Source organism: Pinus tabuliformis, chromosome 1_2 (assembly GCF_031772625.1).
Source record: "Pinus tabuliformis cultivar Carrire ecotype Pingquan chromosome 1_2, CPIR1, whole genome shotgun sequence".
NCBI lineage: Eukaryota > Viridiplantae > Streptophyta > Pinopsida > Pinales > Pinaceae > Pinus > Pinus tabuliformis.
In genome coordinates, this window is record NC_142298.1 from 117,105,298 (window position 1) to 117,249,476 (window position 144,179).

A 144,179-nucleotide genomic window follows, 5' to 3' on the forward strand; every position below is an offset into this window, starting at 1 on the left:
CACATCGGAACTATTTGATTTGAGTTAGTCAAATCTCTTACCATTCTCCCCCTTTCAAGAGGCAACGTCCTCAAATTAAACCAATCCATTATATACATATTAAATTGTCATAAAGTGATATAAAACTATAGCAATTTTATTTTATTTAACATTGTCAATTTTACAAATGATTTCCCTGTATCAAACCTATGTTCCCAAAAATACAGGAAACTAAAAACATAATATTCCTATTATAACATCACTTATAATGTATTTAAGTTAATTTATATTAAAATATACCTTATACTCATTATTATCCATAACTATATGTACATTATATATTACCCTTTAATTATTTATGCCTACTTGAATTAGTTTCGATTTTATATTATATTAAAAAAACATACACACAATTTCATTTTAAAACCATAACTTTATTATTATATTATATATCTCTTTATAAAAATATTTATATTTATTCATATATGAAACAAAGATAAACATGTAAATTATACATTACATTGAACTTATCCTTATTGAGATAGATCCAACATTGTCATCTTCACATTAAAACCCAAAACTATAAATTACACCTCTTTTAAAGAATAAAAGCATATTTTGACACTGTAATATATTGATTTTTCATATTATATTTCATTTCAATTTTTACACATTTTTATGTAAAATTTGTTTAATTTATGATATAGTTTTCGAAATTTACTTGGATATATATAATATTTAAAATATATATCTAGATAATCTATACCATAATGTATTATAAAAGTTATTAGATATGATATTGTAATAAAAAATATAGTTATTAATTTTAAATATAGTTTATTAGATTTAAAAGTATAGTTTATAGTTAAGAATAAGGGAGATGTGTAATTTAACATTCGAACTTGCGAGATCCGCATTCTACGCGATCGGAAGCCTGCGAGCGCATCTGCTTTCTGTGTGTTCTGATCCTGCGAGTAGGCTGGGACTGGGACTGCGAGGGGGCCCTACTGCAGGCTGCGACCGGCCTGGCTGGGACTGCTGACTCTCCATGGAGGAGCCGACTCCCCCACAGGGGCCTCCCTCCCCTCCTCCACCCTCTACCGCTGAGGCGTTCAAATGATTTCTGGCCTCATTGCTAAAGAAGAAGATAATGAAAGCTGCAAAGTTTGTGAAGAAGCTAGAGGATATCCCTGAGATCGCTCTTCCGCCAGAAGGACCAATCCAAGTAGCTCTATCCCTGCTAGATTGTGCCCTTGTTGGCCAGTTTACAGGTCTCTGGCCGTCCCTGAAAACCACAGAGAATTGGGTTGCCAGGAACTTTTTGTTTGAGTTCACTACAAAAGAGGACAAAGATCTCATCTTTCGGAATGGCCCTTACTTCTTGGGGCCCCAAGACCTGTATTTGAATAAATGGAAGCCAGACTTTGATCCAGCGGCGGATGTGCCTATAGCTGTCCCGGTGTGGGTGAGACTCCCCAACTTCCCAGTACACTGTTGGAATTGGGACTCTCTGAAGCACATAGGAAATACCCTTAGCAAATTTATAAACAAGGCGACCAATAAAGATCAGTACAACTGCGCCAGAATCTGCGTGGAGGTAGATTTGGAGATCAGACTACTAGAAACCATCAAAATAATCGTAGGCCCCTGGACTCATATACAGAAACTGGATTATGAGCAGTTGTCGTTTAAATGCTGAAAGCGCCACGTCTATGGACATTTTTCCAGAGATTGCCCATCCAATGGTGTGGAAGGAAAAGGGAAGGATGAGGGATGGAACCAGGAAAAGCACTCCAAAACCTTTCACAAGAAGAATGCAAACATGAAAGCCAAAGATCCACAGTCGGGTCCGGCTCAGAAACCCCCCACGGCAAACCAAGGAAATAAATTCGAGATCCTTGGATCGGCAATTATGATCTCTCAGGAGGCAGAAATTCCAAAGGAGGTTACTATGTCTAAAGCCTCCCCCTCATCCAAAAGCGTAATAGAAAGATCCAAGGGGAAGATTTCAGAAGAGGAGGAGGAAACACAAGAATGAGAGGAATCAGAGGAAGAAGGAGAAATAAGAGAGTCGCAATCATCTCCTAGAAGATCCATAAGGGGATGCAAGTCTACAAAGGAAAAACGAGAGCAAGAAACCTATAAAGAAAAACTTCAGGGCAGTCAGCCAACACTCGAGAAACTACTGGAAAAAACATCAAAGACGACGAGGAATCAAGCCCAGGGTTCCAAAGGAGCCCACTCCAGCAAAAATAAATGATGAAGATAGTCTCTTGGAATTGTAGGGGAATGGGCACCAAAGCCAAGGAAGAAGCAATGAACAGTTTAATAAGACTGGAAGCCCCGGACATCCTTCTCATCCAGGAGACTAAATTGGAGGATTCAGCTTTCCTCCAAACAAGCAAAAACTTTTGGAATAAAGATGGAGCGCATGCAACCTTTTCCTGTGGTGCTTCGGGAGGACTTGGGTCACTTTGGAATCCTAATAAGTTCTCCCTAATCTCTGAGTCCCTGAATACTCATTGGATTTTTTTAAAAGTGTAGCATTTAGAATCTAAGGAAATTATTTTCCTGTTCAATGTATATGCTCCTAACAATGCAGGTGAGAAACAAACATGTTGGGACTCCATAAAAATCCTGGCAGATCTAGAAAATCTGGAAAATATAATCATAGCAAGAGATCTCAACCTCACCCTCGTCTCGTTAGAAAAAAGAGGAGGCAGTATCGTCAGGGATCCGGTAAGAGAATTAGTGGAAGACCTCATGCAGGATTGGGATCTAATAGACATTAAGATGATCACTGGTAAGTTCACATGGTCAAATAAGATAGTTGGTCTGGGTTACATAGCGGCAAAACTTGATAGATTTTTGGTTCAAAGTTCCTTCCTACTTCTTGGATTAGAGGCTAGAATGTGCATTCTTCACAGCAGTGTTTCATACCACAAGCCCATTAGTCTATAGCTGCTGACCCCCAAGGATCTGGGGTCTATACCTTTCAGATTCAGCTCACTCTGGACCAAAGGGGCAGACTTCATGGAAAAGGTCAGAGTCTGCTGGAAATATCTGGTCGAGGGCTTTGCTTTTTTTGTTTGGGAGGAAAAGCTTAGAAGGGTAAAAACCATGCTGAAAAATTGGGCTAAGACCTTGCCCAACCCTGCTGCTGAAAGGAAAAAAATTCAAAGTGCTCTAGAAAATCAACATCTCCATCTAGAAGCAGCTGAATTACTAAAGATGAATTGGAAAAGGAGGCCTAGCTTCAGCAAAAGTTCCACAAGGCCTATCTGGGAGAAGAAGAATACTAGAGGCTCAAGTCCAGGAGTCTTTGGCTCAAATCTGGCGACATAAACTCCTCCTTTTTCCATAAACAAGCCCAAGCCAGGAAAGGTCATAATTCCATCTCTGAGATAAAAGAAGATAACTGCACCCTGAAGGACTTTTCCAGCATTAGAAAGGCAGCCTCAAAGCATTTTGAGAAGCTGTATAGGGAAGACATAGAGGCTGGTCAAAACGATATTCTGCTGGACATTGTCCCCAGCCTTATCACTTCCAGAATGAACAAGGCACTTGAAGACAAAATCACCCAAAATGAAAACAGGGAGGCCCTCTTTACAATGGACCTCGATAAAGCCCCGGGACTGAAAAGATTTACTCCTAGATTTCTCCAGACCTATTGGCAGATTATTGAGAAGGAGTTCTTCAAAATGATCCAAAAATCCCAAGAATATCAAAAAAATGGAGGTTTCACAAATTCAGCTTTTCTTGCCCTCATCCCTATAGAAAAAGGGGCAAACTCTTTCAGCAGATTTCGCCCAATCTCCTTATGCAATATTGGGTACAAAGTGATAACCAAAGTGATAGCTAACAGGTTGAAGAGAATTCTCCCCAAAATCATCCCAGAGAACCAAGGTGGATTTATTCATGGCAGGCAGCTTGTGGACAACTTCATTCTGGTTTAAGAGGCGATTCATTCCAGCCTTCACCGAAAGGAAAAAGGTATGGTTATTAAACTAGATCTAGAAAATGCTTTTGACCATGTTAGACATAGTTTTTTATTTGATGTGTTGCACAAACTGGGGTTCGGTCAAAATTTCATCAAGTGGATTAGAGCCTATATTTCAAAACCTTGGATTGCCCCCCTAGTGAACAGTAGGGCTGCTGAGTTTTTCAAAGCCTCTAGAGGGCTGAGGCAAGGATGTCCCCTCTCACCCTTCCTATTCGTGCTATAGCCTTCTGTCCTCAGCTTCTACTTAGAAAAAAAGCAGCAAGATCAAGACATCGCTAGCCTGTGCATTGCAAGAAGGGTAAAGAGCATCAACCACACTCTCTTTGTTGATGATACCTTGCTTCTGGGGGCTGCAACTCCTCATTCAACAATTAAATTTAAAGAGGTGCTGGAAAACTATTGTAAGGCTTTGGCCAACGTATTAAATAATGGCAAATGCCGTATCTACTGTTGGAATATTCCTGCTTCAACTGCAAGCTCCATTGCCAGATGTCTAGGTTTTGCAGCCTCAACATCTTGGTCCTCTTTTAAATATCTTAGGCTACCCATCTTTCACAAGAGGGCCTTGAGAAAAGATTGGTATCCCCAGATAGACAAATTCAAAGCAAAAATGCAGGCCTGGGGATCCTCTTAGCTCAATATTGCCGGAAAATTAGTGCTCATTAAAGAAGTACTTAGCAGCCTTCTGATATTCAATTTCTCTATTCTCTTGGCGCCTACGGGTACCATTAAAAATATGGAGGAGCTAATAAGAAAAATTTTCTGGAAAGCAGGTAAACAAAACGAGAAGAGGATTCCCCTAGTCAACTTGGAAACTGTCACCAGATCAATTTAGGAGGGAGGACTGAACTTCAAAGACCTTAGTGTCCAAAACGTAACCATGGGAGCCAAATTGATCTAGAAAATCATATCTCCAAATCCAAGTTGGGTCCAATTTGCACTATGGAGGAAATACTTTAGAGGATCGAGACTTAGATGCCTGGATCAACCCAAAAATCAATTCAGAACTCCGTTCATCATGATCAATTGAAAAATTTTCTCACTGATAAGAAGACATTCCTTTTGGATTCCAGGAAATGGGAAATGTATTAACCTGTGGAATGACAGAATTCTAAATAGACCCCCAATGACAGACTCGGTATCCATGACAGAGCTGAAACGATGGATGACAGAGGCAAGCATCAGCACGCTATGGGACCTCTCGAACTGGAATGGTTCCGTTTGGACGGGCTGGAAACAACTCCCAGTTCCACCTGCCTTACAAACAGAACTGGTAATGTTCACCACGATGATGCATGGGCTGGCTCCAATTCATGCACGCAGAAAAGACCTGAGAGGTTGGGGTTCGAATCTGGCAGGTTACATGGTGACTTAGGGCTACACTAAGTGCCTGGAGTGGCCTCACGTGCCTCCAAATCTAGCTCCATGGGTAGGCATTTGGAACCTCCCTTCAATTCCAAAAGTCGACCACTTTTGTTGGCTTCTTTGCCATCAAAATATTGTAATTGATGACAAACTACAGAAAAGGGGTATCACTGGACCTTCAAGATGCTCGCTTTTCAAGGAAAGCTTGGAATCTACCCTTCACCTCATGTTAGAGTGCAAATTCACAATTTTCACCTGGCAGGAGCTTCTTGGTTCATGGAACTATAATTTCATCTTCCCTTCCTCTGTTCCGGACCTATTTGCGGGCTAGATGGCCAGATATCCAGGCCCAAATCCAAAAAATAAAATACTCAGGGCAGCTTGGAGTGCTCTGCTTAAATTCATCAGCTAGCAAGTCTGGTTGGAAAGGAATAGAAGCATATTCTGAAATAAGGAACAGGACTTCAGAATGGTTGCCAATTCAGTGAAATGTCAGCTAGTTGAGTGGCTGGGAGACAAAGTAGATGATACAAATTTAAGCCAGTAGGATATTGATTTGGGAGTTGCCCTAAATTTCAAATTTCAAAAATTGAAAAGCACATCTACTTCTCTTAAACACTGGCAAATCAGGAAAAACGAAGAAGATTTTCAATCTTGGTTGTACAAACAAACACTTCCCTCTCTTTTCTTTGATGGGACAGCCAAAGGAAATCCATGAATTTCTGGAGCTGGAGGGCTCATCATAAAACCAGATGAAATATCTTCGCATGGCTTTTCCTAGGGATTAGGCCATTCCTCAAGCATACAAGCTGAAGTGCTGGCCTTTTTTCAAGGAATCAAACTTCTCAAAGAGTTGCGCCTCAAGGAGGCAAATGTCTTTGGGGACTCCCATGTTATCATCAAAGCAGTGGTGACCAATTCTAATCCAGCGGACCTGCAGCTCACAAGGATAGTTACAAGGTTTTTAGGCATAGCAAAACCCCTGAAATTGAAATACTTTCATATTTTGAGAACCAATAACAAAGAAGCAGACATTGAGGCAAACAAGGCAGTCAAGTTAGTTACTGAAATTATTCTTAGAGATAATGAAATCTTTTGGGATCCAATTCCCTAAAGATCCATGTTTTACTGCATATTATTGGAACAATATGTTTGTATTTTTAAGCTCGGGAAATCAGCAGCAAAAGTCCACTATAGAAAATATGAAAAGAGGAGCTTGATAAGCGTAGGTACTATGTTAATCTTGCTGGAAAGACATGCAGAGATCTGCCTCTCTTTTTGTAACCGAATTTGTGGCTCTTTGTCAACCAGTTAATGAAATCCTATAACCGTTCTTGTAAAAAAAACGAATAAGGGAGATGTGTAATCTTTTTCTTAGTCAACTCAAAATTCATATATAAAATAAAATAAAACATTCACTAAATAAAAGAAACATAAATTATAATTAAAAATAAATATAAATATACATATTTATTAAACATTATAAAAATAGTGTGTGTGAATTAGAAGCATCATAAATTACCAATAGTCTCTTTCATGTTCTGAGTTCATTGTCGATGCTACAACCAAGTATGCAAGAAATATATAATTCTTTATATGCTTAGCATAGAGTTGATATGTTGTGTTTAAAAGTATTTATTAGTACTAATGAAATATGTCACTCTTTAACATTGATAAAAGATTTGAATGTCCATATTAAGTAACATAATTTATATTAATGTTATATAGAGATAAATCAATTAAAAGTTTAAAATATCTTATATGACTACTTTGAAGTATGAAAAAGATATCCATAACTTTTATGTTTTAAAAATATTTCAATGTGGACTTTATAAATATATATTTGAATATATATGTTAACTAATTACATCAATAGACACATCTATTCTAGAATAAAGCTTCTTGAATTTTAATTTAATTATTAATCATTATTAAGTGGATGATCAGGATTTAGGGGTGACAAGAGGGGGAGGGGTGCTCTATGGCACTGATGAAGTTAAATGTATAGAGTATTAATGGGGCTTAGGATGCATGACAAAGAAGCAAGTTGAAGCTTACACCCTCTAACAAGGGATTTAGTTAGCTAAAGAAAAATAGGTAACTTCTCTCTCTCTTTTGGGAGATTCCCACCTTCTTATTCAAACATTTGGTGAAGAGCTCCTCTCTGAGGGACAAAACAATAGAGAGTCTTATGAAAAGAATTAGGAAAGAAATAGAATGTTTCTCTTCAATAATGTATTTCCATGTTCACAATTATCTCAATACAGATGTAGACATATGTGCTAATGAAGGGTGTAAATTAAGATTGGGAAATTTAAAAATCAATGGTTGAATCAAGTCTTCTCTTATTCCTTAGAGCTAAATGAATTGCCGTTACACAGTTATAGAGGATTACATTATTAACCAATTATAGTATGACATGTAAATTTTATGTTTTGGTGGGCTAGTTTTGTAAGTTATATAGCTACAAAACACCATTTTTTGGTTGTCAAATTTGGAGTCCCTCTGGAAAAAAATGTAATTTTGTTAGACAAGAAGAATTAGGAAAATTCTTTAAATATATAGTGACGTACCACCTAATGTATTTGCTGCGATCCAGATACAAACTTGCATATAAATACAAAATTCTCATTCTCGCTTAAAAAAAAAAATGGATAATAAATATTTAATATTCAAAAGAAAAACATTTCATTATTTCTCCAAAAATAAGCTTCCTCATGACTATCTCTCACGTAACTTGAACGAGAGACGATGGCAAGCACTAGGGGTTTTTCCACAGGACTTCAACTATTATCGCCACCATCAAAGAGTTTTCTTCAGTTGACAAATGTGACCTATGAAGTGTGAATGTGTTGATAGTCTCCCTGCACAAAAATAGATGGAGATAGCTACTGACCTTACCATTAGAGAAATCATGGTCCTCTTATTGTAAGGCGATTAAAACCTACACAGTTAAGTAGTAGAATGGATCTTAGATGTTTCCCTTCCACAAGGAATTACTGATGGTTGTGGAAATATCCATGAATGATGCATGAATCAAGTTTATTAGCATAAAGTTGTTTGTTCCTAGGCTGTGTGCCCATCAGATGCGCAATCCTCAGTAGATATGGTTAACAATGGGGATTTTCCATCCATTGATTTTTTTCTTCACCTTTTATCCTCATATCTGGACAAATCTCATTTCTTACCTCCAGATCCGATCATCCATGGGTATCCTCTCTACCTTTTATCTCCAAATATAGATAAAAGACAAATATAAGAAGTAAAATACCATATTTCCATCAAAAAGATTAATGGAAACACATATCTTTGATGGATATGGGGCTTGGTTCTAGTGAAATACCTTAAGAAAAGCATTCAAAATGGCATGGGAATTCCATAAATGATACAATTTTTGTTATATGAAGGAAAAGTGCTCTAGGATTCCCTCCAGTTGGTAGATTATGGTGTGGCCAGGGATTCTACATTAATATTAAATATGTGGTTATGGGGTGGAGCTACAAGATTTAGAAACCCCAACATAGATGGAGCTTAGAGTTCCAGAACCCTTTGTGGATCAACATCATATATGGAAGCCATTTGATCCAAAACCCATAGTGAATTAGGCTCATTCAAGGACACAATGCAAGGGAAGACATGCAGCTCATTTGACCAAATCCAAAATATCCCAGGACCTTACATCGTTGAACAGAAGGAACAAGAACCAACGATGGTAGTTAATAGGTTATAGCTAAATTGTCTTTTTAATGTTCTTCAATCTAGATTTGTTCTTTGCATATTCAATTGGTTCTAGCCCAAATTGACCAACCTATATTAGTGGGTATTCGCCCTCTAGACCCCAAAATATGATATTTATTTAAGCGCTAATGGACTTTTTATTGTAAAATACACATAAAGATTTATAATTCACTCTAAACAAGGGGCCATGGTTTTGGGGTAGAGTATGTCTCTTCATAACTCTCTGGTTTCTAGAGTTCTATGATTTCACAATTGTAGTCTCAAAAATGTCAATATGGGTGAGACTACACAATCTCACCCTTTCCTTTTTGGCATCACCAAGTGTTGTAAGGCATTTTAAATACACTAGAAAAATTCATAAAGATGGATTTGGAATGAATTAAAAAAAGAATTTTCACTTTTTCCAAAATCCATGTAAAGGTATACCTTAGTAAAGGTCTACCTAGTCACATTCACCTGACTCATAATACTTTTCAATGGAACCAGCCATTAGATTTTGAAAAAATTACGTTCAAGTGTCGTATCTATTTTCAAATAGGACATTTGTAGAACACATGTCCACATGATAAGAAAGTTACAAAAAGGAAAACGCGACAGTCCCAAAAGCCAAAGGGATGGCAGTTTCCAGTTTCTCACCTTTTAGAAGAAGAAGAAGAAGAAGAAACAATCAAGAACCCTCCAAACATGGATGGATAGAATAAACAAGGCACACGAGTGGGCAGTGTAGTTGAGAATCAACATGTCACTAAAATTCTCTCCGAGAAATAAATTGCACTAGTAATGATCCTAGTACAAGAGAAACAGATTGGGGAAATACATAAACTTCAAGGTCTGGGTGACACAAAGCAAACACACACTTCTAAGAGTTCATATTTAGATAAAGAAGTGCCCCTGTAAATGATGGTAAAGAAATGGCAATGGTAATTGTTGAACCCAACCTTTGTGGTTGGAAAAAAATTGAGAAGAAAAACAAAAGGGAGAAGCTTAGTGATTCTCCACATAAGTAACTCTCACACTTTTACATTATTTTTACAACATTTTCCCTCTTTTTTACTATTTCATAAGTCGAAAGGCTTCTATTTATGAATGAAATATGCAACTAATATCGATTCTAATGCGTATGCATAGTTGGTGTGTCTACATAATGTAAATTTATCATCCAATGGATAAAATTATTGTTTTTCTCTAGGAAAAAAAATCATAAAATATTTTTAATAGTAAACATCATACAATATTGTGATTTAATCATCTTAAAATCATATTTTTATTATTATATTATATCTAGTATTTATATTTACTCATACCAAAAACAAAAAATAAATATATGCATTACAATGACCCTAACAACATTATTCCTTGGCTCGTGAGGGACTATAGCACTTGCATCATGGTCAAATTCCCTTCACATTCTATTAGTTTGGTGATTTTTTGTAACTTTAATCACAATTTCAGGAAAATGCTAGATATTTCTAGTTTTTTAAAACATCCAAAATGTCATATTTGCATTAAAACCAAAACTATAAATTAAACCTCTCCTAAATAATAAAGGTAAAAAAATAATAATATCTCATCTCAACTATTACACATCTTTATATAAAATTATTTTAACATATGATATGGATCATGAATTTTACTTGCAGATATATATATATATATATATATATATAGAGAGAGAGAGAGAGAGAGAGAGAGAGAGAGAGAGAGAGAGAGAGAGAGAGAGAGAGAGAGATAGATAGATATATTCATTAAATAAATAAATGTTGAATATAATGAAATACCAAAATTAAATATCCTCAATTAGTGTTGGATTTATTCAAAATAAGTGATGACTTATGAGAATAGGTCACATTCTATGTGAATAGGTTGGGTTGGGCTCGCACAATAAATTTGCAAGAGAAAAGGTTTATGACAATAGTTCTATACCTAACAATTGTCTTTCTTATAGCCACAAAAAAATTGTTGAGTATAATGAAAAAAAATAATAAATATAGATATTTGGTAAACATATAAAACGTCAATAACAAAAACAAATATACACATTTGATTACATTTAATTAGAAGCATTATAAAATATCAATAATCTATCAGATGCTGCGTTTCTTGATACTACAACCAAGTATGAAGAAAATATGTAACTCCTTTTGTGCTTAACATAGAGTTGACATAGATTTGACATATATATATATATATATATATATATATATATATATATATATATATATATATATATATATATATATATATCACTCTTAGTCATAAATAAAATATTAGGATGTCCATATAAATAAATATAATTTTATATTAACTCTATATAGCGAGTTAAACTAATAAAAAGTAAAAATATTCGTATATTTTCACTTTCTAGTGTAAGGATGATGTATAATTCTCTTATTTTTTACAAATATTACAATGTAGTACTTAAAGAAAACATTTGAATATCTTCCCCATAGTGGGTGCCCATCCATAATATCAACACCACATCATTGATCAGTGTTCCATGGAATTAAATCAAATAGTGGAAGGTTTCAGTCAAGATAGAAACACTTCCCCCATCTAGTGGATTGCATGCATTGCCATACAATATTGGTTATGTTCAAAAATGGGAATCCAAGTGAGGGGCATTATAATGAAGATGTTTTTTGCATGTGAATCATAGGAAGGATGATCCATCCTGAATTTCACCTTAGGGTTGCTTGTGAGATTATTCATAATAATAGATATGAGGATGGTAGAGTGTCATAGCTCAAGGTAGTGTGAAGTTAATAAATCAAGGCCTTAGGAGTGTTGCATGTAGGACATTACTAAAATTATTTATGGGTCATATAAATCTTCCTACTGGATCTGTATTATTCTTCTTTAGATGTATTGGTCCCCTTACTTCGTGTTGCTCCACTTGAAACCTTGGGAGGTTAAGATTCTAAAACTATTAGCCCAATTTAGCTCTCACAGAAGTAATCCCCTTGTTCTCTAGTTTATTGACAATACTCATTTGGAAAATTTGTTGGTTCAAGCCTAGTTTGGCACTCACTATATTGTACACTACTCATCCTTTAGTCCTCATGTTTTTTTTTCTAGTTATTTCATTTCTTTTTCGCTCCTCATCTGTAGGTCTTCTTTTGGTATTCATTTTCTTACTCCTCCATGCTTTTGAGTTTTAGTTTTCACTACCTTCTATGATTTTTCTTTTCGTTTTGGGACTCTTCCTAAATTTATCAGTGACTTTGTAACTCAACTCCAACTTAAGAAAAGGCCATGGGTATCCTATGACTTTTGGCCCCTCCACATTTCTCCTAGGATTTCTAGTTTTATCAATGGTTCCGATTTTAAAATCCTACCCTCATGGGAGTTCTTTCCTCGTTGGTTTCATCTATGATACCTTTTGGTGTTCCTCTATGGGTTTATACCTTCAATTTTTCTGTCCGAGTTACAATTTACAATAGTTTCCTTTCTTGTTCTCTCTTCCTCATGGTCAACTGTGGAGTTGCATCTAGCCACAAAGGTGGAATATGTGGTAGCCCTCTTAGCTATTAAGCCATACTCTACATTACAACCTACCTTTTAAACCTATGCTCATTTAGAAACCTATTGGTGTATGGATCACTGCATGCAAATTATTCAAGATGAAGTACACAATGTCATCTCTAAAGTTGAGAGGGAGGTTCTTTGAGCATGACGTTACATCCTTGATCACCAAGTTGACACAAACACTAGAATTTGGATGCCTACAATTGGGAATTCTATTAGGTAACAACAACCCATCCACATGTATACCATCAACCTATACTAGTAGCTTAAAACACTCATGGTGAGAGTCCTCAATGATTGAGTTGACACCCATTAGGAAATCTTAGTCTACATGGTTGAACTTATGAAAAAATGGATAGGATGAACAAGAAAAATTATGTTTTAAGTAGGAAAGTGACTAATATATTATTTACTTCTTGAAACGATGTTGATGAAACACATACGACAACTTAGGTGGTCTCCTCTACAACTTAACATGATTAGGAAATCCAGTTTCACTATGTTTTTCATTTTATATAGCATCATGCATGTTGCAATTATGATTTTTTGTAGTAATTCTTTTTGTAGTTTAATTTTCATTTGAAGTGATAAACTTATAGATTATGTAATATGTAATCTAAAAATTTTAAACTTATGTTATTTATTTGGCTTCCCTAGTGGTAAAAAAATATCTTATGTAGATGTTATATGTAAAGCTTTATGAAAATATTATAAAGAACCTTACTTTACCAAAAAAATCTTTTGAATATCAATGTTAACTAATTATGCCAATAGGTCGTCTATTTTGGAATAGGGGTTACAGAATTTTAATTTAACGAACAATAATTATTAGGTGGATGGTAGGGATTTAACCTTCATGGAATATCCATGGAATACATTTAGTAGTAGTCATTCTAGATGGTTGAGATTTCATTAAAGTAGTTATGCCCTTTTTACTTTTCACTCTAATTAAAAAAATGTTTTGTTTACGAGTGTCCATTAGTCTTTTATTTATGGAATTGAACTTTTATGGCTTATTGTTTCTTTTTTTGTTACATGTTAATTCTGTAAACATTTGTAGAAATTCCACTCAACATTTTGTCACAACAGATCTGATAAAACTATATTTAAAAATTTGAAAGCTACAATATTATGGTTTTTTTTTTTGTTCATATTGATGGATATGTATATTGTTGTTAATTATGAATGCATGAAAATTAAAATCATGCAAAAAATATAAAATAACAAAATAAAAGCTCACAAACCACAATTTCCACAAGATATGACCCAGGAAACCGTTTTGGAAGAAAGCCAAGTTGGAACGTGAGGTCGCTCTGCTCTCTTTCTCCGAATAGAAAATGGTTGTGAGTGCAAATAAGTATGGCTTGTGACCTATCGGCTATCGCATTCTACAAATCCTCTCTGTGTGTTCTATTTATTATCACTCTCGGCTATTTTTCTCATATATGGAATAAATACGCTTGAAAGAATGGAACCCATTTTCCTCCTAGTCGCCCGATGATAACACAACCTGATAGCCTACCAGTGGTTAGCTTTTACTACCTCAACTCTTAACCAGAGTTACAATATATACTCTTCTAGGGTCTTATTCATCATAATCACATGGTTATCCCTTTTTCCATGAGTTATGGGGCTTGACATGACATCCTCTCAAATCATGGTGGTGAAACAAGAAATTCAACTTCTTAGTGGCATATTTTTTTTAATACGGAATACAATTGGATTGATTCTTGCACCATCAGAAAGGTATTTCTGTGTAGATATGAAGAAAAATTGTGACATTAAAGAAACAATTTTTACCCCCCAAAAATGTCGTTTTATTCCTAAAAATTCTCTCGGAAGGTTTCAAACCCCAATTTTCCAAACTGGGTCTCGCTGGTAAAACTGGTCTTGTGACCTAATTCCTCCACTTTTTACACTCTAAAAGGATTAAGATGGATAAAAATATATATATATAATTATTCAATCCATATCATATATATATATATATATATATATAGAGAGAGAGAGAGAGAGAGAGAGAGAGAGAGAGAGAGAGAGAGAGCCATTTTCCAATATGATGGAAATACATATTTAAAAATATATTAATAAAAAAACAATTTTAATGTAGACAAATTGAACCATAAATAAAATATTTCAATTCCCATGTAGAGTAAAATATTTCAATATCAAATTTTTACATATTACATAAAGAAATTGAAAATAAAAAATTGTTATGGTTAGTACATTTCATGTTTAACTATTCTAAGTCTTAACCCATTTCTAGGTATATTTTTCAGTTAATTTTGTTCGAAATCCAATAAACATTTGTTGGAATTGTAATTTAACCTCTACAATAGACACAATCCTACTACATAGGGGGGTTTTCATGTAATGGAACTAATTTGTGCATTCAAAAATGCAATTTAAACAAGGAAAATTTACCATCTCATGAAAACATTTATCGCCAAAACGTTTTATTGTGTGTTTCTCAAATGGAGGAGATATGAAATTCCTTCCATGCTCAACATGGACTTGATACATGGTGTATGTGTTTGTGCAATTAGCTTAGATCCATCTTAATCCTCAATCAATAAGTGGTTAGAGAGATCAATTCTCTTGAGGTGCAAACATCTCTTTAAGTTTTGCACTCTAAAAGAGATTTGTACCTCTAGAGATTTTATCTTTCTAAATGCATGATAAATCTACAATTAAGATTAATATAAACTAATTATACCTTCAAGTATCAGAAAACACTTCCTCATTGTCCAACTTACCTAAACATTATGCTGTATGATTCATTAGTCACCTTATTTTACCACCTTTTCATGAACTTAGTTATGATGCCTAAATATAACTTAAATCTTATCGCTTAATCAATATCTTAAAGGGTAAACAACCTAAACAAAACCTAATTAATATATATTTTATAATGTTATGGGCCCAAAATTCCATTAAGATGATGTATTATTATCATATAAATATAAAATCACATTCTAATTAATATTTATAATGCACAATTATGCATTATACAAAGCATTCCCCTCCTTCAAAACACCCCGTTGCATTTTGTTTATTTTCTATATTCACTTTTTTTTACAAACTAAATAACAGTGAGAGTGTGACTACTAGTACTTGTGTAAAGGGGTAAAAGAAAATAGTTTATTTGGTAACCGCCATAATTAGTAGATCTAAAGATTACAATGCTTGATTGAGTCGATCAAATTTTGATGCATTGAAATATAATTAATGTGAGAATTTGATGTTGCAATTAATAGTGTCCAATAGCTTGGTAACTAATAATTTACTCTAACTTATGATACTAAGCCTTTCCCATAATATATGAACATGATATTAATCTATTGATATCTGAAACATAAGATAAAGTGTGTAACATACTATAATATATAAAATTATCGAATACCAAATCCATAAGCTTGTTGGACATCCAATGCAAGCATTCAAATTACCAACTAGACTAAGACATAAGAAGCATGGTAGCCATGCTTATTTTTCAAGGATCATAATGTGACATGTCTTTTAAATTAGATTTTCTGAAATTTATTTATCTTGATAAGCTTATGATTTTAAATATTTTGAAGATTGTATCACATATTTGAGTGAGTGGGGAGATAAGAAAACTTAAATTTCAATTGTAAATTCATGTCTCCTCCAATACCAAAGGTTTTTCCAAGTATTAACACCACACAATTTTCTAAGTATTAACACTACGCAAGTTATGGTATCCATAGGTGATTAGAATGATATGCAAGAATGAAAAACAAATAAACCAATTAAAAGGTCATTTCCTTACATGACTCTTCATTCAATATGTTACTTTTTAAGCTACAATCTTATTATCCAAATTCAAAACTTAAGGAGATGATCATAACTAACAAAGGAAACATATGGCATAAGACACAATACTATCTATTTTCAATAGAAGATAAATAAACTACATTTAAAGCATTCAATTAAATTATAAAGGATGATAGCATACGACAAAGGATATAATTTATGCCTATGTAAAGAAGAAGCGACAATATCACTCTCAAAGATACGATATAGTCTTTTTTAATTGAGAAGGGATGCACAACCACTAAAATTATTTTTGGTAGGGAGGGTGGTTTTCTATTCCATTTATCTAGGTTCAAGTTCCCAAAGACATGGCACATCATAGTAAGGTTGGAAGGATAAGCGTCCCATTGGAGTCTAGGATTTTGACTCTAGTTCCAGTGGTCTTCAGACCTCCCGGTCCTAGGCGCAATTATGATTTTCTAATATATGTGGTTTGCAGGTTGTTGCATATATCTCAGGACGTTGCTAGTTCCACATCCAAATATTAGGTCAATGGGTTCTTAGCTCAAGAGGTAAGGACGGTGCCTTTCCATCCCATTCACCCAGGTTAAAGTCCCCAAAGACATGGCCCATAATAGTAAGGTTGGAAAGATAGGCATCCCATTAGAGTCTGTGATCTCGGCTCTAGCTCATGTGGTCTTTGTATGTCTCGGTCCTAGGCTGAACTTTACGTTTCTGATATATGTGGCTTGCATGTTGTTGCATATATCTAAGGAGTTTGTTAGTTCCCTTGTATACAAAAAAACAAAGAAAGAAGTAACATGATGAGGTCAAGACATTCCTTTTCCAGTATCTCAACGCCACTAATCTGGGATTTCACGTTATTCAACTACCCTACCCTACCCTAGCCATTTTGATTTCATTATTCATGTGTGAATAGTACAAACCTTTAAAACATCAGTGACATAATCTTCACAATTATCTACCACCTTTCCCTACCCATTATGAGTGCCTTAGTCAACTGTTCATCATTACTAACTTCTTGATTAAATAACTAATTCTACACTGACTAAATTCTTATTAAAATAACAATTATTAACCCTAAAATTGCATGCATCTTATGGAGTTGAATTATTTGCATAGAGAAAGGGGTGGACAATGGAATATAGACATTTTCATTATTGTTCATGTGCTCTTCAATATGAGTGGCAAGTTGAAGATATTAAGGTATACCAAAGCCATCGTCAACCTTGGAATCCATTATTATGCATAAGTGGTATGAGTATCAACCTCCATGGTTCACCTGCAACCTTCACTCACATTGTCATGTATGTGTTTACCTGGATTGCATTGAGATCAAACATACTTGTTCTATATGTTAGTTGTTCCAACTAAAAAACTATTGGAATTCTCTAGGGACATTTACTAGGGCCAAAGGCTTTGGTCCTTGATTTTCCTTTTGGAAATAACCTCCTATATTTCTCTCACATGAAGAAATTGCTACATGAGTTGCAGGTTTAATTTTTCATGTTAGTGTTTGTACTACATATAATTTTCTTGCTGTCAATCACAATTGTATGTGTGTGATACGACTTAGACCCTAGATACTCAAAATGATTATTATAATAAAGTTGAAGATAATATTTTAGAGGACAAGAAAGTGGGAAACACACATAATCTTCGTTATAAAGGACATGAGAAATTGAATACTTTGTGTTTCACTATAATTTTAATGAGGATAAGGTTAGGGTTTCTCATTTTTAATTTTCAACTTCATTTTGTGCTTGCAGTGCTTGAGCAAAGGCCGAATTAGTTACTCTAGTTAGAGATAGAGTAGATTTCTTTAGGGGAATTTACTACGGCCGAAGGCTTTGGTCTTAATTTACATTCTGGAATGATGTTGATAGAGTTCTTTTATGTGAAAAAACTACCACATAAGTAGCTTGTTTAATTGTTTAGTATTTTCATTTCATATAAATTACCCATTAAATGTTGACATATTCTATCTAATGAGTGTTGTTTATATGGTACATCAAAATCCTTATTGTGGTGGAAATTCAGAAATACTTATGTTCAAAAATGCATCCACTAATCTAAAGTCCGTGAAAGAATTACTATGTTCATTGAAAATTTATGCAAAAAGGAATTCTTATGACATTGGAGTAGCAAGGCATCAATAATTGACATGGGCTGCAAATTATTGGTGTATCTAATATCCTCCTTACACATGCAATGTTGGTTCTTTTCCTCACTATAGGTTTTGACCATGCAAAACATTACAAATAACATTTGCACTAAACACAATAGCTCTTTAGTAGCAAATAGGCTTGCAAATTAGGAAGCTTGAAATTAGAGAAGGTAGTCCAAAGAGAATGCTCATTGATAACATTTTGTTCATTCGATTCATGGGTTTTCTTTTTCCTGTTTCCACCCAATGTATTTTGAGGGTAAATAAAGGGTCCAATCACGAGTTGGGGTATGAATCGTGAGTACGAAAATAAGAATATGGAGGTGGGATTTTTGACAAGGGAAGGAAGGCATAATCTTATGTCCCTCCCCCCCCCGCCCCCCCCCCCCGCCCCCCACCCCATGCCACACATGTATCTGTTGGACAGTTGACACTGTCTGGATGGCTAGTGGCCCGGTGAAGGCATTTGCAATTGTGCTGGAATTGATGTCAATAGTTATGCGAGGGAGATGTGTTGGAAAATTGGCTTTGCCTAACTATTGGCAAGAGTGCTGGAATTGATGTCTACCAAATAAGCTCGGATGCTTGTTGCAGCAGATGTTTGTAGTGATTACGTAAGAGGAATCTCGAGGTAGCGGTGGGCTTTATGTATAAAATCATCATAGTAGCAGGGTTATTGGAGAAGCCATAAAATGATGATTATAGTGATGGCTCAGGAGGAAGGATTCTTATGATAGTTGCAAGCCTTAAGTAGAGAATCATCATAACAATAGGCTTATTGAAAATTCCATCAAATGATCAACTATTATGCTCATTAGGATGGAATCTCAAGGTAGCAGTAGACTTGATGCAAAGGATCACCACGTTTCTAGAGATTCAAGGAGAAGAAGGTAGGCAGTGACATTGGAGTCACCTTCTGAGGCAGTAGATGGAATCAGTGGCTAATCAAACTCTTTCATTGGAAAGTGCTCTCGAAGACCTTTCTAATAGTATGTGGGAGTCTAGGAATGGTCTTGTGGTTTGAAAGTTAGATCCAGTTGAAGTTCTACCTCTTCAAAACAGAACTTCCACTGTCCATGTGACACGTGTCTAGTCGAAGGTCCCGACATATCGAAGTTCGGATGATGGAGAATTAGGGGTGCAGCGTAACAAAAAGAGATTTACAATATCGCATATCAGAGGTCTCGACAGTCGGTACACAGTGGTGCATCAGTGATTGAAGTTTCAAAAGTGAAAGATTAAGGCCTCAAGTGTTAAATCATTGGGAGAGGCAAAAATTGTTTTACAAATAAAATCGTTGTGAAGCCAAGATAGGAAAGGCCCTTTCTCTCTCCTCAAGGAGGACACTTGGAGGTGTCTGGTTTTCTCCGATAAGAACAGATGGCAACATCAGAGAAGATCTGATGAGGAGTCATGGAAACATTTGATTGGTTCCGAAAATGCCAACTGGTTGCTGACATCAACATGACATCACAATACGAAGGGACATGTGTCAGGGAGTTTCAGGGTTTTGGATGGCCTAATGGGCCATATCCGGGTGATACGTGTCACTGGTCAGAAAGAGACACGTGTCAGGTTATGACATCATCTTGGCAATCAGCAATCAGTGATGAATGATGAAGTGTTAATGCCTCATGTGGCACAAATGAAAAGCACAGATAAGGGGCTCTGATATGTGTTAGCGCATGCTTGTGAGGCTAATAGGAAACCAAAGGCGTAGAGCTCTAATGAAGGAGAAAGGTTCCTTGCAAAGTCTAAATGACTCAGCACCACAGGTCTTGGTACTCAGTCATAGTCGTAGGTCCTCTAAAAGTAATTTGAAAAGGGGGATAGAACAAGAAGCGCTAAGACTAATCAGAATTCATTGTTTTGGATGTTTTTTTAAAGTATAAAAGTCCTCATATGGAGAAGGCTCTGATAGTGATATATAGTGTATTTCTCCTCTGATAGAGCACGGTACAGAGTATTGAGGGAGGTATGGGTCGACAACTGCACGTTTTACTATCGAACAGTGGAAGTGGTCGATGAAGCGATTTGGTGCATGCTTTAAAATAAATGTTGAAAATGGCAACAAGAAATGATAAAAATAGCATTGCTATAAATATCATTTCAGGATATACTCCAACCCTGTTGGAAATAGAAAAATATAGAAATGCTAAAAATGGCATTGTTATAAATAGAATTTCGGGATAGATTCCAATTTTAATTAGTCCCTGAATTAAAATTGAGAATTAAAATTCGAATTTGGTCTTTGTAGCTGTTTGTAAAATAATTAATTAATTCATCTTCAGTTAATTAGTTTTAGAAAATCAAACATGAAGTCTATGTGAAGACATGCAACAATTATCCCTATGATTGAGGAAGTTATCACTTAATTAAGGAGATCAGGATGAGTTGTAATTTGAGTTGTAATTAGTTAGCTCAGTTAACTGAGTTAAGTCCACTTAGATTAGTTCCAATAGTTTCTGGAACTGATTGTGAGTTCAGTTAGTCAATGCATGCATGCATGCAACTAGTGTTCTCCAGGTAAGTGAATATTCGCTCATAAATAACTCATGCATGTCAGTTCAGACAGAGACCCAGTTGAGATCAAAGGATGGGATAATGTATTGTCAGATGAAGGAATTTTCCTATATAGGAAACTCATCCATGTAGAAGGAATCATCTCCTTCAGGATTGCGCAGTTATTTCAGAGGTCAGTGTTGTGTGTGAGGTGAGAATCACACAGGTTGTAGCTGGAGGACCGAGGAGAAACTACACAAGGAAATAGGAGGGTTGGAGGACTGAAAGAAGGAATATGTGTTGTTTATTCTATCTATGAGCAGCAATGAGGGATTGTACTCAGAGATGGATAGCTTGTGAGCTAAGGCTTTGTGTAATCCTGAGATATTTCCACTTGTATGATAATATAGATAGCGGGGTTTTCAGCTGAGGCTTTCCTGAGAGTATTCCTCTGTGTTCATGTGTGATTGTTTCTTCTTCATCTGTTATATGTGTTATTTGATCTTGCTCAAATCGATTAAGCTTCCACAAGTTTGTTTGTAGAAGTAGATCAAGTATTTTGATTTAGTATATTGCATTATCACATGATCTACGATGAGAATTTCTACATGGTATCGGAGCAAAGGTGATCAAAGTAGAGAAAAATATAAAAAGAAGGGAGAAGTTCGAAGTTTGAAGTTCTTGATTATAGAAATCGAATTCTTATCACATCTCAAAGTTCACCAATGGAGTTCAATGGTTTGAGACTCGTGTATGCCCTGGATGGAAGCTCGAATTATATAGCCTGGAAGGATCAAATGGAAGCAGTATTAGAGGACAATAGTTTGAAGGACTTCATTGATCAAGACGTCCCCAATTGAGCAGTAGCTAATGCCCAAGAATTGGCGGAATGGAAGAAATGTGTGGCTAAAGTGAGGAGGATTCTTCTCGAGGGAGTTCGAGACCATATTATCTCAAGCCTCCATGGGAAGGAGACACCATTTTCAATGTGGAAAATATTGAAGGATCTATATCTGAACATCAGTGATTAGAGGAAGCTGGCGCTGAAAGACAAGCTTCGGAAAATCAAGTGTTTAAAGGGCGACATGATCTCTACATATCTGAACAAGCTCCCCACCTGCAAGGATGAGCTTGGAAGTGTAGGAATCACGACAGCCCATGATGGCATGGTGAGTCTTTCTCAACTCGATCCTCTTAAGAGCTAGCATAGCTATCAGGACTCAGTGAATGGAAGAGAGAAACTGCCAGATTTGGAATGACTGTGGTCGTATTTGCTACAGGAGGAGATCAGGATAAGCACCAGAGATGGTTCTTCACCCAAGGAGGATGAAGAAAATTGTGCCTTAGCAAGTAAGGCAAAGAAAGGGAAGGAGAAGTATTCTCATTCCAAATCGAGTTCTTCCCATTGTGGCAAGAAGATTGACAAATCTAAAGTGCGATGCTTTAGTTGTCATGAGGTGGGCCATTATGCAACAAGTTATCCATAGAAGAAATCCAAGAAGGGATCCTTGAAAGGATCAGATGGTGAGGCACTAGCCTCACAGTTCGAATTGGATTTTACCCTCATCGCATGCATGGTTTCAACAATGGTGGGTTGTGTTTGGTACCCGGAGAGTGGAGCCTCATTCCACATGACCGAGGACGGGAGTTTATTCAGTACCTTGGAGGGGAAGGACCTCCAGATGCGCATAGAGAAGGGAAATTATGGAAAGCATTGTGTTTTAGGTGAAGGTATGGTTGTGTTTTAGAGGTAGCATGGAGCTCCTCTCACCCTAACTGATGTAAAATATGTGCCTGGACTAAAGAAGAACCTGGTATCTGTCTCAATGTTGGAAAACAAAGGCTATGATGTAGTCTTCAGTAAAGGAAAGGTGTTCCTGAGACACATCACCACGAGACAGACCAAGAGGATTGAAATTCAAGTAAAGAATATCTACAAGGTGGAGGTAGATGATTGTGCTGCATTAAGTTCCAAAGCGGAGTTGGTGCAAAGACAAGATATTGGCGAGTTATGGCATAGAAGATTGGCCCACTTGCACCATGGGGCCTTGAAGGTCATGCAGTAGATTTCTACCAGACTTCCCAAGGGTAAAGTTTAGCAAGTGGATACATGCAAAGGTTGTACCATGGATAAGTATGCAAAATCTTCCTTTCAAGATCGAGACAGTCAAGTTGGAGCAATCCTGGAGAAAGTTCATACAGATGTGTGTGGACCATTCTCAACAGCCTCCACCACTAAACAGAGGTACTATATTGTTTTCATTGATGATTTTTCTCATAGATGCTGGATCTATTTCATGCAGAAGAAGGGTCAAACCTTCTCAAGGTTTTGTCAGTTCAAAGCCTTGGTTGAGAAAGAATCTTGAAAGAAAATAAGGACCTTGCAAAGCGAAAATGGTGGAGAATATGTCTCTCAAGAGTTTAAGGACTTTTGTGCAATAGAAGGAATTAAACGAGATTTGACGACACCCCATAACCCACAGTAGAATGGGGTGGCCAAAAGGAAGAATAGAATGATTGTGGGCGCAGCTCGGGCGATGCTACATGACCAAGGCCTACCACTTCATTTATGGGCTGAGGCATGCAATACAACAGTATAGTTGCAGAATAGAAGCCCTCATCATATACTAGGTATGAAGACACCAGAGGAGGCTTTCTGCGGGAAGAGACCAGATGTGAGTCACTTCAGGATCTTTGGCTCATCGGTATTTTTCCATGTGACCAAAGATGCTGGGAAGAAACTTGAGCCAACAGCTGAGTTGGGGATACTTGTGGGGTAAAATGATACACCCCACAACTATCAAGTGTTCTTTCCTACCATTCAGAGGACAATGGTATGCAGAGATCTAAAGTTCAACAAGCAAAAGGACATGCGATTTTCCCTTGAGAGGGAGCTCAAGTTGCATTCAGAGGAGGAACTTTTGGTTCCTAAAGAGGAGGAGCCTCAAACTGATGCGAAGCAGCCGCATGTAGAGGATCCAAGAGTGGAGACATCCGCTCATGCAGAGATCTCCAATAGGGGGGAATTTCAAGCCAAGTGGGAATAGGGATCACATGCATCCATACCTCCAGGTGTGAGGTGGGGCGATGTGAAGTGATAGTCCCAAGAAGGCTGAAATAGGGGTAAGATCCTTGAGGTACCCAGCCTCTTTGATTAGACCATGCTACGGGAGCCCCGACGAGAAGTAGCAAGACTCGCTAAGTGGGTAGAAACAAATGTGGATGGAGTGGCAAAGGAAGCTTCAGCATCAGAGGATGTTCTTAGCCCAACAGAGAGGTCAATTGGGAGATTAGTTACTTACTTCTCAGTAACTGAGTTGTAGTGCAACAGTGGGCAGCACGATGCAACATGATGAGAGGAGGTGCAGTGCAGATCCAGTGTTGGGAGATAATGCTAGCAAGAGGAATCGGTGTGATTGATGTAGTCAGAGATCAAAGTGACAAAGACTAGAGCAGTCAGATACTGAAGAGGACAGAGGTGCAGAATTTTTAGTCGACAGAGCTGATAGCAATCAGAGACTCTGATAACAATGGCATCATTCTAATTCAGGTTGGATATTTTTTTCTTTGGAGTTGCTGAAGCAACAACACCTGAGAAAAGTGTTGCATGCAGAACATTCCAAAGGTTCAGGATCGGGTTCCAGTTGAATGCCTTTCTTGTTGAGAGGGAGTGTTGAAAATGGCAACATGAAATGCTAAAAATAGAAATGCTAAAAATGACATTTCTATAAATAACATTTCAAGATATACTCCAACTCTGTTTGAAATAGCAAAAAATAGAAATGCTAAAAATAGAATTGCTATAAATAGCATTTTGGGATGGATTCCAATTTTAATTAGTCCCTGAATTAAAATTCAAATTTGGTCTCAGCAGCTATTTGTAAAATAATTAATTAATTCATCTTGATTTAATTAGTTAGAGAAAATCAAACATGAAGTCAATGTGAAGACATGCAACAGTTATCCCTTTGATTGAGGAAGTTATCACTTAATTAAGGAGATCAGGATGAGACGTACTTTGAGTTGTAATTAGTTAGTTCAGTTAATTGAGTCAAGTCCAGTCAGATTTGTTTCAATAGTTTGTGGAACTGATTGTGAGTTCTGTTAGTCAATGCATGCATGCATGCAACTACTGTTCTCCATACAACTGAATATTCTCTCATAAATAACTCATGCATGTCAGTTCAGGCAGAGACCCAGTTGAGATCAAAGGATGGGATAGTGTACTATCAGTTGGAGGAATTTTCCTATATAGGAAACTCATCCATGCAGAAGGAATCATCTCCTTTAGGATTGCGTAGTTATTTCAGAGGTCAATGTTGTGTGTGAGGTGAGAATCACATAGGTTGTAGCTGGAGGACCCAGGAGAAACTACACAAGGAAATAGGAGGCTTGGAGGAATGAAGGAAGGCATATGTGTTGTCTATTCTCTCTATGAGCAGCAGTGAGGGATTGTACTGAGAGTTGGATAGCTTGTGAGCTAAAGACTTACATAATCCTGAGATATTTCCACTTGTATGATAATACATATAGCGGGGTTTGTAGCTGAGGCTTTCCCCAAAATATTCTTCTTTGTTCATGTTTGATTGTTTCTTCTTCATTTGTTATATGTGTTCTATTTGATCTTGCTCAAAATCAATTTAGCTTCGGCAAGTTTGTTTGTAGAAGTAGATCAAGTATTTTTCTTTAGTGTATTGCATTATCACGTGACCTACAGTGAGAATTTCTACATGGTATCGGAGCAAAGGTGATCAAAGCAGAGAATAGTATACAAAGAAGGGAGAAGTTCAAAGTTTGAATTTCTTGATTATAGAAATCGAATTCTTATCACATCTCAAAGTTTAGCAATGGCGTTCAATGGTTTGAGACTCGAGTATGCCCTGGATGGCAGCTCGAATTATATGGCCTAGAAGGATCGCATGGAAGCGGTGTTGAGCCTCAAACCTGCACCTTCCTATTTAGTTTTTTTGTTCATGCAGCTGCGGAAACTTGTCAGTTTCCGCGGCCAGCACAGGTTTCCGCAGCCAGCACAGGGTTCCGCAGCTATTTTGTTAAAAGCTGTGCTACAGGTGTCCTATGAAGAAACGAGCCACATGGGCAAGCTCCAGGTCACGGATACATGGAACGTGTCCCTTCAAATCAACCAAATCATCCATAGAAGGTCACGGTCAACGAAGGTCAAAGGCAAAGCCAACCAAGGAGTTCAGCGATGGCACGTCTTTGTTTTAAGCATGTGAGCGTTTACGTGGCACAGTCCTCAGCTCACGAAGACACCGGCACACCTGGAGATCATTCCCGTAACTTAAATTCAGCAATTACCACTCTGAAGATTTAATAGACATGATGATAGTTACGCTAGATCTCGACTGAAGGGATCTACGTGTCTTTGACCACACAGTCAATAGCGTAGAATCTAGTTAGTTAGTTCAGCACTTTTCATTATAAATAACGCGTCGATGAACGCTATAAAGAAGTTTTTTTGGATATGTAAATTCTAAACTGTTGTGTTATCACCCCATTGTTTATATATGTTGTTGTTTTAATATATGAGAAGACTTTTCTGAGTTTATTCGTGTGACTACTTGTTGACCGGCTGAAGTGGCAGAGGGCCCCTATGCGCTGAAGCCTTGTAAAGTTTTCATTTGGTTTTATTATGTTCTTGTATCATTAGCTTGTACATAACACACTGTTTGATGTTTCTTAACTCACTGTTCTTTATATTTTCACCTCTATTTTCTTATAACTGTCAACTGATCAGTGCTTTTCTGCAGGTTTTCTTAGGCAGCCCGGGCAAATTTTCATCTTTTTCATAACTATTGACATATGAGATCATCTTGTCCTTCCTGCTAACTTTCATTTTCTGAAGTTTAATTTCAGTACTGTCTTTTCAACATTGTGATTTGCTTATTTACTTTTTTTGTTATTTAGATATCATACTGCTCATCAATTTATGGTTTCTTTCTATACTGAAGTGACTCTATTAGCAAGAAATCAGAATATTACTAACTGTAGTGTGATTTAGTTATCAAATTGCTTAAACTTATTCATGATTGCTTCCCACAAGGTAGATTGAGCTGAAGGGTAAAGGATCAGAAGAGTTGAAGTAGTGTGATTAGTTTCCCTTCTGCAATTTAATTTCTTGCAATTTAGTTATCATATTGCTTAAACTTATTCATGGTTGCTTCCCACAAGGTAGATTGAGCTGAAGGCTAAAGGACCAAAAGAGTTAAAGTAGTGTGACTAGTTTCTTTTATGCAATTTATTTTCTTGCCATTTAGATATCATATTGCTTGACTTGTTCATGATTGCTTCCCAGAAGGTAGATTGAGCTGAAGGGTAAAGGATCTGAAGGGTTTAAGTAGTGTGAATTAGTTGCTTTGTTTTTGGTTTGAATTGCTTTAAGTTCAGTTTTTACTTTCTTTTCATTCAGCGGCAAGGGTACTGGGCCATTGTCATTAGTTCACTGTTTGATGCATTTACTTTCCCTTAAGAATTGATTTCAGTTTAGTTGTTTTAAAGCTTTCTTCTTGAGCACTTTCAAGTTTGAGAAAATCACTGTAGAAACTACCATCACCATCCATACTTCATACTTCACTTTCATTTTCGCCATCACACATTAGGGAAAGATAAATCCAGAAACAAACTAAAAAACTCAAAAACAACAAAAGATTAAGGAAATGGTTATCTAGTACATATAGTACACTTCAGTTCGTCAGTTTACGAACCCTGGATTGACATTTTAAATAGCAATTTAGATCACACTAAATTGACCAAACATTTTGGCGTCGTTGCCGGGGAAGTGAAATTAGGTAGCCAATTTCTAAAAAAAAAACAAGAAAATTTCAAGGAAGGAAAATTGATAACCTCTCAAAGTATGCTCTCCTCTTGCACTTAGTGTGATCTGGAGGATCAGAAAAGAGAAAGTTATTGGTTTAATGGTTTCTTGAGTATGCTCTCTTCTTGCACCTAGAGTGACCTGGAAGATCAGAAAGAGAATTAGTAGCCCGACTTGAAGAAAAATAAAAAAATGACATGCATAGAGCAAGAGATTCTAGGGGAAGGTTTTTAGCTAGAGCCAAGAGTTCGATTTTTACGACTCCATCTACTTCAAGGAATCGACAAGAGACACCTCCATCATCTCCAACTTGCACTCCTAGCCCTAGGATTCCTGGAATTCAAGAGGCAGTAGTTGACTCTCCCACACCTTCCATCGAATCTGAATTAGAAAGAGATCCTTTCCTTCCTTCTACAGAGAGACAAATTGTAATTGAAGAAGTAGAATCATCTGAAGAAGAAGAGGGAGAAATTCCTTCTCGTTCACCCTTAATAGAGGAACCAGAGGACTCTGAAGTCTCCAGGGAATCTACCATGACAGAGGAAGGAGCAAATGGATTTGGTAGAGGTAGAGGAGGAGGAGGAAATAATGGAGGAGGTAGAGGTAACATTGGGGGAAATAGGGATGGAGATAACTCATTCGGACTTCCTATAGTCAATGAGGACTCCCGAGCCACAATGAAAAACATCTCACCATCTGTCCTCCCAAACTTCCATGGGTTAAGAAATGAGGACCCTGAAACATTTCTATTTGAGTTTGAGGTTGTGTGTCGAACTTATGATTATCTGGAAGACTCTCAAAAACTCAAACTGTTTCCTTCAACATTGAAAGGAGCAGCCTTGAAATGGTTCATGGGATTACTCACTCAATCCATTAGGACTTGGAACGATATGAAACAAACATTTTTGGATAGGTACCTGGACTATTGTATGCCCACCAATCACAAGGATGAGGTATTCAAAATGGTTGAAAGAGAAGATGAAAACTTGGAGGATTTACTTGAAAGATTTCAATACAATCTGAAAAGAGCAAAAATGAGTAACTTAGATGAGGAGACCTTGAAGGCCCTTCTATTAAAAGCCATTAGAGATGAATGGATAGATATTTTGAACATGATGGGAAAAGGAGACATATCTCAACTTCCACTTCATGATATAGCAGAGCTATGTGTCCATCTCTCAAGGGGGAAATCTAAAACTCAAAAAGGGCCTAGAGATCCTTCTCTCATCAGAGCAAACAAATCTGCAACTGGATCAGTAAGTAGGGCTGAGATTGGCAACATGCTTGATGAATTCAAGACTGACATCTTGGGGAGTCTTAGTGAGCAACTAGACACTCTTAAGATTCACAATAAGCAGAAAGCAGAAGCTGAGGCCTTGGCCATCTTTTTCCCAAAGTGTAGAAAGAAACATGCTCTAAGGGAATGTCCCTTGGATGCAAAAGTTGTAGAAACATGTGTAATTTGTTCAGAGAATCATGAGACAAAGGATTGTCCTTCAATTCTTGGGCTCAAAGCTGTCTTTCAAGAAGATCCAAATACAATCGAGTCTCTCTGTTTTGTTGCAAGGAGACCTTGGCAGGGGCAACAAAATCAAGGGTTTAACAACTCTATGAATTTTCAACCCCCACAAAATTGGAATCCTTGGCAACAACCTTGGTCCCAACCTCAATATCTTTTCCAATCATGGGTACAAGGTATGCAAAATCCTTATGGGAGATTTTCTCAATTTTATCAATATCCTCCATCTTTTCAAAACCAACAAGCTCCACAACTTCCAAATCAAAACCCACAACTATCATTGCCATTTCCACAACAACAACAACCTTCTCAACAGAATCCAAATTCTCAACTCTTGCTTCCATTCCAACAAAAGTCAAATCAACTTCCTTCTCAGCCATTGCCAAACCCCAATAACAAAAACCCTCAAAATGCTTACATGAATGAAGGTCAACAATTTCCTGCCTATATGATTGTTCCTCTCAATGATGTACAACTCAGATCAGGTAGAGTCCTAGATAAGCCTTCTATAGATTCTCAAAAGCAAAGCATTTCTGAGGAAGATTCTCTTGAAGCCAATAAGGGTTCTGAAGCATCTCTTCAAAGCCCAAGCACTCAAAAAGAAAAAGAGTTAACCCCCACAACTCCTATAGTTGAGCAACCTGCACCTTCATCCACACCTCCTTTTCCTGAAAGATTACAAATTAACAAAGGGGTGGAAAAACAAATCTTGTTGCCTGACTATGATTTTCTAGATGAATTGAAGAATGTCTGTATCAAGATTCCCTTGTTACAAGCCATTAAAGAGATTCCTATTCTAGCGAAAACAATAAAGGAGTTGAGTCTTAAAAGACAACGAAGGAAACCAAGAGATACAAGAAGAATCCACATGGTAGGAAAAATTGCAGATATCATGATGGGAAAAATTACTATGCAGAAGTATGTAGATCCCGGTAGTCCAATTGTCAAAACACATATCAATGGGGTAGAAATACCAAATACTTTGATTGATTTAGGGGCTGCTATCAACATCATGAGTAGACAGACTATGGAACAACTAAAACTTCCTAATCTTCTTTTTACACCTACTTTATTGCAACTTGCAGATCGATCAATTATTAAACCAGATGGTGTATTAGAAGACATTTCAGTCTCCTTAGACTCTTGGGAATATCCAGTGGATTTCATGATTTTAACTCCCAAGAGTAATCTAGGAGGACATCCTCTCATCTTAGGAAGACCTTGGCTAGCCACAGCTGATGCTTTTATCCGTTGTAGGTCTGAGGATATGTATATTTCTGATGGTAATTCGACAAAGAAGTTCAATCTGTATCGTCCAGCAAAAGCAATTACAGAAATAGGAGATAATGAGTGGGTTGATGATGAAGATACTATACAACCTGTCTTTACCATTTCTGAGATCAGTGAAGATAGTCAAATTCTGAACACATTAGAAAACTTTGAAACATCTTCAGAATATGACCACACATAATTTCCGTTGGATTCTGACATTGAGTGTCTATCATCTAGACAAATGTCTCTTTTCTCTATGGAAGAGTTTGGTAGTTCCGCCATTGAGATTTTTCCAGGAAAAACATTGAATATCAACAAAAACTTGGAAAAACCACAACATGAAGAGCTAACCAAAATCTTGCAAAAACATTCTACTGCATTTGCATGGGAGTATACCGATATGAAAGGTATTGACCCTAAGACTTGCATTCATCACATCTACATTGAGGAAAACAGTAGACCAATCAGACAACCTCAAAGAAGGATGAATCCAAACCTTAGGGAGATAGTGAAAGAAGAGCTCCAAAAGTTACTTAACGTAAACTTCATTTATCCAATTTCAGATAGCCGGTGGGTTTCTCCTTTGGTTATAGTACCTAAAAAGAATGGTAAATGGAGGGTTTGCATTGATTACAGAGAATTTAACAAAGCAACTTTGAAGGATGACTTTCCTTTACCCTTTATTGATCAGGTATTAGATACTTTAGCAGGCAAAAAGTATTTCTCATTTTTGGATGGTTTTAGTTGTTACAATCAGATTCAGGTAGCACCTGAAGATCACGACAAGACCACATTTACTTTTCCATGGGGAACTTTTGCTTACCGAGTACTTTCTTTTGGATTATGTAATGCACCCGCAAAATTTCAAAGGGCAGTACTAGGAATCTTTTCTGATCTAATTCATGATTGTGTAGAGGTTTATATGGATGATTTTACAGTTTATGGTAATTCATTTGAAGAGGCATTAGAGAATTTGGAAAAAGTCCTTATAAGATGTAAAGAAACAAACCTTTCATTAAGTCATGAGAAATGCTTTATGATGTTTACTAAAGGGATTGTTTTAGGACATCATATTTCAGGGGATGGGATTAAAGTTGATAGATCAAAAGTTGAAGTCATCTCCAAGTTGCCTATTCCAAATTGTCAAAAAGATGTTAGAAGTTTTCTTGGATTTACTGGATATTATAGAAGATTTATTGAAAACTTCACCAAAATAGCATCTCCACTCTTCAAATTACTTACAAAAGACTGTGAATTCAAGTGGGATCCTGATTGTCAATCTGCATTTGAAACTTTGAAAACAAGAATATCTGAAGCACCCATTTTGAGATGGCCAAATTGGAAACTTCGTTTCCATATTTCTACAGATGCTTCAGATACAGCTCTAGGAGCTGTGTTGGGTGAAAAGGATTTAGTTCCTTATGCCATTTACTACAGCAGTAAAAATTTGACTCCCACTGAGTTAAATTATACTGTGACTGAGAAAGAGTTCTTAGCTGTTGTTCATGCAATCAACAAGTTTAGACATTATATAACAGGCTATGAAACTTTTGTCCATACTAATCATTCTGCAATTAGATATCTCATGAACAAACCTGTTACTAATGGCAGAGTTACAAGATGGCTTTTACCTTTACAAGAGTTCAATATTACTGTGTTATATAGACCAGGGAAACAAAATACAGTAGCTGATTTCTTGTCTAGAATCCAAAATACTAACGAAGATTCTCCTGTAGAGGATAAGTTTCCAGATGAATATTTGTTTGCAGTAACTACTAAGACTCCTTGGTATGAAGATATTGCTAACTATTTGGTTACAGGGAAGCTACCTCCACACTTGTTTCCTAATGAGAAAAGGAAAATTATTCAGGAGAGTTCAAATTATTCATGGATTTCTAATGAATTGTTTAAAACAGGGCTAGATTGTGTGATCAGAAGATGTGTTCAGGAAGATGAAATACCTGACATCCTCAAGGCATGTCATGATGAACCATGCGGTGGACACTTTGCTGACAAGAGGACGGCCTATAAAATCCTTTCTTTAGGATATTATTGGCCTTCTCTCTTCAAAGATGCAAAACAATATGTCAGAAGGTGTGACAGATGCCAGAGAGTTGGGAGATCGACTCTTTCAAATGAAATGCCATTACAGCCACAGGTACTCATCGAACCCTTTGAAAAATGGGCTTTAGATTTCATTGGACCTATTAATCCATCATCTAAAGAAAAGAAATATATATTGGTTTGCACTGATTATGTCACTAAATGGGTAGAAGCCAAGGCATTGCCTTCTACCACTAAAATTTCAGTTGTTCAATTTCTTTTTGAGGATATTTTTACTTGTTTTGGTGTCCCAAGAGAAATTGTGACAGATCAGGGAAGTCAATTCACATATAACTTGATGGAGAAGGTGATGGAAGAATACAAAATCAAGCACAGAAAATCTACTCCTTACCATCCTCAAGCAAATGGTCAAGTGGAATCTACAAACAAATTTCTTGAGAGCATCATCACCAAAACTGTTCATCTCCACAGAAGAGATTGGGCAGAAAGGCTTCCTGAAGCCTTATGGGCCTACAGAACTATATGGAGGAACACAACAGGACATTCTCCCTATGAACTTGTTTATGGGAAAGAAGTCCTGCTCCCCATTGAGTTTCAAGTCAAGACTTTCAAGATGGTAGTTCAGTTGGGGATGAATCTATCAGAAGCCCAAAAGCACAGAATGGAGCAGCTGAATGAGCTAAATGAGATCAGACAAGATGCAATTTTAAGGACTGATCTAGTTCAACATCAAAGAGATAAGTGGCATGACAGATATATTAAAGAGAGAAAGTTTCAAGAGGGAGATTGGGCTTTACTGTTTGATTCCAAGTTTAAAGACTTCAAAGGGAATTTTCAGACTCATTGGCTTGGGCCATATGAGATTGATAAAGTCTTTAACAATGGAGTAGTAAGAATCAATACCATTGATGAATTTCAGACTCCTCTTATTGTGAATGGCCACCGATTGAAAATTTATCATAAGCCACTTTCAAAAGAGGAGTTTGTCAAAATGTTCCAAGAGAATTCTACAATAAGGCTGGTGGAGAAGAATCCTTCTCTCCCACCAGCCTAATCTTTGTTTCTTTCATTTTTTGAAAAAAAAAAAAAAAGAAAAAGAAAAATGTGTATAAGCCTGAAAACCAATCCCAGATTGGCGGTCTTATGCAGAAAATATAGAGTGAAAATCAGGGACACCTGACACTCTATATTTTCCAAAAAAATCTCCTCTCCTTCTCTTTCCATCTTCACTTCATCTCACTTGTCATTTCACTTCACCTCCATTCCATTTTCATCTCCATTTCACTTCATTCCACTTTATTTTCACTTCATTTCACTCATTCCATTTCACTCCATCAATAAAAAGTCCCCTTCAGGAATATTTTCATTCAGTTAATTCTTTTCTAGCTATCTTTGTGCAGACAAGGGGTTGTTGTCTCAGTTTCCGCAGCTGGGAACCGTTTCCGCAGCCAGAAATGATTTTCGCAGCCAGCATCACTCTGTTTTCAAAAATACAATCAACTGTTAGTGCCATAATCATGAAATGCAAGTGTAATTGAGCTAAAGACATGGGGCATCTCCAAGATATCAAAGAAGAGCAACTGGTTAGAAGCCTTGAGCAAGAATTGACAAAGTTTCCAAAGGTATGATCAAAAATATTTATCAAATAACAATTCAATTCATAATTACGTATAGTCATTAAACCATAACAGGTTCTCCTATGTGCAATGATTTGATATATTAGCCCACTATCACTCTTATTCCGTGATATCACTCAACACACCTTGCATTCATTTCCCTAACGGTCTCATGATTACTCCGAGTTTGAACTCAAGTATGACTACACTTCTAGTTATTACCCGTACTCTTGAGACGTGACCTATTGTGTTACGGCTCTTCCCAGCTGTAATTTCCGTAGCCATCTGTTGAGAGGTGTAAAATCTCATACACAGTCATCTGACTCGAAAGAATCCTGCCGTTACTCCACTCGCTTATCACTCCACTCATACTCCACTTATACCATACTCCTTTCATGCGTCCACATTTCATTTTATGAACTTGTTTACCACTGCTCACCCACTGTTCCTCCCGTAATTTGGGTATTTCCATTCACTGTTCTCTATTTCCGACTGCAGTCACTACAGTTTGCTCTAAACCCCAATTGCAGTCACTACAGTCATCCTAAACCCTGACTACAGTCATTACAGTTTATCCTAAACCCTGTAACATAGCTATTTTTTTCCCTTAACCCTCACACATAGAAGAACTCTCAGTGGAATTTAAAACAGAGGATGGGAAAATTACTGAGAGCTGAGCCAGAAGGACCGAAATACTTGGAGGGTTATCCTCAAGTTAAGGAATTTCTGAAGAAAGTCATATGGCTACGATTTATCCAGAAGTTTAAAGGCTATAACAAGGAGGTGTCCAAAGCTTTTGCAAGGTCCTTTAATGGACAAACAGTGGAGGTTGGAGACTTGAAATTCACAGTGACCGAGGCCATAGTAGCAGCTGCCACGGGCCTACCTCAAGAGGGTGAAAGGTGGTTTAAAAATAGAAGTGTGGACGATCAAATATGGAGAACCATGCTACAAAACCAAGGTATGGATACAACCGTATTTACTAGAGGCAACCCTGTTCATGTATTAAAAGAGGAATGGTCTAGTCTACTGTTAGTCATCCAGAAATTTATCACGTGTGAAGGTCATTTTGGCTCTATGTATATGTATCATGTTAGACTGATGATGAATTTCATAGACGGTCACACCCTTAATTTTCCTCATTTTCTGCTATCATGTCTGAAAAAGATGAGTTTTACAGTTCAAAAACATGTAGGCAATATTGAACCTCATCTCTACCATCATGGGCTCATAAAAATTCTTATTGAGGATCAGTTGAAGAAAAATAAGGATACTTGGGGGCAATTCTTGACAAAAAACTACTTCCAAGAGCCGTCTGAGGCCTCTGGAAGCAGTCCACCAAAGATTCCAAGGAAAGGTAGGAGGAAAGAAAAGAAAATTACAATCCAAGACTCCCCTACAATAGAAATTCAAGAAACAGTCCAAAAAGAAAAAGAAGATAGAGCTAGAAGTAAGAAACAGAACAAGGAAAAAGGCAAAAGAACCATCCAAGAAGCCTATCCATCCCTTGAGCAATCCATAGAAGAGGATTATCAACCTCTGTCACAAAGATTAATAGATCTTCAAGCCGCTGCCATAGCCAAGAAAAAGCAAAAAGGAAAACAGAGTGCACAAGAGAAGAGTACTAGTTCATACTTAAGAAGGAGCACTAGGCTAAAAGGGAAGGGGAACAAAATCAAAGAAAAACAGTCTCACTTTATTGATTTAGATGAAGAGACACTTGAGAAATCTCCAACTCAGCCAAGCATTGAGTCAAGTCCTCCACGTGAGGAAAGCCCTTTTCGGCCGAAAAGAGAAAGCAGTCCTCCTCCACCAGATTTTGAGTTTAGGCCGAGAAAGACACCTGAAGTAGATTCTAATCAGCAAGAGGCATACAATTACCTGGAAACCTTAGAACAATCAGCTGCAGGACCAAGTACCTCTCTGCCACCTGATGCACAAGTTCAGTCTTTGAAACAGGAAATATTTGAGTTAGAAGTCCTAAATAGGCATATCATACAAGAAAATGAAGCACTCAAAGAGCAGAGTAAAGTAGACAAGATTGTCCATGATAATACTATGCTCCATTTAGGACTGTGGCAAAAGAAAAACAGAAAACGGAAGAAGAAGTGCAAAAATTTAAGCAGAGCATTGATTAACCTCAAGTTCAAATGCCTAGTCAGGAAGCCAAGGATGATGTTAGCATCAAGGAAGAAGAAAAGAGGGCTAGATGTCCTTGCAGAAGCATCAGAACATATGGATTAGAGGGAAATAACTCAATTTTGGTTGCATGAGGACATGCAACACCTTCATAGTGGGGGTATGTTGAGCCTCAAACCTGCACCTTCCTATACACCCTCTCAGCTTTCCTTTTCCACTTATTTCATCCACCCAGCTGTTAAATCATTGCATTGTAGTTTAAAAAGAGATTTTTACATGGTTTTCTGACTATGCTTATGAATGTTGTTTGGTTTAGTTTTTTTGTTCATGCAGCTGCGGAAACTTGTCAGTTTCCGCAGCCAGCACAGGTTTCCGCAGCCAACACAGGATTCCGCAGCTATTTTGTTAAAAGCTGTGCTACAGGTGTCCTATGAAGAAACGAGCCACATGGGCAAGCTCCAGGTGACAGATACATGGAACGTTTCCCTTCAAATCAGCCAAAACATCCATAGAAGGTCACGGTCAACGAAGGTCAAAGGCAAAGCCAACCAAGGAGTTCAGCGATGGCACGTCTTTGTTTTAAGCATGTGAGCGTTTACGTGGCACAGTCCTCAGCTCACGAAGACACCGGCACACCTGGGGATCATTCCCGTAACTTGAATTCAACAGTTACCACTCCGGAGATTTAATAGACATGATGACTGTTACGCTAGATCTCGGCTGAAGGGATCTACGTGTCTTTGACAAGACAGTCAATAGTGTAGAATCTAGTTAGTTAGTTCAGCACTTTTCATTATAAATAACGCGTCGATGAATGCTGTAAAGAATTTTTTTTGGATATGTAAATTCTGAACTGTTGTCTTATCACCCCACTGTTTATATATGTTGCTGTTTTAATATATGAGAAGACTTTTCTGAGTTTATTCGTGTGACTACTTGTTGACCGGCTGAAGTGGCAGAGGGCCCCTGCACGCTGAAGCCTTGTAAAGTTTTCATTTGGTTTTATTATGTTCTTGTATCATTAGCTTGTAAATAACACACTGTTTGATGTTTCTTAACTCAATGTTGTTTATATTTTCACCTCTGTTTTCTTATAACTGTCAACTGATCAGTGCTTTTTTGCAGGTTTTCTTAGGCAGCCCGGGCAAATTTTCATCTTTTTGATAACTATTGACATATGAGATCATCTTGTCCTTCCTGCTAACTTTCATTTTCTGAAGTTTAATTTCAGTACTGTCTTTTCAAGATTGTGATTTGCTTCTTTTTTTTTTTGTTATTTAGATATTATACTGCTCATCAATTTATGGTTTCTTTCTATAGTGAAGTGACTCTTTTAGCAAGAAATCAGAATATTACTAACTGTAGTGTGATTTAGTTATCATATTGCTTAAACTTATTCATGATTGCTTCCCACAAGGTAGATTGAGCTGAAGGGTAAAGGATCAGAAGAGTTGAAGTAGTGTGATTAGTTTCCCTTCTGCAATTTAATTTCTTCCAATTTAGTTATCATATTGCTTAAACTTATTCATGGTTGCTTCCCACAAGGTAGATTGAGCTGAAGGGTAAAGGACCAGAAGAGTTAAAGTAGTGTGACTAGTTTCTTTTATGCAATTTAATTTCTTGCCATTTAGATATCATATTGCTTGACTTGTTCATGATTGCTTCCCACAAGGTAGATTGAGCTGAAGGGTAAAGGATCTGAAGGGTTTAAGTACTGTGAATTAGTTGCTTTGTTTTTGGTTTGAGTTGCTTTAAGTTCAGTTTTTACTTTCTTTTCATTCAGCAGCAAGGATACTGGGCCATTGTCATTAGTTCACTGTTTGATGCATTTACTTTCTCTTAAGAATTGATTTCAGTTTAGTTGTTTTAAAGCCTTCTTCTTGTGCACTTTCAAGTTTGAGAAAATCACTGTAGAAACCACCATCACCATCCATACTTCATACTTCACTTTCATTTTCGCCATCACACATTAGGGAAAGATAAATCCAAAAACAAACTCAAAAACTCAAAAACGACAAAAGATTAAGGAAATGGTTATCTAGTACATATAGTACACTTCACTTCGTCAGTTTACGAACCCCAGATTGACATTTTAAATAGCAAGTTAGATCACACTAAATTGACCAAACAAGCGGTATTAGAGGACAATGGTTTGAAGGACTTCATTGATCAAGAAATCCCCAAGCGAGCAGCAGCTAATGCCTAAGAATTTGCAGAATGGAAGAAATGTGTGGCTAGAGCGAGGAGGAGTCTTCTGGAGGGAGTTTGAGACCATATTTTCTCAAGTCTCCATGCAAAGGAGACACTGTTTTCAATGTGGAAAACATTGAAGGATCTATATTGGAACAGCAACAATCAGAGGAAGCTGACGTTGAAAGACAATCTTCAAAAAATCAAGTGTGAAACGGGTGACATGATCTCTACATATCTAAACAAGCTCACTACCTACAGGGATGAGCTTGGAAGTGTAGAAATCACAACAGCCCATGATGACATGGTGAGTCTTGCTCTCCTCGGTCTTCCTAAGAGCTAGCATAGCTACCAAGACTCAGTGAATGGAAGAGAGAAACTGCCAGATTGGGAACGACTGTTGTCGGATCTGATGCGGGAGGAGATCAGGAGAAGCACCAAAGATGGTTCTTCATCCAAGGAGGATGAAGAAAATTGCGCCTTAGCGAGTAAGGCAAAGAAAGGGAAGGAGAAGGATTCATACTCCAACTCAAGTTCTTCACATGGTGGGAAGAATATTGGAAAATCTAAAGTGCGATGCTTTAATTATCATGAGGTTGGCCATTATGCAACAAATTGTCCATTGAAGAAATCCAAGAAGGGATCCTTGAAAGGATCAGATGGTGAGGCACTGGCCTCATAGTTCGAATTGGATTTTACCCTCATCGCATGCATGGTTTCATCAATGGTGGGTTTTTTTTGGTACCTGGACAGTGGAGCCTCATTCCACATGACCAACGACAAGAGTTTATTTAGTACCTTGGAGGAGAAGGAACCCCATATGTGCATAGAGATGGGTGATGATGGGAAGTACCATGTTTCAGGTGAAGGTACGGTTGTGTTTCAAAGGGAGCATGGAACTCCTCTCACCCTCACTAATGTAAAATATGTGCCTGGACTGAAGAAGAACCTGGTCTCTGTCACAATGTTGGAAGACAAAGCCTATGATGTTGTCTTTAGTAAAGGAACGTTGTTCCTGAGACACATCGCCATGAGACAGACCAAGAGGATTAGGATTCGAGTAAAGAATCTCTATAAGCGGGAGGTAAATGACTGTGTTGCACTAAGTTCCAAAGTAGAGTTGGTGCAAAGCCAAGATATTGGCGACCTATGGCATAGAATATTGGGCCACTTGCACCATAGGGCCTTGAAGATCATGTAGCGGATTTCTTCCAGACTTCCCAAGGGTAAACTTTAGCAAGTGGATACATGCAAAGGTTGTACCTTGGGTAAGTATGCAAAATATTCCTTTCAGGATCGAGACGGTCGAGCTAGAGAAATCCTGGAGCGAGTCCATACAAATGTGTGTGGACCATTCTCGACAGCCTCCACCGCTAAACAAAGGTACTATGTTATTTTCATTGATGATTTTTCTCATAGATGTTGGATCTATTTCATGCAGAAGAAGGATCAAACCTTGTCAAGGTTTTGTGAGTTCAAAGCCTTGGTTGAGAAAGAATCTAGAAAGAAAATAAGGACCTTGAAAAGCGAAAATGGTGGAGAGTATGTCTCTCAAGAGTTTAAGGACTTTTGTGCAACAGAAGGAATTAAACGGGAGTTAACGACACCCCATAACCCACAGAAAAATGGGGTGGCCGAAAGGAAGAACAAAACAATTGTGGGAGCATCTTAGGCGATGTAGCATGACCAAGGCCTACCACTTCATTTGTGGGCCGAGGCATGAAATACAGCAGTATAATTGCAGAATAGAAGCTTGCATCATATATTGGGGATGAAGACATCAGAGGAGGCTTCCTCCAGGAAGAGACCAGATGTGAGTCACTTCATGATCTTTTGCTCATAGCTATTTTGCCATGTGACCAAAGATGCCCAGAAGAAACTTGAGCCAACAACTGAGTTGGGGATACTTGTGGGGTACACTGATACACCCCACAACTATCGAGTGTTCTCACCTACCAGACAAAGGACAGTGGTATGCAGGGATCTAAAGTTCGATAAGCAGAAGGCCATGCGAGTTTCCCTTGAGAGGAGCTCAAGTTGCATGCGGGGGAGGAACTTTTGGTTCCTAAGGAGGAGGAGCCTCATACTAATGCAGAGTAGCCACATGTAAAGGATCCAGTAGTGGAGACATCCACTCATGCAGAGACCTCCAATAGGGGGAAATTTCGAGCCAAGTGGGCAGAGGGATCACCTGCATCCATACCTCCAGGTGTGAGGTGGGGCAATGTGAAGTGATAGTCCTAAGAAGGCTGAAAAAGGGGTAGGATCCTTGAGGTACCTAGCCTCTTTGATTAGACCTTACTACGAGAGCCTCGACGAAGAGTAGCAGGATTGGCTGAGTAGGTAGAGGCAGATGCGGATGGGGCGGTAGAGGAAGCTTCAGTATGAGAGCATGTTTCTAGCCCAACAAGGAGGTCAGTTAGGGTGGCACGATGCAACATGATGAGAGGAGGTGCAGTGTGGATGCAGTGTTGGGAAACAGGACCAGCAGCAGCATGGACGCAGCAGGAGGAATTGGTGTGATTGATGCAGTCAGAGGTCAAAGTGACAGAGGCTAGAGAAATCAAATACTGAACAGCACAAAGGTGCAGAGTTTTCAGTCGATAGAGGCAATAGCAGTCAGAGACTTTATGACAGAGGCATCATTCTGCTTCAGGTTGGATATTTTTTATTTCTGGAGTTGCTGGAGCAACAACAATTGAGAGAAGTGTTGCATGCAGAACATTCCAAAGGTTTAGGATCAGGTTCGAGTTGAATGCCTTTCTTGTTGAGACGGAGTGTTGAAAATGGCAAAAAGAAATGCTAAAAATAACATTGCTATAAATAGCATTTCAGGATATACTCCAACTGTGTTGGAAATAGAAAAAAATATAAATGCTAAAAATTGCATTATTATAAATAATATTTCGTGATAGACTCCAATTTTAATTAGTCCCTGAATTAAGATTGAGAATTCAAATTCAAATTTTGTCTCAGCAGTTATTTGTAAAATAATTAATTAATTCATCTTGAGTTAATTAGTTAGAGAAAATCAAACATGAAGTCTATGTGAAGACATGCAACATTTATCCCTTTGATTGAGGAATTTATCCCTTAATTAAGGAGATCAGGATGAGTTGTACTTTGAGTTGTAATTATTTAGCTCAGTTAACTAAGTTAAGTCCAGTTAGATTAGTTCCAACAGTTTGTGGACTGATTGTGAGTTCACTTAGTCAATGCATGCATGCATGCATTGAGTGTTCTCCAGATAACTGAATATTCTCTCATAAATAACTCATGCATGTTAGTTCAGACAGAGACCCAATTGAGATCAAAGGATGGGATAGTGTACTATCAATTGGAGTAATTTTCCTATATAGGAAACTCATCCATGCAGAAGGAATCATCTCCTTCAATATTTCACAGTTATTTCAGAGTTCATTGTTGTGTATGAGGTGAGAATCGCACAGGTTGCAGCTAGAGGACCCAGTAGAAACTGTGCAAGGAAATAGGAGGCTTCGAGGACTGAAGGAAGTCATATGTGTTGTCTATTCTTTCTATGAGCAGCAGTGAGGGATTATACTGAGAGCTGGATAGCTTGTGAGCTAAAGCTTTGTGTAATCTTGGGATATTTCCACTTGTATGATAATACATATAGTGGAGATTTTAGCTCAGGCTTTCCCCAAAGTATTCTATGATGTGTGATTGTTTCTTCTTCATCTGTTATATGTGTTCTATTTGATCTTGCTCAAAATCTATTAAGCTTCGGAAAATTTGTTTGCAAAAGTAGATCAAGTATTTTGCTTTAATATATTGCATTATCACGTGATCTATAGTGAGAATTTCTACAATAAATAAAGAATATCAATGCCATGCCTAATTTACAAACAAGCCATGCTTGAGTAATGTCAAGATCTATGAGCCTTGAATTACATGATGAGTTATTCAAGAGCATCCAGGCCTAGCCAGCATGTGGTCACATGTTGTGGCTAACGAGAGTTTGGAAGAAGAATTGGTTACTTAATTTCTGTAAATTGCAAAGTATGTAAGTTTTTATATTGTTGCCAAATACTAAGGAAAAGAGAGAATAGGTGGCAAGTTGATCCTCCCTACGTGGAGATCAAGCCAAGTAGTTTAGTTTGTTCACATTAGCATAGTATTTGATTTCTAAATGATTAGTCTATCCCTTCAATTATGGAGGATATCGTTATCTTAGATATATTGTATTTCCTTTCTTTTCTAAAAGGACATAGAGGGAGGATTGGAGAGGATTCACGATGGAATTGTAAGCCTACGTGCTAATTAGAGGACACAGAGGCTCTGATTAGAAGAATCAGGCCAGAGAGGGACGGAGAGCCCCAAATATGTAATTATTTGTTGATATGTTATATACAGAGAGTTAATTCTGAGTGTGGACGGTGTGATTCAATATGAAATGATAAATTCTGGTTACAGTAATGATTTTGTGTAACATATGTATCCAGGTGGAATTCGGCGAACATAGAGAGACACAGGAACTGTGTATTTATGCATTTTCCAGTTGTGTTGTGTATATGCGTTAATCATTTAAAATTCCATTTGTAGGCATCTTGATCGACCATCGATCATTATGAGGATCGATGGTGATCCATTAAGTAACGAATTATTGTTATATATCGAGTCGTGGTGTGAAAACAGAGTATGGCAGAGGAAACTTGTGAAATAAGTAAGTCCATCAATAGAATGAGAATAGAAGAGTGGATGCACAGGATCCGTTGGATCTCATAGATCAACGGTCATTGGATGGTGGAAGAGCGCGGAAGATAACCAACAAAGAAGTGGTTTCGCAACAGGAAATGATATTTTGCGTGGGCTCTAAGTGGTAAGTGGTATTGAAGGGTAGTCACCCAATTCCACTAACCGAGTGACATGTAGCAGCGAGGAGGAAAGAGGAAACTACTTTTTCGAGCGGATAATTTCCATGCTATTTATCCACCTGAAATCTCTGATAGCCGTTGAATCAAGTGTGTTAGATCAATGGTGGAGGATTGTTGTGCAAGTTGTCGTTTGGCGATCAAAGATAATGAAGGACGGCACTGCGTTGTAGAGGTAGCTTTGATGAACCGGACCCGATGATTTATGAATGTGGGTGTATAAATATTTGAATTCCGACTTATATGTTCTGGTCGGGTTTTCCATGGTGTCTGTGTATTTTTGACCAAGTTGTGTGGCCCTAGTTTTTAATGAAAAAGCATAGATATAACGCTTCTGATAGAAGTTGTGGGCCATAAACCACGCGTATTTATAGGTGTTTGGTATATTAAGGGATTTATTGCTTGAGTGTGATTATCCTCCCCAGTAAGTGGTATCAGAGCAAGGATTTTCTTGCTTATGGAGATTTATGATTACAAATGTGTGAAAGTTCGCAGTAGTGAATGAATGGTAAAGTTTGGCACAAGACTACAACAGTAAGACTATAGGAAGAACTTTTGGGAAGTTCTTAGAGATTCTAGCAGAACTCCATTCCAGCTGAGGCTTGTAATAAATAGGGACAGAGGTGTTCTTAAGAGAAGTGAGTGTAGCAACCAGAGAGAGAGCAAGATTGCTCAGTGTAAGTTCTAAGGAAAAGAGGACGTGGAAAATAGGCAGAGGAGAAGCTTGGTGAGAAGATCAACTCGGAAGGAAGTTGATTGGTTGCAAGTGTAGGAACTCGCACATAAGAGAAGATGGCTATGGAAAGTCATATGGAAGGTTCATAAGAAGGCTACAAGATAAATGAAAAGGGTTCTAAAACAATCCGTAGGAAATAGATGAGTCAAGCGGAGATTGACAAGGAGATGGTTGAGATAAGAGAAGAACTTGATGTGTTAAAAATGCTGCTAGAGGAAAACCAAAGACAGGGTTGGGTATTGAAGAAAAAAACAGTGAAGTGGCCTAAGTTACAGAGAAGGCTACGACATAGACAAGTGAAGCGGTTGATGGAAAAACTCAGAGAAGCAGAGTTAGAAATGGAAGTTTCCATTTGTGAACTGGAACAGGGTGAAATTTTTGGTGAAGAGGATAATGGGAGATCAGTTGAAGACCTCATGGACTATTGGCATAGTTCAGAACAATTCGAAGATATGATGACAAAGGAAGCAGATGAGACTATGAAGCCTTGTGTTTTTAAATCTTATAGTTTGTGTGCGTTTGCAGGATGTTGCAAAAGATGATGGGTAGTCTGGTGATACAGTCATAAAGATGAATAAAGCTCTTAAGGTGAAATATGATGGAGAATGCCTTTCAAGGGAGGAAGGTGCTAATTTATTGCAGCAGAAAGAATTCATAGATAAATTTTTGTTTGGTGTAAGACAGTCAATTGAAGTTGTTATGGACCATAAGAATAATGAAAATGTCGTAGTGGTATTCCAAGGAGGTAAAAAAATGAATTTGTTTAACAAAATTGATGAAAGAAGTTTGCAATGTGATGGTACAAAAAATATGATAACTCAGGAGGATTGCCAGAAAAGGAATGAAGTTGAGATTGAAGGTTATGATGAAATGTTGGGAATATTTCACATGGAAATAGAATTCTTGGAAAGATTGCTCAAGGAACCTAAATGAGAAGTGAAGCTTTCAGAACCTGATAAAGAATAGATTGCAGTCACTGTTAGCACTCCAGGAAACTCTTCTAGGTTGTAGCTCGGAGATTCCTAGAAACATATAAATCTTCAATATCGTTCTATGAACTATTGGAATGGATTGGGGTTTGGATCAAGTCATCTGACTGTTTCAACTCTATTTTCACTCAAAACATGCATGAACACCCTCATATTGACAAGGCTTTCAACCACTAATGCTCAATAGTTTATAGATTCAATTAATAAATGGAGAATCCTGACTGTACCAGCAGATACATACATAAACACATATGAATGGCTAGTTACAGAAGCTAAATGAAGCTTACAAATCTCATTTATCAACACAGATATAAGATGACAGCTATCTAGCATTCGATAGAGAAGAAAACATGAATAACCCATTCAAGTGCAAGCTTGGAACAGAGGGAGAGATGGGGATTGAACATATAACAGCAAAAGAATCTTGTATTACTAGAATGAAGATGAGACGTTGAGAGGAGCAAAGTCTCCATAGTATCCAACAGTTGAACCCCTGATACTTCTAACTTTTAGCCATTTATAGGCTTTTTACAATGCTCTCGGGCTCTCTGAGGCTCGAGGTGTCTTAATCTATCCCCTCTAGATTCTAACTGCTTGATGCCATGATTAGACAGACATGAGCCAGAAGTCTCTTTTTCTAACAACACAGTAACCAAATTCTGGTAATTTTTCCGCTCTGTCAGGTAGCTCGCTCATGCCAACAATGCTCCATGATCACTTTTGTTGGTTTGGCTGCATCGTGTTGTGGCTTTTTCACCCTTCGGCCATCTGTCTCCCGACCTCTATCCACTCGAATCCCTCTTCTAGTGCTAGCAATAATTGATAAATGCTTCTAAGGATGGTGGCCACCTGTACTATAATGGAATGGGTCTACAGGCCTTTCAAATCCTTTTGAATACCTAAAACGATTGTTTTCTGTTTTACACAGAGAAACACTGCAACATTGTGAAATTTCGCCAAAACTCTGTTCATTCTGGACTTCAAAAGTCCTTAAATACAGTCTATTCCTCTATCAGGTCCGTCCTCATCGCTATCGCAAGTCGCTTCGGCCTTGCTCTTTTGTATTTTAAAAATACGTTAAAAATCGTGAAAATAACATGAAAGTTGGCTCCCTTCCGACTTCAAATATTATATATTTCCCTTCACGAACCCTTTCAGATCTGGATCTTATCGCATCGGCGTTGTTTCTTTGTATTTTGTTAAATAACGAAATATGTGAAAATACATTAAAAATGTCTTTCGGTGGATCTCAAAATCTATGCAATAATGTTTATATAGCCATTAGGTCTGGCTAATCACATCACATACATGTATGGTTATAGGCCCCACTCCATAATGTTTCTCTAATTGTGATATCGCGATGCGATTAGTCACAATTGCATATCGTGATAGCCCCAGGCCATTGTAAGTGCTCTGTTGTGGTTGCCGATTGCGATGTTGCCAATCAGATCTGGACCATTGATTGGCCAGATCTAGTGGCTATTGTGCCTTCACTTGTTTATGCCTCCGATACTCTATTTTTCACTATTTTTACGTGTTTTTGGCCTCCCTATAGTGTTTCTCTGCCATTCTGAGGGCTCTTCTCATGTGATTGTTTTGATATTTGGCATGATTTTACGACATTTTGAAGACTTAGAGAGCATATTTGGATCCATTTGGATCAGGACCCGATGCAATTATAGATGTGAGAGTAATATTTTTGAAGGCCGGCTTATGGCCAAAGTGGAGCAAGAGGAGATGTGGCCGTCAGAGCTAAAACAGGGGACATTTCCGCTAAAAATAGCAGAACTGCACCTCAGGGGCTAACACTAGCTCCTTCTAGGGATGAAAGCCTCCCTGTGAGGTTTCAAGAACTGCAGACTACTCCCTTTCCAGTAACAACCAAAACAAACTTATTTCCTAGTGTTTCCATTAGGCATGGAGTTTATTTGCATAGAAAACAAAAACTGAAAAAACCTATTACAATATTAAGGCCTTAAAGCGTCATATGAAGTAAAGTTTCGAAAATTGCCCATTGACTGGGCCATAAAAAACACATTCACCCTCCAAATTGTGTACAATGAAAGTATTGTTCATCTGAACTTGAGTAATGACAAATGGTCCTATCCATAAGGCATCAAATTTACCATGGTTGTCGTTCTTTTCCTTCAATGCATCCCATTTGAGGACCTAGTTACCAACCTGAAAACTGTCCATTTTTGCCTTTCTATCAAAGGTTTCTTTGATCTTCTTCTGATGAATCCTTGAATTCTCTACCAATTGTTCTCTGATCTATTGTAATTCAACCAAGTTATTCATTCTCCTTGCTATGTCATTCTCTTCATCATGTTCTTCTTGCAAGAATTTGGCCATAGGGAGAATCAGCTAGATAGGAAAAATAGTATCGGCGCCATAAACCAGCTTAAATGGAGAATTTCCTATGGACTTCTTGTTGGTAACTCTATTAGCCCATAGTGCAAACTTCAACTTGGAATTCCAATCCTTTTTGTTGTCCTCCAACATTTTTTTGATTATCCTTACAAGACTCTTGTTAGATGATTCTACCAGGCCATTGCCTTAAGGATAATATGAGGTAGAATGCACCAATTGAATGCCCATGGATTCACACATGTCCACCAATTCTTCTGCCGTAAAAGTTGTTACATTATCAGTGACTAGTTTGGTTGGGCAACCAAATCTAGTGAAAATATTCTCATTCAAGAACTTTATGATAACCTAATTATTAGCATTTTTAGTGGGTACAACCTCAATCCATTTGGTGAAATAATCAGTGGCTATCAAGATCCATTTGTGATGGCCACTGGAATGTGGATTGATCTCACCGATGAAGTCCAAGCCCCACTACTGGAAGGGACCATTGACGTGTACTGGCTTGTAGGGCAGAGATTTTAGTTGTTGTCTTCCTGCAAACCTCTGACATTTGTCACAAGACTTCACAAAAGAAAACACATCTGAGAAGAGAGTAGGCCAATAATACCCAACTCTCAGGATCTTGTGGGTCGTGGTTTTCCAATAATGATGCCCTCTATAGATGTTAGAATGGAACTGGTGTGTGACTTCCATAGATTGTCCTTTGTCTAGACATCTGAAGAGGATCCCTGATGGGTCTTTCCAATAGAGAAGGTTTTCATTAATGTAGAATTTGGCTGATCTGAGCTTAATGGCCTGGGCTTGACTCGAGCTAAGCCCTAGAGGGACTTCTAGCTTCTGCAAAAAATGAACTATGCTGGAATACCATTCACAGGTGGCTAGATTTTCAGCCAAAGGCTGATTCTTCTCTCGCTCTACTGCTACTTCCTCTATCTGCTCACCACCTGAATTTGAACCCACGCCATTGATGTCTAACAAGCTGCAATTTTCCTCAGCCATAAGCTTAGCCAAGCCCTGGCCTTTGACAAGCTTGGTGGGCTTCACCTCTATGTTGAACTCTATGAATTTTGCAATCCATTTAGCTCTCTTTCCATCAATATTTGGCTGAGTTAGGACATATTTTACTAAGGCTGAAGGTACATACGCAACCACTCTGGAATGCAGAATATAAATTCTGAATTCCTTTAAAGATTTTATGAGAGCATAAGCTTGTTTTTCAATAAGGTCATACCTTAGTTCAGCGTCCGTCAGAGTTTTTCCAAAAAAGGCCACAAGGTGCTCTACACCTTCATCATTTTTCTGCACTAGAACTACTGCAAGTGTATCAGAAGAGGCAAAATAGAAGATATAAAACTCCCTGTTATAATCTTGGTTGATTAGAGTGGGAGCTTCCATGATAGCTTATTTGATGGCTTCAAAAGAGCTTCTTGCACCATCTTTCCATTTTATTTCTGATCCTTTCTTCAGCATGGAAGTGATGTTCTTCACTAGCTCTGCGAAGTTTGGAATAAACCTCCTGACAAAGTTAATCTTACCCAGGAAAGATTGAATGTACCTTTTTGACTTTGGGATGGACAATGTCTGAATTTCTTGAACTCTTGCTAGATCGATCTTCACACCTCCGGTAGAAACAATATGTCCCAATAGTTTGCCTTCTTCTATAGAAAACTTTGACTTCTTTAGGTTTATAGAAATTCCAAAACGTATGCACTTTAGAAATGCCTTCTTCAACTGCTGCAAATGGTCCTTGTGACTGTTGGAAAAGACTGTTATTTCATCAAGGTAAATAAGGACAAACTTGTCCTTCTCTCTTGCAAAGGTTGTGTCCATGGCCCTCTAAAAAGTAGCCCCAACATTCATCAGTCCAAAAGGCATCTTGGAGTAAATGAAAGTGCCCTAAGGAGTAGTGAAGGCATTCCTTTCCTAATCTTTTGGATGTACAATAATCTGATTGTAACCTGAAAATCCATCTAGGAAAGACATGACTCTAGCCCCTGAAACTTTTTGCAACAAGTGTTCCATCTTAGGCAGGGGGTAGTTGTCTTTTTTAGAGCATTTGTTCAGATTCCTGAAGTCAACACAAAGCCTGATTTCTCCATTCTTCTTTCTTACTACCACAAGGTTAGCTATCCTCTTTGAATACCTTAGGGGAACTATGATCTTGGCATCCAGCAGCTTCTTGATTTCCTTTTCAATCAAAGGCAATAAGAGAAGGCTGATAGGTCTTAATTTATGCTTAAAAGTGATGGTGTTCTTCTCTAGTGTAAACTTATGCTGAATGATGTTGGTGGCATAGGTCTTAATATCATTATATTCCCAAGAGAAAATATCAACAAATTGTTTCATCAGGGTGCAATACTCGAAACGTTGGGCAGAAGACAAGTGAGTGGACAAATTTATGTACTTTAGATGGGTTGGACTCCCTACATTATGTTTATGAACAACAGACTCATTTTCTTTTTTGGCGGGCTTATAAGGTACATCATTATGATCAAACAACTTCTCTAGGGGCACCAATCCTTTGGGTATATGGTTATTAGGCAGCTGAACAATGTTGTCCTGACCAATCTTGTCCTTTAGCTTGGACTGGTTGCATTCTTCAACGGTTTCATTTTCTTGGTCGATGTGCATATCAGAAAATTCATCAACGACTTGTAAAAACCTATTAATTTCATCATCATATTCAAAAAAATTCCAGTATTGGACATTGTCAGGCAAAGATGGTCTATATTTCACCTGAACTTCATAAGTCAGTTTAGGAGGCAAAGGAGGAATAAACGTGCTAGCAGACACGGCAAGGGAATTAGCAAGCTAGTTCTTCATTCTTGGGATGTAAGAAATGCTGAAAATATTAAAAGAGTCCTTGAGCTCCCATACCTCATCTCTGTATGCTTTCAGCCTTGGATGCTTTACTTGGAAAGTTTTGTTGACATATTGTATGATAAGGTCTGCATCTCCAAACACCTTCAGACCTTTGATACCCATTTCTTTAGCAGCGTTTAAGCCCAATATCAAGGCTTCGTACTCTGCTATGTTATTTGTGACCTGAAAAGTTAACTTGAAAGATAAATCAATGCATTCCTGCGTGGGGGACACAAGGACTACACCTACCCCTACAGCTTCCTTAGAGCAAGCTCCATCAAAGAACATGTCCCAAATTTGTGGGCCTTCTTCCTCTGTTATTTGGAAAACCGGTTTCTTAAGCTGCACGGAGGTCAACTGGGATTCTTCAATTTGAAGAATACAGACTCCAAAATTAGTTTCAACAGCATAGATGGGATGATTAGTGGGATTCCTTTCATCACTGATTATATAAGCCAACTGAGCTTCCTTGTATAACCTCCTACTCTCACCTCCAAAAATTGGGACAGTAGCATAAGACAGATCATTTTGCAATGTTCCACCTAATCTCTTCATCCAACCTCTGGAGAGAAACATGCCAAACTTGGGGGGTACATCTGCTACCACAATATCCATCATCATGCTCTTCATGGGCAATTGAGACAAGGTGATGGCTAGGTCCTTGACTAATCCCAAACATTTCACTTTTCTAGAGTCAAAAGAAAACATGTCAAGGTAAGACTTGGTAATGTCAAGACCCAACTCATCCATGACATCCTTAGGCATTAGATTATGGCTGGCTCTTGTGCCCAAAAGGCAGTTATGAAGGATTTTGTCATGAATAGTCAAATATGCATAGAATGATGGGGAGTTGTCATCACAATTTTCAATCATTGGGCTGAAAACAACAACTGCTTTGTCGTCTTGTAGATTTACATAGTCAATGGAGGCTTGGATGGCTTTAGGCTCAAGGGCCTCGAGGATAGATCTCTTGAAGGACTCGTTCTTCACTAGTTCAATCAGATGTATAAGTATGCTTAGCTTCTGAATTTCTGATTCAAAACTAAAAGGAGAAGGAGACTTGTTAAGGCCTCTTACCTCGTGAGCTGGAGCTTTGAGGATGATGGGATCAACTGCCAGTCATTTCTGCTTTTTAGCTTGCTATATTGCAGGGACAACATCTCTTTGAACAGGAGTTTCCTTGGAATTATTCATCTTCGACCTTAGATCATATCTGTGTTGATCATTAGTTTTCAGAACGGCTCCACCATCCCACTCTTGGCTGATGTAATCATTGAATAATGACTTTTCATAGGAAACTAAGGTCAAAAAGGAGGCACTGCCTTTGTCTTCCAGGCAATGGATCTCATCATATTCTTCAATCTGCTCTTCTTCCATGACTACATTCTAGAAATGGGTCTTCACCCTTTGGTCTTCATTGGCATCTTTGCTTCTTTGCAGAATCTTCAACTGCTCATTAGCTCTTCTATATGGATTTGGATTTCTAGGAGCAAAGGTATTAGGAACTATTCCTTTCCCAAGGTGCTTCTCAACCTTTAATTCAAAGATTTCAGAGGCTAATGACTCTATCATCTTGGTCATTTTATCTATCTTGGGATCTGAAGATGATGAATATTCACCCCTCTGTCTCCTTCTATCAACATTCCCTTTTACATTCTCTGTAGCCATGATGTTTGATTATACTTCCAAGGTTGCACCCTACATATCAACCAAGGTAGCACATCGACTCTCCCTCAATAGTAGATAGAAGTCAGAATCAAAGGCACTGGCATAGGTGAGTTTAGCAGAGGTAGTGGTGGGTTTTACTTCAGCTGGTATCTTGTTATACATGCGGTTAAACCTCTTATTAAAATTAGAGAACAACTCACCACTTTTCCTCTTTAAGTTCCCAAACTCGGTGTGGTAGTAGAGTAGATCCTTATTATCCCCCAATGCTTTAGGAATGCATCATCTAAAGCCTCAATATCTGCTACAGAACTTGGGGTCAGTTCTCTGAACCATTTTCTAGCCTCTCCAACTAGAATTTAGACAAAGACTCTCATTCATACATCATCTTCACTAATGTACAGGTTATCAGCATAGCTATAGAATGATTCAAGATGTTCCTCAGTTGAAACACCTTCAGTTCCAGTGAACTTAAGCCTATACTTTTGATATTCTCGAGTAGGCATGGCATTCAAAGGATTGGGCAGTACTAGAGGTCCATACCTAGCAGCTATGATTCTTTCCATTTTGGTAGGTGCTTGTGGTCCTTCCATAGATGTGGCGGCTATAAGGGTATTGGAAGTTTGAATGAGAGAGGGCTGAGAAGTGACTGATAGGACTAAGGGAGTATTATGGATAGGAGGAGAAGCTTCCTTCGGGCTTAGAACGGAAGGAGGACCTAAAGAATAAGGAGCTCTATGAATCTCTAAGAATTTTTCTTCACTACTAGTATTAGATGCTGTTCTCTCAACATGTATTTGTTCTATTACAGGATTTTCTTGAAGAGTTATAGAATATTGTTTAGAGCTACCTGAACCTCATGCTCCTTTTTGCAATGCCCTTCTTTCTTTGATGATTTTTTTAGGGTCAGATACTGGGTTAGCTTGTGGCTTCCGAGGATTTCTCTGAGTATGCCTCACAAACTGAGCCAGAATTCTTAAGTGGAGTCGCCAAGAGGTTCGTCCTCCATTAGATTCGCCAGATAGATTATTACAACAGAAAAAGTGCCCAAAATTTGTCTATCATCAAAGCTGGATCTGTTTCGTCTCCCAGGGAAACTGAGCTTCACTCTCCTCTCCCTAACAATGACACCATTTATGTTATCACTCCAGGAAGATATCCTAGGTTGTAGCTCGAAGATGTCTGGAAACATATAAATCTTCAATATAGTTCTCTGAACTATTGGAATGAATTGGGGTTTGGATCAAGTCAGATGATTGTTTCAACTCTATTTTCACTCAAAACATGCATGAACACCCTCAGCTTGACAAGGCTTTCAACCATTAATGCTCAATAGTTTATAGATTCAATGAATAGATGGAGAAACCTGACTGTACCAGCAGATACATACATAAACACATATGAATGGTTAGCTACAGAAGGTAAATGAAGCTTACAAATCAAATTTATCAACGCAGAGATAAGATGACAGTTATCTGGTATTCGACAGAGAAGAAAACATGAATAACCCATTCAAGTGCAAGCATAGAACAGAGGGAAAGATGGCGATTGAACATATAATAGAAAAAGAGGCTTGTGTTACTAGAATGAAGATGAGACGCTGAGAGGAGTGAAGTCTCCACAGTCTCCAAAAGTTGAACCCCTGATACTTCTAACTTTCAGCCATTTATAGGATTTTAACAATGCTCTCGGGCTCTGTAAGGATCGAGGTGTCTTAATCTATCCCCTCTGGCTTCTAATTGCTTAATGCCATGATTAGACAAACATGAGCCAGAGGTATCTTTTTCTAACAACATACTAACCAAATTCTGGTAATTTTTCCGCACTGTCAGGTAGCTCGCTCATGCCAACAATGCTCCACGATCACTTCTTTTGGTTCGACCGCATCATGCTGTGGCTTTTTCCCCTTCCGGCCATCTATCTCCTGGACTCTATCTCCAAGCCCTTATCTGTTCGAATCCCTCTTCTATCATTAGCAATCATTGCTAAATGCTTCTAAGGATGGTGGCCACCTGTATTGTAATGCAATGGGTCTTCGGGCCTTTGAAATCCTTTCAAATACCAAAAATGATTGTTTTCTGTTTTACACAGAGAAACACTGCAACACTATGAAATTCCACCAAAACTCTATTGATTTCGGACTTCAAAAGTCCTTAAATATGGTCTATTCCTCTATTATGTCTGTCCTCATCACTATTTCAAGTCGCTTCGGCCTTGCTCCTTTGTATTTTAAAAGTACGTTAAAAATCGTGAAAATAACATGAAAATTGGCTCCCTCTGAACTTCAAATATTATATATTTCCCTTCATGAACCCTTTCAGGCCCGGGTCTTATCGCATCGGCGTTGTTTCTTTGTATTTTGTTAAACAACGAAATATGTGAAAATACATTAAAAAATGGCTTTCAGCAGATCTCAAAATCTATGCCATAATGGTTATATAGCCATCGGGTCTGGCTAATCGCATCGCATACATGTATGTGTATAGGCTGTGCTTCATAATGTTTCTCCAATTGCGATATCGCGATGCGATTAGTTGTAATCACATATCACGATAGCCCCAGGCCATTGTAAGCGCTCTGTTGTGGTTGCCGATTGTGATGTTGCCGATCAGATATGGACCGCTGATTGACTAGATCTGATGGCTACTGTGCCTTCACTTGTTTATGCCTCTGATACTCTGTTTTTCACTCTTTTATGTGTTTTTGGCCTCCCGATAGTGTTTCTCCGCCATTCTAAGGGCTCTTCTCATACGATTGTTTTGATCTTTCGCATGATTTTACGATATTTTGAAGACTTAGAGAGCATATTTGGATCCATTTGGATCAGGACCCGATGGAATTATAGATGCGAGAGTAATATTTTTGATGTCCGGCTTATGGCCAAAGTGAAGCAAGAGGAGACGTCGCCATCGGAGCTAAAACAATGGACATTTCTGCTAAAAATAGCAGCATTGCACCTCAGGGGCTAACACTTACCATGCATGATAAGGATGAAATGTCTCTAACGTTTATAGAGCTAAGTAAATGTTCTTATTCTTCAATCAATAATGTGTTTGTAGGTACGGAAGACAACATTAATAAATATGATGCTGAAATTAGAAAAATTGAGCAAAGATTATTTGAAGATGAGATTATTAGAAAAAGGATACAGGTGAAGGTAATGGTAAATTGAAAATTAAGGTGTGGAAGCCTCGTATATATTGTGATGATGAGCAAAAAGCAGTAAGATATATGAAAAAGACAGCAGCAGACAGTGAGAGCATAGCTAATGGGAAAATACAGCATAAAGTATGGAGGCCTGGAGAACGACAACCAACAACAATAGTAACCAAGGACAGACTATCGAACAAAGTATGGGATCCAGGAGGACACTGATAAGAAGCACATGATCAGGAGATCATGGTTATTTTTAACCTTGGGAGACTGATGCAGGAGCATCTAGGCCTAGCCCGCAATGTGATGGTGTGGTCACATGTTGTGGCTAACAAGACTTTGGAAGAAGAATTGGTTACTTAATTTCTATAAATTGCAAAGTATGTAAGTAGTTATATTGTTTCCAAATACTAAGGAAAAGAGAGAATAGGTGGCAAGTTGATCCTCCCTGCGTGGAGATCAAGCCAAGTAGTTTAGTTTGTTGAGATTAGGATAAGATTTGATTTCTAAATGTATAGTCTATCCCTTCAATTATGGAGGAGATGGTTAGCTTAGATATATTGTATTTCGTTTCTTTTCTAAAAGGACAGAGAGGGAGGATTGGAGAGGATTCACGATGGAATTGCAAGCCTACGGGCAGATTAGAGGAAACAAAGGCTCTAATTAGAAGGATCAGGCTAGAGAGGAATGGAAAGCCTCAAATATGTAATTATTTTTTTATATGTTATATACAGAGAGTTAATTCTAAGTGTGGACGGTGTGATTCAATATGAAATGATAAATTCTGGTTACATTAATGATTTTGTGTAACATATGTATCCAAGTGAAATTCGGCAAACGTAGAGAGATAGAGGAAATGTGTATCTATGAATTTTCCAATTGTGTTATGTATATGCATTAATCAATTAAAATTCCATTTGCAGGAATGTTGATCGACCATCGATCACTATGAGGATCGATGGTGATCCATTAAGTAAACGAAATATTGTTATATATGGAGTTGTGGTGTGAAAACAGAGTATGGCAAAGGAAACCTATGAAATGCATAAGTCCATCAATAGAACAAGAAGAGAAGAGCGGATGCACACGATTCGTTGGATCTCATAGATCAATGGTCATCGAATGGTGAAAGAGCATGGAAGATAACCAATGAAGAAGTGGTTTCATAACAGGAAATGGTATTTCACGTGGGCTCTGAGTGGTAAGTGGTATTGAAGGATAGTCACCTGATTCCACTAACTGAGTGACACGTAGCAGCGAGGAGAGAAGAAACTGATTTTTTGGGCAGATAATTTCCATGTTATTTATCCACCCGAAATCTCTGATAGCCGTCGGATCATGTGTGTTAGATCAACGGTGGAGGATTATCGTGAAAGTTGTTGTTCAGAGATTAGAGATAATGAAGGATAGTGCCGCATTGCAGAGGTAGAATTGATGAACTGGACCAGATGGTTTATGAATGCGGGTGTATAAATATTTGAAGTCCAACTTATATGTTTCGGTCAGGTTTTCCATGGTGTATGTGTATCTTCGACCAAGTTGTGTGGCCCTAGTTTTTAATAAAAAAACATAGATATAATGCTTCCGATAGAATTTGTGGGCCATAAAGCATGGGTATTGATAGGTGTTTGGTATATCAATGGGTTTATTGCTTGATTGTGATTATCCTCCCCATCAGTGAGTCTCAATGATGGGATAGTTATTGACATAGAGGACTGTGCCCAGGTTGAGTATGCTGGTGGTCTAGTCAGTGGTAGATGCAACAACAGCATGGAAGTGCCATGCCAAATTACATTTTGAGTGATGCCTAAGGACAGTGTGGCAGCATTGATAGTATGGAAAAAAACAATTGAGGTGAACTGAGGAAAAAATATACATGTGCTCTGATGAGAAATGTGTGTGGAGCAACGTAGCATGACAGCCATAGATCCAAGAGGAAAGAACTCTGAGAGGTTGTGCAAGAGCCAGTTTTGTGTGAAAAGGTCGAATGTCCCTGAGTAGAAGAAAATAGAAGACCCTGAGAGAAGCACTTTGTGTGTGAGGCTAAAGTGCCTGTGCTATGTGTTAATGTCGGATGTTTCTTGAGCTCTGTGAATAACGTTGGTTGTCTTCCTTAGAGAGAAGAAAGAAGAGAGCTTTGTTTGTGTTGTAAGAAGTAAGGCCGAGAGCAGAGGGCTTAGAGTGACTTATGTTGAGAAGATCAAAGAGCTCCTGAAGACTGATGCAGAGAGCTGAAAAGAGCAGTAGAATGAGCAGAGATCAAAGCTGAGATCATGCAAATTTACTGTTAAATCACAGAGGACAGCCAGTTCTTATTTGAATGTGGGTTGGTGCCTACAACCAGGAAGTTGCTGCTTGCATCTCTAGTTGAGCTTGAGAAGGCTTGGGGGTCCATGCCTCCTACAAGTTGGTGCTTGTAACAAATCCATGAGGTTGGTGCCTCATATGGTGCTTCTAGTAAGTTGGATAGGTGTCTACAGACAGAGAGAGTTGGTGTTTCCTGCTAGTTGGTGCTAGCAAGCAAATCAAAGGGAGTTGGTGCTTCCTGTGAGTGGGTGCTCACAAACAGATCGATGTGATAGAGTAGGTGCTCCTATTTATATCAATAACAACAACAAGCTTTGTGGTTTTTCCCGGAAAGGGTTTCCACATGAAAAATCTTGGTCTAATGTGTATGATGCTTATGGTTTGTTTGCTTATATGTTGAGTTTATGCTGCTGCCACATTATATATATATATATATATATATATATATATATATATATATATATATATATATATATATATATATATATATATTGTTGTTCTTTATATGGATGAATGCCAATTTAAAAAAGAAAAGTAAATTGGCATAAAGAAGTTAAAATTAGTCTTAATATTGATTCAGCCCCCTCTCAGTATTGACATTGTTTCCAACAATATCAATTATTTTTAGGGTTGAAAGTGGGTATAGTGGGCTTTTTTGTTCTTCTCAATACTAACAAGTCTATGAGATTTTGATCATCAATGGAAAAGTTGTATTGGCATAGGTAGTAACAAAAGAACTCACCTATTGTTTCAAGACAGAGACTATATAGTTTTGCCAATTATCAACTACTTTTGTGAAGGTAAGATACCATGTGGCTACTTACAATCATTGGAGTTTACAAAATCAGTAATAATAATAATATGAAATTTAAAACTATGGGCTATGACTAAGTAGAAATGAAAGAAAATAGAACTTAAAGCTATGGCCTATGGCCTAAGTAGAAATGAAAGTTGCAACAAAAGAATTTATTCTTTTATTGCATGATTATAACTTCGGCTTCTAAGAAATTACTCTTCGGTTCCTTTGTCTTTGTGAAGGATTGGCCATGCATGATTAGCATAGGGATGCCCTTTTCTTTTCCATTACAAGTGCAGGTTGTTTAAGGGAAGGATTGACCAATGATGCAAGTAATTTAAGATCGATGCCTAACAATCCACTGTCGGTACAATTTATTCTTAGTTCAAATTGGTGCTATTATTGATTTTGTTCTAAAATGAGTCTCTTTAGTGATGAAGTGGTGAAGTGTAAAGCATGAAAGTGATGAGGTGCAAAGCATCAATTGCGAAAAATACATTTATTATGGTGAAGTGTAAAGCATAAAAGTGGTGAAGTGCAAAGTATCGATGGCAAAAATACATTTCTTATATCATTCTATAAATTGATTGTATTGTTGTGTATCATCAAATAATGAGTAATATGAACCCCAAATTAACCAATAACAAAAAAAATAAAAAATTATTTATAAAATAAATTTTTGTATGGTAACGAATATTAAAAAATAATAACTCAACATCAAGATTCTTTACTCCCGTCAGCTTTGTATAAACTAATAAAATATATATCTATATATATAATTATAAAATTCCATTTTAATTATAACTAAATAAATAAATTTTATACAACCTAATTTATAAACATGTATACGCGAAAACCAAATTTATAAATTTTGGTTATGTATATACAAAGCATTCAACATCAAGAAATACACGGCCAACGCGAGATGAAAACTATAGTCCGTGTGGGGAGGGACTCACAATGCTTCCGCGACCATAACATTTTCACTTTTCAAATGGATTTGTGAATTTAACTTTCATATCATGGTCAACTTGAATAACTTTTTAAATGGATTTGTTAATTTAATTTTCATATCATGGTGAACTTGAATAACTATGGTCTGAACCCCTATGAAATATTGCACGTTACTTCAACGAACCAATCGTTTATCAAATTTTATTTTTATTTTGGTATGGGTCCACCAACGGGGCCGACTATCCTTTGTTATCGTAATATAAGGACGGTGGGTTGCAACCCGCAGGTGTTATAAAAACACACCCAATCACCCACCCTCCATCGAAATATTTGGTTTCTTCTCCTTCGCATATTACAAACAAGAAACACCTCGGGCGATCGTACGATAGCAAGGGCGATCGTACGATAGCAAGGCACCAATCAGATGGCCCCCGCTAAGAGGAAAGCAACTGGTAGTGCAGTTCCAGAATAAACGAAGATGGTAACCACAACACCCGAAGGAGAAATGCAGCAGGAGGTGCCCACGAGGGCCCCGAGAGTTCAAGTGCCCCATGCCTGCAAAGAAAGGTTAGACGATCTTGTTAGGGCTTTGGATTTCAAAGGTCTAGGATACACCATTGATTTTTTATTACCTACGCCAGAGGGAGCCAAAGGAATCACAGAGCTCACCAAAGAACTGGGCTACGACAATGGCGGGAAAACCATCGAATGGTTATTGCAAATGGTTCGAGCCAAAGAGTCCCTAGACTTTCAGAATGCTCGCAGACAGCTGAATTGGTTATTGCCAGTTCAAACAGGGCGCTTGCAAGAGGTGACCGAAGCGCTGGGCTTCGAGAGAGGTGGGCAAACCATTGATTGGATATTGCCAATGGTATCCAAGGACTTTTTAAAGCTCACCCAATTGCTGGGCTTCGAAGAAAGCGCACACACTATACAATGGTTAGTGCATCAGGCAAAGCCCACCATTGCCGCAAGAATTGCAAGACGGTCTGCCGCTACCGGTACATATTCATCACCTGCAGCTCCTCCATATTCTGCTTCACAGTCTTCACAGAACCCGGTAGGGGTCAGACCAAGTACACTTACGCCCGCAGGTGGACTAGGAAGAGGGACTGCTCCTACACCCACACCCACTGGGAGACTAGGAGGAAGTATAGCATGGAATTCGTCTTCTTCAAAACCTCATAATTCCACACTCAGTTTTGCGATGACCACACCCACACCCATTCAAAGCAGCACAGAGCCTGTGACAGTGCAGCGTTCAGATCTACCAATTCCTAATGCTTACTTTAATGGTAATCCCACACCCACAGGAGGAAATACAACATGGTATCCTTCAAATCTTCATACTCCCACTCCCAGTCTCGCACCCACACCAACACCCGTTCAAAGCAGCATAGGTCCAGTTCCAGTGACAGCGCATCGTTCAGATCTACCATTTCCTAATACCCACTTTAATGGATTATCTGGTGGTCAACCCCAAGTAAACGGATATGGCCAATTTCAGAGAGGCTATGTGTTTAACTCTGCTAGAATGATGCAGCCAACGTCCCGTCCTCAATCTCAAATTAGCACTCGCGATTCCCAGGGAAAGCCACAAGATGCAAGTCTACAGAATATTCAGGTTCACAACGGAGAGGTTAGCAGGCTAAAACGAAGAGGTAAAGCAGGGAATAATCGGGCTGCCTGCAGTGGCAATATCGTTGGGCCTGAAGTGGGAGTATCTACTCCCATGCAGTATTCAATAAACAGCCATCCTAATGGCAATGCTGCGAGTGTTGATTATGGTGAAAGGGGAATTAGAATGGATCAGCTGCAGGCACCTGCACAGGTAAACCATTTAATTCCCCTGGGTTCTAATTCTCTTAATGAAGTCGGAGGAACAAGCAGCCCGGCACAAACCCACACTCGTGACATGCAGCTCCCTGTCGAGAATGGCGATGCAGCCTCAAACGCCGCAAATCAGATGAGCTCCTGGACTCCTAATCGTAATCCTGCTGAGGATATAATAAAGCAAATGCAAGCTCCAGCTCACCGCAGTCCTACGGAAATAATAATGGAGGGACAACATCCAAATCAGCCATTCCCCAGTTACTGCAACGAACGCCAATCGCCGGCGGTTCACTTCCCCGTTGATTTACGATGTACTCAAAACAATGGCGAGACACACATGACAGGGCAGCCATTGACGAATAATCAAATAACGGAGAAAACTTGTAACGGATTGCAAGGCGAGGAAATTTGTAACGGATTGCAGGGAAACTCTCACAGCCTGTTAAATGGTGGGCATCCGCTTGCTGAGCTTAACGAAACCAATCCTCAAGAAGAAGAGGAGAATCCAGTTCAAGAAAACGGGAAACCCATGAACGAGCTAGTGAACACTGAAAATCAAAATGAGAGGGAGATGAAGCAGGATGGTTAATGAGTGTATGAATATGGAAAATGAAACTCAAATGGAGAAGCAGCAGCAGCACGATGTTATTTGTGAAGTGGAAGGTCACAAAGATGGAGGAATGAATGAAGAATTACTGGCAGACGCAGAAGCTACAGGTGGACAGGTCAGTGATACGAATATTGTGAGGTAGATGCAATCGTATAACAGATGGCGAGTGGAGTGGTCTCACCAGGACAAGTTGCCAAACTAACCCTGAGAGAGTTATGTTTAGCTATTAAACCTAAATGCAAGTCATAGAATAATTTGCTGGTATTAACTTGTTTTCTTAATTCTGACTAAGTGAGCTCTTAGCCAAGCAGAAACAGTTTTAAGTTACACTGCTTGGCAAGTTATAACTATTTGTAATACATTTTAGAGTTTTTAGCATATTTTTTTAGAATTTTTTAGAGGTTTGTCCGGCTATTTGTGAATTGTTGATAAGTTGAGTTGTAAATTTTTCATACTCTGAATGTCCCAAAAGCTTTTGCAGGCGTTAAATCCATATATAAAACCAGCATAGATTGATCTTAAATATGGATTAAATCCATATATAAACCCAGCATATAGCATCTTAACTACGGATCTAACATGAGCCTAGAGGGATCCAATTTCTTCACTTGTAATTTTTTTTTAAGAGTATACATTATTTAAATGTTTTGTATAGTTATTTATTTTAGATTTTTTTTAAAATTTTATTTTGGCTAATCTGAGCAAAATTTCAACTTTGATGATTGACAAATAAAATTAAGGATCATACTGGCTTACAATAAGCCTCTCTGCTCAATAAAAATGTTTTTTTAAACAATAAAAAAATTAGAATTTAACCAAAACATTTTTCGATGTATTCTATCTAAAAATTTTAAAATAATAATAATTAAACCATGCTAATAAATATAATAGAATTGTAAGTTTAAGTCTGAAATTTAAAAAAAATAAGTTTTGGAAACTCTTTAGTCATCTGAAAATTGTATGAAATGGATGGGCTAACCTGCTACATAATAATATTTTATAATATTGATTTTATGTTACTAAAAATTTATAATATTGATTTTGTATTACTAAAAATTTAGATATATATGATTATGTTTTTTTAGATATATATGATTATGTTTTTTTAAATTAAAATATTAAATTTATTTATATATTCAATGTATTTAAAAAAATGAAAAAATTATATTATTTGAAATTTTGTATTCATAAGAGAGTTGACCGTGTTTTGATGATAATATCTTATGACTTTGTATCCTATATGATGATGATAATATATTCTGATAAGATTCTGATGTTATCTATATATAAGATTTTTTTTATGATTTTTTAAATTGGAAAGAAGGTAGAGTTTATTTGTTTTTTTTATTAAAGAAAATGATTTTAAGCTAAAAAGAATTCAAGTTTTGTATTATAATTTAATTTAAAATTGATTGGAGTGGTGAAGTTGGGTGAAATTGTAAATGAGTGAGGTGATAATAATTTTTATTTATTTTTTCGATAAATATGAATTAAATATATTATTATAAAAAAATAAAAAACATTATAAATAATAATTTATTATTTTGAAATATTATTTATTTATTAATAATATTTCAAAATATATGTGGCATCGTCAATAGAAAAGGAAAGGAAAATATTTGATGCCAAGAGTTTATTTATTATTTATTTATTAAAAAATTGTATTTTTTAAATATTTTTGATTTTTTTTAGAATGGATAAAGATACAAATACTTTAGAGATACTCTTTGAATATATTTAATTTGTTTTCCAAGTTTAAATGACATCAAAGCATTTTTATCAAAAGATTTTAAAATTTAATATGTTTTGAAATACATCACTAAATTGTTTTATTATTGGGCATTTTTTATTATGTTTTTATTGACTTCTCATTCACTGGTCACCTGAACAAAAGAAAATTGCACTCCTTCCTACTACACCTCTTCAATTGCAGTGTATTTATTTGTTTAATTTCCACGAGATTTCTCTTCCCTTTCAACATCAACTTTTCCCCTTCCTCATTCAGACATTCTATTGACTTGTTGTAATAATTGACTTCATTTTGTGGGCCACTAATCATTCAATCTTGACCAATTGGTCATATGAGCCAAACGGTAATAGGTTTATATTTGTAGTTTTGCGCATGTCATCTATCATGATTAAGCATTATTTCACCACATTCTCAACTCATTTCATAGTCTCGTTGGCTAGTTGAACTAACCAAGATATTTGCAACTTTACAACTTGTGGACTTATGTAGGTCAATCAAAATTGAAACAAATTGGTTATTAACTACACCTTCCATTACAAATACTAAGGCTTGGTGATCGTCCTTCCTAATGTCCAATGGCGCATAGATGTTTGGGAAACTCTGAGCCACATCATTTACTATATTTGCTTCATGTGAATTTTACAGTCTTGGTCCTTTCTCCTGCCACTGTGAATAATCTCTAATCCTATGGTTTTCTCCACAAGTCTTAACACTCCATAGGTTCTCCTCCAAAATCCTTTATTTCCTCTCAAATAAGATGAGAGAATCGATCTCTACCAACAGCAGTAGACCTCTGCTAAAATTCACTCTATTATGAGTGGAAAAATTCACATTCTTTCCCCTAGGTTAATTTCTTGTAGCTTTCTGCCCTTTTCCTTTAAAGTTGGGATTTCATTTTGCTTTCGAATTAGTGTGGAACTCGGTCTCATGCTTGGATTGTTTTTAGCAATGCTTCATCTTCTTGATATCATATTTTAAGGTTTTAGGCTCATCAAATTCTATTATGTCGCTGAATGCTTATGGAAACCCAATGAGGTACCTCTGAATCTCTTATTTTTCATCCTTGAGGTAAGGTACATAATTCAATAGCTCCAAGAATCTAGTTGTAAACTCATTAGTTGTTAGTATCTGTAGCTTGTGCTCATAAAAAATTTTGGCCTTGTTTTTATAGTACCTTTCAAATAGGTACTTTTTCCTGAAATATCTCTCAAATATACTCCAAGATAGATACTCCCCTTCAAATTTCTTGACATTCTTCAAGTCTTCCCACTAGATATCAACTTTTCCCTTTAAGTTAAAGATGACCACCCTCACTTTCATATTCACAGAGTAATCATTTACTCTAGAATATTTCTTAATCCCTAGCGTCCACGCTTATGCTTCCTTTTCCTTCTCCACTTCTCCATAAAATATAGGGGTTGTTTCCTTCTCAAACTCTTATGGCATCAAATATTTTCCTTTCTCTTTGGAGTACTAACTGGAGTTCCTCCTCTCACAATGTTTTCACTTGTCTCTATATGCCTCTTCCCAGACCTATATGCTTCCGTGCCATAATTCTTTAATTCATTCCTTTCATGTCTTGAGGGAATTTTCCTACGTTTAATCCTTCCTAGGTGGCTGACACCACGACAAGCCTTTAATTTTCAATCTTATAACTTCTCATCCCAGTTATATTTCTAAGGATGTTTGTGCTTTCAAGCAAGATGTCCTCCATCCTCTTGTTAGTTGATTCTTAGTTTTCATACTAGTGGCATCTATCAGGGTTGTACACCGCCATTTTGTTGCTTAACCCTTACTCTCTTCTTTCTCTTTGATGTCTTCTTATCTGTTGCTACATATATATAATTGTTATCGAATCAAAATATAATTAAACACATAATTTACTTATCACCTTGGCTGAAAAACTAATTCTCATATTAGTATGCTAGTTACAAACAAAATAATAGATAAAAAATGCATCCTTCCAATCACTTATCAACCCATCATTTTGATGTTAACACATATAGGCATACAACACATAATTTTCAATTATCACATAGTATTAAATCATCTTTTAAGGAATACACTGTATAATAGTGCTCCAAATCTAATGATTTATAATCCCACCGATGTCCAGTATTGAACCATACTCTGATACCACTTTATAACATTCCCTCCCACCCACTTGAATTTCCCAATCCTAGTGGGAGGTGTTACCTCCAATTAACTCGACCTCCACAGTCTCATTATGAAGATGGGGTTACAAAATTTCTTCTCACCCAAACTGTGTGGAACTCACTTTAGATAACACCATCATTTTTAGCTCATCGTGTTGAGAAATATAGGGCATGGAAAGTTGAAAGATTTCTCTACTTGATAATTGCTTGTGATATACTTTTACTTCTTATCTTAAAGAATTTTCTTCGTTATGTTATTATTGTGTTATTTTAATCAATACAATTACCAATCTGCACAATAAAAGACAAGTGACATGGTATGTAGGCTTGTCATCCAGGTGTAACACCCCCTCCTCCTAGGTCCACCAAAGCAACCAGCCAACCAGGAAATATCTGATGAGGTAGGTTACTAAGGGATGTAAAAATTTCACCTGTAGAACAAACCGATATATGCAATGTCCTAAAGCATAATACTTGTTCTACTTCTACAAAACATTAAGTGGAAGCATAATCTAATTCATGAGCAACATCAAGTAGAAACATGCATAACTTATCAAGAGAAATAATCACACATAACACAAGATATATCCAGGGGAAAGCACCAGCGTAAAACCCCAACCATGTATTATCAATCAGGTGGAAATCCTCATCACAATACAAAAGAATTAGCTCTCAAGCTATTCACTTGTCAATGAACTATGAAGATATGAAGAGATATGTCATGAACCACCAAGCCCTATATATAAAGGCTTTACCTATGGTACAATCCCTATTTCCTTGTGCAGTTTGCTTAGGAAATAATAGCAAAAGCATATGCAATTAATTCCGAACATACCAAGTCAACCTATGGTCCAACTACGCAATCTTTGAGGACACTAGTTCCTCAATCGTGAAAAAACTGCTTACTAGAAATAGTCAAGCATCTGATAGTACACTATCCCACATCTGATCTCAACTAGGTCTCTAACAGAACTGACATGTAATAGTTATCCATGAGTGAATCTTCAGTTATCTAAAATAATAGTTGTCACATGCATGCAAGCATTAACAAACTATATTCTATTATTTTAACAACTTATTAAAATAATCTAACTGGATTTGACTAGTTAGAACTAAGTCAACTGATTCTCTCATTATAGAACTCATACTTATTCCCTCAATTAGTGGAGGAAATTAAGGATAAATCCCTCAATCAGTGGGACAACTCATGTGCATTCTCACAAAGACTTCAAATTCAAATTTCCTTAACTAATTAACTCAACTGAATTAATTAATTAATATTTCCAACTGTTATTAAGACCAAAATTATTTTTACTTCCTATAGATAGACTAGGGACTGTTATAAATAAGAAGGGACCTAGAAATGCTATTTTTAGAACTTTCCATTTTTAGAAGTTTCACCTCTCACCGAATGTGGTCAATGACCTCACTCGCCAAATAGCTATTTTTAGACATGCTATTTTAGTAGGTCTATTTTTAGCACATTCTAAATTTAACATTTTTTGTTGCACATTTTTCAACACTCCCTCTCAACAGGAAAGGATTTTTCTTGAACCCAATCCTGTAACTCTGGAATGTTCTGCATGCAACACATCTACCGAGTCCACTTGCTCCAACAACACTTGGAACAAAAACACTCCCAACTGACCACTCTATTGGGCTAGGAACATACTCTGATGTTGAAGCTCTACCTGCTGCTGACAGGTTCTCCCTCTCTGACATCTATGCTACTGCAACATCTCCATGCATCTCGCACCATTCCACACCTCTCTGGGCCACCTAGCATTGTGCAAAACACTTGTGCCTCTCGCATTACTGCAACCTGCTAGCTATGCGCTGTCCTGGGATTCACTACACTATCGCTCTCTCTGCTGCTCTATCCGCATCTGTCTCTAGCCAATCAATCAGTTCCTGCTACTCCACATTGTGGCTCCCATAGCAAGGTCTCATCCAAGAGGTTGGGTACCTCAAGGATCTCGCACCTCCTCCTTGGGATGATCAATCCACATCACCCCACCTCCTACCCGGAGGTATGTCTGCATGCGATCCCTCTGCCCACCTGGCTCGAAGTTTCCCCCTACTGGAGGTCTCTGCATGAGTAGATGTCTCTACTCGATCTCCTATCAGCTTCCCTGTTGTGGCTAATCGTGGCTCCTCCACAATTGTCTGAGACTTCTTCTGGCTCTGCATGTTGAGAGGTAATATACCCTCCCTCTCAACCACCAAGTCTCCATCAGTTGCCATGCTGCTCAAGGCTTTGCATGCATCTTGACCCTCAAGAGCATAGAAGTTCTTGACTGGTGAACCTGTCTACTTCACTTGTCTAGTCATGGTGTGTCTAAGGAAAACCTTTCCCTCATTGACGACTACATCATAGCCTCTATCTTCCAGCATCATGACCGACAACAAGTTTCTCTTCAGTCCTGGTACATACTTGACATTGGTCCAGGTAAGGTGACATCCATGCTCCCTCTGAAAAATAAACGTGCCTACACCTAAGACACTATAATTCTCATCATTACCAATTGCTATGAGTATCTGGAGATCTTTCTAGTCCAAAGTACTAAACAAACTCTTGTCGTTGGTCTTGTGGAAAGAAGCTCCACTGTTGAGAAGCCAACCACTTCCCACCATGGATGAAACAATGCATGCGAAGAGTGTGAAATCCAACTCAAAACGTGAAGAAAGTGCCTCACCTTCAGATCCTTCCCTGGATCCCTTCTTGGATTTCCTTCGTGGACAACTTGCAACATAATGGCCCACCTCATGACAACAAAATCATCGCACTTTTGATTTGTTAACCTTCTTCCCATCATTGGAAGAATTGGATTCGGAAAGAGAAACATTCTCCTTCCGCTTCTTCGCCTTACTAACTAAGGCATAGTCCTCCTCATCATGCATGGATGAAGAACTCTCTCTGGTGCTTCGTCTGATAACCTCCTGCATCAAATCCGACCATAGTCATTCCCAATCTAGCAGTTTCTCCCTTCCATTCACCAAGTCGTGGTAGCTATGCCAGCTCTTAGGAAGGCCAAGGAGTGCTGGACTCACCATATCCTCATCCGATGTCATGACCCCTACACTTGCAAGCTCATCCCTACATGTGATGAGCTTCGTCAGATACATAGAGATCGTCTCATCCCTTTCACACTTGATCTTTCAAAGTTTGTCCTTCAGTGTCAGCTTCCTCTGATCACTGCTATTCTGATATAAACCTTTCAATGTTTTCCACATTGCATGCAGAGTCTCCTTCCCATGGAGGCTCGAGACAATGTGATCTCGCACTCCCTCCAAGAGAATTCTCCTAGCTCTAGCCACACACTTCCTCCATTCCACCTGCTCAGCCTTGTCAGTAGGCTTAGGAATTTCTTAATCAATGAAATCCTTAAGGCCATTATCTTACATAACTACCTCCATGTGATCCTTCCAATCTATATAGTTTGGGCTTCCATCAAGGGCGTACTCAAGCCTCAAACCATAGAATGCCATTGATGAAATAGATGTGATAAGAACTCGAGATCTATATCCCGAATAATAAACTTTGAATTTATCCGGCTAGTATAATGTTCTTGCTTGATCACCTATGCTCTGATACCATGTAGAAATTTCTACTGTAAAACAAATCGATATATGCAATGTCCTAAAGCATAATACTTGTTATACTTCTACAAAACATTAAGCGGTAGCATAATCGAATTCATGAGCAACATCAAGTAGAAACATGCATAATTGATCAAGAGAAATAATAACACATAACACAAGATATATCCAGGGGAAAGCACCAGCATAAAACCCCAACTATGTATTATCAATCAAGTGGAAATACTCTTCACAATACAAAAGAATTAGCTCTCAAGCTATTCAGTGCTCAATGAACTATGAAGATATGAAGATATGTCTCATGAACCAACCAAGCCCTATATATAAAGGCTTTACCTATTGTCAAATCCCTATTTCCTTGTGTAGTTTTCTTAGGAAATAATAACAAAAGCATATGCAATTAATTCCAAACATACCAAGCCAACTTATGGTCCAACTACGCAATATTTGAGGACACTAGTTCCTTAATCATGAAAAAACTACTTACTAGAAATAGTGAAGCATCTGATAGTACATTGTCCCAAATCTGATCTCAACTGGTTCTCTGATTGAACTAACATGCAACAATTATCCATGAGTGAATCCTCAGTTATCTAAAATAATAGTTCTCACATGCATGCAAGCATTTACATACTATATTTTATTATTTTAACACCTTGTTAAAATAATGTAACTGGACTTGACTAGTTACAACTAAGTCAATTGATTCTCTCATTATAGAACTCATACTTATTCCCTCAATCAGTGGACGAAATTAAGGATAAATTCCTCAATCAGTGGGACAACTCATGTCCATGCTCACAAAGTCTTCAAATTCGAATTTCCTTAACTAATTAACTCAACTGAATTAATTAATTAATATTTCCAACTACTATTAAGACCAAAATTATTTTACTTCCTATAGATAGACTAGGGACTGCTATAAATAGGAAGGGACCCAGAAATGCTATTTTTAGAACTTTCTATTTTTAGTAGTTTCACCTCTCACCCAATGTGGCCAATGACATCACTAGCCAAATTGCTATTTTTATACATGCTATTTTTAGCAGGTCTGTTTTTAGCACATTCTAAATTTAACATTTCTTGTTGCAAATTTTTCAACAAGGGATTCAATCTCCTAGGTCTCCTTAAGGAAATGGAATCGATGAAACATATCAAGCAAACCCATCCACATTAGCAAAACACCCTGAGGAGACATGTCAGCCACTCAAACAACCTGTCCCTGAGTCCCACTGATGATTTAAGCCTTTTAACCCAGAGTCACTCCCATGGTATAGGCAAGAAAATGACCAACAACTCAATGTTTCACTCATAGGCCTTTGTGCCAATGACTGTGGACTTTTCTCATCATACTTGTCTCAGCGACCCTGAGATTTGAGACACTTTTCTAGCCTAGAATATAGGCCTCTGCCCAAAAATTGCTACAACCTCTAGAATCCATCAAAGACATGATAACAATGTTGATAAATTAAAATCCACCTCAGGACTAGGCCTGATCATCCCTAATCGAGACTGGTATTCTTTCAAACACTTGGCATTAGTGCAACCTACACTTCTAAGATACAAGACAAAGCATAAATGGCTTAAAGAACTTATGAAACATAACCAGAAGGATCACCTCCTTATCCATTGAACTATTTTATCATCAGTTAGATCTTTCATCCACCCATTTAACAATTACAAGTAAATACATGAAATAACCATGACATGAACCAATCACATAACCATGCTTATAACCAGCATTAAGCCATATAAATATCAGAGATATGACAGCCATTAAATCCACATATAAACAAGTACAAAAGTAAGATAACTTAGCTATTATTAATCATAGGTAGATATGAATAGGTTCGGAACTTCCACGCACCACCCGACCGTAGACATGGCTTAACCAAATGTCTCTTTCAGCCAGTCACCCCCAAGCCATATTCCAAGCATGAATATGGTATCTCCTAGAGCAACCAATCCAATAACAACCAAGGGTATTGAGAGGTTAAACCACCACCACCCTCACCAAACCATGATCACACAAAAACTGGTGCTCTGATCACAACCGAACCAAACTTGGAATTCCATCCAAAATCCATCACTATCGTTGAGGAATTTTACATCTCCTTGTCTCCTAGGCTTTACCACAATCCAATCCCAGATCACTAGGCCCTAAACCAAGACCAGTATCTCAAGCTTTACCGAGGATGGAAGAAAGGGTGGCTTGAGGTGCTAATGGTAAACTTGGAGAAACTGTAGCAATGACAGAAATGTTCGGTGTTTTTCAGAGGTAAGCTCAAATTGAATGGGGTTCTGCAAATGGTTGTCAAGGAGTGAACTAGCAGAATTTCTTGGCCCTTTTGTCTTCTAAGGATCCTAGGAAACAGATTAGGATTGTCAAACACAGGTGGAGGATTTGGATCAGGAGTCAATCTGGTGTAACGAATCTTTTTTGGAGCCAGTTTCTTGATATGTTTTTGGTTTTTTCTTGAAATAGTTTTGACAATACAACTTTAACAATATCTTCTAGGAGGTTTTGAATGTGAAAGTTTTGAACTTTCCTAAAGATTTATTGAAAGAAGGAACTGATCAAGAATTTGAAACAACTATTTAAAACATTAACTAGACCGGAGATAGACTGAAGCAACATTTATTTACTTTTGCAATTGTAAAATAAAAGCAGTTTCAAAGGCTACCTAGCTAGCTTCAGGCTCCATCTGTAGCTTATGAAATAAACAACAATAACAAACAATTATTCAGATCCCTAGTGGAGTCGCCAATGATGTTATTACTCAGGTTGTTCCCCAATGTTGTAAGAAAGGGAATACGGCCGAGGTAACCACAGACCAATCTATTAGATACAGATTCTATCCAATCTGCACCCAGGGATGGCTCTCTCTTTATGATTTAGCTTTATTTTTTAAGGTTTTAGGCTAGTTATAAAGTACAATGGTTTTGTTCTGAGTTTGGGTGATGAGATTCAATAGAACAGTGAGGTAAAACTGAAGAGTTCAGTCCATTGGGCATGATGGAGTCAAAAGAAACAGGTTCGCTAGATTCAACTTCTGATAGAGGATGGCATCAGAGAGAGAGGTGGTCAAACATGGAACAATTCAAAGGCTAGAATCAGATGGAATGGACCCAAATGGACGAAGGGAAATTAAGAATCCTTCACCATATTGACAGAGGGAAAATAGATGATTATTGTTAAGGAGCAATTAAGAATGCCTTATCAAATAGTCAATGTGAAAAAATCATGGGAAACATGAGCAATTAAGAATTCACTATTTATACTAATTCTGAAGAAAACATAAAGAATAATAAAGACTGAAAATAGAATGTAGCTAAGCAAATTCTGAATTAATCTTTCGCTTTACTATTGAGATCATGAAACACAGATGACATAACAGACATGAAACTGTAAAACACAAGGTAGAAAATACTCATTGATCCATGGGTTGATTCAAGAATTTTGTGACAAGTCCTTTGCATCAATTATTCTTCCAGCAAGCCAGACAATAGTTTGATCGCAACAGCTCTTTATTCCAAAGTTCAGTATTTACAACAAAGTCTAGAGAAATCTGCACATACCCAACCTCTTCAAAACTCTGATGAAGGGGGTATTTATACAACAAAATGTCTCATCAAATCTCTCAGATAATATCTATGTTTAACCTAAAGTAATTTTCAAGCAAAGTAGAAACAGCTAACTTATGTTGTTTTGGAAGCTGGCTCTTTATGGTTCAACTTGCAACTATTTGAAGTAGTTGTGCACCAACTCTCTGACTTAACTGATGCATTAATTCTGATCTGCTTTCCTTAATCGGCCCTGATACTGTTTAATGATGATTTGATGTGTCTTTAATTCTGCACTGATACTCTTTATGGCTCGTCTGATACTCTTTGACTTTAATCATCCTTTTTACTACTGAATCAACCCTACTCAGCGCTGTTCTGCAAAAATGAAATTGCCAACGCGTCTTCACCGCCTTTAGTTTGGTCATTCATGCTTCTGCAGGTTTTCACTGGCCAAGTTAACATAATATCTTGTAAATCCTTGTTTCTTTCTGTTTTTGAGAGCTTGGAAGTCCATATGTTTGTTTTTAACTGTGTTAAGAGGAAGAAAAACTGCAAAATGTTCGGTTGAATGGTAGTCCTACGGAGCTCGCTTTTGTAGCTATGCTGGTCAGAGGTGGATGAAACTAGAGCTGAGTCATTTTTTAAGCTCGGAGCGCACCGACGCTATATGTAGAAAACATAACAAAAATGACCTCTTTTACCTTTTATTGACAAAAATGAATTTTGGTGGGAAAAATTGATTTTTCGGGTGGGTGATGTTAGCATGATGTCAGCAGGGGTACAATATGGATTCTGTGGCAGTGACATGGTGGTGACGTCAGCGGAGGGTCAGCAGGAGGGCGGTAAGCTGTTTTCCTCGCACCTCCTTTGGGCTTGTGTGGTTTTGGCCGGAGGGGTAGCTAACACCACGGGCACGCGCCACGTCTCCACGGTACAGGGGAAATACCATTGTTTCCCCGGGGGTTAATGTTGGCCAGATAGGCAGGTTACGATATCAATGTGGATCATTGGATGGACAGCTCCAGATCGGATGGTGGACGTACTGCGGAGATGGCGGGCGGTTAATGCGCAGGGGAAATGTATTAAACAATGGTTTATAATAGTATCGGGGTGATTTTCATTGGTTCGTGGGGTTGACTTGTTTATTAATTAACCAAAGTTAATTAATTCAGGATGCGCACGGGGAGAGTTATTAGTGGGTTCCAAATGAACCACTCAATTCCAAAATTCATGTTTATGTTTATATATTTAACCGGGGTGGGAAATATTAACAATGTGAGGATAATATATATATATATATATATATATATATATATATATATATATATATATATATATATATATATATATATATATATATATATATATACATATTACGGGATTTGGGAATAATTTCAAAAGGGAATTATATAATTAAGTTAATAGTTAATATGAAAAATGAATCGAGCGACAAGTTTATAGTGTTGGAAACTTAGGAAAAAGGGGAAAAACAAGGGTTTATACAAGAAATGTGGCCACTTCCCTAAAAGAAAAATGGGGTTTTACTCAGTATTTTTGATAAAAAAAATGGAACAAGTGATTTTAAGGATATTAAGCAGATCTTAATACCTTTCAGGAAAATTAGTAAGTGATTGGGGAAACAATATGAAGGGGAGATTAGTCATGCCTCGCTTGAGCTTCTCCAAAAGTATCTGCTTTGCACTTGTGATGGGGTAAAATTTAACACTTTGAGAGACAAAATCAATCACAAGTCTCATTCTGCAACATCAAAACTGCCTACCCTGCCTATTTTGCCTAACATTTTTTCTTCTTTCTTTCGGGTGCACTTAGACTAGCAAACCCTTTTCCACTTTTCTTTTCTTTTGCATGATAAGCCTATCTAAGTCTGCACTTATTTCTTCCAAGGGCTCAGATTAAACAGTTGAGCTCCTTTGCCTCTCTACCTATCTACTTATCTGCCAAGTTTAAACAATTTGGACAGAATTTATTCTCTATCTCTAAGACATGAAATTTAAACATGAACTGGCCAAGATTAAGTTGTTTGGCCATTCACCAATTGTGGAAAGAAGTTTCAACAAGCTGTAGATGATGCTTTATTTATAGAAAATGAAATAGTAGTGGCATTTGGACGTGTACACTTTCTTGCTCTTTTTTATTTGGGGTTCATTTCATTCATTTTTTCTTGTGACCATTTATTTTTTTTACCCTTTGATTTTTCTTTTAGGGTATACCCTCTTTATATTTTTTAATTTTTTTGATTTTTACATAATATGGAAACATTTACAGCAAGGAAAGGATGAACATATTACAGAGCTCAACCAGTCAATCATGAAATATGACACCTATTACTATAGGAGTATAACAGGGGACACAAGGACTACCCCTACCCCTTCAACTTCATTAGAGCAAGCTCCATCAAAGAACATGTCCCAAATTTGTGGGCCTTCCTCTGTGATCTAGCAAACTGGTTTCTTAAGCTGCATGGAGGCTAGCTAGGACTCTTCAATATGAAGAATACAGACTCCAAAATCAGTGTCAACAGCATAGATGGGATGATTAGTGGGATTTCTTTCATCATTGATTATATAAGCCAACTGAGCTTCCTTGTATAATCTCCTACTCTAACCTCCAAAAATTGGGACAATAGCATAGGATAGATCATTTTGCAATGTTCCACCTAATCTCTTCATCCAACCTCTGGAGAGAAACATGCCAAACTTGGGGGGTACATCTGCTACCACAATATCCATCATCATGCTCTTCATGGGCAGTTGAGGCAAGGTGATGGCTAGGTCTTTGATTAATCCCAAACATTTCACTTTTCTATAATCAAAAGAAAACAGGTCATGATAAGACTTGGTAATGTCAAGACCCAACTCATCCATGACAGCCTTGGGCATTAGATTATGGCTGGCTCCTGTGTCTAGAAGGAAGTTTTGAAGGATTTTGTCATGAATAGTCAAATATACATAGAATGATGGCGAGTTTTCATCACAATTTTTAATCATTGGGCTGAGAACAATAGCTGGTTTGTCGTCTTGTAGATTTACATAGTCAATGGAGGCTTGGATGGCTTTAGGCTCAAGGGCCTCGAGGATAGATCTCTTGAAGGACTCATTCTTCACTAGTTCAATCAGAGGTATAGGTGTGCTTAGCTTCTAAATTTCTAATTCAAAACTGAAAGGAGAAGGAGACTTTTCAAGGCCTCTTACCTCGTGAGCTGGAGCTTTGAGGATGATGGGATCAACTGCCAGTCATTTTTTCTTTTTAGCTTGTTGTATTGTAGGGACAAAATCTCTCTAAATAGGAGTTTCTTTGGCATTATTCATCTTCAATCTCAGATCATATCTGTGTTGATCATCAGTTTTCAAAACGGCTCCACCATCCCACTCTTGGTTGATCTGGTCATTGAATAATGACTTTTCATAGGTAGCTGAGGTCAAAAAGGAGGCACTGCCTTTGTCTTCCAGACAATGGATCTCATCATCTTCTTCAAACTGCTCTTCTTCCATGACTACATTCTAGAGAGGGGTCTTCACCCTTTGGACTTCATTGGCATCTTTGCTTCTTTGTAGAATCTGCAACTGCTCTTTAGCTCTTCTATATGGATTTGGATTTCTAGGAGCAAAGGTATTAGGAACTCTTCCTTTCCTAGGGTGCTACTCAACCTTTAATTTGGAGATTTCAGAGGCTAATGACTCTATCATCTTGGTCATTTTATCTATCTTGGGATCTGAAGATGATGAATATTCGCCCCTTTGTTTCCTTCTATCAACATTCCCCTTGACGTTCTTTGTAGCCATGATGTTTGATTCTACTTCCAAGGTTGTGCCCTACATATCAGCTAAGGTAGCACATCGTCTCTCCCTCAATAGTAGATAGAAGTCAGAATCAAAGGCACTAGCATAGGTGAGTTTAGCAGAGGTAGTGTTGGGTTTTACTTCAGTTGGTATCTTGTTGTACATGCAGTTAAACCTCTTATTAAAACTAGACAACAACTCACCATTTTCCCTCTTTAGGTTCCCAAAATCGGTGTGGTAGTAGAGTAGATCCTTCTTATCCCCCAATGCTTTAGGAATGCATCATCTAAAGCCTCAATATCTGCTATAGAACTTGGGGTCAGTTCTCTAAACCATTTTCTAGCCTCTCCATCTAAACTTTGGACAAAGACTCTAAACCATACATCATCTTCACTAATGTCCAGGTTATTAGCATAGCTATAGAATGATTCAAGATGTTTCTCAGCTGAAACACCTTCAGTTCCAGTGAACTTAGGCCTATACTTTTGATATTCTCTAGTAGGCATGGCATTCAAAGGATTGGGCAGTACTAGAGGTCCATACCTAGCAGCTATGATTCTTTCCATTTTGGTAGGTGCTTATGGTCCTTCCATAGTTGTGGCGGCTATAAGGGTACTGGAAGTCTGAATGATGGAGGGCTGAGAAGTGACTGATAGGACTAAAGGAGTATGATGGATAGGAGGAGAGGCTTCCTTTGGGCTTAGAATGGAAGGAGGACCTAAAGAATAAGGAACTCTATGAATCTCTGAGATTTTTTCTTCACTGCTAGTATTAGATGCTATACTCTCAACATGTATTTGTTCTATTACAGAATTTTCTTGAAGAGATACAGAATATTGTTTAGAGCTACCTGAACCTCATGCTCCTTTCTGTAATGCCTTTCTTTCTTTGATGATTTTCTCTGGGTCAGATACTGGGTTAGTTTGTGGCTTCTAAGGATTTCTCTGAGTATGCCTCACAAACTAAGCCGGAACTCTAAAGTGGAGTCGCCAAGAGGTTCATCCTCCATTAGAGTCACCAGATAGATGATTACAACCGAAAAGTGCCCCGACATTGTCTATCATCAAAGCTGGATCTGTGTCGTCTCCCAGGGAAGCTTAGCTTCAATCTCCTCACCCCGGTAATGGCGCCAATTATGTTAGCACTCCAGGAAGATCTCCTAGGTTGTAGCTTGAAGATGCATGGAAACATATAAATATTCAATATAGTTCTCTGAACTATTGGAATGGATTTGGGTTTGGATCAAGTCAGATGATTGTTTCAACTCTATTTTCACTCAAAACATGCATGAACACCCTCATCTTGACAAGGCTTTCAACCACTACTGTTCAATAGTTTATAGATTGAATGAATAGATGGAGAATCATGACTGTACTGGTATATAAATACATAAACACATATAAATGGATAGCTACATAGGGTAAATGAAGCTTACAAATCTAATTATCAACGCAGAGATAATATGACAGTTATCTGGCATTCGACAGAGAAGAAAACATGAATAACCCATTCAGGTGCAAGCATAGAATAGAGGGAAAGATGGTGATTGAACATATAACAGCAAAAGAAGCTTGTATTACTAGAATGAAGATGAGACACTGAGAGGAGCAAAGTCTCCACAGTCTCCAAAAGTTGAACCATTGATACTTCTAACTTTTAGCCATTTATAGGATTTTTACAATGCTCTTGGGCTCTCTAAGGCTCGAGGTGTCTTAATCTATCCCCTCTGGCTTCTAACTGCTTGATGCCATGACTAGATAGACATGAGCAAGAGGTCTCTTTTTCTAACAACATAGTAAGCAAATTCTGGTAATTTTGCCACGTTGTCAGGTAGCTCGCTCATTCCAACAATGCTCCATGATCACTTATGTTGGTTCGACTGCATCTATCGCCCGGCCTCTATCTCCGAGCCTCTGTCCACTTGAATCCATCTTCTAGCATCAGAAATCATTGTTAAATGCTTCTAAGAATGGTGGCCACCTATACTGTAACAGAATGGGTCTTCAGGTCTTTCAAACCCTTTTGAATACCAAAAACGATTGTTTTCTATTTTACATAGAGAAACACTGCAACACTGTGAAATTCCACCAAAACTCTCTTCATTCCGAACTTCAAAAGTCCATAAATATGGTCTATTCCTCTATCAGGTCCGTCCTCATCGCTATTGCAAGTCACTTTGGCCTTGCTCCTTTGTATTTTAAAAATACGTTAAAAATCATGAAAATAACACGAAAATTGGCTCCCTATGGACTTCAAATATTATATATTTCCCTTCACGAACCCTTTCGGGTCTGGCTCTTATCGCATTGGCATTGTTTCCTTGTATTTTGTTAAATAACAAAATATGTGAAAATACATTAAAAAATGCCTTTCGGCAGATCTCAAAATTTATGAAATAATGGTTATATAGCCATCGGGTCCGGCTAATCGCATCGCATACATGTACGGGTATAGGCCCTGATCCATAATGTTTCACCAATTGCGATATCATGATGCGATTAGTTGCAATCACATATCACGATAGCCTCGAGCCGTTGTAAGCGCTCTGTTGCAGTTGCCGATTGCGATGTTGCTGACCAGATCTGGACCGCTGATCGAACAAATCTAACTTCTACTGTTCCTTCACTTGTTTATGCCTTCGATACTCTGTTTTTCAGTTTTTGGCCTCCTGATAGCGTTTCTCCGCCATTCTAAGGGCTCTTCTGATGCGATTGTTTTGATCTTTGGCACGATTTTATGAGATTTTGAAGACTTAGAGAGAATATTTGGATCAGGATTCAACGCAATTATAGATGTGAGAGTAATATTTTTGAATTCCAGCTTATGGCTAAAGCAGAGCAAGAGGAGACGTGGCCATCGAAGCTAAAACAATGGACATTTCCGCTAAAAATAGCAGCACTGTACCTTAGGGGCTAACACTTACCATGCATGATAAGGATGAAATGTCTCTAACATTTATATAGCTAAGTAAATGTTTTGATTCTTCAATTAGTAATGTGGTTGTAGGTATGGAAGACAACATTAATAAATATGATGCTGAAATCAGAAAAATTGAGCAGAGATTATTTGAAGATGAGATGCAAGATCAGGAGCAATAAGAAAGTTATATCCTTAGAGACACGAAGGAAACAAAAGTATTGATCTAGCAGGATTAAGATGGAAGAAACTAGCAATTTAAAAGAGATGATCATCAACATGAGAGTAAATTTGAGGAAGGCATTCGATTACAGGAGTATAGCAATTGGCAGTAGAATGAAGAGCACGAGATTAGTCTAGTAGTAATGAGAGCAGAAGTAGATATATTAATGGAGTGGCTACAAAGAAAGACAAATGAAGACCGAAGATACATATGGAGAACGAAGAAACAAGTCAAGTGGAAGTTATTGCAACAGAAGTGGAATAACAAGCTCATAAACGAGTTTAGAGAACTTGAACAAAGTCATATTGGGTTGTTAGAGAAGGAGAGACTAAATAGAATGGAGTCACAACAAAGAAGATATGATGAAATCTAGAAGATCTATGATGGGAGATTGGTGCTTGAAGCATCAAAAGAGGACGAAAGGTCTTGTATTTTTAAAACTAATAATTGTTAAGTGCCTGCAGGTCATGTAAACTTTGGGAAAATAAGTAGTTATTGGAAACTATCATATCAACACATGAAAAGATGACTAGTTGTGGTCATGTAGGTAGTGTAGATAAGAGAGATGGAATACATTCTTGTGACATTATCATGGAATCAGGAAGGAAGATGACTACCCATAGTCATATGAAGAATAGAGAGAAAAGTTACAGTCAAGTGAAGGAGGATGTCCAGTTAGATGACATCCAAAGGATAAGTCAAAAGGAGGACGACAAAGGAATAATTGAAATCAAAGAAATGTTTGAAAAGGAAGAGATCCATTCATATGAATATGGAACAAAGAGTTTTCTCGAGAAAACTGATGAAGCTAATACAAATCTAATGGGGAATCTTATGGTGTGTTCAGAAAGCGAAAGTCAATCGGAAGAATTGATGATGAAATTATTTGAGGAGACCTTAGTGGCTCATAGCTTTGAAGCTAATATTTTTTGTGTAAATGCAGGATACACTGAAGAAGGCCAATTGTTTAATGTTATAATAGGGGAAAAGAAAAGAAAAGATATGGTTTTTCAGAAGATGGAAGAAGCAAATTCACATAATCTTATGATGCGGGGAAAAGACCAGTTGTTAAACATGGTTGTAGCAAATTATGCAGATATTAGACAACTATTGAGGGGTGAAGCCAGAGGAAAGAAGCTACTCAAGATTGATAAAGAAGACTTGGTAGATGTTAAACAGTTATTGAAGATTATTAACCTTGAAGGAAGCCAGAGTAAAGAAGGACTAAAGACGAATGTTGCAGACAATGAAGTTAGTAAAGATTGTGCAAAGCTCTTGGGAGAAATTCCAAATGAGATGGCAAATTTGTGGCATGAATCAAGTCTTTTGGAGAAGTGAATGAGAATGAAAAAGTTGTCATGGATGTCAATTATGGAAAAGAAGTTGTTAGAAATGTTGACATAATGAGGAAACAGGGTAAAGTATTTGTGCTTAATGAATTGATTGATTCTGGTGAAGATTTATATGTAGGATCAAGGCAATGTGAAATGAATTTGAACCAAGGAATTGATTCTGAAGATAAGATTGAAGTAAATAGGGATGAAATCAAAATGTCTCATAAATATGGAATGATGTTGAATTCACAGTATGAAGTTGTTGAACTAGAGATGGGTTCAAGGGACCATAGTAACAGGAGTACTATTGTACAACAAGGAGTTATCGATGAAGAAGAAGCTGGAAGTGACATTTTAGAAGTAGACAAATATGATGACATAATCATTAAGTTTACAAAAATTAGATTACTAGAAGAAGAGGTATTCCAAGTACGTAAGCAAACAAGAAGAATTCTTAGTTTTCAAGGAATTTGCATAATTACAGGTATATCGTGAATTGAAGTAAGAAGTGATGAAGCCATGAATGAGAAACCAGAAGAAGGAATTGGAATTATTGCAGGGGATCAATGGAGAAGGAATTTGTACATTTTAGAAATCTATATGGGAAAATATTGGCATATGAATTATGATGTTCTTATGCAAGAACAGAGCCAATTGCAGGAGAATAGTATTCATCATCTGAGTAGTGATGTAGACAAAGAAATTGATGAGTTGTGGAGACTTATACAACAACATTCCAATATAATATATAGAAGACAAAAGAAGAAAGGGAGATTGGCTGGAAAAAATGATACAGGTGAAGGTAATGGTAAATTGAAAATTAAGGTGTGGAAGCCTCGTATATATTGTGATGATGAGCAAAAAGTAGTAAGATATATGAAAAAGACAGCAGCAGACAGTGAGAGCATAGCTAATGGGACAATACAACATAAAGTATGGAGGCCTGGAGAACGACAACCAACAACAACAGTAACCAAGGACAGACTATCGAACAAAGTATGGGATGCAGGAGGACACTGATAAGAAGCACATGATCAGGAGATCATGGTTATTTTTAATCTCGGGAGTCTGATGCAGGAGCATCTAGGCCTAGCCCGCAATGTGATGGTGTGGTCACATGTTGTGGCTAACAAGACTTTGGAAGAAGAATTGGTTACTTAATTTCTATAAATTGCAAAGTATGTAAGTAGTTATATTGTTTCCAAATACTAAGGAAAAGAGAGAATAGTTGGCAAGTTGATCCTCCCTGCGTGGAGATCAAGCCAAGTAGTTTAGTTTGTTGAGATTAGGATAGGATTTGATTTCTAAATGTATAGTCTATCCCTTCAATTGTGGAGGAGATGGTTAGCTTAGATATATTGTATTTCGTTTCTTTTCTAAAAGGACAGAGAGGGAGGATTGGAGAGGATTCACGATGGAATTGCAAGCCTACGGGCAGATTAGAGGAAACAAAGGCTCTAATTAGAAGGATCAGGCTAGAGAGGAATGGAAAGCCTCAAATATGTAATTATTTTTTTATATGTTATATACAGAGAGTTAATTCTGAGTGTGGACGGTGTGATTCAATATGAAATGATAAATTCTGGTTACATTAATGATTTTGTGTAACATATGTATCCAAGTGAAATTCGGCAAACGTAGAGAGATAGAGGAAATGTGTATCTATGAATTTTCCAATTGTGTTATGTATATGCATTAATCAATTAAAATTCCATTTGCAGGCATGTTGATCGACCATCGATCACTATGAGGATCGATGGCGATCCATTAAGTAAACGAATTATTGTTATATATGGAGTTGTGGTGTGAAAACAGAGTATGGCAGAGGAAACCTATGAAATGCGTAAGTCCATCAATAGAACAAGAAGAGAAGAGCGGATGCACACGATTCGTTGGATCTCATAGATCAATGGTCATCGAATGGTGAAAGAGCATGGAAGATAACCAACGAAGAAGTGGTTTCATAACAGGAAATGGTATTTCACATGGGCTCTGAGTGGTAAGTGGTATTGAAGGGTAGTCACCTGATTCCACTAACTGAGTGACACGTAGCAGCGAGGAGAGAAGAAACTGATTTTTTGGGCAGATAATTTCCATGTTATTTATCCACCCGAAATCTCTGATAGCCGTCGGATCATGTGTGTTAGATCAACGGTGGAGGATTATCGTGAAAGTTGTTGTTCGGAGATTAGAGATAATGAAGGATAGTGCCGCATTGCAGAGGTAGCATTGATGAACTGCACCATATGGTTTATGAATGCGGGTGTATAAATATTTGAAGTCCAACTTATATGTTTCGGTCAGGTTTTCCATGGTGTATGTGTATCTTCGACCAAGTTGTGTGGCCCTAGTTTTTAATAAAAAAACATAGATATAATGCTTCCGATAGAATTTGTGGGCCATAAACCATGGGTATTGATAGGTGTTTGGTATATCAATGGGTTTATTGCTTGATTGTGATTATCCTCCCCATCAGTGAGTCTCAATGATGGGATAGTTATTGACATAGAGGACTGTGCCCAGGTTGAGTATGCTGGTGGTCTAGTCAGTGGTAGATGCAACAACAACATGGAAGTGCCATGCCAAATTACATTTTGAGTGATGCCTAAGGACAATGTGGTAGCATTGACAGTATGGAAAAAAAAAATTGAGGTGAACTGAGGAAAAAATATACATGTGCTCTGATGAGAAATGTGTGTGGAGCAATGTAGCATGACAGCCATAGATCCAAGAGGAAAGAACTCTGAGAGGTTGTGCAAGAGCCAGTTTTGTGTGAAAAGGTCGAATGTGCCTGAGCAGAAGAAAATAGAAGACCTTGAGAGAAGCACTTTGTGTGTGAGGCTAAAGTGCCTGTGCTATGTGTTAATGTCGGATGTTTCTTGAGCTCTGTGAATAACGTTGGTTGTCTTCCTTAGAGAGAAGAAAGAAGAGAGCTTTGTTTGTGTTGTAAGAAGTAAGGCCGAGAGCAGAGGGCTTAGAGTGACTTATGTTGAGAAGATCAAAGAGCTCCTGAAGACTGATGCAGAGAGCTGAAAAGAGCAGTAGAATGAGCAGAGATCAAAGCTGAGATCATGCAAATTTACTGTTAAATCACAGAGGACAGCCAGTTCTTATTTGAATGTGGGTTGGTTCCTACAACCAGGAAGTTGGTGCTTGCATCTCTAGTTGAGCTTGAGAAGGCTTGGGGGTCCATGCCTCCTACAAGTTGGTGCTTGTAACAAATCCATGAGGTTGGTGCCTCATATGGTGCTTCTAGTAAGTTTGATAGGTGTCTACAGACAGAGAGAGTTGGTGTTTCCTGCTAGTTGGTGCTAGCAAGCAAATCAAAGGGAGTTGGTGCTTCCTGTGAGTGGGTGCTCACAAACAGATCGATGTGATAGAGTAGGTGCTCCTATTTATATCAATAACAACAACAAGCTTTGTGGTTTTTCCCTGAAAGGGTTTCCACATGAAAAATCTTGGTCTAATGTGTATGATGCTTATGGTTTGTTTGCTTATATGTTGAGTTTATGCTGCTGCCACATTATATATATATATTGTTGTTAGTTATATGGATGAATGCCAATTTAAAAAAGAAAAGTAAATTGGCATAAAGAAGTTAAAATTAGTTTTAATATTGATTCAGCCCCCTCTCAGTATTGACATTGTTTCCAACAATATCAATTATTTTTAGGGTTGAAAGTGGGTATAGTGGGCTTTTTTGTTCTTCTCAATACTAACAAGTCTATGAGATCTTGATCATCAATGGAAAAGTTGTATTGGCATAGGTAGTAACAAAAGAACTCACCTATTGTTTCAAGACAGAGACTATATAGTTTTGCCAATTATCAACTACTTTTGTGAAGGTAAGATACCATGTGGCTACTTACAATCATAGGAGTTTACAAAATCAGTAATAATAATAATATGGAATTTAAAACTATGGGCTATGACTAAGTAGAAATGAAAGAAAATAGAACTTAAAGCTATGGCCTATGGCCTAAGTAGAAATGAAAGTTGCAACAAAAGAATTTATTCTTTTATTGCATGATTATAACTTCGGCTTCTAAGAAATTACTCTTCGGTTCCTTTGTCTTTGTGAAGGATTGGCCATGCATGATTAGCATAGGGATGCCCTTTTCTTTTCCATTACAAGTGCAGGTTGTTTAAGGGAAGGATTGACCAATGATGCAAGTAATTTAAGATCGATGCCTAACAATCCATTGTCGGTACAATTTATTCTTAATTCAAATTGGTGCTATTATTGATTTTGTTCTAAAATGAGTCTCTTTAGTGATGAAGTGGTGAAGTGTAAAGCATGAAAGTGATGAGGTGCAAAGCATCAATTGCGAAAAATACATTTATTATGGTGAAGTGTAAAGCATAAAAGTGGTGAAGTGCAAAGTATCGATGGCAAAAATACATTTCTTATATCATTCTATACATTGATTGTATTGTTGTGTATCATCAAATAATGAGTAATATGGACCCCAAATTAACCAATAACAAAAAAAATAAAAAATTATTTATAAAATAAATTTTTGTATGGTAACGAATATTAAAAAATAATAACTCAACATCAAGATTCTTTACTCCCGTCAGCTTTGTATAAACTAATAAAATATATATCTATATATATAATTATAAAATTCCATTTTAATTATAACTAAATAAATAAATTTTATACAACCTAATTTATAAACATGTATACGCGAAAACCAAATTTATAAATTTTGGTTATGTATATACAAAGCATTCAACATCAAGAAATACACGGCCAACGCGAGATGAAAACTATAGTCCGTGTGGGGAGGGACTCACAATGCTTCCGCGACCATAACATTTTCACTTTTCAAATGGATTTGTGAATTTAACTTTCATATCATGGTCAACTTGAATAACTTTTTAAATCGATTTGTTAATTTAATTTTCATATCAGGGTGAACTTAAATAACTATGGTCTGAACCCCTATGAAATATTGCACGTTACTTCAACGAACCAATCGTTTATCAAATTTTATTTTTATTTTGGTATGGGTCCACCAACGGGGCCGACTATCCTTTGTTATCGTAATATAAGGACGGTGGGTTGCAACCCGCAGGTGTTATAAAAACACACCCAATCACCCACCCTCCATCGAAATATTTGGTTTCTTCTCCTTCGCATATAGCAAGGGCTCTCATACTACGGCTCGACACCAATCAGATGGCCCCCGCTAAGAGGAAAGCAACTGGTAGTGCAGTTCCAGAGAGAAGCTCCGCCCGCCTCTCGTCCAAAAAAACGAAGATGGTAACCACAACACCCGAAGGAGAAATGCAGCAGGAGGTGCCGACGAGGGCCCCGAGAGTTCAAGTGCCCCATGCCTGCAAAGAAAGGTTAGACGATCTTGTTAGGGCTTTGGATTTCAAAAGTCTAGGATACACCATTGATTTTTTATTACCTACGCCAGAGGGAGCCAAAGGAATCACAGAGCTCACCAAAGAACTGGGATACGACAATGGCGGGAAAACCATCGAATGGTTATTGCAAATGGTTCGAGCCAAAGAGTCCCTAGACTTTCAGAATGCTCGCAGACAGCTGAATTGGTTATTGCCAGTTCAAACAGGGCGCTTGCAAGAGGTGACCGAAGCGCTGGGCTTCGAGAGAGGTGGGCAAACCATTGATTGGATATTGCCAATGGTATCCAAGGACTTTTTAAAGCTCACCCAATTGCTGGGCTTCGAAGAAAGCGCACACACTATACAATGGTTAGTGCATCAGGCAAAGCCCACCATTGCCGCAAGAATTGCAAGACGGTCTGCCGCTACCGGTACATATTCATCACCTGCAGCTCCTCCATATTCTGCTTCACAGTCTTCACAGAACCCGGTAGGGGTCAGACCAAGTACACTTACGCCCGCAGGTGGACTAGGAAGAGGGACTGCTCCTACACCCACACCCACTGGGAGACTAGGAGGAAGTATAGCATGGAATTCGTCTTCTTCAAAACCTCATAATTCCACACTCAGTTTTGCGATGACCACACCCACACCCATTCAAAGCAGCACAGAGCCTGTGACAGTGCAGCGTTCAGATCTACCAATTCCTAATGCTTACTTTAATGGTAATCCCACACCCACAGGAGGAAATACAACATGGTATCCTTCAAATCTTCATACTCCCACTCCCAGTCTCGCACCCACACCAACAACCGTTCAAAGCAGCATAGGTCCAGTTCCAGTGACAGCGCATCGTTCAGATCTACCATTTCCTAATACCCACTTTAATGGATTATCTGGTGGTCAACCCCAAGTAAACGGATATGGCCAATTTCAGAGAGGCTATGTGTTTAACTCTGCTAGAATGATGCAGCCAACGTCCCGTCCTCAATCTCAAATTAGCACTCGCGATTCCCAGGGAAAGCCACAAGATGCAAGTCTACAGAATATTCAGGTTCACAACGGAGAGGTTAGCAGGCTAAAACGAAGAGGTAAAGCAGGGAATAATCCGGCTGCCTGCAGTGGCAATATCGTTGGGCCTGAAGTGGGAGTATCTACTCCCATGCAGTATTCAATAAACAGCCATCCTAATGGCAATGCTGCAAGTGTTGATTATGGTGAAAGGGGAATTAGAATGGATCAGCTGCAGGCACCTGCACAGGTAAACCATTTAATTCCCCTGGGTTCTAATTCTCTTAATGAAGTCGGAGGAACAAGCAGCCCGGCACAAACCCACACTCGTGACATGCAGCTCCCTGTCGAGAATGGCGATGCAGCCTCAAACGCCGCAAATCAGATGAGCTCCTGGACTCCTAATCGTAATCCTGCTGAGGATATAATAAAGCAAATGCAAGTTCCAGCTCACCGCAGTCCTACGGAAATAATAATGGAGGGACAACATCCAAATCAGCCATTCCCCAGTTACTGCAACGAACGCCAATCGCCGGCGGTTCACTTCCCCGTTGATTTACGATGTACTCAAAACAATGGCGAGACACACATGACAGGGCAGCCATTGACGAATAATCAAATAACGGAGAAAATTTGTAACGGATTGCAGGGCGAGGAAATTTGTAACGGATTGCAGGGAAACTCTCACAGCCTGTTAAATGGTGGGCATCCGCTTGCTGAGCTTAACGAAACCAATCCTCAAGAAGAAGAGGAGAATCCAGTTCAAGAAAACGGGAAACCCATGAACGAGCTAGTGAACACTGAAAATCAAAATGAGAGGGAGATGAAGCAGGATGGTTAATGAGTGTGTGAATATGGAAAATGAAACTCAAATGGAGAAGCAGCAGCAGCACGATGTTATTTGTGAAGTGGAAGGTCACAAAGATGGAGGAATGAATGAAGAATTACTGGCAGACGCAGAAGCTACAGGTGGACAGGTCAGTGATACGAATATTGTGAGGTAGATGCAATCGTATAACAGATGGCGAGTGGAGTGGTCTCACCAGGACAAGTTGCCAAACTAACCCTGAGAGAGTTATGTTTAGCTATTAAACCTAAATGCAAGTCATAGAATAATTTGCTGGTATTAACTTGTTTTCTTAGTTCTGACTAAGTGAGCTCTTAGTCAAGCAGAAACAGTTTTAAGTTACACTGCTGGGCAAGTTATAACTATTTGTAATACATTTTAGAGTTTTTAGCATATTTTTTTAGAATTTTTTAGAGGTTTGTCCAGCTATTTGTGAATTGTTGATAAGTTGAGTTGTAAATTTTTCATACTCTGAATGTCCCAAAAGCTTTTGCAGGCCTTAAATCCATATATAAAACCAGCATAGATTGATCTTAAATATGGATTAAATCCATATATAAACCCAGCATATAGCATCTTAACTACAGATCTAACATGAGCCTAGAGGGATCCAATTTCTTCACTTGTAATTTTTTTTAAGAGTACATTATTTAAATGTTTTGTATAGTTATTTATTTTAGTTTTTTTTTTAAATTTTATTTTGGCTAATCTGAGCAAAATTTCAACTTTGATGATTGACAAATAAAATTAAGGATCATAAGCCTCTCTGCTCAATAAAAATGTTTTTTTAAACAATAAAAAAATTAAAATTTAACCAAAACATTTTTCGTTGTATTCTATCTAAAAATTTTAAAATAATAATAATTAAACCATGCTAATAAATATAATAGAATTGTCAGTTTAAGTGTGAAATTTAAAAAAAATAAGTTTTGGAAACTCTTTAGTCATCTGAAAATTGTATAAAATGGATGGGCTAACCTGCTACATAATAATATTTTATAATATTGATTTTATGTTACTAAAAATTTATAATATTGATTTTATATTACTAAAAATTTAGATTATATATGATTATGTTTTTTTAAATTAAAATATTAAATTTATTTATATATTCAATGTATTTAAAAAAATAAAAAAATTATATTATTTGAAATTTTGTATTCATAAGAGAGTTGACTGTGTTTTGATGATAATATCTTATGATATTGACTTTGTATTCTATATGATGATAATATATTCTGATAAGATTCTGATGTTATCTATATATAAGATTTTTTTTATGATTTTTTAAATTTGAAAGAAGGTAGAGTTTATTTGTTTTTTTATTAAAGAAAATGATTTTAAGTTAAATTTAATTCAAGTTTTGTATTATAATTTAATTTAAAATTGATTGGAGTGGTGAAGTTTGGTGAAATTGTAAATGAGTGAGGTGATAATAATTTTTATTTATTTTTTAGATAAATATGAATTAAATATATTATTATAAAAAAATAAAAAACATTATAAATAATAATTTATTATTTTGAAATATTATTTATTTATTAATAATATTTCAAAATATATGTGGCATTGTCAATGGAAAGGGAAAGGAAAATATTTGATGCCAAGAGTTTATTTATTATTTATTTATCAAAAATTTGTATTTTTAAATATTTTTGATTTTTTTTTAGAATGTATACATATACAAATACTTTAGAGATACTCTTTGAATATATTTAATTTATATTTAATTTGTTTTCCAAGTTTAAATGACATCAAAACATTTTTATCAAAAGATTTTAAAATTTAATATGTTTTGAAATACATCACTAAATTGTTTCATTATTGGGCATTTTTTATTATGTTTTTATCGACTTCTCATTCACTGGTCACTTGAACAAAAGAAAATTGCACTCCTTCCTACTACACCTCTTCAATTGCAGTGTATTTATTTGTTTAATTTCCTCGAGATTTCTCTTTCCTTTCAACATCAACTTTTCCCCTTCCTCATTCAGACATTCTATTGACTTGTTGTAATAATTGACTTCATTTTGTGGGCCACTAATCATTCAATCTTGACCTGTTGGTCATATGAGCCAAATGGTAATAGGTTTATATTTGTAGTTTTGGGCATGTCGTCTATCGTGATTAAGAATTATTTCACCACATTCTCAACTCATTTCATAGTCTCGTTGGCTAGTTGAACTAACCAAGATATTTACAACTTTACAACATGTGGACTTATGTAGGTCAATCAAAATTGAAACAAATTGGTTATTAACTACACCTTCCATTCCAATTACTAAGGCTTGGTGATCGTCCTTCCTAATGTCCAATGGCGCATAGATGTCTGGGAAACTCTGAGCCACATCATTTACTATATTTGCTTCATGTGAATTTTACAGTCTTGGTCCTTTCTCCTGCCACTGTGAATAATCTCTAATCCTATGGTTTTCTCCACAATTCTTAACACTCCATAGGTTCTCCTCCAAAATCCTTTATTTCCTCTCAAATAAGATGAGAGAATCGATCTCTACCAACAACAGTAGACCTTTGCTAAAATTCACTCTATTATGAGTGGAAAAATTCACATTCTTTCCCCTAGGTTAATTTCTTGTAGCTTTCTGCCCTTTTCATTTTATAGTTGGGATTTCATTTTGCTTTCGAATTAGTGTGGAACTCGCTCTCATGCTTGGATTGTTTTTAGCAATGCTTCATCTTCTTGATATCATATTTCAAAGTTTTAGGCTCATCAAATTCTATTATGTCCCTGAATGCTTATGGAAACCCAATGAGGTACCTCTGAATCTCTTATTTTTCATCCTTGAGGTAAGGTACATAATTCAATAGCTCCAAGAATCTAATTGTAAACTCATTAGTTGTTAGTGTCCATAGCTTGTGCTCATAAAAATTTTTGGTCTTTTTTTTATAGTACCTTTCAAATAGGTACTTTTTCTTGAAATATCTCTCAAATATACTCCAAGATAGATACTCCCCTTGAATTTTGTTGACATTCTTCAAGTCTTCCCACTAGATATCAACTTTTCCCTTTAAGTTAAAGATGACCACCCTCACTTTCATATTCACAGAGTAATCATTTACTCTAGAATATTTCTTAATCCCTAGCGTCCATGCTTATGCTTCCTTTTCCTTTTCCACTTCTCCATAAAATATAGGGGTTGCTTCCTTCTTAAACTCTTATGGCATCAAATATTTTACTTTCTCTTTGGAGTACTAACTGGAGTTCCTCCTCTCACAATGTTTTCACTTGTCTCTATATGCCTCTTCCCAGACCTATATGCTTCCGTGCCATAATTCTTTAATTCATTCCTTCCATGTCTTGAGGGAATTTTCCTACGTTTACTCCTTCCTAGGTGGCTGACACCTAAATCATGTTACATTTGTATTTACAAGTCTATGTTATACAATATGATGGCATTTACTTCTGCATGCTTCTCTAGAGCCACGACAAGCCTTTAATTTTCAATCTTATAACTTCTCATCCCAATTATATTTCTAAGGATGTTTGTGCTTTCAAGCAAGATGTCCTCCATCCTCTTGTTAGTCGATTCTTAGTTTTCATACTAGTGGCATCTATCAGGGTTGTACTCCGCCATTTTGTTGCTTAACCCTTACTCTCTTCTTTTTCTTTGATGTCTTCTTATCTGTTGCTACATACATATAATTGTTATCGAATCAAAATATAATTAAACACATAATTTACTTATCACCTTGGCTGAAAAACTAATTCTCATATTAGTATGCTAGTTACAAAAAAAATAATAGATCAAAAATGCATCCTTCCAATCACTTATCAACCCATCATTTTGATGTTAACACATATAGGCATACAACACATAATTTTCAATTATCACATAGTATTAAAGCATCTTTTAAGGAATACACTGTATAATAGTGCTCCAAATCTAATGATTTATAATCCCACCGATGTCCAATATTGAAACATACTCTGATACCACTTTATAACATTCCCTCCCACCCACTTGAATTTCCCAATCCTAGTGGGAGCTATTTCCTCCAATTAACTCGACCTCCACAGTCTCATTACGAAGATGGGGTTACAAAATTTCTTCTCACCCAAACTGTGTGGAACTCACTTTGGATAACACCATCATTTTTAGCTCATCGTGTTGAGAAATCTAGGGCATGGAAAGTTGAAATATTTCTCTACTTGATAATTGCTTGTGATATACTTTTACTTCTTATCTTAAAGAATTTTCTTCGTTATGTTATTATTGTGTTATTTTAATCAATACAATTACCAATCTGCACAATAAAAGACAAGTGACATGGTATGTAGGCTTGTCATCCAGGTGTAACACCCCCTCCTCCTAGGTCCACCAAAGCAACCAGCCAACCAGGAAATATGTGATGAGGTAGGTTACTAAGGGATGTAAAAATTTCACCTGTAGAACAAACCGATATATGCAATGTCCTAAAGCATAATACTTGTTCTACTTCTACAAAACATTAAGTGGAAGCATAATCTAATTCATGAGAAACATCAAGTAGAAACATGCATAACTTATCAAGAGAAATAATCACACATAACACAGGATATATCCAGGGGAAAGCACCAGCATAAAACCCCAACCATGCATTATCAATCAGGTGGAAATCCTCATCACAATACAAAAGAATTAGCTCTCAAGCTATTCACTTCTCAATGAACTATGAAGATATGAAGAGATGTGTCATGAAACAACCAAGCCCTAAACCCTAAACAGTCCCTATTTCCTTGTGCAGTTTGCTTAGGAAATAATAGCAAAAGCATATGCAATTAATTCCAAACATACCAAGTCAACCTATGGTCCAACTACGCAATCTTTGAGGACACTAGTTCCTCAATCATGAAAAAACTGCTTACTAGAAATAGTCAAGCATCTGATAGTACACTATCCCACATCTGATCTCAACTAGGTCTCTGACAGAACTGACATGTAATAGTTATCCATGAGTGAATCTTCAGTTATCTAAAATAATAGTTGTCACATGCATGCAAGCATTAACAAACTATATTCTATTATTTTAACAACTTATTAAAATAATCTAACTGGACTTGACTAGTTAGAACTAAGTCAACTGATTCTCTCATTATAGAACTCATACTTATTCCCTCAATTAGTGGAGGAAATTAAGGATAAATCCCTCAATCAGTGGGACAACTCATGTGCATTCTCACAAAGACTTCAAATTCAAATTTCCTTAACTAATTAACTCAACTGAATTAATTAATTAATATTTCCAACTGCTATTAAGACCAAAATTAATTTTACTTCCTATAGATAGACTAGGGACTGCTATAAATAAGAAGGGACCTAGAAATGCTATTTTTAGAACTTTCCATTTTTAGCAGTTTCACCTCTCACCGAATGTGGCCAATGACCTCACTCGCCAAACAGCTATTTTTAGACATGCTATTTTAGTAGGTCTATTTTTAGCACATTCTAAATTTAACATTTTTTGTTGCACATTTTTCAACACTCCCTCTCAACAAGAAAGGCTTTTTCTCGAACCTGATCCTGTAACTCTAGAATGTTCTGCATGCAACACATCTACCGAGTCCACTTGCTCCAACAACACTTGGAACAAAAACACTCCCAACTGACCACTCTATTGGGCTAGGAACATACTCTGATGTTGAAGCTCTACCTGCTGCTGACAGGTTCTCCCTCTCTGACATCTATGCTACTGCAACATCTCCATGCATCTCGCACCATTGCACACCTCTCTATGCCACCTAGCATTGTGCAAAACACTTGTGCCTCTCGCATTACTGCAACCTGCTAGCTATGCGTTGTCCTAGGATTCCCTACACTGTCGCTCTCTCTGCTGCTCCATCCGCATCTGTCTCTACCCAATCAATCAGTTCCTGCTACTCCACATTGTGGCTCCCATAGCAAGGTCTCATCCAAGAGGTTGGGTACCTCAAGGATCTCGCCCCTCCTCCTTGGGATGATCAATCCACATCACCCCACCTCCTACCCGGAGGTATGGCTGCATGCGATCCCTCTGCCCACCTGGCTCGAAGTTTCCCCCTACTGGAGGTCTCTGCATGAGTAGATGTCTCTACTCGATCTCCTATCAGCTTCCCTGTTGTGGCTAATCGTGGCTCCTCCACAATTGTCTGAGACTTCTTCTGGCTCTGCATGTTGAGAGGTAATATACCCTCCCTCTCAACCACCAAGTCTCCATCAATTGCCATGCTGCTCAAGGCTTTGCATGCATCTTGACCCTCAAGAGCATACAAGTTCTTGACCGGTGAACCTGTCTACTTCACTTGTCTAGTCATGGTGTGTCTAAGGAAAACCTTTCCCTCATTGAAGACTACATCATAGCCTCTATCTTCCAGCATCACGATCGACAACAAGTTTCTCTTCAGTCCTGGTACATACTTGACATTGGTCCAGGTAAGGTGACATCCATGCTCCCTCTGAAAAATAACCGTGCCTACACCTAAGACACTATACTTCTCATCATTACCCATCGCTATGAGTATCTGGAGATCTTTCTAGTCTAAAGTACTAAACAAACTCTTGTCGTCGGTCTTGTGGAAAGAAGCTCCACTGTTGAGAAGGCAACCACTTCCCACCATGGATGAAACAATGCATGCGAAGAGTGTGAAATCCAACTCAAAACGTGAAGCAAGTGCCTCACCTTCAGATCCTTCCCTGGATCCCTTCTTGGATTTCCTTCGTGGACAACTTGCAACATAATGGCCCACCTCATGACAACGAAAGCATCGCACTTTTGATTTGTTAACCTTCTTCCCATCATTGGAAGAATTGGATTCGGAAAGAGAAACATTCTCCTTCCGCTTCTTCGCCTTACTAACTAAGGCATAGTCCTCCTCATCATGGATGGATGAAGAACTCTCTCTGGTGCTTCGTCTGATAACCTCCTGCATCAAATCCGACTATAGTCGTTCCCAATCTAGCAGTTTCTCCCTTCCATTCACCAAGTCCTGGTAGCTATGCCAGCTCTTAGGAAGGCCAAGGAGTGCTGGACTCACCATATCCTCAGCTGATGTCATGACCCCTACACTTGCAAGCTCATCCCTACATGTGATGAGCTTTGTCAGATACATAGAGATCGTCTCATCCCTTTCACACTTGATCTTTCAAAGTTTGTCCTTCAGTGTCAGCTTCCTCTGATCACTGCTATTCTGATATAAATCTTTCAATGTTTTCCACATTGCATGCAGAGTCTCCTTCCCGTGGAGGCTCGAGACAATGTGATCTCGCACTCCCTCCAAGAGAATTCTCCTAGCTCTAGCCACACACTTCCTCCATTCCACCTGCTCAGTCTTGTCAGTAGGCTTAGGAATTTCTTAATCAATGAAATCCTTAAGGCCATTATCTTACAAAACTACCTCCATGTGATCCTTCCAATCTATATAGTTTGGGCTTCCATCAAGGGCGTACTCAAGCCTCAAACCATAGAATGCCATTGATGAAATTGATGTGATAAGAACTCGAGATATATATCTCGAATAATAAACTTCGAATTTATCCAGCTAGTATAATGTTCTTGCTTGATCACCTATGCTCTGATACCATGTAGAAATTTCTACTGTAAAACAAATCGATATATGCAATGTCCTAAAGCATAATACTTATTATACTTCTACAAAACATTAAGCGGAAGCATAATCGAATTCATGAGCAACATCAAGTAGAAACATGCATAATTGATCAAGAGAAATAATAACACATAACACAAGATATATCCAGGGGAAAGCACTAGCATAAAACCCCAACCATATATTATCAATCAAGTGAAAATACTCTTCACAATAAAAAAGAATTAGCTCTCAAGCTATTCAGTGCTCAATGAACTATGAAGATATGAAGATATGTCTCATGAACCAACCAAGCCCTGTATATAAAGGCTTTACCTATGGTCAACTCCCTATTTCCTTGTGTAGCTTTCTTAGGAAATAATAGCAAAAGCATATGCAATTAATTCCAAACATACCAAGCCAACTTATGGTCCAACTACACAATATTTGAGGACACTAGTTCCTTAATCATGCAAAAACTACTTACTAGAAATAGTCAAGCATCTGATAGTACATTGTCCCAAATCTGACCTCAACTGGTTCTCTGACAGAACTAACATGCAACAATTATCCATGAGTGAATCCTCAGTTATCTAAAATAATAGTTCTCACATGCATGCAAGCATTTACAAACTATATTTTATTATTTTAACAACTTGTTAAAATAATGTAACTGGACTTGACTAGTTACAACTAAGTCAACTGATTCTCTCATTATAGAACTCATACTTATTCCCTCAATCAGTGGACGAAATTAAGGATAAATTCCTCAATCAGTGGGACAACTCATGTGCATGCTCACAAAGACTTCAAATTCGAATTTCCTTAACTAATTAACTCAACTGAATTAATTAATTAATATTTCCAACTACTGTTAAGACCAAAATTATTTTACTTCCTATAGATAGACTAGGGACTGCTATAAATAGGAAGGGACCCAGAAATGCTATTTTTAGAACTTTCTATTTTTAGTAGTTTCACCTCTCACCCAATGTGGCCAATGACATCACTAGCCAAATTGCTATTTTTAGACATGCTATTTTTAGCAGGTCTGTTTTTAGCACATTCTAAATTTAACATTTCTTGTTGCAAATTTTTCAACAAGGGATTCAATCTCCTAGGTGTCCTTAAGGAAATGGAATCGATGAAACATATCAAGCAAACCCATCCACATTAGCAAAACACCCTGAGGAGACATGTCAGCCACTCAAACAACCTGTCCCTGAGTCCCACTGATGATTTAAGCCTTTTAACCCAGAGTCACTCCCATGGTATAGGCAAGACAATGACCAACAACTCAAAGTTTCACTCATAGGCCTTTGTGCCAATGACTGTGGACTTTTCTCATCATACTTGTCTCAGCGACCCTGAGATTTGAGACACTTTTCTAGCCTAGAATATAGGCCTCTGCCCAAAAATTGCTACAACCTTTAGAATCCATCAAGGACATGATAACAATGTTGATAAATTAAAATCCACCTCAGGACTAGGCCTGATCATCCCCAATCGAGACTGGCATTCTTTCAAACACTTGGCATTAGTGCAACCTACACTTCTAAGATACAAGACAAAGCATAAATGGCTTAAAGAACTTATGAAACATAACTAGAAGGATCACCTCCTTATCCATTGAACTATTTTATCATCAGTTAGATCTTTCATCCACCCATTTAACAATTACAAGTAAATACATGAAATAACCATGACATGAACCAATCACATAACCATGCTTATAACCAGCATTAAACCATATAAATATCAGAGATATGACAGCCATTAAATCCACATATAAACAAGTACAAAAGTAAGATAACTTAGCTATTATTAATCATAGGTAGATCTGAATAGGTTCGGAACTTCCACGCACCACCCGACCGTAGACATGGCTTAACCAAATGTCTCTTTCAACCAGTCACCCCCAAGCCATATTCCAAGCATGAATATGGTATCTCCTAGAACAACCAATCCAAGAACAACCAAGGGTATTGAGAGGTTAAACCACCACCACCCTCACCAAACCATGATCACACAAAAACTGGTGCTCTGATCACAACCGAACCAAACTTGGAATTCCATCCAGAATCCATCACTATCCTTGAGGAATTTTCCATCTCCTTGTCTCCTAGGCTTTACCACAATCCAATCCCAGATAACTAGGCCCTAAACCAAGACCAGTATCTCAAGCTTTACCGAGGATGGAAGAAAGGGTGGCTTGAGGTGCTAATGGTAAACTTGGAGAAACTGTAGCAATGACAGAAAGGTTTGGTGTTTTTTCAGAGGTAAGCTCAGATTGAATGGGGTTCTGCAAATGGTTGTCAAGGAGTGAACTAGCAGAATTTATTGGCCCTCTTGTCTTCTAAGGATCCTAGGAATCAGATTAGGATTGTCAAACACAGGTGGAGGATTTGGATCAGGAGTCGATCTGGTGTAACGAATCTTTTTTGGAGCCAGTTTCTTGATATGTTTTTGGTTTTTTCTTGAAATAGTTTTGACAATACAACTTTAACAATATCTTCTAGGAGGTTTTGAATGTGAAAGTTTTGAACTTTCCTAAAGATTTATTGAAAGAAGGAAATGATCAAGAATTTGAAACAACTATTTAAAACATAAACTAGACCGGAGATAGACTGAAGCAACATTTATTTACTTTTGCAATTGTAAAATAAAAGCAGTTTCAAAGGCTACCTAGCTAGCTTCAGGCTCCATCTGTAGCTTATGAAATAAACAACAATAAAAAACAATTATTCAGATCCCTAGTGGAGTCGCCAATGATGTTATTACTCAGGTTGTTCCCCAAAGTTGTAAGAAAGGGAATACGGCCGAGGTAACCACAGACCAATCTATTAGATACAGATTCTATCCAATCTGCACCCAGGGAGGGCTCTCTCTTTATGATTTAGCTTTGTTTTTGAAGGTTTTAGGCTAGTTATAAAGTACAAGGGTTTTGTTCTGACTTTGGGTGATGAGATTCAATAGAACAGTGAGGTAAAACTGAAGAGTTCAGTCCATTGGGCATGATGGAGTCAAAAGAAACAGGTTCGCTAGATTCAACTTCTGACAGAGGATGGCATCAGAGAGAAAGGTGGTCAAACATGGAACAATTCAAAGGGTGGAATCAAATGGAATGGACCCAAATGGATGAAGGGGAAATTAAGAATCCTTCACCATATTGACAGAGGGAAAATAGATGATTATTGTTAAGGAGTAATTAGTAATTCCTTATCAAATAGTCAATGTGAAAAAATCAGGGGAAACATGAGCAATTAAGAATTCACTATTTATACTAATTCTGAAGAAAACATAAAGAATAATAAAGACTGAAAATAGAATGCAGCTAAGCAAATTCTGAATTAATCTTTCTCTTTACTATTCAAATCATGAAACACAGATGACATAACAGACATGAAACTGTAAAACACAAGGTAGAAAATACTCATTGATCCATGGGTTGATTCAAGAATTTTGTGACAAGTCCTTTGCATCAATTATTCTTCCAGCAAGCCAGACAACAGTTTGATCACAATAGCTCTTTATTCCAAAGTTCAGTATTTACAACAAAGTCTAGAGAAATCTGCACATACCCAACCTCTTCAAAACTCTGATGAAGGGGGTATTTATACAACAAAATATGTACAACAAAATGTCTCATCAAATCTCTCAGATAATATCTAAGTTTAACCTAAAGTAATTTGCAAGCAAAGTAGAAACAGCTAACTTATGTTGTGTTGGAAGCTGGCTCTTTACGATTCAGCTTGCAACTGTTTGAAGTAGCTGTGCACCAACTCTCTGACTTAACTGATGCATTAATTCTGATCTTCTTTCCTTAGTCGGCCCTGATACTGTTTAATGTTGATTTGATGTGTCTTTAATTCTGCACTGATACTCTTTATGGCTCCTCTGGTACTCTTTGACTTTAATCATCCTTTTTACTACTGAATCGACCCTACTGAGTGCTATTATGCAAAAATGAAACTGCCAACGCGTCTTCACCGCCTTTAGTTTGGTCATTCATGCTTCTGCAGGTTTCCACTGGCCAAGTTAACATAATATCTTGTAAATCCTTGTTTCTTTCTGTTTTTGAGAGCTTGGAAGTCCATATGTTTGTTTTTATCTGTGTTAAGAGGAAGAAAAACTGCAAAATGTTCGGTTGAATGGTAGTCTTACGGAGCTCGCATTTGTAGCTATGCTGGTCAGAGGTGGATGAAACTAGAGCTGAGTCACTTTTTAAGCTCGGAGCGCACCGACGCTATATGTAGAAAACATAACAAAAATGACCTCTTTTACCTTTTATTGACAAAAATGAATTTTGGTGGGAAAAATTGATTTTTCGGGTGGGTGATGTTAGCATGACGTCAGCAGGGGTACAATATGGATTACGTGGCAGTGACATGGTGGTGACGTCAACGGAGGGTCAGCAGGAGGGCGGTAAGCTGTTTTCCTCGCACCTCCTTTGGGCTCGTGTGGTTTTGGCCGGAGGGGTAGCTAACACCACAGGCACACGCCACGTGTCCACGGTACAGGGGAAATACTATTGTTTCCGCGGGGGTTAATGTTGGCCAGATAGGCAGGTTACGATATCAATGTGGATCATTGGATGGATAGGTCCAGATCGGATGGTGGACGTACTGCGGAGATGGCGGGCGGTTAATGCGCAGGGGCAATGTATTAAACAATGGTTTATAATAGTATCGGGGTGATTTTCATTGGTTCGTGGGGTTGACTTGTTTATTAATTAACCAAAGTTTAATTAATTCAGGATGCGCACGGGGAGAGTTATTAGTGGGTTCCAAATGAACCACTCAATTCCAAAAATCATGTTTATGGTTATATATTTAACCAGGGGTGGGAAATATTAACAATGTGAGGATTTTATATATATACATATTACGGGATTTGGGAACAATTACAAAAGGGAGTTATATAATAAAGTTAATAGTTAATATGAAAAAATGAATCGAGCGCCAAGTTTATAGTGTTGGAAACTTAGGAAAAAGGGGAAAAACAAGGGTTTATACAAGAAATGTGGCCACTTCCCTAAAAAAAATGGGGTTTTACTTAGTATTTTTGATAAAAAAATGGAACGAGTGATTTTAAGGATATTAAGCAGATCTTAATACCTTTCAGGGAAATTAGTAAGTGATTGGGGAAACAATATGAAGGGGAGATTAGTCATGCCTCGTTTGAGCTGCTCCAAAAGTATCTGCTTTGCACTTGTGATGGGGTAAAATTTAACACTTTGAGAGACAAAATCAATCACAAGTCTCATTTTGCAACATCAAAACTGCCTACCTTGCCTATTTTGCCTAACAATTTTTCTTCTTTCTTTTGGGTGCACTTAGACTAGCAAATCCTTTTCCAATTTTCTTTTCTTTTGCATGATAAGCCTATCTAAGTCTGCACTTATTTCTTCCAAGCACTCATATTAAACAGTTGAGCTCCTTTGCCTCTCTACCTATCTACTTATCTGCCAAGTTCAAACAATTTGGACAGAATTTATTATCTATCTCTAAGACAGGAAATTTAAACATGAACTGGCCAAGATTAAGTTGTTTGGCCATTCACCAATTGTGGAAAGAAGTTTCAACAAGCTGTAGATGATGCTTTATTTACAGAAAATGAAATAGTAGTGGCATTTGGACGTGCACACTTTCTTGCTCTTTTTTATTTGGGGTTCATTTCATTCATTTTTTCTTTTGACCATTTATTTTTTTTACCCTTTGATTTTTCTTTTAGGGTATACCCTCTTTATATATTTTTATTTTTTTGATTTTTACATAATATGGAAACTTTTACAGCAAGGAAAGGATGAACATATTACAGGGCTCAACCAGTCAATCAAGAAATATGACACCTATTACTATAGGAGTATAACAGGGGACACAAGGACTACCCCTACCCCTTCAGCTTCATTAGAGCAAGCTCCATCAAAGAACATGTCCCAAATTTGTGGGCCTTCTTCCTCTGTGATCTAGCAAACTGGTTTCTTAAGCTGCATGGAGGCCAGCTAGGACTCTTCAATATGAAGAATACAGACTCCAAAATCAGTGTCAACAGCATAGATGGGATGATTAGTGGGATTCCTTTCATCATTGATTATATAAGCCAACTGAGCTTCCTTGTATAATCTCCTACTCTAACCTCCAAAAATTGGGACAATAGCATAGGATAGATCATTTTGCAATGTTCCACCTAATCTCTTCATCCAACCTCTGGAGAGAAACATGCCAAACTTGGGGGGTACATCTGCTACCACAATATCCATCATCATGCTCTTCATGGGCAGTTGAGGCAAGGTGATGGCTAGGTCTTTGATTAATCCCAAACATTTCACTTTTCCATAATCAAAAGAAAACAGGTCATGATAAGACTTGGTAATGTCAAGACCCAACTCATCCATGATAGCCTTGGGCATTAGATTATGGCTGGCTCCTGTGTCCAGAAGGCAGTTTTGAAGGATTTTGTCATGAATAGTCAAATATACATAGAATGATCGCGAGTTTTCATCACAATTTTTAATCATTGGGCTGAGAACAATAGCTGGTTTGTCGTCTTGTAGATTTACATAGTCAATGGAGGCTTGGATGGCTTTAGGCTCAAGGGCCTCGAGGATAGATCTCTTGAAGGACTCATTCTTCACTAGTTCAATCAGAGGTATAGGTGTGCTTAGCTTCTAAATTTCTAATTCAAAACTGAAAGGAGAAGGAGACTTTTCAAGGCCTCTTACCTCGTGAGCTGGAGCTTTGAGGATGATGGGATCAACTGCCAGTCATTTTTGCTTTTTAGCTTGTTGTATTGTAGGGACAAAATCTCTCTAAATAGGAGTTTCTTTGGCATTATTCATCTTCAATCTCAGATCATATCTGTGTTGATCATCAGTTTTCAAAAGGGCTCCACCATCCCACTCTTGGTTGATCTGGTCATTGAATAATGACTTTTCATAGGTAGCTGAGGTCAAAAAGGAGGCACTGCCTTTGTCTTCCAGACTACATTCTAGAGAGGGGTCTTCACCCTTTGGACTTCATTGGCATCTTTTCTTCTTTGTAGAATCTGCAACTGCTCTTTAGCTCTTCTATATGGATTTGGATTTCTAGGAGCAAAGGTATTAGGAACTCTTCCTTTCCTAGGGTGCTACTCAACCTTTAATTTGGAGATTTCAGAGGCTAATGACTCTATCATCTTGGTCATTTATCTATCTTGGGATCTGAAGATGATGAAGATTCGCCCCTTTGTTTCCTTCTATCAACATTCCCCTTGACGTTCTTTGTATCCATGATGTTTGATTCTACTTCCAAGGCTGTGCCCTACATATCAGCTAAGGTAGCACATCGTCTCTCCCTCAACAGTAGATAGAAGTCAGAATCAAAGGCACTAGCATAGGTGAGTTTAGCAGAGGTAGTGTTGGGTTTTACTTCAGTTGGTATCTTGTTGTACATGCAGTTAAACCTCTTATTAAAACTAGACAACAACTCACCATTTTCCCTCTTTAGGTTCCCAAAATCGGTGTGGTAGTAGAGTAGATCCTTCTTATCCCCCAATGCTTTAGGAATGCATCATCTAAAGCCTCAATATCTGCTATAGAACTTGGGGTCAGTTCTCTAAACCATTTTCTAGCCTCTCCATCTAAACTTTGGACAAAGACTCTAAACCATACATCATCTTCACTAATGTCCAGGTTATTAGCATAGCTATAGAATGATTCAAGATGTTTCTCAGCTGAAACACCTTCAGTTCCAGTGAACTTAGGCCTATACTTTTTATATTCTCTAGTAGGCATGGCATTCAAAGGATTGGGCAGTACTAGAGGTCCATACCTAGCAGCTATGATTCTTTCCATTTTGGTAGGTGCTTATGGTCCTTCCATAGTTGTGGCGGCTATAAGGGTACTGGAAGTCTGAATGATGGAGGGCTGAGAAGTGACTGATAGGACTAAAGGAGTATGATGGATAGGAGGAGAGGCTTCCTTTGGGCTTAGAATGGAAGGAGGACCTAAAGAATAAGGAACTCTATGAATCTCTGAGATTTTTTCTTCACTGCTAGTATTAGATGCTATACTCTCAACATGTATTTGTTCTATTACAGGATTTTCTTGAAGAGATACAGAATATTGTTTAGAGCTACCTGAACCTCATGCTCCTTTCTGTAATGCCTTTCTTTCTTTGATGATTTTTTCAGGGTCAGATACTGGGTTAGTTTGTGGCTTCTGAGGATTTCTCTGAGTATGCCTCACAAACTAAGCCAGAACTCTAAAGTGGAGTCGCCAAGAGGTTCATCCTCCATTAGAGTCACCAGATAGATGATTACAACCGAAAAGTGCCCCGACTTTTTCTATCATCAAAGCTGGATCTGTGTCATCTCCCAGGGAAGTTGAGCTTCAATCTCCCCACCTCGGTAATGGCGCCAATTATGTTAGCACTCGAGGAAGATCTCCTAGGTTGTAGCTTGAAGATGCATGGAAACATATAAATATTCAATATAGTTCTCTGAACTATTGGAATGGATTTGGGTTTGGATCAAGTCAGATGATTGTTTCAACTCTATTTTCACTCAAAACATGCATGAACACCCTCATCTTGACAAGGCTTTCAACCACTAATGCTCAATAGTTTATAGATTGAATGAATAGATGGAGAATCATGACTGTACTAGTATATAAATACATAAACACATATAAATGGCTAGCTACATAGGGTAAATGAAGCTTACAAATCTAATTATCAACGCAGAGATAATATGACAGTTATCTGGCATTCGACAGAGAAGAAAACATGAATAACCCATTCAAGTGCAAGCATAGAATAGAGGGAAAGATGGTGATTGAACATATAACAACAAAAGAAGCTTGTATTACTAGAATGAAGATGAGACACTGAGAGGAGCAAAGTCTCCACAGTCTCCAAAAGTTGAGCCATTGATACTTCTAACTTTTAGCCATTTATAGGATTTTTACAATGCTCATGGGCTCTCTAAGGCTCGAGGTGTCTTAATCTATCCCCTCTGGCTTCTAACTGCTTGATGCCATGACTAGACAGACATGAGCCAGAGGTCTCCTTTTCTAACAACATAGTAACCAAATTCTGGTAATTTTGCCATGCTGTCAGGTAGCTCGCTCATTCCAACAATGCTCCATGATCACTTATGTTGGTTCGACTGCATCATGTTGTGGCTTTTTCCCCTTTCGGCCATCTATCGCCTGGCCTCTGTCTCCGAGCCTCTGTCCACTTGAATCCATCTTCTAGCATCAGAAATCATTGTTGAATGCTTCTAAGAATGGTGGCCACCTGTACTATAATGGAATGGGTCTTCAGGTCTTTCAAACCCTTTTGAATACCAAAAACGTTTGTTTTCTATTTTAATAGAGAAACACTGCAACACTGTGAAATTCCACCAAAACTCTCTTCATTCCGAACTTCAAAAGTCCATAAATATGGTCTATTCCTCTATCAGGTCCGTCCTCATCGCTATTGCCAGTCACTTTGGCCTTGCTCCTTTGTATTTTAAAAATACGTTAAAAATCATGAAAATAACACGAAAATTGGCTCCCTCTGGACTTCAAATATTATATATTTCCCTTCACGAACCCTTTCGGGTCTGGCTCTTATCGCATTGGCATTTTTTCCTTGTATTTTGTTAAATAACAAAATATGTGAAAATACATTAAAAAATGCCTTTCGAAAAATCTCAAAATTTATGAACTAATGGTTCTATAGCCATCGGGTCCGGTTAATCGCATCGCATACATGTACGGGTATAGGCCCTGATCCATAATGTTTCACCAATTGCGATATCACGATGCGATTATTTGCAATCGCATATCACGATAGCCTCGGGCCGTTGTAAGCGCTATGTTGCGGTTGCCGATTATGATGTTGCTGATCAGATCTGGGCCGCTGATCGAACAAATCTGACTTCTACTGTTCCTTCACTTGTCTATGCCTCCAATACTCTGTTTTTTAGTTTTTGGCCTCCCGATAGCGTTTCTACGCCATTCTAAGGGCTCTTCTGATGCGATTGTTTTGATCTTTGGCATGATTTTATGAGATTTTGAAGACTTAGAGAGAATATTTGGATCAGGATTCAATGCAATTATAGATGTGAGAGTAATATTTTTGAATTCCAGCTTGTGGCCAAAGCAGAGCAAGAGGAGACGTGGCCATCGAAGCTAAAACAGTGGACATTTCCGCTAAAAATAGCAGCACTGTACCTTAGGGGCTAACACTTACCATGCATGATAAGGATGAAATGTCTCTAACGTTTATATAGCTAAGTAAATGTTTTGATTCTTCAATTAATAATGTGGTTGTAGGTATGGAAGACAACATTAATAAATATGATGCTGAAATCAGAAAAATTGAGCAGAGATTATTTGAAGATGAGATGCAAGATCAGGAGCAATAAGAAAGTTATATCCTTAGGGACACGAAGGAAACAAAAGTATTAATCCAGCAGGATTAAGATGGAAGAAACTAGCAATTTAAAAGAGATGACCATCAACATGAGAGTAAATTTGAGGAAGGCATTCGATTACAGGAGTATAGCAATTGGCAGCAGAATGAAGAGCACGAGATTAGTCTAGCAGTAATGAGAGCAGAAGTAGATATATTAATGGAGTGGCTACAAAGAAAGACAAATGAAGACCGAAGATACATATGGAGAACGAAGAAACAAGTCATGTGGAAGTTATTGCAACAGAAGTGGAATAACAAGTTGATAAACGAGTTTAGAGAACTTGAACAAAGTCATATTGGGTTGTTAGAGAAGGAGAGACTCAATAGAATGGAGTCACAACAAAGAAGATATGCTGAAATCTAGAAGATCTATGATGGGAGATTGGTGCTTGAAGCATCAAAAGAGGACGAAAGGTCTTGTATTTTTAAAACTAATAATTGTTATGTGCCTGCAGGTCATGTAAACTTCGGGAAAATAAGCAGTTATTGGAAACTATCATATCAACACATGAAAAGATGACTAGTTGTGGTCATGTAGGTAGTGTAGATAAGAGAGATGGAATACATTCTTGTGACATTATCATGGAATCAGGAAGGAAGATGACTACCCATAGTCATATGAAGAATAGAGAGAAAAGTTACAGTCAAGTGAAGGAAGATGTCCAGTTAGATGACATCCAAAGGATAAGTCAAAAGGAGGATGACAAAGGAATAATTGAAATCAAAGAAATGTTTGAAAAGGAAGAGATCCATTCATATGAATATGGAACAAAGAGTTTTCTCGGGAAAACTGATGAAGCTAATACAAATCTAATGGGGAATCTTATGGTGTGTTCAGAAAGCGAAATTCAATCGGAAGAATTGATGATGAAATTATTTGAGGAGACCTTAGTGTCTCATATTTTTGAAACTAATATTTTTTGTGTAAATGCAGGATACACTGAAGAAGGCCAATTGTTTAATGTTACAATAGGGGAAAATAAAAGAAAAGATATGGTTTTTCAGAAGATGGAAGAAGCAAATTCACATAATCTTATGATGCAGGGAAAAGACCAGTTGTTAAACATGGTTGTAGCAAATTATGCAGATATTAGACAACTATTGAGGACTGAAGCCAGAGGAAAGTAGCTACTGAAGATTCATATAGAAGACTTGGTAGATGTTAAACAGCTATTGAAGATTATTAACCTTGAAGGAAGCCAGAGTAAAGAAGGACTAAAGACGAATGTTGCAGACAATGAAGTTAGTAAAGATTGTGAAGAGCTCTTGGGAGAAATTCCAAATGAGATGGCAAATTTGTGGCATGAATCAAGTCTTTTGGAGAAGTGAATGAGAATGAAAAAGTTGCAATGGATGTCAATTATGGAAAAGAAGTTGTTAGAAATGTTGACATAATGAGGAAACATGGTAAAGTATTTGTGCTTAATGAATTGATTGATTCTGGTGAAGATTTATATGTAGGATCAAGGCAATGTGAAATGAATTTGAACCAAGGAATTGATTCTGAAGATAAGATTGAAGTAAAGAGGGATGAGATCAAAATGTCTCATAAATATGGAATGATGTTGAATTCACAGTATGAAGTTGTTGAACTAGAGATGGGTTCAAGGGACCATAGTAACATGAGTACTATTGTACAACAAGGAGTTATCGATGAAGAAGAAGCTGGAAGTGACATTTTAGAAGTAGACAAATATGATGCCATAATCATTAAGGTTACAAAAATTAGATTACTAGAAGAAGAGGTATTCCAAGTACCTAAGCAAACAAGAAGAATTCTTAGTTTTCAAGGAATTTGCAGAATTACAGGTATATCGTGAATTGAAGTAAGAAGTGATGAAGCCATGAATGAGAAACCAGAAGAAGGAATTGGAATTATTGCAGGGGATCAATGGAGAAGGAATTTGTACATTTTAGAAATCTATATGGGAAAATATTGGCATATGAATTATGATGTTCTTATGCAAGAACACAGCCAATTGCAGGAGAATAGTATTCATCATCTGAGTAGTGATGTAGACAAAGAAATTGATGAGTTGTGGAGACTTATACAACAACATTCCAATAGAATATATAGAGGACAAAAGAAGAAAGGAAGATTGGCTGGAAAAAATGATACAGGTGAAGGTAATGGTAAATTGAAAATTAAGGTGTGGAAGCCTCGTATATATTGTGATGATGAGCAAAAAGCAGTAAGATATATGAAAAAGACAGCAGCAGACAGTGAGAGCATAGCTAATGGGACAATACAACATAAAGTATGGAGGCCTGGAGAACGACAACCAACAACAACAGTAACCAAGGACAGACTATCGAACAAAGTATGGGATCCAGGAGGACACTGATAAGAAGCACATGATCAGGAGATCATGGTTATTTTTAACCTTGGGAGTCTGATGCAGGAGCATCTAGGCCTAGCCCGCAATGTGATGGTGTGGTCACATGTTGTGGCTAACAAGACTTTGGAAGAATAATTGGTTACTTAATTTCTATAAATTACAAAGTATGTAAGTAGTTATATTGTTTCCAAATACTAAGGAAAAGAGAGAATAGGTGGCAAGTTGATCCTCCCTGCGTGGAGATCAAGCCAAGTAGTTTAGTTTGTTGAGATTAGGATAGGATTTGATTTCTAAATGTATAGTCTATCCCTTCAATTGTGGACGAGATGGTTATCTTAGATATATTGTATTTCGTTTCTTTTCTAAAAGGACAGAGAGGGAGGATTGAGAGATTCACGATGGAATTGCAAGCCTACGGGCAGATTAGAGGAAACAAAGGCTCTAATTAGAAGGATCAGGCTAGAGAGGAATGGAAAGCCTCAAATATGTAATTATTTTTTTATATGTTATATACAGAGAGTTAATTCTGAGTGTGGATGGTGTGATTCAATATGAAATGATAAATTCTGGTTACATTAATGATTTTGTGTAACATATGTATCCAAGAGAAATTCGGGGAACGTAGAGAGATAGAGGAAATGTGTATCTATGAACTTTCCAATTGTGTTATGTATATGCATTAATCAATTAAAATTCCATTTGCAGGCATGTTGATCGACCATCGATCACTATGAGGATCGATGGCGATCCATTAAGTAAACGAATTATTGTTATATATGGAGTTGTGGTGTGAAAACAGAGTATGGCAGAGGAAACCTATGAAATGCGTAAGTCCATCAATAGAACAAGAAGAGAAGAGTGGATGCACAAGATTCGTTGGATCTCATAGATCAATGGTCATCAAATGGTGAAAGAGCATGGAAGATAACCAACGAAGAAGTGGTTTCATAACAGGAAATGGTATTTCACGTGGGCTCTGAGTGGTAAGTGGTATTGAAGGGTAGTCACCTGATTCCACTAACTGAGTGACACGTAGCAGCGAGGAGAGAAGAAACTGATTTTTTGGGCAGATAATTTCCATGTTATTTGTCCACCCGAAATCTCTGATAGCCGTCGGATCATGTGTGTTAGATCAACGGTGGAGGATTATCGTGCAAGTTGTTGCTCGGAGATCAGAGATAATGAAGGATAGTGCCGCGTTGCAGAGGTAGCCTTGATGAACTGGACCAGATGGTTTATGAATGCGGGTGTATAAATATTTGAAGTCCAACTTATATGTTTCGGTCAGGTTTTCCATGGTGTATGTGTATCTTCGACCAAGTTGTGTGGCCCTAGTTTTTAATAAAAAACATAGATATAATGCTTCCGATAGAATTTGTGGGCCATAAACCATGGGTATTGATAGGTGTTTGGTATATCAATGGGTTTATTGCTTGACTGTGATTATCCTCCCCATCAGTGAGTCTCAATGATGGGATAGTTATTGACATAGAGGACTGTGCCCAGGTTGAGTATGCTGGTGGTCTAGTCAGTGGTAGATGCAACAACATCATGGAAATGCCATGCCAAATTACATTTTGAGTGATGCCTAAGGACAGTGTGGCAGCATTGGAAAAAAACAATTGAGGTGAACTGAGGAAAAAATATACATGTGCTCTGATGAGAAATGTGTGTGGAGCAATGTAGCATGACAGCCATAGATCCAAGAGGAAAGAACCCTGAGAGGTTGTGCAAGAGCCAGTTTTGTGTGAAAAGGTCGAATGTGCATGAGCAGAAGAAAATAGAAGACCCTGAGAGAAGCACTTTGTGTGTGAGGCTAAAGTGCCTGTGCTATGTGTTAATGTCGGATGTTTCTTGAGCTCTGTGAATAACGTTGGCTGTCTTCCTTAGAGAGAAGAAATAAGAGAGCTTTGTTTGTGTTGTAAGAAGTAAGGCCGAGAGCAGAGGGCTTAGAGTGACTTATGTTGAGAAGATCAAAGAGCTCCTGAAGACTGATGCAGAGAGCTGAAAAGAGCAGTAGAATGAGCAGAGATCAAAGCTGAGATCATGCAAATTTACTGCTAAATCACAGAGGATAGTCAGTTCTTATTTGAATGTGGGTTGGTGCCTACAACGAGGAAGTTGGTGCTTGCATCTCTAGTTGAGCTTGAGAAGGCTTGGGGGTCCATGCCTCCTACAAGTTGGTGCTTGTAACAAATCCATGAGGTTGGTGCCTCATATGCTGCTTCTAGTAAGTTGGATAGGTGTCTACAGACAGAGAGAGTTGGTGTTTCCTGCTAGTTGGTGCTAGCAAGCAAATCAAAGGGAGTTGGTGCTTCCTGTGAGTGGGTGCTCACAAACAGATCGATGTAATAGAGTAGGTGCTCCTATTTATATCAATAACAACAACAAGCTTTGTGGTTTTTCCCCGAAAGGGTTTCCACATGAAAAATCTTGGTCTAATGTGTATGATGCTTATGGTTTGTTTGCTTATATGTTGAGTTTATGCTGCTGCCACATTATATATATATTGTTGTTAGTTATATGGATGAATGCCAATTTAAAAAAGAAAAGTAAATTGGCATAAAGAAGTTAAAATTAGTCTTAATATTGATTCACCCCCCTCTTAGTATTGACATTGTTTCCAACAATATCAATTATTTTTAGGGTTGAAAGTGGGTATAGTGGGCTTTTTTGTTCTTCTCAATACTAACAAGTCTATGAGATTTTGATCATCACTGGAAAAGTTGTATTGGCATAGGTAGTAACAAAAGAGCTCACCTATTGTTTCAAGACATAGACTATATAGTTTTGCCAATTATCAACTACTTTTGTGAAGGTAAGATACCATGTGGCTACTTACAATCATAGGAGTTTACAAAATCAGTAATAATAATAATATGAAATTTAAAACTATGGCCTATGACTAAGTAGAAATGAAAGAAAATAGAACTTAAAACTATGGCCTATGACTAAGTAGAAATGAAAGAAAATAGAACTTAAAACTATGGCCTATGGCCTAAGTAGAAATGAAAGTTGCAACAAAAGAATTTATTCTTTTATTGCATGATTATAACTTTGGCTTCTAAGAAATTACTCTTCGGTTCCTTTGTCTCTGTGAAGGATTGGCCATGCATGATTAGCATAGGGACGCCCTTTTCTTTTCCATTACAAGTGCAGGTTGTTTAAGGGAAGGATTGACCAATGATGCAAGTAATTTAAGATCGATGCCTAACAATCCACTGTCGGTACAATTTATTCTTAGTTCAAATTGGTGCTATTATTGATTTTGTTCTAAAATGAGTCTCTTTAGTGATGAAGTGGTGAAGTGTAAAGCATGAAAGTGATGAGGTGCAAAGCATCAATTGCGAAAAATACATTTATTATGGTGAAGTGTAAAGCATAAAAGTGGTGAAGTGCAAAGTATCGATGGCAAAAATACATTTCTTATATCATTCTATACATTGATTGTATTGTTGTGTATTATCAAATAATGAGTAATATGAACCCAAATTAACCAATAACAAAAAAATAAAAAATTATTTATAAAATAAATTTTTGTATGGTAACGAATATTAAAAAATAATAACTCAACATCAAGATTCTTTACTCCCGTCAGCTTTGTATAAACTAATAAAATATATATCTATATATATAATTATAAAATTCCATTTTAATTATAACTAAATAAATAAATTTTATACAACCTAATTTCTAAACATGTATACGCGAAAACAAAATTTATAAATTTTGGTTATGTATATACAAAGCATTCAACATCAAGAAATACACGGCGCCAACGCGAGATGAAAACTATAGTCCGTGTGGGGAGGGACTCACAATGCTTCCGCGACCATAACATTTTCACTTTTCAAATGGATTTGTGAATTTAACTTTCATATCATGGTCAACTTGAATAACTTTTTAAATGGGTTTGTTAATTTAATTTTCATATCATGGTGAACTTAAATAACTATGGTCTGAACCCCTATGAAATATTGCACGTTACTTCAACGAACCAATCGTTTATCAAATTTTATTTTTATTTTGGTATGGGTCCCACCAACGGGGCCGACTATCCTTTGTTATCGTAATATAAGGACGGTGGGTTGCAACCCGCAGGTGTTATAAAAACACACCCAATCACCCACCCTCCATCGAAATATTCGGTTTCTTCTCCTTCGCATATTACAAACAAGAAACACCTCGGGCGATCGTACGATAGCAAGGGCTCTCATACTACGCCTCGACACCAATCAGATGGCCCCCGCTAAGAGGAAAGCAACTGGTAGTGCAGTTCCAGAGAGAAGCTCCGCTCGCCTCTCCTCCAAAAAAACGAAGATGGTAACCACAACACCCGAAGGAGAAATGCAGCAGGAGGTGCCCACGAGGGCCCCGAGAGTTCAAGTGCCCCATGCCTGCAAAGAAAGGTTAGACGATCTTGTTAGGGCTTTGGATTTCAAAAGTCTAGGATACACCATTGATTTTTTATTACCTACGCCAGAGGGAGCCAAAGGAATCACAGAGCTCACCAAAGAACTGGGATACGACAATGGCGGGAAAACCATCGAATGGTTATTGCAAATGGTTCGAGCCAAAGAGTTCAAACAGGGCGCTTGCAAGAGGTGACCGAAGCGCTGGGCATCGAGAGAGGTGGGCAAACCATTGATTGGATATTGCCAATGGTATCCAAGGACTTTTTAAAGCTCACCCAATTGCTGGGCTTCGAAGAAAGCGCACACACTATACAATGGTTATTGCATCAGGCAAAGCCCACCATTGCCGCAAGAATTGCAAGACGGTCTGCCGCTACCGGTACATATTCATCACCTGCAGCTCCTCCATATTCTGCTTCACAGTCTTCACAGAACCCGGTAGGGGTCAGACCAAGTACACTTACGCCCGCAGGTGGACTAGGAAGAGGGACTGCTCCTACACCCACACCCACTGGGAGACTAGGAGGAAGTATAGCATGGAATTCGTCTTCTTCAAATCCTCATAATTCCACACTCAGTTTTGCGATGACCACACCCACACCCATTCAAAGCAGCACAGAGCCTGTGACAGTGCAGCGTTCAGATCTACCAATTCCTAATGCTTACTTTAGTGGTACTCCCACACCCACAGGAGGAAATACACCATGGTATCCTTCAAATCTTCATACTCCCACTCCCAGTCTCACACCCACACCAACACCCGTTCAAAGCAGCACAGGTCCAGTTCCAGTGACAGCGCATCGTTCAGATCTACCATTTCCTAATACCCACTTTAATGGATTATCCGGTGGTCAACCCGAAGTAAACGGATATGGCCAATTTCAGACAGGCTATGTGTTTAACTCTGCTAGAATGATGCAGCCAACGTCCCGTCCTCAATCTCAAATTAGCACTCGCGATTCCCAGGGAAAGTCACAAGATGCAAGTCTACAGAATATTCAAGTTCACAACGGAGTGGTTAGCAGGCTAAAACGAAGAGGTAAAGCAGGGAATAATCGGGCTGCCTGCAGTGGCAATATCGTTGGGCCTGAAGTGGGAGTATCTACTCCCATGCAGTATTCAATAAACAGCCATCCTAATGGCAATGCTGCGAGTGTTGATTATGGTGAAAGGGGAATTAGAATGGATCAGCTGCATGCACCTGCACAGGTAAACCATTTAATTCCCCTGGGTTCTAATTCTCTTAATGAAGTCGGAGGAACAAGCAGCCCGGCACAAACCCACACTCGTGCCATGCAGCTGCCTGTCGAGAATGGCGATGCAGCCTCAAACGCCGCAAATCAGATGAGCTCCTGGACTCCTAATCGTAATCCTGCTCAGGATATAATAAAGCAAATGCAAGCTCCAGCTCACCGCAGTCCTACGGAAATAATAATGGAGGGACAACATCCAAATCAGCCATTCCCCAGTTACTGCAACGAACGCCAATCGCTGTCGGTTCACTTCCCCGTTGATTTACGATGTACTCAAAACAATGGCGAGACACACATGACAGGGCAGCCATTGACGAATAATCAAATAACGGAGGAAATTTGTAACGGATTGCAGGGCGAGGAAATTTGTAACGGATTGCAGGGAAACTCTCACAGCCTGTTAAATGGAGGGCATCCGCTTGCTGAGCTTAACGAAACCAATCCTCAAGAAGAAGAGGAGAATCCAGTTCAAGAAAACGGGAAACCCATGAACGAGCTAGTGAACACTGAAAATCAAAATGAGAGGGAGATGAAGCAGGAGGTTAATGAGTGTGTGAATATGGAAAATGAAACTCAAATGGAGAAGCAGCAGCGGCACGATGTTATTTGTGAAGTGGAAGGTCACAAAGATGGAGGAATGAATGAAGAATTACTGGCAGACGCAGAAGCTACAGGCGGACAGGTCAGTGATACGAATATTGTGAGGTAGATGCAATCGTATAACAGATGGCGAGTGGAGTGGTCTCACCACGACAAGTTTTTTAACTTTTGGTTATATATTATTTTTGGTTGTTTTATAGGTGGGATAATTTTTCATAATTTAGTTGTTTAGTTGTTAATCTAATTTTGAGACAGTTATGTTTAGTTACTAATTCTAAAGGTAAGTTATAGAATAATTTGTTGGTGGTTAGTAAGGTAGCAGGGTTTCACTTCTGTCAGAGGATTCTAGGTTTTTTGCCATTAACTTGTTTTCTTAAGTCTGACTAAGTGAGCTCTTAGACAAGCAGAAACAATTTTAAGTTAAACTGTGTGGCAGGTTATAACTACTTGTAATACATTCTAGAGTTTTTGGCATATTTTTTTAGAATTTTTTAGGAGTTTGTCTGGCTATTTGTGAATTTTTGATAAGTTGAGTTGTGAGTTATTCATACTCTGAATGTCCCAAAAGCTTTTGCAGTGATTAAATCCATATATAAAACCAGCATAGATCGATCTTAAATATGGATTAAATCCATATATAAACCCAACATAGAGCATCTTAAATACGGATTTAACATGAGCCTAGAGGGATCCAATTTCTTCACTTGCAAATTTTTTTAGGAGTATACATTATTTAAATGTTTTGTACAGTTATTTATTTTATTTTATTTTATTTTATTGTATAAATTTTATTTTGACTAATATGAGCAAAATTTCAACTTTGATGATTGACAAATAAAATTACGGATCATACTGGCTTAGAATAAGCCTCTCTGCTCAATAAAAATGTTTTTTTAAACAACAAAAAAATTATAATTTAACCAAAACATTTTTGGCTGTATTCTATCTAAAAATTTTAAAATAATAATAATTAAACCATGTTAATAAATATAATAGAATTGTAAGTTTCAGTATGAAATTTAAAAAAAAAAGTTTTGGAAACTCTTTAGTCATCTGGAAATTGTATGAAATGGATGTGCTAACCTGCTACATAATAATATTTTATAATATTGATTTTATATTACTAAAAATTTATAATATTTATTTTATATTACTAAAAATTTAGATATATATATGATTATGTTTTTTTAAATTAAAATATTAAATTTATTTATATATTCAATGTATTTAAAAAAAATAAAAAAATTATATTATTTGAAATTTTGTATTCATAAGAGAGTTGATGGAGTTTTGATGATAGTATCTTATGATATTGACTTTGTATCCTATATGATGATAATATATTCTGATAAGATTCTGATGTTTTTTTTTTGTGTAAATAAGCTTTTGTATTAACAAGTGTAACATATAGTACAAAACTTCTGCCGAAGCAGATTACTGGCTGCATAGCAGGCCTTACTCGATAGCAACAGAGTGAAACAGGAAGAGAGAACTATAGTAGACATATAGAACCTAGTGCTGCCGAGGAGTACACCACGCAGGGTGACTTGGGCCAAAAAAACTGGCTATCACAGAGCTGGAAAAACAGTAACAGAAAAATATAACAAAGTCCAACAAAGGGACATGGAAGACTAATCAGAGTTGTTGGGGGGGTCAGGGGCTGCATGCGCCTCACTGTGCCTGGAAGCCTTAGCCTGGTGAATGCACGACGGACCTCCCTTCTGCGGATCAGCGGGCTTGCTGTCCTGCTCAATAACTTTCCGGAGGAGTTTGATCAGAACAGAGAGCTTTTTGCTAATTGAATCCATCTCCTGATGCATTGCGCAGAGTTTAAACTCACTGCTCTCGACCACTGCCATGTGGTCCTTCTTCATCGTGGCTGCAAACTGCTGGAGCGTGCGAAGCTGGTCCGCCTGTTCCCCCTGAACGTCCATTGTCTTTGCCAAGATGGTCTTCATGCGCCATGATTCTGCCTGAGTACGGACGAATTGGGTTGCTCTAGTGCTAGGCTTTCCAGGGTCATGCAACCAGTCGACTTCTTGGCTGAGTTGATGATCAGAGAGCTTGGCTTCCTCTTCCTGCATAGAGGCCTCCAAATCTATGATTTTCCGCTTATTCCTCTGAGATGTTCGTCGCCCGAACAAATCTCGGGCCGTCTGCAAATCTCTGTTTGCCGATTGGTTTCGGCTGCTTTAGCCCGCCATGAGAAACCTTTCGTGACTGATACTCTCCTGAACACTAATGCAGAGATGGAGTCTCTGCTTCCTAAGCGCATAAAACATGATGCTCCAAGAGAGTGCAGGAGCAATTATATAGAAATTAGCGGGGAGGTTTCGGGCAGGGGAGTGGATCGCGGCGTGTTCATTGCCTGTCCGATCACCATAAATGTAGTTGTGCGAAAAATTGGAGGGGATTTTCATTGATTGGGAATGTTTGCCTTCGCCACCTCCTGCTCGGTCTTGAGCGTGCCACGTGTCCCTCCGTCCAGCGCTTCTGCGGCGGCCTATGTCATCCTGGATCATGAACCTGTACAAATCCCTGTAACCTGCTATGCTCATTAATGCCCTCAACCGGCTTGTCCTGCGGTAGTTGTTAGGAGTTGATGGCACCAGTCCCGTCGGCCTATCCATATACTTATGAAAATTTGTTAATCGGATTGCCGACCTGCCCTTTCCGCAGCCGCTAAATCTAATCGAGCGAGTTGAGAGCATCGGTCTTTTAAATGATGATTTTCCACCATCTGCCAACAGTTGTCCACCATTTCAGCTGGGTGTTCGATCCCGTGGTTAGCCAAGTGGTCGGCGACCGAGTTTGCCTTTCTCCTTACCGCTTGGAAGATGAGGCCTTTCATTCCTCCAAGCAGTTTCCCGATACTGTCTGTGACCATGGACAGGCACCAGTGCTTAGTTACTTTGCTTATTGGAGTGCCCCCGTATATTTTCTTTGCCACTGCTATGGCAATCTCAGAGTCGCCCTCAATTACTGCGTTTTCTGTTTGGTTTCTATGGAGGATTTTTAACCCCTTTTCCATTGCTGCGAATTCCATTTCGTTATTGGTACCCTCACCCAGCGCTTTGCTGTATATATGGAGAATTTCGCCTGACTAGTTTCGGATGATGCCTCCTATACCAGCTGGGCCCGGGTTACCTTTCGAGGCCCCGTCGAAATTTAACTTCAGAAAACCTTCAGGGGGCCGAGTCCATCCTTTTAGTGTATTGTTGATGTTCTGTTGTTTGGCCTGGGGGACGAGACTTTGGTCGGTGCAAATGTTGAAGGCATTTAGGATTCTCTGGTCCTCCGGCGAGATTCGGCTGGCTGGGTCGGCTTTACTTTTTACCAGGATTAATTGGCGGATGTTCTGAAATAAGGTAATTCTCAAATGCTCAATATTCCTGTGTTCGCTTTGAAAAATCCTTCTGTTTCTTTCTTTCCACAATGTCCAAGTAATAAAACCTGGTAGAACTTTCCATATATTGTTGATTTGAGGATTTTCTGAATAATTGCTTGGCCAATTGTTAATGGTGTTATGGATGGAGTCCAAGTCTCTGCTGTTTTGCTGCATGATAGCTTCTATCTCTTGCCAAATGTGGTTTGCCCACTCGCAGGTATTGAATAAGTGGTTCATGGTTTCTGCGGCTTGGTTGCACATAGGGCAAAAAGGACCTTAAAAGCCCTTTTTCTGCAGGTTTTCCCAAGTGAGGGTCTTTCGCCGCATGAGAAGCCATAGAAAAGTTTGAATTTTTGGCCAAAAGAGGGGATCCCAAACCTTGTTGAACCATGATGCGTCCTCCCCCTGCTTTGAGAATTCCATCTGCCTTCTACCTTCTTTAAATTGGAAAGAAGGTATAGCTTATTTGTTTTTTTATTAAAGAAAATGATTTTAAGTTAAATTTAATCCAAGTTTTGTATTATAATTTAATTTAAAATTGATTAGAGTGGTGAAGTTTGGTGAAATTGTAAATGAGTGAGGTGATAATAATTTTTATTTATTTTTTAGATAAATATGAATTAAATATATTATTATAAAAAAATAAAAAACATTATAAATAATAATTTATTATTTGGAAATATTATTTAGTTATTAATAATATTTCAAAATATTTGTTGCCGCCAAAGGCATTGTCAATAGAAAAGGAAAGGAAAATATTTGATGCCAAGAGTTTATTTATTATTTATTATTTATTAAAAATTTGTATTTTTAAATATTTTTTATTTTTTTTAGAATGGATAAAGATACAAATACTTTAGAGATACTCTTTGAATATATTTAATTTATATTTAATTTTTTTTCCAAGTTTAAATGACATCAAAACATTTTTATCAAAAGATTTTAAAATTTAATATGTTTTGAAATACATCACTAAATTGTTTTATTATTGGGCATTTTTTATTATGTTTTTATCAACTTCTCATTCACTGGTCACCTGAACAAAAGAAAATTGCACTCCTTCCTACTACACCTCTTCAATTGCAGTGTATTTATTTGTTTAATTTCCACGAGATTTCTCTTTCCTTTCAACATCATCTTTTCCCCTTCCTCATTCAGACATTCTATTGACTTGTTGTAATAATTGACTTTATTTTGTGGGCCACTAATCATTTAATCTTGACCAGTTGGTCATCTGAGCCAAATGGTAATAGGTTTATATTTGTAGTTGTGGGCATGTCGTCTATCGTGATTAAGCATTATTTCACCACATTCTCAACCCATTTCATTGTCTCGTTGGCTAGTTGAACTAACCAAGATATTTACAACTTTACAACTTGTGGACTTATGTAGGTCAATCAAAATTGAAACAAATTGGTTATTAACTACACCTTCCATTACAATTACTAAGGCTTGGTGATCGTCCTTCCTAATGTCCAATGGCGCATAGATGTTTGGGAAACTCTGAGCCACATCATTTACTATATTTGCTTCATGTGAATTTTACAGTCTTGGTCCTTTCTCCTGCCACTGTGAATAATCTCTAATCCTATGGTTTTCTCCACAAGTCTTAACACTCCATAGGTTCTCCTCCAAAATCCTTTATTTCCTCTCAAATAAGATGAGAGAATCGATCTCTACCAACAACAGTAGACCTCTGCTAAAATTCACTCTATTATGAGTGGAAAAATTCACATTCTTTCCCCTAGGTTAATTTCTTGTAGCTTTCTGCCCTTTTCCTTTAAAGTTGGGATTTCATTTTGCTTTCGAATTAGTGTGGAACTCGGTCTCATGCTTGGATTGTTTTTAGCAATGCTTCATCTTCTTGATATCATATTTTAAGGTTTTAGGCTCATCAAATTCTATTATGTCGCTGAATGCTTATGGAAACCCAATGAGGTACCTCTGAATCTCTTATTTTTCATCCTTGAGGTAAGGTACATAATTCAATAGCTCCAAGAATCTAGTTGTAAACTCATTAGTTGTTAGTATCTATAGCTTGAGCTCATAAAAAATTTTGGCCTTGTTTTTATAGTACCTTTCAAATAGGTACTTTTTCCTGAAATATCTCTCAAATATACTCCAAGATAGATACTCCCCTTGAATTTTCTTGACATTCTTCAAGTCTTCCCACTAGATATCAACTTTTCCCTTTAAGTTAAAGATGACCACCCTCACTTTCATATTCACAGAGTAATCATTTACTCTAGAATATTTCTTAATCCCTAGCGTCCATGCTTATGCTTCCTTTTCCTTTTTCACTTCTCCATAAAATATAGGGGTTGTTTCCTTCTTAAACTCTTATGGCATCAAATATTTTCCTTTCTCTTTGGAGTACTAACTGGAGTTCCTCCTCTCACAATGTTTTCACGTGTATCTATATGCCTCTTCCTATACCTATATGCTTCCGTTCCATCATTCTTTAATTCATTCCTTCCATGTCTTGAGGGAATTTTCCTACGTTTACTCCTTCCTAGGTGGCTGACACCTAAATCATGTTAAATTTGTATTTACAAGTCTATGTTATACAATATGATGGCATTTACTTCTACATGCTTCTCTAGAGCCACGACAAGCCTTTAATTTTCAATCTTATAACTTCTCATCCCAATTATATTTCTAATGATGTTCGTGCTTTCAAGCAAGATGTCCTCCATCCTCTTGTTATTCGATTCTTAGTTTTCATACTAGTGGCATCTATCAGGGTTGTACTCCGCCATTTTTTTGCTTAACCCTTACTCTCTTCTTTTTCTTTGATGTCTTCTTATCTATTGCTACATACATATAATTGTTATCGAATCAAAATATAATTAAACACATAATTTACTTATCACCTTGGCTAAAAAACTAATTCTCATATTAGTATGCTAGTTACAAACAAAATAATAGATCAAAAATGCATCCTTCCAATCACTTATCAACCCATCATTTTGATGTTAACACATATAGGCATACAACACATAATTTTCAATTATCACATAGTATTAAAGCATCTTTTAAGGAATACACTGTATAATAGTGCTCCAAATCTAATGATTTATAATCCCACCGATGTCCAATATTGAACGATACTCTGATACCACTTTATAACATTCCCTCCCACCCACTTGAATTTGCCAATCCTAGTGGGAGGTGTTACCTCCAATTAACTCGACCTCCACAGTCTCATTATGAAGATGGGGTTACAAAATTTCTTCTCACCCAAACTGTGTGGAACTCACTTTGGATAACACCATCATTTTTAGCTCATCGTGTTGAGAAATCTAGGGTATGGAAAGTTGAAAGATTTCTCTACTTGATAATTGCTTGTGATATACTTTTACTTCTTATCTTAAAGAATTTTCTTCATTATGTTATTATTGTGTTATTTGAATCAATACAATTACCAATTTGCACAATAAAAGACAAGTGACATGGTATGTAGGCTTGTCATCCAGGTGTAACACCCCCTCCTTCTATGTCCACCAAAGCAACTAGCCAACGAGGAAATATGTGATGAGGTAGGTTACTAAGGGATGTAAAAATTTCACCTGTAGAACAAACCGATATATGCAATTTCCTAAAGCATAATACTTGTTCTACTTCTACAAAACATTAAGTGGAAGCATAATCTAATTCATGAGCAACATCAAGTAGAAACATGCATAAATTATCAAGAGACATAATCACACATAACACAGGATATATCCAGGGGAAAGCACCAGCATAAAACCCCAACCATGCATTATCAATCAAGTGGAAATCATCATCACAATACAAAAGAATTAGCTCTCAAGCTATTCACTTCTCAATGAACTATGAAGATATGAAGAGATGTGTCATGAACCAACCAAGCCCTATATATAAAGGCTTTACCTATGGTACAATCCCTATTTCCTTGTGCAGTTTGCTTAGGAAATAATAGCAAAAGCATATGCAATTAATTCCAAACGTACCAAGTCAACCTATGGTCCAACTACGCAATCTTTGAGGACACTAGTTCCTCAATCATGAAAAAACTGCTTACTAGAAATAGTCAAGCATCTGATAGTACACTATCCCACATCTGATCTCAACTAGGTCTCTGACAAAACTGACATGTAATAGTTATCCACGAGTGAATCTTCAGTTATCTAAAATAATAGTTGTCACATGCATGCAAGCATTAACAAACTATATTCTATTATTTTAACAACTTATTAAAATAATCTAACTGGACTTGACTAGTTAGAACTAAGTCAACTGATTCTCTCATTATAGAACTCATACTTATTCCCTCAATTAGTGGACGAAATTAAGGATAAATCCCTCAATGAGTGGGAAAACTCATGTGCATTCCCACAAAGACTTCAAATTCAAATTTCCTTAACTAATTAACTCAACTGAATTAATTAATTAATATTTCAAACTGCTATTAAGACCAAAATTAATTTTACTTCCTATAGATAGACTAGGGACTGCTATAAATAAGAAGGGACCTAGAAATGCTATTTTTAGAACTTTTTATTTTTAGCAGTTTCACCTCTCACCGAATGTGGCCAATGACCTCACTCGCCAAACAGCTATTTTTAGACATGCTACTTTAGTAGGTCTATTTTTAGCACATTCTAAATTTAACATTTCTTGTTGCACATTTTTCAACACTCCCTCTCAACAAGAAAGGCTTTTTCTCGAACCCGATCTTGTAACTCAGGAATGTTCTGCATGCAACACATCTACCGAGTCCACTTGCTCCAACAACACTTGGAACAAAAACACTCCCAACTGACCACTCTATTGGGCTAGGAACATACTCTGATGTTGAAGCTCTACCTGCTACTGACAGGTTCTCCCTCTCTGACATCTATGCTACTGCAACATCTCCATGCATCTCGCACCATTGCACACCTCTTTGTGCCACCTAGCATTGTGCAAAACACTTGTGCCTCTCGCATTACTGCAACCTGCTAGCTATGCGCTGTCTTGGGATTCCCTACACTGTCGCTCTCTCTGTTGCTCCATCCGCATCTGTCTCTACCCAATCAATCAGTTCTTGCTACTCCACATTGAGGCTCCCATAGCAAGGTCTCATCCAAGAGGTTGGGTACCTCAAGGACCTTGCCCCTCCTCCTTGGGATGATCAATCCACATCACCCCACCTCCTACCTGGAGGTATGGCTGCATGTGTTCCCTCTGCCCACCTGGCTTGAAGTTTCCCCCTACTGGAGGTCTCTGCATGAGTAGATGTCTCTACTCGATCTCCTATCAGCTTCCCTGTTGTGGCTAATCGTGGCTCCTCCACAATCGTCTGAGACTTCTTCTGGCTCTGCATGTTGAGAGGTAATATACCCTCCCTCTCAACCATCAAGTCTCCATCAGTTTCCATGCTGCTCAAGGCTTTGCATGCATCTTGACCCTCAAGAGCATACAAGTTCTTGACCGGTGAACCTGTCTACTTCACTTGTCTAGTCATGGTGTGTCTAAGGAAAACCTTTCCCTTATTGAAGACTACATCATAGCCTCTATCTTCCAGCATCGCGATCGACAACAAGTTTCTCTTCAGTCCTGGTACATACTTGACATTGGTCAAGGTAAGGTGACATCCATGCTCCCTCTGAAAAATAACCGTGCCTACACCTAAGACACTATACTTCTCATCATTACCCATCGCTATGAGTATCTGGAGATCTTTCTCCTCCAAAGTACTAAACAAACTCTTGTCGTTGGTCTTGTGGAAAGAAGCTCCACTATTGTGAAGCCAACCACTTCCCACCATGGATGAAACAATGCATGCAAAGAGTGTGAAATCCAACTCAAAACGTGAAGCAAGTGCCTCACCTTCAGATCCTTCCCCGGATCCCTTCTTGGATTTCCTTCGTGGACAATTTGCAACATAATGGCCCACCTCATGACAACGAAAGCATCACACTTTTGATTTTTTAACCTTCTTCCCATCATTGGAAGAACTGGATTCGGAAAGAGAAACATTCTCGTTCCGCTTCTTCGCCTTACTAGCTAAGGCATAGTCCTCCTCATCATGCATGGATGAAGAACTATCTCTGGTGCTTCGTCTGATAACCTCCTGCATCAAATCCGACCATAGTCGTTCCCAATCTGGCAGTTTCTCCCTTCCATTCACCAAGTCCTCGTAGCTATGCCAGCTCTTAGGAAGGCCAAGGAGTGCTGGACTCACCATATCCTCATTCGATTTCATGACCCCTATACTTGCAAGCTCATCCCTACATGTGATGAGCTTGGTCAGATACATAGAGATCGTCTCATCCCTTTCACACTTGATCTTTCAAAGTTTGTCCTTCAGTGTCAGCTTCCTCTGATCACTGCTATTCTGATATAAATCTTTCAATGTTTTCCACATTGCATGCAGAGTCTCCTTCCCATGGAGGCTCGAGCCAATGTGATCTCGCACTCCCTCCAAGAGAATTCTCCTAGCTCTAGCCACACACTTCCTCCATTCCACCTGCTCAGTCTTGTCAGTAGGCTTAGGAATTTCTTAATCAATGAAATCCTTAAGGCCATTATCTTACAAAACTACCTCCATGTGATCCTTCCAAGCTATATAGTTTGAGCTTCCATCAAGGGCATACTCAAGCCTCAAACCATATAATGCCAATGATGAAATATATGTGATAAGAACTCGAGATCTATATCCTGAATAATAAACTTCGAATTTATCCTGCTAGTATAATGTTCTTGCTTGATCACCTATGCTCTGATACCATGTAGAAATTTCTACTGTAAAACAAATCGATATATGCAATGTCCTAAAGCATAATACTTGTTATACTTATACAAAACATTAAGCGGAAGCATAATCGAATTCATGAGCAACATCAAGTAGAAACATGCATAATTGATCAAAAGAAATAATAACACATAACACAAGATATATCCAGGGGAAAGCACCAGCATAAAACCCCAACCATGTATTATCAATCAAGTGGAAATACTCTTCACAATACAAAAGAATTAGCTCTCAAGCTATTCAGTGCTCAATGAACTATGAAGATATGAAGATATGTCTCTTGAACCAACCAAGCCCTGTATATAAAGGCTTTACCTATGGTCAAATCCCTATTTCCTTTTGTAGTTTTTTTAGGAAATAATAGCAAAAGCATATGCAATTAATTCCAAACATACCAAGTCAACTTATGGTCCAACTATGCAATATTTGAGGACACTAGTTCCTTAATCATGCAAAAACTACTTACTAGAAATAGTCAAGCATCTGATAGTACATTGTCCCAAATCTGATCTCAATTGGTTCTCTGACAGAACTAACATGCAACAATTATCCATGAGTGAATCCTCAGTTATCTAAAATAATAGTTGTCACATGCATGCAAGCATTTACAAACTATATTTTATTATTTTAACAACTTGTTAAAATAGTGTAACTGGACTTGACTAGTTACAACTAAGTCAACTGATTCTCTCATTATAGAACTCATACTTAGTCCCTCAATCAGTGGAGGAAATTAAGGATAAATTCCTCAATCAGTGAGACAACTCATGTGCATGCTCACAAAGACTTCAAATTCGAATTTCATTAACTAATTAACTCAACTGAATTAATTAATTAATATTTCCAACTACTGTTAAGACCAAAATTATTTTACTTCGTATAGATAGAGTAGGGACTGTTATAAATAGGAAGGGACCCAGAAATTCTATTTTTAGAACTTTCTATTTTTAGTAGTTTCACCTCTCACCCAATGTGGCCAATGACATCACTAGCCAAATTGCTATTTTTAGACATGCTATTTTTAGCAGGTCTGTTTTTAGCACATTCTAAATTTAACATTTCTTGTTGCAAATTTTTCAACAAGGGATTCAATCTCCTAGGTGTCCTTAAGGAAATGGAATCGATGAAACATATCAGGCAAACCCATCCACATTAGCAAAACACCCTGAGGAGACATGTCAGCCACTCAAACAACCTGTCCCTGAGTCCCACTGATGATTTAAGCCTTTTAACCCAGAGTCACTCCCATGGTATATGCAAGACAATGACCAACAACTCAAAGTTTCACTCATAGGCCTTTGTGCCAATGACTGTGGACTTTTATCAGCATACTTGTCTCAGCGACCCTGAGATTTGAGACACTTTTCTAGCCTAGAATACAGGCCTCTACCCAAAAATTGCTACAACCTTTAGAATCCATCAAAGACATGATAACAATGTTGATAAATTAAAATCCACCTCAGGACTAGGCTTGATCATCCCCAATCGAGACTGGCATTCTTTCAAACACTTGGCATTAGTGCAACCTACACTTCTAAGATACAAGAAAAAGCATAAATGGCTTAAAGAACTTATGAAACATAACTAGAAGGATCACCTCCTTATCTATTGAACTATTTTATCATCAATTAGATCTTGCATCCATCCGTTTAACAATTACAAGTAAATACATGAAATAACCATGACATGAACCAATCACATAACCATGCTTATAACCAGCATTAAACCATATAAATATCAGAGATATGACAGCCATTAAATCCACATATAAACAAGTACAAAAGTAAGAGAACTTAGCTATTATTAATCATAGGTAGATCTGAATAGGTTCGGAACTTCCACGCACCACCCGACCGTAGACATGGTTTATCCAAATGTCTCTTTCAGCCAGTCACACCCATGCCATATTCCAAGCATGAATATGGTATCTCCTAGAACAACCAATCCAAGAACAACCAAGGGTATTGAGAGGTTAAACCACGACCACCCTCACCAAACCATGATCACACAAAAACTGGTTCTCTGATCACAACCGAACCAAACTTGAAATTCCATCCAAAATCCATCACTATCCTTGAGGAATTTTCCATCTCCTTGTCTCCTAGGCTTTACCAAAATCCAATTCCAGATCACTAGGCCCTAAACCAAGACCAGTATCTCAAGCTTTACCGAGGATGGCAGAAAGGGTGGCTTGAGGTGCTAATGGTAAACTTGGAGAAGCTGTAGCAATGACAGAAAGGTTTGGTGTTTTTTCAGAGGTAAGCTCAGATTGAATGGGGTTCTGCAAATGGTTGTCAAGGAGTGAACTAACAGAATTTCTTGGCCCTCTTGTCTTCTAAGGATCCTAGGAATCAGATTAGGATTGTCAAACACAGGTCGAGGATTTGGATCAGGAGTTGATCTGGTGTAACGAATCTTTTTTGGAGCCAGTTTCTTGATATGTTTTTGGTTTTTTCTTGAAATAGTTTTGACAATACAACTTTAACAATATCTTCTAGGAGGTTTTGAATGTGAAAGTTTTGAACTTTCCTAAAGATTTATTGAAAGAAGGAACTGATCAAGAATTTGAAACAACTATTTAAAACATAAACTAGACCGGAGATAGACTGAAGCAACATTTATTTGCTTTTGCAATTGTAAAATAAAAGCAGTTTCAAAGGCTACCTGGCTAACTTCAAGCTCCATCTGTAGCTTATGAAATAAGCAACAATAACAAACAATTATTCAGATCCCTAGTGGAGTCGCCAATGATGTTATTACTCAGGCTGTTCCCCAAAGTTGTAAGAAAGGGAATATGGCCGAGGTAACCACAGACCAATCTTTTAGATACAGATTCTATCCAATCTGCACCCAGGGAGGGATCTCTCTTTATGATTTAGCTTTATTTTTGAAGGTTTTAGGCTAGTTATAAAGTACAAGGGTTTTGTTCTGAGTTTGGGTGATGAGATTCAATAGAACAGTGAGGTAAAACTGAAGAGTTCAGTCCATTGGGCATGATGGAGTCAAAAGAAACAGATTCGCTAGATTCGGTTTCTGACAGAGGATGGCATCAGAGAGAAAGGTGGTCAAACATGGAACAATTCAAAGGCTGGAATCAGATGGAATGGAACCAAATGGATGAAGGAAAATTAAGAATCCTTCACCATATTGACAGAGGGAAAATAGATGATTATTGTTAAGGAGCAATTAGGAATTCCTTATCAAATAGTCAATGTGAAAAAATCAGGGGAAACATGAGTAATTAAGAATTCACTGTTTATACTAATTCTGAAGAAAACATAGAGAATAATAAAGATTGAAAACAGAGTGCAGCTAAGAAAATTCTGAATTAATCTTTCTCTTTACTATTCAGATCATGAAACACAGATGACATAACAGACATGAAATTGTAAAACACAAGGTAGAAAATACTCATTGATCCATAGGTTGATTCGAGAATTCTGTGACAAGTCCTTTACATCAATTATTCTTCCAGCAAGCCAGACAACAGTTTGATCGCAATAGCTCTTTATTCCAAAGTTCAGTATTTACAACAAAGTCTAGAGAAATCTGCACATACCCAACCTCTTCAAAACTTTGATTAAGGGGGTATTTATACAACAAAATATGTACAACAAAATGTCTCATCAAAGCTCTCAGATAATATCTAAGTTTAACCCAAAGTAATTTGCAAGCAAAGTAGAAACAGCTAACTTATGTTGTGCTGGAAGCTGGCTCTTTACGGTTCGGCTTGCAACTGTCTGAAGTAGTTGTGTGCCAACTCTCTGACTTAACTGATGCATTAATTCTGATCTGCTTTCCTTAGTCGGCCCTGATACTGTTTAATGTTGATTTGATGTGTCTTTAATTCTTCACTGATACTCTTTATGGCTCCTCTGATACTATTTGACGTTAATCATCCTTTTTACTACTGAATCGACCCTACTCAACGCTGTTCTGCAAAAATGAAACTGCCAACGCGTCTTCACCACCTTTACTTTGGTCATTCATGCTTCTGCAGGTTTCCACTGGTCGAGGTAACATAATATCTTGTAAATCCTTATTTCTTTCTGTTTTTGAGAGCTTGGAAGTCCATATGTTTGTTTTTAACTGTGTTAAGAGGAAGAAAAACTACAAAATGTTCGGTTGAATGGTAGTCTTACGGAGCTCGCTTTTGTAGCTATGCTGGTCAGAGGTGGATGAAACTAGAGCTAAGTCACTTTTTAAGCTCGGAGCGCACCGGCGCTATATGTAGAAAACATAACAAAAATGACCTCTTTTACCTTTTATTGACAAAAATGAATTTTGGTGGTAAAAATTGATTTTTTGGGCGGGTGATGTTAGCATGACGTCAGCAGGGGTACAATATGGATTACGTGGTAGTGACACGGTGGTGACGTCAGCGGAGGGTTAGCAGGAGGGCGGTAAGCTGTTTTCCTCGCACCTCCTTTGGGCTCGTGTGGTTTTGGCTGGAGGGGTAGCAACACCACGGGCACGCGCCACGTGTCCATGGTACGGGGGAAATACTGTTGTTTCCCCGGGGGTTAATGTTGGCCAGATAGGCAGGTTATGATATCAATGTGGATCATTGGATGGATAGGGCCAGATCGGATGGTGGACGTACTGCGGAGATGGCAGGCGGTTAATGCGCAGGGGCAATGTATTAAACAATGGTTTATAATAGTATCGGGGTGATTTTCATTGGTTCGTGGGGTTGACTTGTTTATTAATTAACCAAAGGTTAATTAATTCAGGATGCGCACGGGGAGAGTTATTAGTGGGTTCCAAATGAACCACTCAATTCCAAAATTCATGTTTATGGTTATATATTTAACCAGGGGTGGGAAATATTAACAATGTGAGGATTATATATATATATATATATATATATATATATATATATATATATATATATATATATATATATATATATATATATATATATATATATATATATATATATATATATATATATATATATATATATATATATATACATATTACGGGATTTGAGAATAATTTCAAAAGGGAATTATATAATTAAGTTAATAGTTAATATGAAAAATGAATCGAGCGACAAGTTTATAGTGTTGGAAACTTAGGAAAAAGGGGAAAAACAAGGGTTTATACAAGAAATGTGGCCACTTCCCTAAACAAAAAATTGGGTTTTACTTAGTCTTTTTGATAAAAAAATGGAACGAGTGATTTTAAGGATATTTAGCAGATCTTAATACCTTTCAGGGAAATTATTAAGTGATTGGGGAAACAATATGAAGGGGAGATTAGTCATGCCTCGCTTGAGCTGCTCCAAAAGTATCTGCTTTGCACTTGTGATGGGGTAAAATTTAACACTTTGAGAGACAAAATCAATCACAAGTCTCATTCTACAACATCAAAACTGCCTACCCTGCCTATTTTGCCTAACATTTTTTCTTCTTTCTTTCGGGTGCACTTAGACTAGCAAATCCTTTTCCAATTTTCTTTTCTTTTGCATGATAAGCCTATATAAGTCTGCACTTACTTCTTCCAAGCACTCAGATTAAACAGTTGAGCTCCTTTGCCTCTATACCTATCTACTTATCTGCCAAGTTTAAACAGTTTGGACAGAATTTATTATCTATCTCTAAGACAGGAAATTTAAACATGAACTGGCCAAGATTAAGTTGTTTGGCCATTCACCAATTGTGGAAAGAAGTTTCAACAAGCTGTAGATGATGCTTTATTTACAGAAAATGAAATAGTAGTGGCATTTGGATGTGCACACTTTCCTGCTCTTTTTTATTTGGGGTTCATTTCATTCATTTTTTCTTTTGACCATTTATTTTTTTTACCCTTTGATTTTTCTTTTAGGGTATACCCTCTTTATATTTTTTAATTTTTTTGATTTTTACATAATATGGAAACTTTTACAGCAAGGAAAGGATGAACATATTACAGAGCTCAACCAGTCAATCATGAAATATGACACCTATTACTATAGGAGTATAACAGGGGACACAAGGACTACCCCTGCCCCTACAGCTTCCTTAGAGCAAGCTCCATCAAAGAACATGTCGCAAATTTGTGTGCCTTCTTCCTCTGTGATCTAGCAAACCGGTTTCTTAAGTTGCATGGAGGCCAGCTAGGACTCTTCAATCTGAAGAATACAGACTCCAAACTCAGTGTCAACAACGTAGATGGGATGATTAGTGGGATTCCTTTCATCATTGATTATATAAGCCAACTGAGCTTCCTTGTATAATCTCCTACTCTAACCTCCAAAAATTGGTACAATAGCATATGATAGATCATTTTGCAATGTTCCACCTAATCTCTTCATCCAAACTCTGGAGAGAAACATGCCAAACTTGGGGGGTACATCTGCTACCACAATATCCATCATCATGCTCTTCATGGGCAGTTGAGGCAAGGTGATGGCTAGGTCCTTGATTAATCCCAAACATTTCTCTTTTCTATAATCAAAAGAAAATAGGTCATGATAAGACTTGGTAATGTCAAGACCCAACTCATCGATGATAGCCTTGGGCATTAGATTATGATTGGCTCCTGTGTCCAGAAGGTAGTTTTGAAGGATTTTGTCATGAATAGTCAAATATACATACAATAATGGCGAGTTTTCATCACAATTTTCAATCATTGGGCTGAGAAAAATAGCTGGTTTGTCGTCTTGTAGATTTACATAGTAAGTGGAGGCTTGGATGGCTTTAGGCTCAAGGGCCTCGAGGATAGATCTCTTGAAGGACTCATTATTCACTAGTTCAATCAGAGGTATAGGTGTGCTTAGCTTCTGAATTTCTAATTCAAAACTGAAAGGAGAAGGAGACTTTTCAAGGCCTCTTACCTCGTGAGCTGGAGCTTTGAGGATGATGGGATCAACTGCCAGTCATTTCTTCTTTTTAGCTTGTTGTATTGTAGGGACAAAATCTCTCTAAATAGGAGTTTCTTTGGCATTATTCATCTTCAACCTGAGATCATATCTGTGTTGATCATCAGTTTTCAAAAGGGCTCCACCATCCCACTCTTGGTTGATCTGGTCATTGAATAATGACTTTTCATAGGTAGCTGAGGTCAAAAAGGAGGCACTGTCTTTGTCTTCCAGACAATGGATATCATCATCTTCTTCAAACTTCTCTTCTTCCATGACTACATTCTAGAGAGGGGTCTTCACCCTTTGGACTTCATTGGCATCTTTGCTTCTTTGTAGAATTTGCAACTGCTCTTTAGCTCTTCTATATGGATTTGGATTGCTAGGAGTAAAGGTATTAGGAACTCTTCCTTTCCTAGGGTGCTACTCAACCTTTAATTTGGAGATTTCAGAGGCTAATGACTCTATCATCTTGGTCATTTTATCTATCTTGGGATCTGAAGATGATGAAGATTCGCCCCTTTGTTTCCTTGTATCAACATTCCCCTTGACGTTCTTTGTAGCCATGATGTTTGATTCTACTTCCAAGGCTGTGCCCTACATATCAGCTAAGGTAGCACATCGTCTCTCCCTCAAAAGTAGATAGAAGTCAGAATCAAAGGCACTAGCATAGGTGAGTTTAGCAGAGGTAGTGTTGGGTTTTACTTCAGTTGGTATCTTGTTGTACATGCGGTAAAACCTCTTATTAAAACTAGACAACAACTCACCATTTTCCCTCTTTAAGTTCCCAAAATCGGTGTGGTAGTAGAGTAGATCCTTCTTATCCCCCAATGATTTAGGAATGCATCATCTAAAGCCTCAATATCTGCTATAGAACTTGGGGTCATTTCTCTAAACCATTTTCTAGCCTCTCCATCTAAACTTTGGACAAAGACTCTAAACCATACATCATCTTCACTAATGTCTAGGTTATTAGCATAGCTATAGAATGATTCAAGATGTTTCTCAGCTGAAACACCTTCAGTTCCAGTGAACTTAGGCCTATACTTTTGATGTTCTCGAGTAGGCATGGCATTCAAAGGATTGGGTAGTACTAGAGGTACATACCTAGCAGCTATGATTCTTTCCATTTTGGTAGGTGCTTATGGTCCTTCCATAGTTGTGGTGGCTATAAGGGTACTGGAAGTCTGAATGACGGAGGGCTGAGAAGTGACTGATAGGACTAAAGGAGTATGATGGATAGGAGGAGAGGCTTCCTTCGGGCTTAGAATAGAAGGAGGACCTAAAGAATAAGGAACTCTATGAATCTCTGAGATTTTTTCTTCACTGCTAGTATTAGATGCTATACTCTCAACATGTATTTGTTCTATTACAGGATTTTCTTAAAGAGATACAGAATATTGTTTAGAGCTACCTGACCCTCATGCACCTTTCTGTAATGCCTTTCTTTCTTTGATGATTTTTTCAGGGTCAGATACTGGGTTAGTTTGTGGCTTCTAAGGATTTCTCTGAGTATGCCTCACAAACTGAGCCATAACTCTAAAGTGGAGTCCCCAAGAGGTTCATCCTCCATTAGAGTCACCAGATAGATGATTACAACTGAAAAGTGCCCCGACTTTGTCTGTCATCAAAGCTAGATCTGTGTTGTCTCCCAGAGAAGCTGAGCTTCAATCTCCTCACCCCGGTAATGTCGCCAATTATGTTAGCACTCCAGGAAGATCTCCTAGGTTGTAGCTCGAAGATGCATGGAAACATATAAATATTCAATATAGTTCTCTGAACTATTGGAATGGATTTGGGTTTGGATCAAGTCAGATGACTGTTTCAACTCTATTTTCACTCAAAACATGCATGAACACCCTCATCTTGACAAAGCTTTCAACCACTAATGCTCAATAGTTTATAGATTCAATGAATAGATGGAGAATCATCACTGTACTGGTATATAAATACATAAACACATATAAATGGCTAGCTACATAGGGTAAATGAAGCTTACAAATCTAATTATCAACTTAGAGATAAGATGACAGTTATCTAGCATTCGACAGAGAAGAAAACATGAATAACCCATTCAAGTGCAAGCATAGAATAGAGAGAAAGATGGTGATTGAACATATAACAGAAAAAGAAGCTTGTATTACTAGAATGAAGATGAGACACTGAGAGGAGCAAAGTCTCCACAGTCTCCAAAAGTTGAACCATTGGTACTTCTAACTTTTAGCCATTTATAGGATTTTTACAATGCTCTTGGGCTCTCTAAGGCTCGAGGTGTCTTAATCTATCCCCTCTGGCTTCTAACTGCTTGATGCCATGACTAGAAAGACATGAGCCAGAGGTCTCTTTTTCTAACAACATAGTAACCAAATTCTGGTAACTTTGCCATGTTGTAAGGTAGCTTCCTCATTCCAACAATGCTCCATGATCACTTATGTTGGTTCGACTGCATCATGCTGTGGCTTTTTCCCCTTTCGGCCATCTATCGCCTGGCCTCTGTCTCCGAGCCTCTATCCACTTGAATCCATCTTCTAGCATCAGAAATCATTGTTAAATGCTTCTAAGAATGGTGGCCACCTGTACTGTAACGGAATGGGTCTTCAGGGCTTTCAAACCCTTTCGAATACCAAAAACGATTGTTTTTTATTTTACATAGAGAAACACTGCAACACTGTGAAGTTCCGCCAAAACTCTCTTCATTCCGAACTTCAAAAGTCGATAAGTATGGTCTATTCCTCTATCAGGTCCGTCCTCATCGCTATTGCAAGTCACTTTGGCCTTGCTCCTTTGTATTTTAAAAATACGTTAAAAATCGTGAAAATAACACGAAAATTGGCTCCCTCTGGACTTCAAATATTATATATTTCCCTTCACGAACCCTTTCGGGTCTGGCTCTTATAGCATTGGCATTGTTTCCTTGTATTTTGTTAAATAACAAAATATGTGAAAATACATTAAAAAATGCCCTTCGGCAGATCTCAAAATCTATGAAATAATGGTTATATAGCCATCGGGTCCGGCTAATCGCATCGCATACATGTACGGGTATAGGCCCTGATCCATAATGTTTCACCAATTGCGATATCACGATGTGATTAGTTGCAATCGCATATCATGATAGCCTCGGGCCGTTGTAAGCGCTCTATTGTGGTTGCCGATTGAGATGTTGCTGATCAGATCTGGACCGCTGATCGAACAAATCTGACTTCCACTGTTCCTTCACTTGTTTATGCCTCCGATACTCTGTTTTTCAGTTTTTGGCCTCCCGATAGCGTTTCTCCGCCATTCTAAGGGCTCTTCTGATGCGATTGTTTTGATCTTTGGCATGATTTTATGAGATTTTGAAGACTTAGAGAGAATATTTGGATCAGGATTCAATGCAATTATAGATGTGAGAGTAATATTTTTGAATTCCAGCTTATGGCCAAATCATAGCAAGAGGAGACGTGGCCATCGAAGCTAAAACAGTGGACATTTCCGCTAAAAATAGCAGCATTGTACCTTAGGGGCTAACACTTACCATGCATGATAAGGATGAAATGTCTCTAACGTTTATATAGCTAAGTAAATGTTTTGATTCTTCAATTAATAATGTGGTTGTAGGTATGGAAGACAACATTAATAAATATGATGCTGAAATCAGAAAAATTGAGCAGAGATTATTTGAAGATGGGATGCAAGATCAGGAGCAATAAGAAAGTTATATCCTTAGAGACATGAAGGAAACAAAAGTATTAATCCAGCAGGATTAAGATGGAAGAAACTAGCAATTTAAAAGAGATGATCATCAACATGAGAGTAAATTTGAGGAAGGCATTCGATTACAGGAGTATAGCAATTGGCAGCAGAATGAAGAGCACGAGATTAGTCTAGCAGTAATGAGAGCAGAAGTAGATATATTAATGGAGTGGCTACAAAGAAAGACAAATGAAGACCGAAGATACATATGGAGAACGAAGAAACAAGTCATGTGGAAGTTATTGCAACAGAAGTGGAATAACAAGTTGATAAACGAGTTTAGAGAACTTGAACAAAGCCATATTGGGTTGTTAGAGAAGGAGAGACGCAATAGAATGGAGTCAAATCAAAGAAGATATGGTGAAATCTAGAAGATCTATGATGGGAGATTGGTGCTTGAAGCATCAAAAGAGGACGAAAGGTCTTGTATTTTTAAAACTAATAATTGTTATGTGCCTGCAGGTCATGTAAACGTCGGGAAAATAAGCAGTTATTAGAAAGTATCATATCAACACATGAAAAGATGACTAGTTGTGGTCATGTAGGTAGTGTAGATAAGAGAGATGGAATACATTCTTGTGACATTATAATGGAATCAGGAAGGAAGATGACTACCCATAGTCATATGAAGAATAGAGAGAAAAGTTACAGTCAAGTGAAGGAAGATGTCCAGTTAGATGACATCCAAAGGATAAGTCAAAAGGAGGATGAAAAAGGAATAATTGAAATCAAAGAAATGTTTGAAAAGGAAGAGATCCATTCATATGAATATGGAACGAAGCGTTTTCTCGGGAAAACTGATGAAGCCAATACAAATCTAATGGGGAATCTTATGGTGTGTTCAGAAAGTGAAAGTCAATCGGAAGAATTGATGATGAAATTATTTGAGGAGACCTTAGTGTCTCATAGCTTTGAAACTAATATTTTTTGTGTAAATGTAGGATACACTGAAGAAGGCCAATTGTTTAATGTTACAATAGGGGAAAAGAAAAGAAAAGATATGGTTTTTCAGAAGATGGAAGAAGCAAATTCACATAATCTTATGATGCAGGGAAAAGAGCAGTTGTTAAACATGGTTGTAGCAAATTATGCAGATATTAGACAACTATTGAGGACTGAAGCCAGAGGAAAGTAGCTACTGAATATTGATATAGAAGACTTGGTAGATGTTAAACAATTATTGAAGATTATTAACCTTGAAGGAAGCCAGAGTAAAGAAGGACTAAAGACGAATGTTGCAGACAATGAAGTTAGTAAAGATCGTGCAGAGCTCTTGGGAGAAATTCCAAATGAGATGGAAAATTTGTTGCATGAATCAAGTCTTTTGGAGAAGAGGCAAGAAAAACAAAGAATAAGTGATCAGACTGTACAACTAGAAGTGAATGAGAATGAAAAAGTTGTCATGGATGTCAATTATGGAAAAGAAGTTGTTAGAAATGTTGACATAATGAGGAAACAGGGTAAAGTATTTGTGCTTAATGAATTGATTGATTCTGGTGAAGATTTATATGTAGGATCAAGGCAATGTGAAATGAATTTGAACCAAGGAATTGATTCTGAAGATAAGATTGAAGTAAAGAGGGATGAGATCAAAATGTCTCATAAATATGGAATGATGTTGAATTCACAGTATGAAGTTTTTGAACTAGAGATGGGTTCAAGGGACCATAGTAACAGGAATACTATTGTACAACAAGGAGTTATCGATGAAGAACAAGCTGGAAGTGACATTTCAGAAGTAGACAAATATGATGCCATAATCATTAAGGTTACAAAAATTAGATTACTAGAAGAAGAGGTATTCCAAGTACCTAAGCAAACAAGAAGAATTCTTAGTTTTCAAGGAATTTGCAGAATTACAGGTATATTGTGAATTGAAGTAAGAAGTGATGAAGCCATGAATGAGAAACCAGAAGAAAGAATTGGAATTATTGCAGGGGATCAATGGAGAAGGAATTTGTACATTTTAGAAATCTATATGGGAAAATATTGGCATATGAATTATGATGTTCTTATGCAAGAACACAGCCAATTGCAGGAGAATAGTATTCATCATCTGAGTAGTGATGTAGACAAAGAAATTGATGAGTTGTGGAGACTTATACAACAACATTCCAATAGAATATATAGAGGACAAAAGAAGAAAGGAAGATTGGCTGGAAAAAATGATACAGGTGAAGGTAATGGTAAATTGAAAATTAAGGTGTGGAAGCCTCGTAGATATTGTGATGATGAGCAAAAAGCAGTAAGATATAGGAAAAAGACAGCAGCAAATAGTGAGAGCATAGCTAATGGGACAATACAACATAAAGTATGGAGGCCTCGAGAATGAAAACCAACAACAGCAGTAACCAAGGACAGACTATCGAACAAAGTATGGGATCCAGGAGGACACTGATAAGAAGCACATGATCAGGAGATCATGGTTATTTTGAACCTTGGGAGTCTGATGCAGGAGCATCTAGGCCTAGCCCGCAATGTGATGGTGTGGTCACATGTTGTGGCTAACAAGACTTTGGAAGAATAATTGGTTACTTAATTTCTATAAATTACAAAGTATGTAAGTAGTTATATTGTTTCCAAATACTAAGGAAAAGAGAGAATAGGTGGCAAGTTGATCCTCCCTGCGTGGAGATCAAGCCAAGTAGTTTAGTTTGTTGAGATTAGGATAGGATTTGATTTCTAAATGTATAGTCTATCCCTTCAATTGTGGACGAGATGGTTAGCTTAGGTATATTGTATTTAGTTTCTTTTCTAAAAGGATAGAGAGGATTCACGATGGAATTGCAAGCCTACGGGCAGATTAGAGGAAACAAAGGCTCTAATTAGAAGGATCAGGCTAGAGAGGAATGGAAAGCCTCAAATATGTAATTATTTTTTTATATGTTATATACAGAGAGTTAATTCTGAGTGTGGATGGTGTGATTCAATATGAAATGATAAATTCTAGTTACATTAATGATTTTGTGTAACATATGTATCCAAGTGAAATTCGGCGAACGTAGAGAGATACAGGAAATGTGTATTTATGAATTTTCCAATTGTGTTATGTATATGCATTAATCAATTAAAATTCCATTTGCAGGCATGTTGGTCGACCGTCGATCACTATGAGGATCGATGGCGATCCATTAAGTAAACGAATTATTGTTATATATGGAGTTATGGTGTGAAAACAGTGTATGGCAGAGGAAACCTATGAAATGCGTAAGTCCATCAATAGAACAAGAAGAGAAGAGTGGATGCACAGGATTCGTTGGATCTCATAGATCAATGGTCATCGAATGGTGGAAGAGCATGGAAGATAACCAACGAAGAAGTGGTTTCATAACAGGAAATGGTATTTCACGTGGGCTCTGAGTGGTAAGTGGTATTGAAGGGTAGTCATCCGATTCCACTAACTGAGTGACACGTAGCAGTGAGGGGAGAAGAAACTGATTTTTTGGGCAGATAATTTCCATGCTATTTGTCCACCCGAAATCTCTGATAGTCGTCAGATCATGTGCGTTAGATCAACAGTGGAGGATTATCGTGCAAGTTGTTGTTCGGAGATCAGAGATAATGAAGGATAGTGCCACGTTGCAGAGGTAGCTTTGATGAACTGGACCAGATGGTTTATGAATGTGGGTGTATAAATATTTGAAGTCCAACTTATATGTTTCGGTCAGGTTTTCCATGGTGTATGTGTATCTTCGACCAAGTTGTGTGGCCCTAGTTTTTAATGAAAAACCATAGATATAATGCTTCCGATAGAATTTGTGGGCCATAAACCATGGGTATTGATAGGTGTTTGGTATATCAATGGGTTTATTGCTTGATTGTGATTATCCTCCCCATCAGTGAGTCTCAATGATGGGATAGTTATTGACATAGAGGACTGTGCCCAGGTTGAGTATGCAGGTGGTCTAGTCAGTGGTAGATGCAACAACAACATGGAAATGCCATGCCAAATTACATTTTGAGTGATGCCTAAGGACAGTGTGGCAGCATTGACAGTATGGAAAAAAACAATTGGGGTGAACTGAGGAAAAAATATACATGTTCTCTGATGAGCAATGTGTGTGGAGCAATGTGCAAGAGCCAGTTCTGTGTGAAAAGGTCGAATGTGCCTGAGTAGAAGAAAATAGAAGACCCTGAGAGAAGCACTTTGTGTGTGAGGCTAAAGTGCCTGTGCTATGTGTTAATGGTGGATGTTTCTTGAGCTCTGTGAATAACGTTGGTTGTCTTCCTTAGAGAGAAGAAAGAAGAGAGCTTTGTTTGTGTTGTAAGAAGTAAGGCCGAGAGCAGAGGGCTTAGAGTGACTTATGTTGAGAAGATCAAAGAGTTCCTGAAGACTGATGCAGAGAGCTGAAAAGAGTAGTAGAATGAGCAGAGATCAAAGCTGAGATCATGCAAATTTACTGCTAAATCACAAAGGACAACCAGTTCTTATTTGAATGTTGGTTGGTGCCTACAACCAGGAAGTTGGTGCTTGCATCTCTAGTTGAGCTTGAGAAGGCTCGGGGGTCCATGCCTCCTACAAGTTTGTGCTTGTAACAAATCCATGAGGTTGGTGCCCCATATGGTGCTTCTAGTAAGTTGGATAGGTGTCTACAGACAGAGAGAGTTGGTGTTTCCTGCTAGTTGGTGCTAGCAAGCAAATCAAAGGGAGTTGGTGCTTCCTGTGAATGGGTGCTCACAAACAGATCAATGTAATAGAGTAGATGCTCCTATTTATATCAATAACATCAACAAGCTTTGTGGTTTTTCCCTGAAAGGGTTTCCACATGAAAAATCTTGGTCTAATGTGTATGATGCTTATGGTTTGTTTGCTTATATGTTGAGTTTATGCTACTGCCACATTATATATATATTGTTGTTAGTTATATGGATGAATGCCAATTTAAATAAGAAAAGTAAATTGGCATAAATAAGTTAAAATTAGTCTTAATATTGATTCACCCCCCTCTCAGTATTGACATTGTTTCCAACAATATCAATTATTTTTAGGGTTGAAAGTGGGTATAGTGGGCTTTCTTGTTCTTCTCAATACTAACAAGTCTATGAGATTTTGATCATCAATGGAAAAGTTGTATTGGCATAGGCAGTAACAAAAGAACTCACCTATTGTTGCAAGATAGAGACTATATAGTTTTGCCAATTATCAACTACTTTTGTGAAGGTAAGATACCATGTGGCTACTTACAATCATAGGAGTTTACAAAATCAGTAATAATAATAATATGAAATTTAAAACTATGGCCTATGACTAAGTAGAAATGAAAGAAAATAGAATTTAAAACTATGGCCTATGGCCTAAGTAGAAATGAAAGTTGCAACAAAAGAATTTATTCTTTTATTGCATGATTATAACTTGGGCTTCTAAGAAATTACTCTTTGGTTCCTTTGTCTCTGAAATTCTTTTATTGCATGATTATAACTTGGGCTTCTAAGAAATTACTCTTTCGTTCCTTTGTCTCTGTGAAGGTTTGGCCATGCATGATTAGCCTAGGGATGCCCTTTTCTTTTCCATTACAAGTGCAGGCTTTTTAAGGGAAGGATTGACAAACGGTGCAGGTAATTTAAGATGGATGCCTAGCAATCCACTGTCGTTACAATTTGTTCTTACATCAAATTGGTGCCATTATTGATTTTGTTCTAAAATGAGTCTCTTTAGTGGTGAAGTGGTGAGGTGCAAAGCATCGATTGTGAAAAATGCATTTATTATGGTGAGTGTAAAGCATAAAAGTGGTGAAGTGCAAAGTATCCTTTGTAAATCCCTTCACATATTGCACATTACTTCAACGAACCAACGGGGCCGACTATCCTTTGTAAATCTCTTTGTTATCGTAATATAAGGACGGTGGGTTGCAACCCGCAGGTGCTATAAAAACACACCCAATCACCCACCCTTCATCGAAATATTTGGTTTCTTCTCCTTCGCATATTACAAACAAGAAACACCTCGGGCGATCGTACGATAGCAAGGGCTCTCATACTACGCCTCGACACCAATCAGATGGCCCCCGCTAAGAGGAAAGCAACTGGTAGTGCAGTTCCAGAGAGAAGCTCCGCCCGCCTCTCCTCCAAAAAAACGAAGATGGTAACCACAACAGCCGACATAGAAGAAGGAGAAATGCAGCAGGAGGTGCCCACGAAGGCCCCGAGAGTTCAAGTGCCCCATGCCTGCAAAGAAAGGTTAGACGATCTTGTCAAGGCTTTGGATTTCAAAAGTCTAGGATACACCATCGATTTTTTATTACCTACGCCTGACGGAGCCAAAGGAATCACAGAGCTCACCAAAGAACTGGGCTACGACAATGCCGGGAAAACCATCGAATGGTTATTGCAAATGGTTCGAGCCAATGAGTCCCTAGACTTTCAGAATGCTCGCAGACAGCTGAATTGGTTATTGCCAGTTCAAACAGGGCGCTTGCAAGAGGTGACCGAAGTGCTGGGCTTCGAGAGAGGTGGGCAAACCGTTGATTGGATATTGCCAATGGTATCCAAGGACTTTTTAAAGCTCACTCAATTGCTGGGCTTCGAAGAAAGCGCACACACTATACAATGGTTATTGCATCAGGCAAAGCCCACCATTGCCGCAAGAATTGCAAGACGGTCTGCCGCTACCGGTACATATTCATCACCTGCAGCTCCTCCATATTCTGCTTCACAGTCTTCACAGAACCCGGAAGGGGTCAGACCAAGTACACTTACGCCCGCAGGTGGACTAGGAAGAGAGACTGCTCCTACACCCACACCCACTGGAAGACTAGGAGGAAGTATAGCATGGAATTCGGCTTCTTCAAATCCTCATAATTCCACACTCAGTTTTGCGATGACCACACACATACCCACACCCATTCAAAGCAGCACAGAGCCTGTGACAGTACAGCGTTCAGATCTACCAATTCCTAATGCTTACTTTAATGGTACTCCCACACCCACAGGAGGAAATACAACATGGTATCCTTCAAATCTTCATACTCCCACTCCCAGTCTCACACCCACACCAACACCCGTTCAAAGCACCACAGGTCCAGTTCCAGTGACAGCGCATCGTTCAGATCTACCATTTCCTAATACCCACTTTAATGGATTATCTGGTGGTCAACCCCAAGTAAACGGATATGGCCAATTTCAGAGAGGCTATGTGTTTAACTCTGCTAGAATGATGCAGCCAACGTCCCGTCCTCAATCTCAAATTAGCACTCGCGATTCCCAGGGAAAGTCACAAGATGCAAGTCTACAGAATTTTCAAGTTCACAACGGAGTGGTTAGCAGGCTAAAACGAAGAGGTAAAGCAGGGAATAATCGGGCTGCCTGCAGTGGCAATATCGTTGGGCCTGAAGTGGGAGTATCTACTCCCATGCAGTATTCAATAAACAGCCATCCTAATGGCAATGCTGCGAGTGTTGATTATGGTGAAAGGGGAATTAGAATGGATCGGCTGCAGGCACCTGCACAGGTAAACCATTTAATTCCCCTGGGTTCTAATTCTCTTAATGAAGTCGGAGGAACAAGCAGCCCGGCACAAACCCACACTCGTGCCATGCAGCTGCCTGTCGAGAATGGCGATGCAGCCTCAAACGCCGCAAATCAGATGAGCTCCTGGACTCCTAATCGTAATCCTGCTCAGGATATAATAAAGCAAATGCAAGCTCCAGCTCACCGCAGTCCTACGGAAATAATAATGGAGGGACAACATCTAAATCAGCCATTCCCCAGTTACTGCAGCGAACGCCAATCGCTGTCGGTTCACTTCCCCGTTGATTTACGATGTCCTCAAAACAATGGCGAGACACACATGACAGGGCAGCCATTGACGAATAATCATATAATGGAGGAAATTTGTAACGGATTGCAGGGCAACTCTCACAGCCTGTTAAATGGTGGGCATCCGTTTGCTGAGCTTAACGAAACCAATCCTCAAGAAGAAGAGGAGAATCCAGTTGAAGAAAACGGGAAACCCATGAACGAGCTAGTGAACACTGAAAATCAAAATGAGAGGGAGATGAAGCATGAGGTTAATGAGTGTGTGAATATGGAAATTGAAACTGAACTAGAGAAGCAGCAGCAGCACGATGTTATTTGTGAAGTGGAAGGTCACAAAGATGGAGGAATGAATGAAGAATTACTGGCAGACGCAGAAGCTACAGGCGGACAGGTCAGTGATACGAATATTGTGAGGTAAATGCAGTCATATAACAGATGGCGAGTGGAGTGGTCTCACCGTAAGTTTTTTAACTTTTTGTTATATATTATATTATATTTGGTTTTTTTTATAGGTGAGAAAATCTTTCATAATTTACTTGTGAAACTAACTCTGAGAGAGTTATGTTTAGCTACTAAGACAGTTATAGAATAATTTGCTGGTGGTCAGTAAGGGAGCAGGCTTTCACTCCTGCGAGACGACTCT